This window comes from Ceratotherium simum, chromosome 25, assembly GCF_057802395.1.
Source record: "Ceratotherium simum simum isolate JZ-2026a chromosome 25, ASM5780239v1, whole genome shotgun sequence".
In the NCBI taxonomy this organism is placed as follows: domain Eukaryota; kingdom Metazoa; phylum Chordata; class Mammalia; order Perissodactyla; family Rhinocerotidae; genus Ceratotherium; species Ceratotherium simum.
This window is the reverse complement of record NC_141924.1, coordinates 20275602-20419780: the sequence shown is the minus strand read 5'-3', so window position 1 is coordinate 20419780 and position 144179 is coordinate 20275602. Positions and strand designations below refer to the sequence as shown.

Genomic DNA, 144179 nt, shown 5'->3' with positions numbered 1-144179 from the left:
GAGCCTCAGTTTGCTCATCTGTAAAATGGAAACAATAATGCCTATTTCACTGGATTTTTATGAGGAGAAAATAAGGCAGAGAAAGTAAAGCGCTGAGAACTGTGACTAGGGCTCAAAAAATGTTAAGAAAATGGAAGCTCTAGGAGGATGGCAGCGAGGCTGGATTGCTATGACCCTGATGAATAAGAGCAAGGACACAACCATTGGAGGATCAGTCATCCAGGGCCTGTCAATCCCCACTCAAATGCTGCAACTACCACATTTCCAGGATGCGTTTTAAATGGTCTGGTTTGTTTCCACGATGCTGATAACTTTTGATAATTATTTCAAAATAATCATTTCAAAAATAACCACAGCACTGAATATTGGCCACACTGCGCTATAACCAACAGCCACTCTAACTGCTGGAGGACACTTCCTAACAACGTAATTTTATCTCCATCACCAGCTCTGTAATGTTGGGCACGTCATTTAACTCTCCTGGTACATTTTCTCACCTATGAAATGAAAGGTGTGGACTCTTTAATTTCATGATTGTACATCTGTCAAGTTTATTAATATACAGAATGCACTGTCTAAAGATCTAAGAGGTGAGAATAAGGAGGTGGTATGGAAACAGGACGACTGAATTAAGCATGACTTTGACAGTGCCATGGAATAAACACGGGCAGGAAGAGAAACACAGTCTCTTCGGACAAACCGTTGACTGTGACTGTGTTATTTCCAGTTCTCTAGCATCATAACTGTGTTGACCTTAAAGGAGACACTTCAGCAATCTGCTCCATTGAACATATTTAGACTAAGTAAGGGAACAGGGACACTGAGTGCTTTCTATGTACCAGGCACTGGGGTAAACCATTTCTTCCCCACAACAGCCCCATTGAGAAAATTGAGGCCCACAAGTGATTTCACACCTTAATAAAGATCATGCAGCTCATCAGTGATGATCCTCTGAGGTCTGTGCACCCAACCATTAGGTTGAACTGCCCCTCATGAGAAACTGTTTTGAACACTTGATTTCCTTTAGTACATTTCCAATACAGAGCATCCTTATTTTCTAACTCACTACCTCTGACACCTGGTACAGAGACTGTAAATGGGGTTCTTTCTTCTACAGAAAATAGACTCATAAGAAATAGTGCAAGATGAAGACTAGACAGAATTGTAGACTTTGAATATTTGAAAGTCTCTTTCTCTAAAAAGAATGTAGAGACCAGTGAGTATGAATTCTTCCTTATGCACAGGAGAAAACTGAGAAAGGTAAGTAACTTAGGTCCATAGGACACCCAGCTAATTAGAGCCATGGAGAGAAGGAGGGCTCAGGCCTCCTGACAAGTGTGTGACCTGCCTTTCTCTGTCTCTTAACTGTCACCCAAGCATGCCTTCGTCTCAGTACTTTGCTAGGCTCTCTGCTTCCAGTAAATCACCAGTTCATTATATTCACACATAAAGTCTAGTTTGCTCATTTGTTCCAGTTTATTTTTGTGCTACCTTTGTGTTCCCTACAGAGACTGAGTAGGAGAGTATTTTTAACACAGGTTGTTTTTCTCCCCACATCTTCAACACCTGATGTCGTTTAGTTGCTAGGAGATTAGTCATTCTTTCTATGCTGGTGTGACTCAGTATCAGACCATCTGGGAGCTAGACTTCAACCAGCCTAGATCCACCAGTGACCCACTGGGAGACACTGGGAAGCCTTTGCCCAAGTTTCCTTTGATAAGGGAAAGAACATGGCCCTCTTTTTCACTTACAGTCATTAAGGTTCAAAAAAAAGGTAATGACAGAAGAATAAGAATACATTGTGTGTACATAATATACTATATAATTAAAACTATAAATAAAATTTTAATGGACATAATGATTGCTTTTAATAGTTATTTAAAAAACAAACACAGCATCAAACGTTGGCCATACTCTACTATAATGGAGAGCATGCCACTTGCTAGAGGACACGACCTAACATGTAATTGTGGCTCCATCACCAACTCTGAAATCTTCAGCACATCCTTCAACTCTCCTGGCATATGTTCTCATCTGTGGAATGAAAGGTCTGATTTTTTAATTCTTAATTTCATGACTGAAAATCTGTCAAGTTTATTAATATACAGGATGCTGTGTCTAAAGGTCTAAGAGGTAAGAATAAGGAGGTGGTATGAGAATAGGATAATTAAATTACTTTAAGAAACCAGAAACTGGGGAAAAGAAGAAGAAAGAGAAGAGGAGGAGAAAGTGGAGGAGACAAAGGTGGAAGGGAGGGGGGACAGGAAAGGGAAGAAGAGAACCCTTGTCTCTTACTTGACTATTTCATGGGTCTGAGGCAGCATTAATATATCTGCAGTTTCAGACGGACCCATTTGCGGAATGTCTCCGGATACTGGCTATTTGAACTAGAAAGTTCAAGTCCAAGAAGGGAAAGCAGAAAGAAATGATACTTTTTACATCCCCATGGTGAGTATTTAATGAGCTGTCTAGGGTCAAGAAAAATCCTCCCAGAGCATCCCAATGCCCTCCCCTACCTTCCCAGTTCATCTCTCCTTTCCAGACTCATGATAAGATATGACTGAGGGCTTACACAGGGCCAGAAACCATTCTAAGTGCTTTATTACCTTTTCATTCATTTAATCCTCACAAGAACCCCAGGAGGTAGGTACAGTAATCCTATTTACAGGTAAGGAATTTGAGACACAAAGAGGTTAAGTAATATATCCAAGGCCACACAGCTGTCAAATGGCAGAGCTGGATTCAAACTTAGAGAGTGTAGCTGCAATGTCTGTGCTCTGAAACATATTCTCGACTGTCTGGAATCAGATGTTCCTGTGTTCTTCACATGTGAGATGGTTAATCTTGGATTCATCTTTAGACTGAGGCTCATCTTTAAACTGAGAACAAAATACCTTCCTCCCTAAGTTGTAGTGAGTATTAAATATGTATAACAGCTGGTATATATGAAGGGTTTAATAATTTTTTTCTCTTTCCCTTAGCAGTCTCAAGTTAGGTCTCTGCATTTCTCAGCCTACAGAGCTATAACTCTTCCTGTAGGTCATTCCTTATTTCTACCCTTTCTCATCATGGCTGATTTGGAACCTGATTTATCGTACATTGGTTCATTCTGGCATAGAAAAAGATGTTTGTTTTTCTTGTATATCTGTGGGTATGTGCGTCTGTGTGTGTGTGTCTGTGTGTGTGTGTGCTTGTTTTAAACCATATTTTCATATGTACTGAATAAATGAATCCTTCTCAAGGGTTAACATTTGCTGCCAGAAAAAAACAGAACTACAGCTTGTTAAAATTTGAGAAACAGAAGTTTCCAGCTGCTATGCCTTCAATCTAGGCAAACACTTTATGCTCCATTTGAAATTGGTTTCCTTTAGCTTCCAAAGTCCTAGCTGATATGCCAGAATTGCACTCTCTCCCCTCCTGATATCGTAACTGCTTGGTTCTATCTTAACGGCTTCATTCCATTTAGCACTTGTTAGAGTTTTATTTTGTGAGAAAAGAGATGATCTTTGGAGAAAACAGATCACTCTTTTTTTCCCATCTATAGTTTATTTTAAAAATTTATAGTAAATGCTTTACCTAAGTTCAGTTGAATTTCAATCCTTAAATCCCATATCTATATTTTTACTGGCATCTCTTACATCTCCATTTTTTTTTAATTTTCTGGTGAGGAAGATCGGCCCTGAGCTAACATCTGTGCCAACCTTCCTCTAGTTTTTTTTTGTATGTGGGACACTGCCACAGTATGGCTTGATGAGCGGTGTGTAGGTCCACGTCTGGAATCCTAACCCATGAACCCCAGGCCACCAAAGTGGAATGCACGATCTTAACCACTACACCATCAGACCGGCCCCAACATCTCCATTTTCCTGTGGCTGATAATCCAAAAAGAAGAATCTTGTTTCTGTGGGTAATTCATCTAGAAGCTTCAGGGATAATTATTTTATTGAAAAATCTGACAAACAGGAAAAAAAACAAGTTGATTGAATTAGGAAAAAAGGATATAACAGATATCTTTTAAACTATAAAATAATATCATGAATATCATATGCAAATAATTTTGAAACCTATATTAAACACATTAATTTTTGGGAAAAAATTAAAAAGCCAATATTGACACAAGAAGTAATAGAAAACTTGAATGCATCAACCTATTAAGGATATTGAAATTGTATGCATAAGATCTTTTCCCTCTCCTCCAGAATAAAGTCCTGGTCTCAGATAGTTGTATGCCAAACTAAAGGACCCAATAAACCTGATATTAGATAAATTGTTCCAGAACTCAGAAAAACAAGGAAAGCAGCCCAATTTATTTTATGAGAGTATAAATTTATACCAAAAATTAGGTAAGGACAAGAAGAGTAAAATTATAGGCTAATTTCATTTAATAAAATAGATGCAAAAATCTGAAATAATATATTAGCTAAATCTAATAGAATTTTTTAAATGTATCATGATCAAGTAGGGTTTTTTTCCCAAAAATGCAAGATAGACAGACATTTTTAAAATCCATTTAATTCATGTTAATGGACTAATGAAGAAAAATTACATGTTAACCTCAGTAGATATTGGGAAAAAAAACTTTTAATGAATTTCAAGACCAAGCCAATATTTTTTAAAAAGTTAAAACTACAAATAGGAGGGAACTTCTGTAACATAATAAGAAGCTATTTACTAAAAAACCTATAGCAAGCGTTAGACTTAATGAAAAAACTTTTCACTCCCTTCTGTTAATGTTGGAAAAGACAAGCATGATTATTCTCATCATTCTTCTTCTTCTGAGTGTTTGTGGAAGATTACAATATAATATCCTTCCTAATTATTCCCTGTCCTCTCTACCAGGCCCATCTCTAGAGAGCTCTTCCCCGGGACCCTCCACTTAGCAGAGTGGACTTCCCACCCCATTGTTATCATATTTGGCCTTGCCACATCCAATAAGAAGTACTACATGGGTCTGCCACTGCTCTTTTCCCTCTGCCGTAGGAAGGCCATTTCTCAGATAGGAGCTTCTTCTTCTACCTGGATCCCAGAAGAGCTGGAGCCAACCTCAACCAACCTACTACTGACGGGTAAATATGATCAAGAAATAAGCCTTGGATTTTGTAAACCTCTGAGATTTGGGAATGTCTCTTATCATATCATAACCTAATGGAAGCTGACCAATACAGTCCTGAAGGTCCTTTCCAACACAAAAATTTTAAAAATTGGATATAAAGACTGAAAGAGAAAAGACAAAATTTTCATAATTAGATGATATAATGATTTACAGTAAAAACTCAAGGAAGGCAAAAAACTATTAGAACTAGTAAAGTTCAAGGAAGTTGCTGGATACAAAATCAACCAAAACATCAATAACTTATACCACCAAAAACATACAAGCAGTACTCATCCTTCAAAGAGGTGGGCATGATTCCCATCTCTTACGTGTGGGTGGCTTATGGTGACTTCCTTCCAAAGAACACAGTATGGAAAGAGGAATAAAAAGAATAACTTTACAGTGGAGAAACCTGACAAAACTACTCAGCCGAGTGAACAAGGTTAGCATCAACACGCATAAGTCATGTTGATAGAGTCTACTCTTGATATGATGCTATGAGAATGGGACTTGACGTCTGTTATCCAACACTGTCACAGAAAACCTAATACACATGGCTAAAGTGGGGTTTTAAAAAAATATATCTTAATATCTGGTAGGGATAGCCCCTTTTGTTCCTCCCAAAAACCTACAACTCCAGTCTAATCATGAGAAAAACATCACACAAACCCTAATTGAGGGACAGTTTACAAAATGCATGACCAATAGTCTTCAAAGTGGTCACAGTTATCAAAAACAAGGAGTCTGACAGGGCCAGCCCTGTGGCTTAGTGGTTAAGTTCAGTGCTCTCTGCTTAGGTAGCCCAGGTTTGGTTCTGGGGCATGGACCTACACCGCTCATCGGCAGCCATGCTGTGGCGGCCACGCACACACATAATAGAGGAAGACTGGCACAGATGTTAGCTCAGGGCTAATCTTCCTCAAGCAAAAAGAGGAAGATTGGCAACAGATGTTAGCTCAGGGTGACTCTTCCTCAGCCAAAAAAAAAAGGAGTCTGAGAAATTGTCACAGTCAAGAGGAGCCTAAGGAGGCATCATTGTTAAGTATTGTGGTGTCCTGGAAGGGATCCTGGAACAGAAAAGGGCATTGGGTAAAAACCAAGGAGATCTGAATAAAGTATGGACTTTAGTTAATAATATAGTCAGCTCTCCATATCCACAGATGTGAAACCCACAAATATGGAGAGCCGACTAAGAGACTAGAGCATCTGTGGATTTTGGTTTCTGCAGAGGGTCCTGAAACCAGTCCCCCCTCAGATACCAAGGGACAACAGTAATGTAGTAATATCAGTGTATTAGTTGTAAGAAATAAGTCATACTAATGTAAGATGCTAATGATAGGGGAAACTGGGTGTACTATGTCTGTACTATCTCAACTTTTCTGGAAATCTAAAACTATTCTAAAACAAAAAGTTTATTTGAAAAAATACCAACAGCACTAACTGACTAGCAAATGTAAAAGAAGATAAAATATTACTTACAGTAGCAGCAAAACTATAATCTAGGACAGAGATTTTCCAATTTTTTTATATTAGGACACCTTTACACACTTGACAATTATTGAGGACCCCAATATTAAGATTGATAAATTTAAATTATATTAATTTAAAAATCATCATAAATCCATTACATATAACATAAATAGCATTACTTAATGAAAAATAACTGTACTTTTCGAAAAAAATTAATGAAAAGAATGGCATTGTTTTGTTTTTGCAAATCTCTAATGTTTAGCTAATTGTCATATCTGCTTCTGCATTCAATCTATTATATCACATGTCATTTAACTTCTGGAAACTGAGGCTGAAAAAAATAAATAATTTCTTAACATAATTATGAAAATCATTTTGATCTTACACTTTCCCCAAAAGAGTATCAGGGTCCCGTAAGAGTTCTGGACCACACTTGAGAACCACTGATACAGAAATACATCTGACCTTGATCAGGGCAATTTTTAACTCTATTAAGGGATAAAAAGAACTTAATAAATTGGAGAATAAATCATTTTCATGTATAGAATGACTTCACACTTTTTAAAGTAAATTTCTCAAATTGTTCAATGCATACAAAAAATTTGCAATCAAAACTCCAGCAAGATTTTTTATGGATGAGTGGGGATGGGGGAACTTGACAAACTGATTCAAAAATGAGAATGTTAAAATAAAAGTACAAAAATAACAAATTTGGGGGGGAGCAAAGAAAAGGGGCTATCGCTACCAGATATTAAGATATACTTTTTTAAAACCCCACTTAAGCCAGGTGTATTAGTCAGATTTTCTACGGCAATGTTGAGTAACAAGCAACCCCCACTCACAGTGTTTTATGACAATAAACATTCTCTTTTTTACACTCTGGCTTGTAGATTGGGTTGTGAGTCTGCTGGGCTTAGCTGATATTAGTGGAACTTAACTCCAGTAGACATCCCGGAGACAACTTAGGTTTAAGTCTGCTCCTCAGGTCAAGAGAAAAGGGCATTGGGTAAAATGCTATCCTTAGCTAGATGATACATTTGTTTACAAAAGAACAAGTAAATTAAAGGGCTTTAAGTGCACTGTGCTCTTCCCATGAGAGCTACGATTTCTCTCATATAAGAAAATCATTTCAGGAAATTCACGGGTCACCTGATAGGTTGGAGCCAATGGAAAGTAAGATTGTACCTCAGAGGTAGACAACTTGCCCAAGAGGAGGAACTTGAATTCAGCGTTAGCTTTGACCAGGCATCTGAAAATGTTTTTCAACACTGTATCAACTAACATGTAACATACTTAAGGTGGTCTTTGTTGATTAAAAGACCAAATATGTTTCTATGTGAGATATCACTTTTCAAGAGCAAACCACTACTTTTAATTACACTAGTAAAGTTCATAACTATAATTGCTGTCTTTTGTATTTGCCAAAAAGGAAAAGAAAGTTAAGCCAAACAATTTTCATTTTACTTTTTCTTTCTACACAGATTTGACTTGATCATAGCTCTCCTTTAATGTGAAAGCCATCGGGTCAGATGTTCATTAGCCAAGGCATCCACAAGGGTCATCTGTCTTAATCCCATCCGTAGCAAAATGCAGAACTCAGCACTTCTTTATATGTCCCCAGTAGAATCCACTTCATCAAAAGTACAAGTGATTGATATAGATTTTACTCAAGATTATTATGGAAAACGGTATTTTACATCATATATTCCACAATAGAGCTTAACTTCATAAATACCTGACTTGTCTTTTCTCCTAGAATCTCTACCTGCTCTGTCAACTAGACATTCTGCATTCTCTTGCCTGACACCTTGCCCAATCTCCCTGCCTTGCTTCACTTCTTCTGCCTTCCTGGATTTTCCCCTCAGGATATCCCTGTCTTAAACTGGGCAAATGAACAGTGTCCTACATCTTCCAAACTTATATTCATGCCTGGGTCCTCAGCAAGCAAGAAGCTCTCCAATGATCAGAACCCACCTCCCAGGAAAGCAAAAAGGATTATAAATAACAGTTCAGTGCAATTATGACAGCAACACAACAATAATCTTACTCAGTAAAGACTCAGTAGGAAGTAAACAATGGCTGTCTCCAGGATTTTCACTGACTGACCCACACTGCAGTCAGTAGCTGCTCTGCCCATGATCTCACTGTACTGGGGGCAGTAACAAGATACTGAAGCTTGTAAAGCAGTTAGGGAAACACGAAAAGCATCTTAACTTGTTCAGTACTTTCTAGAAGCTGGTATTATTGATAAAAGTTTATACTCTTGGCAAATTGTACATGATGTTCATTCATTCAATAATTATTTATTGTGCAACTATTCTGAGCCAGAAATCTGGAGAATTTTGTTACACATCCGTTAACAAAAATCGTGCCTGCTATTCTTATTACCATCACCTAGAGCCCTCTGCCACCTTAGAAATAGCTGATTTATTAATTTACTACTTTCAAAGGATTAACCACTTCTGGATCATGATAGATTACAGAAAATCCCTTGAAGAATCAAAAGACTATCAACATAGCACCATTAATTGTCATTTGAGATGCTTGTTTTTACCTGTATAGTCAGAGTTCTCCAGAGAAACAGAACATTATTGGTAGGGGTGTGTGTATGTGTGTATGTGTGTGTGTGAGAGAGAGAGAGAGAGAGAACAAGAGAGAGAGATTTTTAGGAATTGGCTCATGCAATTACAAAGACTGCAAGTCCCAAATCTGCAGGATATGCCAGCAGGCTGGAGACCCAGGGAAGAGTCATGTTGTAGTTTGAGTCTGAAGGCAGTCTGCTATCCCGTCTTCCTCAGGGGTGATCAGCCTTTTTTTTTAAGGTCTTCAACTGATTGGGTGAAGCCCACCTGCGTTAGGGAGGGTGTTATGGTCTGAACTTTTGAGTCCTTCCAAAATTCATATGTTGAAATCCTGACCTCCAACGTGACAGTGTTAGGAGGTGGGGCCTTTGGGAGGTAATTAGGTCACGAAGGTGGAGCCCTCATGAATGAAATTAGTGCCCTTATAAAAAGGACCCCAGAGAGCTCTCTTGCCCTCTTTCTGCCATGTGAGGAGACAATGAGAAGAAGGCAGTCTGCAACTCAGAAAAGTGCCCTCCCTAGAATCTGACCATGCCAGCACCCTGATCTCTGACTTCCAGCCTCCAGAATTGGAAGAAACAATTTCCTGTTATTTATAAGCCACCCAGTGTGTGGTACTTTGTTATAGCAGCCCAAAGACAGGGTAATCTGCTTTGCTTAAAGTTTACTGATCTAAATGTTAATCTCATGTAAAAAATACCTTTATACCAACACCCAGAGCTGTTTGACCAAATATCTGGGTACCATGGCCTCACCAAGTTGATATATAAAATTAATCATCATATTACCAAATGCAAAAATGGGAAGTATTTTCTATGGGAAGCCTCAGAAGCATTTTTGGTTATTGATTGGGTCTTTTCCTATGGAAAAGGAAAATGAAGCTAGCTCATTTCCAAATATGCTTCTAGAAATTATTTTTTTCCTGCACTGGACAAAAATATGCTTTTTAAAAATCATCTCTTTTTTTCTCCACTAAGAAAAAAGAGAAACAAAAAAAGCCCGAGAACACATTACACACCAAGCATGATGTGACTTGCAAAGATAAGGTCTGTCCAGTCATATGGAAGGAAGGCTGAGGGAGCGTGGGAGGACGGTTCTGAGGAGTGATGCTGAGATAGGATTTGGATGGCTAATCTCTGCTCACACACTGGGCTCTGACTGGGCACATTGCATCTGTCAGTCAGAATACGGGTGAGCTGCCCCACCGCCTCTTAGTACATACGCTGACACAAAACAGCAAGCAAAGACAGATGAACAGGACATGCCCCTCTTTGGCTGCTCACTGTGGCAACATGGACATTTCACAGATGCTCTCTGTGGGGAAACCACCCTGGAGGGGAGGGTATAGTAACACCTCAAGACAATATCTTTCAAGTTATTTCATAGAAGCACCTCTATTCTGAGAGGCAAATGACACATGCACAGACACACACACACACACACACACACACACACACACACACACACAGGGAAACCAGGAGGTAGAGCCCAAAGGATCTTGGCCCAAGCAGAAAATGTCTTTGAAGTCTTCTGTTTGGGCTTTAAAATGTCATATCAACGTTTCATTTTATTTCATGTTCTCTTTTATTTATTATAAAATAATATTTTAAATTGCCATCTAGAATTGAAATTGTCCCCAAGCATTTTCTTCTGTGCCTTTGCATGCAATCAGCATACGACGTGGGCATGGAGTGAGGTGCTGACAGAGAACATGAGAGTCGGTGGCTGGTCCCAGCGGAATCTGTCCACGTGTCCATTCCCACAACTGCTATCTTAGTCCAAGTTACCACCATCGCTTCCCTGGACCGCAGTTGCATGGCCTCTAAGCTAACTGCCTGCTTCCACTCTGATCTACTCTCCACTCTGTATTTAGAGTGTATCCCACTTCTGAAAACCCTTCCATGGCTTTCCATCACTATCAGTAGAAAATCAAAATCCTTAGCAAGGCCTCTAGGTCCTCATGGTCTGGCCTCTACCAATTCATTCAACCTCATCTCTGACCACAGTCTCCTCACTCTCTGTGCTCCAGACACACCAGCCTCAAGCATGCTAGTTTGTTCCCTCTCCACAGTCTTTGAACAGCCAATGCTCCCCCCTGAAATACTCTTCCCCTTACCTATCTTTTGGTCTTGACCCTGGGATGAATCAATTTTCTCCTATTATGCATTCTGACATCATTGTGTATGTCCCATCCACTGGCACTAAGTTCTTTAAGGAGAAAGGTAATGTATTCTTTCTGCATCAGTCTCTTTCTGGTGCCTAACACATTCCTTGACATGTAGTTGCTGCTCAGTAAATGTTTTGTAAATAACAGAATGAATGAATGAGCTAGTGACTAATTCCTCTTCTTTGAGGTCTAGAAAACCGAGGCCGAGAGAGAATAAAGAACTTGAAAGAATTTTCAAAGCAAATGAAATACATATTTTGTTAAAAGGCCATTCTAATTATCAAGTGGGGGGGAAAAAAAGGGTTAACCTAAAAGCTTTACGCCAACTTCACCAAGACACCATTTAGGTAATTTTTGACATGAGAAAGAACTTTTGAGTGGTAGAATCTCGACAAAGGCTTGTGACAGTATTTATAAATCTCTCCTGAGTCTTGACACCTGAGTGCTCCTAATGAAAGCGGTCAGCGAAGAACTTTAAATGAAATGACAAGGGCTTCTTACATTTCTGAAATTTCCAAACTGCTATAGACGTAGACAACTATTTGGAGTTTTTTATTTCTTATTTCATTGTTCCTATTTGGAAACATGGGAAAACAGAATGTTTTGTTAACAAGTGTCATCCCTTGATAATCCTTGTGTTGGCTTGAGGCAAACTAATGAAAATGGGGTAGAATGAACTGGAAATGAAACCCAGAGCATTCATTCAATAATCATTCTACCAACTTTATGGAGATCCACCTGCTGCTTAGAGGTACGAGGTTAAGGAACTGACACTCCTTGCCCACAGCTAACTCAGGGCCTCATAAGGAAGGCAGGTCCTCATCAGAGAGTCACTAACAGTCTGTGATGTGGGTAGGGGACACAAGCTCTCTAAACCTGTTCACTCATCTGCAAAAATTAGAGAAATGACAGTCTCTACATCTTAGCATTGCTGTGAGATTAAATGAGATAATGACTGTAAAGGGTTTATAGCACAGTGCGGGGTATATAATCATTTGTATTAGTTGGAAGGCTTTTGTTTACAAGCAGCAAAAAACCTGACTACTAGTGGCTTAAATCATGCAAACATCTATTGTTCTGTTAACAAGAAGTCTGGAGGTGGGCTGTGCAATTAGCTGTTCAGCAATAACAGGGATTCAATCAGCATTCAATCAATAACACTGATCTGCCCACCACAGCGGAAAGATGGCTGCCACTGCTCTGATCAAGGACTTCTCAAGCAACTCTCTTTTGACAATGATGAGTATATCTTTCCTGAGAAGCACAATAGACTTTCTTGTATGCTCTATTGTCCAGACACAGGTCACAAAACCATCCTTAGCCCAATCAGTGGCCGAGAAGAATAGAATTATTGTGACCGGACCCATCACTTTGCATTCTCTAAGGCTGGACCTACCACCCTCTGTCAGCAGGGCTAAAGCAGGGCGAGTAGCGATTGGTCAGGTAACTAACAGTATCTCAGGATAGAGTTGGTTATTCCTGTGATTGTTAACAGTGGTAGTAAGACAATGTCCTAAGTTTTAAGAGTAATATTCAGGTTACAGTGGAAAAACAAAGGAGACAGAAATCAACTTCACAGTACCACTTCTTTTCGCAACTTGCCCATTTAAGCACAAACCGTAGGCAAAATAGTTGAAGTCTAATATCATTAGCCTGTCCATATCCAGGTCACACGATAATTATTCAAAGACCAGGAATTTGGGGTGTTGGGGACATCTATCTGAGGTTAATTAGCAAGACAAGTTCAGAGATACTGTTTATTACAGTATCCCCAACACCAAAAGCAACCGCTAGCACATAGCAGGTTCTCAGTACACATCTGTTGAATGAATGAATAAATGTAGATTCAGGATACACCTCAGAGACATCTAGGAGGCAACTCCATAAACACTCCTGGGTTTTCCTGCTGAGCCACAATGACTTTTGTGGGCCCTAGACGCTTTTGTTTTCATGGGCCCTTACTGCATTGTATAAAGACTACCAAAATCCAAGCTGGATTATATTCAATTTTTCTTCTGATTTTAAAAGAAATTAAAACATTGTCATGGGCCGCTAAAACATACAGTAGCTCCTAGGCTCTTTGCCTATGGGCCTAATGGATAAGTTGGTCATGGCTTTCCCACTGGACTCCAGGCAAATTATTTCCCTATCTAAGACTATTGACCAAATCGAGTGGCCCCCATAACAAAGCTGTGACTTCTGGGTGGGGCAGATTTACCAATCAGATGAACATCAGTCCCTGTGAAAGAGTCTCTTGGAGACTCCTGTTTACCCATTCATTGTCTAGTTTGGAAAACACCTAGTTGTATATAAGATTGCTGTCTATAGTCTAGGCAATTAGAGAAGGATTATAGCTCCTGAAAACCTGCATTATCAACAACAATAATCATTATAAATTACTTTCATGAGTCTCTACTCCGTGCTAGGCAGTGAACTAGATGCAACTCATACATCACCATTAACTTTCCCAAGGACCCAGCAAGGTAAGAGTTGCTACCTCCATTTTACAGATATGGAACTAGGGCTCAGAGAGGTAGACTCTGGCCCAAGGTCACACACACAGCAAAAGACACTGCTGGAAGTGGAATCCATCTCTTTCTAACTCCAAAGCTCATATTCTTTTCACTATGTCACTTTGCCATTCAAAGATAAATGTGTACAATGTATAACATAATACACTAACTGGACCAAGAAGGTTATCCCCTGTGTTTTCTTCTGGGAGTTTTACAGTATCAGGTCTTACATTTAATTCTTTAATCCACTGTGAGCTGAATTTTGTACATGGTGAAGGGGTCTAATTTCTTTGTTTTTTCTTTTTTTTTTTTTTTGCGTGTGGATATTCAGTTTTACCAACACCATTTGTTAAAGAGCTAACTCTTTCCCTACTGTTTGTTCTTGGAACAATTGGAAAAGACCAATTGACAGTATATGTGAGAGTTTATTTCTGGGCGCTCTATTTTGATCCATTGGTCTGTAGGTCTGTTTTTATGCCAATACCTTATTGTTTTAATTGCTGTAGCTTTGTAGTATAATTTGAAATCAGAAAGTGTATATCTCCAGCTTTGTTCTTCTTTCTCAAGATTGCTTTGGCTATTCTGGGTCTTTTGTGGTTCTATATGAATTTTAGTATTTTTTTTTCTATTTTTGTAGAAAATGCCATAGGGATTTTGATGGGGATTACATTGAATCTGTAGATCACTTTGGGTATTACATTTTCACAATATTAAGCCTTCCAACCCATGAACACAAGACGTCTTTCCATTTATTTATTTCTCCTTTAATTTCTCTCATCAGTGTTTTACAGTTTTTAGTGTACAAGTTTTTCACCTCATTGGTTAAGTTTATTCCAAAGTATTTTATTATTTTTGATGCCATTGTAAATGAGATTGTTTTCTTAATTTCCTTTTAGGATGGTTCACTGTTAGTTTGCAGAAATGCAACTGATTTGTGTACGTTGATTTTGTATCCTGCAACTATGATTTCTTGGATATGACACCAAAAACACAGATAACAAAAGCAAAAATATACAAGCGGGACTACATCAAACTAAAAAACTTCTGCACAGCAAAGGAAACAATCAACAGAATGAAAAGGCAACCTACAGAATAGGAGAAAATATTTTCAAACTATGTATCTGATAAGGGGTTAATTTCCAAAATATATAAGGAAATCATACAATTCAATAGCAAAAAGAAAACTTCCCAATTTAAAAATTGGCAAAGGACTTGAACAGACATTTCTCCAAAGAAGACACACAAATGGCCAAAAGAAATATGAAAAGTTGCTCAACATCATTAATTATCAGGGAAATGCAAATCAAAACTACAATATGATCTCATACCTGTTAGGATGGCTATTATTTTTTTAAAAAGAAAGATAAGTGTTGGCAAGGTTGTGGAGAAATTAGACTCCTTGTACACCATTGGTGGGAATGTAGAATGGTGCAGCAGCTATGGAAAATAGTATGGAGAGTCCCAAAAAAATTAAAAATAAAACTACCATATGATCTAGCAATCCCATTTCTGGATATACATCCACAGAATTGAAATCAGAATCTCAAAGAGATATCTGCACTCCCAAGTTCATTGCAGCACTATTCACAATAGCCAAGATGTGGAAACAACTCGAGTATCCATTGACAGATGAACGGATAAAGAAAATGTGATATACTTATATGCAATGAAATATTATTCAGCCTTAAAAAAAAAAAAGGAACCCTGCCATTTGTGACAATATGGATGAACCAGGAAGACGTTATGCTAAAGGAAATAAGCCAGTCACAGAAGGACAAATACTGCATGATTCCACTTATATGTGATATCTAAAATAGTCAAACTCATAGAAGCAGAGAATATAGTAGTGGTTGCCAGGGCCTGGGGGATAGAGGAAGCAGGGAGTTGATGTTCAACGGGTATAAAGTTTCAGTTATGCTAAATGAATAAGTTCTGGAGATCTGCTGTACAACATAGTGCCTGTGGCTAACAATACAGTATTGTGCACTTCAAATTTTGTTAAGAAGGTAAATCTCATGTTAAGTATTCTTACCATAAAAATACAAAAAGGAAGGGACACAAGTCAACTCTGGGAGGTGATGGATATGTAGTAATGCTATCACTGGTGTTTGCGTATGTCCAAACTCATCAAATTATACACATTAAATATGTGCAGTTCTTTATACATCGATTATGCCTTGTGATATTGTGATTTGTAATAAAAAACATATATTTGGTCTTCATCCTGGTTTCTGGCACAGAGCTCCTAAAACTCTTGGAATTTCCTAAGAGATGGGAGTCATAAAGGTGTCTTTCGTTATGTTAATGAGGTGATTTTGGACCCCACCTAAGGATGGGGGCTGGTTGCCAAGAGAGCCAATCATGTGATTAGAGGCTTGGAATGGAAGTGGAGAGGGGCTGGAGGTTGAATCAGTCACCAATGGTCAATGATTTAATCAATCATGCCTATGTAATGAAGCCTCCATAAAAACCCAAAAGGGTTCAGAGAGCCTCCGGGTTGGTGAACCCATGGAGGTGCTGGGAGAGTGATGCACCTGGAGAGGGCCTGGAAGCTCCAAACCCTTTCCCCATGCCTTGCCCTGTGCATTGCTTCCATCTGGCTGTTCCTGAGTTATATCCTTTTATAATAAACTGGGTAGTGTAGCAAGTAAAAACATTTCTCTGAGTTCTATGAGCCGTTCTAGCAAATTAATCAAAACCAAGGAGGGGATCTTGGGAACCTCTGATTTATAACCAGTTTGTTAAAAGTACAGGTAACAACATGGATTTGCCATTTTTGTCTTTAGTATTGGGGGTGGGATTAGTCTCATAGGACTGAACCCTTAACCTGTGGAATTTGATGCTACCTCCAGGTAGATAGTGTTGGAATTTAGCTAAACTGTAGTACACTCAGCTGGTGTCCCGAGAATTGCTAGTTGGTGTGAGGAATCCCCCCCCAACACACACTGAAATTGGTATCAGAACCTATTTATATCTCAATAAAGCAGCCTTAAATAAGAAAAACAATACAAGCAAATGCTTAATTAGAGTAAGCCTTTGATGGCATAGTTACAAAAATTAGGGTCATTTGAAAAGAAGAGTTATCAAAGATAATTTGCTCAGATTGGACTTCAAATCATTGGGAAATTTATATAATCAAATTAATTGAGTAAGAAAGAATGTGTAAAATCTGATGCCAAGATGACAGCAATTCCAAATAGTTGAACATTAGCATTGTTGTGTACAGTAGTTTTTTGATTGGAAAAAATTGTTTTAGTCCACAATATCATTGACACAAACAGAGAAGTAGAGATCAATTTATTCACATATGACTGAAAATGTAACTCTCTGAAAGTTGAGATTGTGCCTATTTTATTTAATCCTGATCCCCAGTGCCTAGAATAGTGCTAAACACATAGTAGGTACCCAATAAACATTTGTTGAATAAATAAACGAATGAATGACACAGTATTCTTAAGGGAAGAGGTAATATAGCATAGAGATATGAGCATTTCTTTTGGAGAAAGATGCTTGTGGAGTCAAGTCCCAAATTAGCTATTTTCTATTTGTAAGACATTTCATACATTATACTTAGGCCCTCTAAATCTTGGTTTCCTCATATATAAACTAGTGAGTATCATAGACTCTAACTCAGAGCCTTATTATGAGTTATATAGAGAGAGCTCAGCACTAATCAGCACACTTTAGCCATTGTCATTAGCAATTATTGTTATTAATATTACCTTGCAATAGAGAGGCAAAATTTATGTGGTTTCTCCTTATAATCAAGACATCTCCCAGCTTCTGGATCTGTTCATCTCTCTTTTCTAAAGTCTGACACAAAGATGAAAAAGAAATGGATCATAGAATACAGAAGTGAATCAGAATAAGTTGAGGTATGCTAAGGGATAGAAAAAAGGAAGGATGGTCGTGAATAAATGGAAGCAGATAAAATAGGCATGTGGTGGGAATAGCAGAGGGAGGTTGGTAAAGTTGAAGAGAGCATAGAGTCATAGAACATTAGCTCTGGAAGTCCTCCTCATTATCCAAACGAGGAAACCAGGGCCCAGAGAAGTGAAATAGCTTATTCACGGTAGTACAGAATTTAAATTAGAACGCAGGTCTCTTAAAGTCTATGCTTTTTAAAAAATTTTTGTTAGAAAAACACACTCTATGGATAACAGAGAAAGAAACACCTAAAATAGACTCCAGTTATTTGTGGAATCAATTGCTCTCCATCTGCCATGTTTTTACCCTTCTACCCTGGCATAAAAAGAGTTACTAAATAAAAGTTTTCTGGTCATTAACAACAGAGAATTCCAAAGTTTCCTTGGTTATGGCACAAAAGCCTGATGGACATGCCTTGCTTTCAAAAGACTTCATAACCTATAGCTTGTGCTCAGCCACAAGCTGAACTCCTTATTTCTTATCCCCCGTGAAAAAGAGGAATCTGTGATTCGGTACTCAGGTAGGTGATCTAGGTTCAAATCATGGCTTGTTTCTCCTTGAAAAGGTTCAGTTTCTTTGTCCCTCTGGAAATAGAAACAGCCACTCAGATCATAATGCAATGGTATTTAATAGTTTATATTTGACTTTGTTTCTTGATTTAGCAATTTGTCTGTGGACTGGGTACATATACAATAGAAAGGAAATAAGTGATGTGTCAAATGCTATCTCAACATAAATACATAAATATCTGATCACCTTTTGGATCCTAAAATGATGAAATTAACTTAAATATCAGAGAGAGATAAAACAGCGGCACATCAGAGGCAGTGGCAGCAAGAGCTAAATCCTTAATAATAATACCTAATATATCTCAACACGTCCACGTTTTAGATATTATGCTAAGACTTTGACGCTCATTGTTTATTGCATTTGATCCTCACAACAGCCCTCTGAGGTAGGGACAGCTATTATCAACTCCACTTGGTAGATGAGGAAACTGAGGTTCAGAGAGCATCACCCAAGTGGAAAATGATGGAGCTAGAATTTGAACAGTGTCGATCACGGCTGCATTCAACTGTGTGTAATAGAAACCAGACTTCAGTGGTTTAACCAAATAAGAGTTTAGTTTTTCTTACATAACAAGAAATCCAAGGGTAGAGAAATCAGCGCTCATACATCAGCTCAGGAAATCATCAAAAATTCAGTTTCCTTCTAGCTTCTAGCTGCACATCCTTAGCATGTGGCTGTTGTCCTCACAGTTAGGAGAGGGCTGTTCTACCTCCGGCCATTGCATCTGTCAGGAAGGAGGAGAAAAGCAAAGGACAAAGGACACGCCGGCTGAATCTGTTCCTTTTAATCAGGAAAATGGTAGCTTTTCCAGTAGAATTCTGTTTACAACTAGTTGACCAGAACTAGTGAACACAGCTACTCTGGATACAAGGATGGAGATGAGAATATTTTTAACCTAACATATTGTTGCCCTAAATAAAACTGGGGTTCTGTTACTAAGAAGCAGAGAATGGATAGTGGGTAGACAACCAACAGTGCCTGTCACAAATCCAGGCGGCTATTGGATGCTAAAGCTCAATAAATAAGTGTGTTTATAACCTCTATCGCAGCACAAAAATCAGAAATTCTACACCCACCTCCAAAAAAGTTTGAGGCCAACATGTCACTCAAGTGATAGTTTTTGTTACATTGCTTCTTCTGAAAACCCAGCCCTGGAGCAAAAAGGAAGGAAGCTTGAATGGTGTCAGGGCTCTCTAACAGCCACTTGCCTCTCATACTCTTTTTCAATGCAGTAAATGACCATCAAGCCTTCTGCTCCCCGATGACCAAACACCGAAAATAATTTTCTTTGAGAAGACTTTGTTCCACCTAATTTGTGAGTAAAATTTCCTAAGGGCAGCAGTGAAAGGCCTAAGATAATGAGGAAGTCTTCAAACTCAGGGGAACTGATGAGATCTGCTCTCAAAGTTACCATACACCATTAATCAATTGTTACTAGGCAGAGTCACGGAACCCAGATAGAGGTCAACAGATCACATGACCCACAGCATGCCAGACTGCCAGTGTCCTGCTGCTTAGACTAAAGCAGAAGTGACTTTGTAACTATTCCCGCTTAGCAGAATTCACAACCTAAGCTGAATTTTCAGATCGAGAGCTCGGTTTAGACTCTGGAGAGTCACTGAGTAAAACAAAGTAGAGAAGCTACAGGTAGGGGAGAGGGGTGTCACCAAGTAAACAGGATAAGTTGGCCATACACTTTACAAGAAAAACAAATTGAAAATAAAAAATTACATTTAGCACCTTACCTAGTTTAATCCAATGTGTCCTTATTTGAAAATTGCAAGTATTTTACTCGTTATTTTCAAAAAATATTTAAATTTAATCCTGTCCCTTTTTTCAATCCAATCCACAGATGCTATATTTCATCATTTTCCACAGAGCACAGTTTTTTGATTTTTCAGATGCTCTGTAAACCAGATGCCGGCATGTCAAACTTGTGACAGATCTTACTCTCCTTTGACTTCTGTTTGATATTGCTTGTATGGTAAGGCATTTTATTCGTAAGTAAGAGTGTCTTTAGGTGGTTCTGAAAAGTAGATACATAAGCATCTCAACATCTCCTTTAACTATTTCTTAGGTTAGCAAAACCCTGAATCCAAAACTCCCTCTCTGTTAGCTCATTCTTCCTCCGATTCTAGAATTTTCTTAGCACTAAGGAAAAATATAAATTAAAACAAAAAGGAAAATCACTTATTACAGAGAAGAGGGCAATTTTTATTTTATTTTATAAACAATTCCCTCCTATCTTGGTTGAGCCTGTTCTTTTTAGTCATACTTGGGACAAGGTGCTGGGCAACAATCATATTTAATAGAAATACATAAAAAGACGTCCAGAGAATAAAATTGGGCAATGTTAAGGTTCCGTTTCCACATCAGTTTAGATATGGAACAGTGCTGTTCCATTATACACTTAAAAGCCCCCAGTTTTAGTTCCTAAAGTAAGAGAAGCCCTCCATTTTGTCAAATAAAAACTTTCCCATGATTATATCAAAGCAGAAAAATCTATGTAGATCCAATTCACCATGACAAAAGGTGAAGAGGCAAAATGATTTAATTTAGGATCTCTGGTGCCTATTTTTGGTTTGGACTAAATCTTTTCTAACTAATATTATCATTTTTTTAAGTTCTGGAAGTCAGAGAGCATGTCAGATGAAATGCTTAGGAATCTTTCTGGACAGGAGCAAAAGACAATCAAAAGTCAAATATTGCATACATTTGGACCAGTGATTCCACTCTTGGGAATTTACATTATAAAAATAAACTGAAGAGTACATATAAGGATATGTAAAATATATTCATCATATTCATTACAAAAATATTTGCTATAGTGAAATTTGGAAGTCCTTAAAATGTCCCCAAATAATGAGTTGGTTAATTAAATTATGATGCTACAATGAAATTCTCTGTAAGTATTTAAAATGGTAAAGAGAGCACTATTTGTTGATATCACAAAAATATCCACAGTTCATTGTGATGGGGAAAAAATCAGCTTAGAGAACAATGTATGCAGTATGAGCTCATTCTTCCAAAAATAGTGAAAAAATGTAATACGCTAAGAAAAACGTATGAAAGGATATTCTCCAAAATGTAAACAATGGTTGTCATTGGGTTATTAGGCCAAAGATAATTGCGACTTTTTCCACAATAGACACTGCATGCCTAGGTCGTAGCAAAGTATCTGACACACGGAGGGTCTCAATATATATCAGGTATTATTATTATCAGGATTTTGGTGCTGTCAGCCATTGCCTCTGATGTGCCACTGTGTTTTGTTCCTCTCTAAGTAATTTCTTTTTCTTTTCTCTCTCTCTCTCTCTTTTTTTAAACAATAGTGAGAAAACTATGCAAGAAATGATTTCCATTTTGAGAAAGATAAGGGTGGGAGGAGGTTAGGGGAGAGGGTCTTGCACCAACGGCTGCCTTCCCATCTGGATTAGTGATATGCGTGCAAAGGGCCTGAAGAGAGAGGTGGGGGGATAGCTTCACCCTTGTGGAGAAGGAAGGCTTCACCACACTAAATGAAAAGCAAACAATATGCATATCAGCATCCTAAGATGTACCACTCTGCTGGGAAAACCCAAGACAAAAGAATTATTGGACACAACAGTTCAAAGCATATTGCACCTGTCAAAACGTCTGTCATCTTCTATAGAAATGCACCATTCTAAGAGAGAAAAGGGAAACTTTAGCAAAGTCACTCAGGAACAACAGCTTACTTTGTCTCCTTCCTCTGGCCAACTCCTCCATCTGAAAGCCATTTAGCTCCATGCTAAAGATTGCCTGGAAGGACCAGACAATAGGAAGGTCTCTTTCATTGTCAAGGACAGTTACACTTTGAAGATGACGCTCAAAAGAGGTTAAAATGGGTCAACAGGCAATTGTTGGGCTTATGCAAGGACATGTGAAGGGAACATTGTTAAAGTCACACAAAAACAATCTTGATCTCAAAGAATTCAACTTTAACCTAGAGGAGGTGTGGGAAGGAACGAACTAACATGCAATACTGATTTCATCCCAAAGAAGGATTAAGGGGGGAGGGGATCTACCCCAAGAGGATTAATTAATAGACAGTTTGGGGATGGTCTTTGCCATCCCAAACATCTATCCACACTGTGTATTAGAATGATAAGTGTTATTTAGGGCAAAGTGAGAAAAATGCAGGGTTTTTTTTAATGATGTAAAATATATAAGTGGCGTTAACTCCAAGTTGGCTATTACATTTGTAAGAATTATATTTTCTGGATGCACTTTAGGAAATACGTGTAGCGTTTAGTCAGATGATAGCTAGATGGCTGGGGGGATATATTTAAACAGTAGTTATTATTTTTGGCAATTTCTTACATATCCTTAAAGGAAAACCTAGAAACAGGTCCGAGAAAAGCTGATCTGGAGAAAGACAGCTTGCCAAATTCCAGCCAACCCATCTAGGTTTATGGCCTGGCTCTGCCTTGTACAGACCATGTGACTTTGAACAAGTAACTTAACCTCACTCTTCTCAGTTTCCACTTGTGTAAAAGGAAATAACAACAACAGGCCACAGGAGCATTGAGAGGATTAAAGGCAAGACCACATCCAGCAGAAACGAAAACATATGTTCACACAAAAACTTGTACACAAATGTTTATAGCAGCATTATTCATAATAGCCAAAAAGTGGAAACAATCCAGATGTCCATCAACTGAAGAATAGATAAACAAAATGTGGTACAGCCGCATGATGGAATATTATTTGGCCAGAAAGAGGCATAAAATACTGACACATGCTATGACATGGTTGAATCCTCAAAAATCACCTTAAGTGGAGGAAACCAGTCACAAAAGACCACGTATTATATCATTCCATTCATATAAAATTCCCAGAAAGGGAAATCTATAGAGAAAGAAAGTAAATTAGTGATTGCTCAGGGCTGGGGAGTAAGGGAAGAGGGGAGGATAGCAAGGTGATAGCTAAAGGGTATAGAGTTTCTATTTGAGCAGACGAAAATATAAAATTACTGTGATGATGGCTGCACATATCTGTGAATATACTAAAAAACAGTGACTTGTATGCTTTAATTGGATGACCTGTACAGTTTGTGAATTATATCTCAATAAAGCTGTTAAAAATAAACAAATAGAAGAAACTAAGCAAGAATGATGGTCAAATCTCTGTGGCAAAAACATAACAAAAGATAAAAGAAAGGGAAGGTGGAAAGATACTGTAATAAAGGAATCAGAACAGTGCTTGGCACATAGTAAGTCCTCAATAAACATTGACTATCAGTATTATTTGTTGGAGTAACATCAATCATCGTGAATAGCCTTGGCAAAGTTTGGAAAAGAGCATGGCTATGTAGTCCAACTAATAGTAAGACTGAAATTTCCATTTTAATCTTAAAGTATTCACCTTAAACATTTTTAAAAATTCAAGCTTTTCCCCCAAAATCTAAAGACAATCCATGCCTAAATAGTCTATTTAAAAGATAAATTTCAAAATGAAATGCAGCTTTTTCTCTTCTTTAAAGAGGTTTCCACTCAAGTATATTAAATTATTTATGATTGTCAAATCTTCTTTTAGCTTTAAAATTGACTAGCTACAGAGCCAAACACGAGAAAACTGAGAAAGGCCATTCATTCTGAAATACACTCACAATTGGATTCATTCTTAAAAAAATCTTTGGACTATTTTCCAAAGGCCATACATATTAACCCTAGATTAAAAAGACAGTTTTAGTTATCAATTTTCAAAATCTCAAACAATTCAAAAGGATAAAAATGAAAAGATTCACTCCCCTTCCCCACAAGAACCCAACTCTTCTCTTTCTCTCCCCCATGTATCAACATATGTATTTATTTATAGATCTATATGTATATTTCACTTTATAAAATAAATTATCTATGTCTTCGGCCTTGTTCAAAGATGGATTTACTGAAAAACTAATGATACTTAAGCTTCAGGGCCCTTCATTTGCTAAGATCTTTCCCAGGCCCTCTATCTAACTATATCCGCAACTTCATATTCTTTTCCTTAAAGAGGCCCCTTCAAAATGTATAAGCTTCATGCCCCACAGAAGTTGATCTGCCCCTAGTAGCTACTTCCCACTCTATCCACTACTTTATCCCTTCAAATCCTCCACTCTTCAAAGTCAAGTTCAAATCCTGCCACAGGAAGCCTTGCATGATTGCTCCAACTAAGACTGACCTTCCCTTCTCTAAGTTTCCACTGCATTTGTTCACTAGACAACTTCAAAATCCTTTTGCCAAAACCCTCCAGATTGGTTGAGTTTGGAATTTAAAATTTTTTGTATCTTATAGTGCATTATATACATTATGTAATATATATATATATAATATATATTATGTAATGGTGTGTAAATAGTGCATCATGTAACTCTATCCATCAGGGTCCAAGATAACACCTCATAATCAAATATATTAATACATCTTCATCAAAATACATGAATATTCACACCAAGTGAAACAAAGCTATAAGTTACCTCACTCCAGTGTGGGTCATAACTGGTACTAACTGAGTTATAATACAATTTTCAATTTTCAGAGATTTTGGATTTCTGAATTATGGCTAAAGGATTTGATACCTGAACATTATTGTGTCATTATTTCATATCTCACCACTTAAGTTTTAGTTGACAAAAATGGCTCTTCCCCACTATGTCCCCAGTGATGTGTCTAGTAGATAGTGGGTGTTCAAAAATTTGATAGAATGAATGAATGAAAGAACTAAGTCTTATATTAGGTTGAGCTTGTCAAGGAAAAGGATTGTGTCCTTTTTAGTCAACATCCCCAGCACCAAGGCCAGTGCCTGGCACATGGTGAACACTCAGGAAATGCTGGGTCAGTTGAATCACCTCAAATCTCTCACAAAGACTACCTAAAATATAAGTGCCCAATAAACACTTTACAACTGATCCCAATATCACTGACTTACAAAATGAGATTGATTGTCATAGGAGAAGGAAAAGACCAGGTGAGGAGTATAGAGGAAGCAGTAGGAGAAGGAGCCTAGGCCTGGCAACAAACTTGTAGAAAAGTATTGATGCAGGGATTCATATTTCACAAAGACCTTGGACCATGCAAGACGGATGCCATATACCTTAAGAATTCTGGAGCGTTTTTCTTAATGTCAAGTCTTCCCCTGACAACAACCTCTTTCCTGGGTCCCTACATGACTTAGAATCCTTGACATCATATTTACAGTTACAAAAACATTGCCTTATTCTGCCCCTTGTCTGGTAGTTTCAGACTTACATAGAGAGTTGGGCTAAAAGATCACATGTGACAGTAGATATTGCTAACTGACATTCTGTACTCTAAACTGAACTTTTCTAAATTGGAGGTTCTAAATGGAATGGTTTGTTAATTTATCAACACATACAGTTTTTGGGGGGTTTTTGCTGAGGAAGATTCACCCTGAGCTAACATCTGTTGCCAACATTCCTCTTGTTTTTTTTTTTGCTTCAGGAAGATTAGCCCTGAGCTAACATCTGTGCCAATCTTCCTCTGTTTTGTATGTGGGTCGCCAACACAGCATGGCTGATGGGTTTGTGTAGGTCTGCACCCAGGATCCAAACCCGTGATCCTGGGCTGCCAAAGCAGAGCATGCCAAACTTAACCACTATTCCACAGGGCCAGCCCCACATACATTATTTTTTAATACAGAACGTCTGCGAGCATGGATGTTCGGGCAAATTGCTTTGTCTCTCTGTGTTTCAGTTTTCTCATCAGTAAATGGAATACTACTACTTACCTCGTAGTGCTGTGATGAAGGTAAAGAATAAAGTATACAGGGCCAGCCCTGATGATCTAGTGGTTAAAGTTTGGTGCTCTCACCACTTCGGCAGCCTGGGCTCACTTCCCGGTCACAGAACCATACCACCTGTCTGTCAGTTGCGATGCTGTGGTGGTGGTTCAGATAGAAGAACTAGAAAGACTTACAACTTGGATATACAACCATGCACCAGGGCTTTAGGGAGGAAAAGAGAAAAAGAATATAGTATACAAAAGCTTCTCAGAGAGGAGCTCATTCCCCAAAATGAGGAAAAATAACCAGAGATATCTCAATACATTCTTCCAAGGAAGAATGGGTTCCCGGAGGTGTTTATTGAGGGCTACTTTCTTTATCTCTGATTCTTTCTTCCTTTGTTTGAAAAGGAATCCTTATTTTGAACCCTACAAGTTTACATGAATTCTGGTATATTTAGAATAGAGTTTTGAGCAATGGTTTCTCAAGTGTGTTCCACAGGACACTAGGGCTGCAAGATGTTGATAAGTGTTGCTTAAAAAAAATACATATATGTGTATACACACACATGTATCAGGGTTCCCTAGTTAAATAAAATTGGGAAACGCTAGGTTAAACAGAATTTATCAGGGTTTTTTATTGTGGAATTTCTCGGGATATTTCATATGTTGCTATGACTCTGTGAAAGGGAGCATGCTGGGCCACATGTCTCAGACATATTTATCTATAGACTCTCCACCTCACAAAGCATCTTTCTAATTCCAGTCTTCCATGGAATACAGGTCGGGAAACTGCTTTAGAATATGGTGTACCACATATTTTACATCTTTTGCTTGTGTCTCCTCTCTTAATTCTGAACATAATTGCTCCTTCTGTATTGCTTTTTTAGTGAATTCACTATTTTGCACTTCCACGGGTGAAAGAATCCATTTACTATATCAAAAATATTTCCTACTCCTGAAATTGACCATTACAAAATTTTGGTTAATTGTTTTAGAATCACTTAAAGCAATGATTTCTTGATCTGAAAAATAAAAAGAAATCAGTTGCACTAACTTATAATTAAATAGCACATTAAAATATCCCAGAATCAAAATTTTACATAAAACCCATGAGTTTGCCCACATACTCCTCTTCAACCAAATGGCATGAAGTTGAACTTATGGTTTTCATAGGAGCTCTGGTGAGCAGATGTCATTATACCCTCGGGAAACCATAGCAACCAGCATTGACAATCTGTACACTCTCTTATAATAAAGTTATGTTAATAAATAAATAATAAAAATAAAAGCATATTTATTATAAAATCATATTACCTGGAACAAGGAAAACTCTAAAGTTTGGGGATACCTTTTTTCTTTAAAGTGGGTTACTCCTAGGGAATGCTAATATTCAAAGAAATCAAATCATTCTCAAAGGACTAAACATGTTAAGTTTAACTACTAAGTTTATCTGCTCCTACATGTTAAGCAGTTACTGGTTATAATATTTCATTGTTATTGAAACTTTAAGATTCAAATTTGGACTTAAGACTTGATGATAAGTCTTAAATAGGCATACTATATATATATTAATTGAATTGAAGGGGAAAAAAATGCAGTAGGTTTTTACAAACTCCATGTATCAAACTCTGCATCCAAGCTTGTGGGAAAATTGCAAAGAACTTGAGGGTAAAACTGTATATGGATGTATAGCTCACATTGATTTGTGTTTCTCTCTCAATGTTGGAAAAAAATACTATATTAAGAAAAAATTAAACTCATAAAATCATTTGACAAAGTTAGTCTCTGCGATGCATCAGAGTGAAAAGCTGCTATACTTAAGTTAACAAAACTAAAAAATATTGCCCAAAATGGTCAGTTTGTTAAAATGTTCCCTAGGCTGCTCTACTGTTTTCTATTACAAACCAGAAAATTCAGTATCTCTTTTGCATTAAACTTAGTTCCACGTGTTTCAGGGCCTCAAAGGGAGACCCAGCTTCAGGTTTCTGACATAAAAACCTTAATATAACCTGAAGAATTCCCCTAGGCATATCGGGAGTAATCAAATTTCATGTTAACTATTAAATTACAGACATTCAATTATGTTTTCCAAACCTCTGTTTAGAAATTCAAAAGGTCCTTAGAAAACATCCTTAAACCAAAGCCCAAGTTGGCAAGTGAAACCGTTTACCTGCGACAGCAAAACAAAGAGGGGTCATCGCCATCCCTGCAGGCACATTGGGAAGTGGCACGCGATGTACCCCATCCCCATTGTGAGGCACAAATTCTTTGTGACACTGGGAGACACCGCAGAACAAAAATACTATTAGAAATGCTTCAAAAGGAACATTTTTGGCTGCGATAGAGACTTTTGACATTATTTATTAGGTTCAAAACTGCTTCACAAAAGCCTAACAATGGTTCTGTGGAAACCAGTACATCTGAGGCCCTTTCTGTTGTTCTGGGCAGGCATTGATTTGAAGATGGGCAGCGCTCGCCGAACAATTCCCTCGCAGCGGTCAACGTAAGTGAGCATTCACCCCCGGCCTAGGAGGGGCCTGTGAACAAACCGTATGGAAACGCCAGGGTGGGCGGGAGTGGGGAGAAGAGCAAACCTTGATTAACCTCTTCGAGGGGAGATGGGTGGGAGCACCGGCAAACTGAGGAAGGGGAGCTCCTGCCAGATTGCCGTGGAGGGAGGCGTCCGCCCTGGGCCCCCTTTTCCCCAGGGGATGAGGATGCTTGGGGAGCATCTCCGATGCCATGGCAACTGCGCTTCTTACGACTGGATTTCCGGGCGCGCCCTGGAGCTGGCTTTGGAAATCTGGGTTTGCCAGAGCGCCGGCTGTGGCTGCCGTCCTCTCCTCTAGCTTGGGCTCTGAGGAACTCCGGGACACCCTCGACGCCGCCGAAGGGGTCTGGCTTTTCCCGCAGAGGCCGGCGGCAGTGTAAGGTCTCGGAGCGGGACCTGGAAGGCAGAGAAGGGCAGAAGTGGCACTCAAGCATGCAGAATTTACCCGCCCCGCTGGGACTTTAAAAAAACCTCTCCTGATAGCTGGATGTTTGAGACATCAATGTTTGTAATGTGCTGAGAGAAAAAATTTAAAAATCCCCTGAAGTTATCCTCACGTGCTTCCCCACGTTTCTTTAAGAAAGTAAACTGCTATCTATTCCTTTCCTGTTGTATGCAAGCACCTTCCCAAAAAATAATTTTTACAGAATCCTCACAAAACTTTTAATTTCAAGGAAAACTGTTTAAAACTTCTAAAGAGAGGGAAACAGAAGAATTGGTGACTAAAATAGGGCCTCAAATTCTAAATTTGGGGAAAGTTTGTGAATGGAAAATTAAGTAGAGTTAGATATCAGGCAAAAAAAGAAAAAAAAGGATCCACAGTCCATTTGGATTTACGACTGATAATTTAAAAATCCAAGAGGCAATTATTACATGAGTTTTCTTAGAAATTTCAAACCAACTGAAAATTAAAAACAATCAGTGAATTAATCTGATCCTGGGTCTACACTATACATACATACATACTAATAACGGATTTGATTTTTTTCTATTTTTGCCCAACTAAATCATATTTTCATATAAAAGATGAGGTATTTTTTATAACAATGCAGCCAATACTATAAAAGAATATATATATATATTCCCCCTGCATTTCCAAATATATATATACATATATATAGTACATATATATATATATCATATATATACAATCTTGAAGTTTTTACCTGAGAAATTCTGCCCATTGACTATGCAAATAAAAGTTTAATTCTTCTGTAGTGAGTTAGGACAACTAACATGCTTTATATCACTTTCTACAAGTTCTGAAAGGGCTTTGAAGAGCATGTAAATGTCTGGAATATTTGGAACAACTTACAGGATAATTCGCAAATTCAAAAAATATGTAAAAGATTTACAATGCACATTACCTTCCTAACAATGGGCATGAAACAGCCACTCTATCACTAGGTAATTCAATTTAGCGCATCACATATTGTTCTACGTCCAGTAGGTATTGGGCATCTCCCACTACACACCAACACACCCAAGTCAAACAGTGAGAAACTTCTAGTGAATCTGACTTTGCAATGTGAGAATCATTTCCTGGAAATAAAGGTGGAATGGCATTTCTATATCTCCAGGTAAATAAAAGCTTTCAGAGAGCCGTGCGCATTGCTTTGTGAAAACTAGATGCTTAATAGCTGTTTGTTGATTTGGATTTCCAGCCTTGGCAGATGACCCATTCATTGTCAAGCAATAATCAGTGCAAGAAGATTCCACCAGTGAACGTGATGTGGCTCTGTAATTTGGAGCAACAGAATATGACCTAGACAGAATATGCTGTCTTCTATCTTGAGCCAAAGAATAGAAATTCCTTCCCTGAATGCAATTCAATATTGATGCATTTTGTAACACACTATCTTAGTGGGGCGTAATGGTGTAATGCAATAAATAAGGCTTTGGGTTCAGACCATCATAGATTTAAATCCTAGCCTAGGCCTCTTTGTCCTTACTTGAAACATGAGGATTGTATTACCTACTTCACAGGGTTGCTAGTGGGATTAAATCTGTTCATTCATTTATTCGTTCATTAATATTTGAATGTCTATTATGTGCCTGGCAGTGTTCTAGACATTGGAGATTTAGAAAGGAATAAAGCAAGCAGTAGCCCTGCCCATATAGAGCTTACGGTCTGGTTGTGGGGAGATGGAGGGGGGATGGGGAGCAGACTAATAGATAAGAAAATAAAGAAATGTATAAGTGTCAGCTGGTAATAAACCCTAAGGAGAAAAATAAAGCAGGAAGAAGCTTAGGAAAGACCCACTCATGTAGGCGACATTTCAGTAAAGACCTGAAGGAAATGAAAAAGCAAACTAGTTAAGCGTCTGTGGGCAGAGCGTGATAAAATGTAAAGCATCTAGTGCACAGTAAGTGCTCAATACCCAGGAGCTCTTATTGTCATATTTCGAATCTTAATATAGAAATGCTCTGACCTGGAGTCAGAATGGAGGCTGGAATCCTGGCTCCAGCCCTAAAGTTACAGAATCTCCATGGGCCTCCGATTCTGCATCTAAACCATGGGAGAATACCAGTTCCTATCTCAGAGGGTTGCCATATGGACCAAAAGTGAAGATGTGTGTTTAAATTTTAGCCCATTGCCATTTACATTAAGACTCAAAAAATGTTACCAACCAGGGTCCTCAGCATCCCATCATCAAGTCCTGCCTCCCAGAAATGAAGGCATCTCTGAATCAGCATCTTTGGCAGATGGTCTCACAGCCCCTGCTTAGGCACTTCTAGCCCAAGCAGTACATTCTCCTCTAGTCCAAAGAAAGTTCTCCTTTGTACTGAGTCAAAATCTGTCCCTTCTATTGGTCAATTCCAAGAACTGTGCAAACATTGAGAGTGAAATCTACCAAAAAAATTTCCTGGAAAAAGCCTACATAAAGTCAATCTAATCCTCTTCTACATGACAACTCCTGGAATATTTGGAATATACATTGTTTCCTTACGTTTTCTTGCCTCCACTCTAAACAACAGCACCATAAATACCACCACCATCATCACCACCGCCATTCAGTGCCCACTATTTTCGGGGAACTTTATTTATATCAATCCTCTAATTACAACGTCTCTTCAAGGTAGTAATTGTCATTAGTTTACAGATTAAAAACCTGGGCTCAAAGCACATTTACAGGACTCGATCATGGCTACAGAGCTGAAACAGAAGAAAGCGGAGATTTGAGCCCAGGTCTCCCTGATTTCAAAGCTCATTCCTTCTGGTCCATCTCCTTACTTTTAATCATTCCTCCTATTATGCAATTTTGAGACACTTTATTATCATATACATTATCCTGTGCTATGAATTCACAGCTTCCTTATCGTAAAATAGGGATAATAACGTTATCTGCCTAAGAGTGTTATATGAGTATTTCATAAAATAATGTAAATGCTCAGCACTGTATCTGGCACATAGTAAGAGCTTAATAAGTAGAGGCTGGAATGATAATAATAATTTTCATTATCATTATTATCTGGTGCAATACCTGAATCATCAAATTGCTTATCATCAACTCACACTTGTTCTCTTCTCCAATACGATACTTGGCCACAAGTAAACTTCCACTAAGGACTGACTGATACGGTTCTTATAGAACCTTCTAGAATAAGACATTGGAATCAATAACTTTGCTGTTTACGTTGAAGTTAAAAATAAAATGTGACCAACTGAAAAGAGAAAGAAAGAGTTAGGAACCACAAAAAGATACTTACCAGGTGAGACAGAATCTCCCTTGGAGATGCAAGAGGGCTTGTTCTGAAGTCTCACGTGTCTATTGATGTGTGTGCCTGTAGCCTCCAAGTACAGGGGATTTACTGAGTGGAGTTGAATAGACTTTTTTGTCATTTGCTGTTCCAAAAATAGACTGCTCCAGACTTGCTTAGGTGCTTCTCTGTCTCTCTTATTAATTTCTCGTCTGGCAGGGAAGATCAATGGGGTCTGGTCCCATTCACTCAATGGTGTTGGGGAGGGGCTGGCTTCTCTGTAGCTTTCTTCTTCGGAAGAAGCTGTACTTACAGCAGGAGATCTGGGGATAATGTACTGACGAGTACAAAGCTGTTTCTTACATGCCATTGGAGTGTGAATCTTTTCTGGAAATACTGTAAAAAGTAAACACATCAGTTTGAAAGAATGCACTTCAATATCACCTACTAAATTAATGGTGAAAAGGATGAAATCAGGCAATATATGAATTTTTTGTTTGTTTCATATTTCTATCCAGAGCACAGAGAAGTGACAAAAAGGCCAAGGACCTGGGTGCCTGAGTGGGAGATGTAGAGGAGGTACAAGATGTGGAAAAAGACATAAAAGGGTGAAAATGTTTTTGTTGAGTTCAAGCTGTGTTGCAGGCACTGTGTGAGGGCCTGGACGTGTTGATCATTTAATTCTCACAAGAACTGTATCTAACAGATACTATTATTATCTCCATTTTACAGGTCAGAAAGCTAATTTGAGGCTTATGGGTTGAATTGTGTCCCCCAAGAAGATATGTTGAAGTCTTAACCCTCTGCACCTATGAATGTGACCTTATTTGGAAATATGGTCTTTGCAGATGCAATCAAGTTAAGACGAGGTTGTCAGAGTGAGCCCTTAATCCAATATGGCTAGTGTCCTTATAAGAAGAAAAAAACAGACATAGATACACAGGAAGAATGCCATGTAATGATGAAGGCAGAGATTGGAGTGATGTATCTATAAGCCAAGGTATGCCAAGGATTACAGCAACCACTGGAAGCTAAGAGAAAGGCAAGGAATGGATTCTCCCTCAGAACCTCCAGAAGGGACTAGTCTTGCTGACATCTGAATTTCTGACTTCTGGCCTCCAGAACTGTGAAAAAATAATTTTATCTTAAGCCCTCCAGTTTGCGGTTCTTTGTTACAGCAGTCCTAGGAAACTAATATACCCACAATAGTTTCAACATACACATGTTGTTTTAGAATAATTATTAACAACAGCACGTTTCACCGCCCAAAAATTGTTCAGATTTGGGGCAGAGAAAGAAGAAAAACCAGGAGGTGGAAAAGTGTGGAATGAGAGGAGGAAGGGAGTGGATTTCCTGAGTTCTGTGTGGCAGAAACTGTGCCAGGATGAAACAACTCTTAACAAAACTCATATTCCCTGTTCTCAAGGTGCAGTCAAGTGGCAAAGAGGATGGTGATCATGTTAGGTACCAACTAAGCACAACCTCTTCCTACACCACAACTTTGTCTGCAGAAGAAAGAATCAAGGTAAATGTCTCCAGGGGCCCTACAGGTAATAGAAACGAGAAAAGGGGCAAAGTAGGGGTACCCTAGGAGTATATGTCCCATCAACAGGGTCCAGCCACTTCTCAGACCTTGTCTTTTATTGCCATGAGGGAATGTGGGCCCAATGAGGACAGATTTTACTGGATTTTCAGGAGAAGCAGAAATATATATTTTTATGTGTAAAGTCTCCTGATTTTTAAATGTTAGTAACTCACTCAATTTTTTTTAATACAGTGTGGGCTACACAAAACACATCTGCTCTCTGAATCACCATAGGCCACCAGTTTGCATCTTTGGGCTGTGGCCAGCCTTATGAAAGTCACACTGTCACTTACCTCCTTTTATACCATCCTCATCTTAGAACATGATTTTATAAATATTCATCCTGGAATAGTGGAAAGGCATTTGCAAGCTCTGTGTATAAGCAGATTTTAGAGTTCTTGAAGTCTCATCTACCTCCAACACTTTAGGAAGATTGAGCTTTTATTTTCATTTTAATTGACTGCCCCATTTCATCTTAAAGCCCAGAATTTAAAATGGCAGACCAATTTTTCAGGCTTTCCCAAATGCAGGGAGACATCTAAAATCTTTCAAAACAGGAGCTCTGGGACTCTTGATCCTAAAGGAAAATCTACAACAATAGAACCAATGGCATTTGATTGCCCTTATTCTGCTGGTCAAATTATCAATAACAGAATGGAAGGCACTTTACACACCTTCACATCCTAGCATTTATGAGTTGAAAGAGACCTTGCAGATTATCTGAAGCTCACCCCACCACCCTCATCATCCATTTCTGTTTAAATACCTCCAGGATCCTGAATATCACTACCTCTGAATCAGAGATTTCATTGCTTATCAGAAGAGCAAATAAGTAACATTGTATTTGCAATATAATGGGTATATTCTATATATGGATATAAATAATATTATATATGGGGGATAATTATCAAAGCTTGTCTAATTCACTCATCAGAGATTTCACATGCTGTTATAAATTTTATTTAGTCCCAGCAATCATGAACACGCTAGAGCCATGAAGTCAGGGTTGTCTTTCTCCTCAGAGTATTATCTCTCTGTAGACAGTCTTCATTTCAGAAACCAGCATTTTATTCCACTTTTCAATTTGTATATTCCTTTACAGTTTGTTTGTTTTCACCCTGGTAACCCCACTGAGCCTGGCAACAACTCTGTGGCTTCCTCATTTTATTGAAGAGGAAACTGAGGTCAGAGCATCTTGTCCATACCACTAGCCAAGAATCAGAGAAGCTGGGATTGGGGCTCAGGTCTTGGAATTTTGAGAGGGTTTTGTTTTTCTACTATACAATCAATGCCAATGGGGCCAGAGGAGACATGTGACTACTGTGAACTGAGCTTGATGAAGGGAGGCATGAAAATGTCCACAGTAGCAGCTAACAAATAGTGGGCACGGACCACCAGCCAGGCACTACCCTACTGTCCATGCCTTAGCCCACAGTAAATGCTACCACCATCACGTCTAATATCATCTTAGGGTGAGTACTCTGCCAATGGCCCAGTGACTGAAATTAGCTCCCACAAAAGCCCACACTCTAACTGTTCCCCAGGCTACCTCTTCACATGCTCACTCACTCATGTAAGGACCTTACTTTTCCCAACTACTGAGGCACCTGTTTTTGGTAATTTGTTTGTTAAAAAAATTCTCCCCAATATTCAGGTTTTGCTAATTCTTTTAATGTGTAGGCAGCTCTCTTATTTTGCAGCACAGGTCTTCCATCTGTTGCTAATTTCATTTGAGATTGAATTGAATTTCATTTGAAATAATATTGTGGCAGATGAGATTTGAAGGTACAATACACCTAAGGATGAGGGAAAAAGCTAAGAAACACTTGTAAAGGTCACAACCCAAGACATAGACCCACTAAAAAACCGAGATTTAATCATAAGATCGTAGAATGCTTCCCCTCGCCCACACTTGATCATCACACCAGGAGGTCTTCAGTATGGTAAGACTGGGTTATAGCTGAAAGAGCTGCAAAATGCAGACTCTCCCTCAGGAAGAGCAGTCAGGGAAGCCCAAAGCCCAGAGGGAGACAAATGCAAGAACACTGAAGAAATATGAAGCCTCTGGCAACTACAGCTACAACAAACATTGACATAGCCCAACTCTTAGCCATATTAACATAAAACTCTACACCAATGATCTGTTTTCTTCAGTTCCTATTACCTGATACATCATGCTTGGCTTTCAACAAAATTTATGAGGCATGCCAAAAAGCAAGAGAAAACACAGTCTGAAGAGACAAAGTAAGCATAGGAACCAGACTCAGATACAACACAGATGTTGGAATTACTGGAGAAGAAATTTACAATAACTATGATTAATATGTTAAGGGTTCTAATAGAGAAAGTAGACAACATGAAAGAGCACATAAGTAAGGTAAGCAGAGAGATGGAAACTCTAAGAAAGAATCAAAAAGAAATGCTACATGGGGCCGGCCCCCTGGCTTAGCAGTTAAGTGCGCGCGCTCCGCTACTGGTGGCCCGGGTTCAGATCCCGGGTACACACCGATGCACCGCTTCTCCAGCCATGCTGAGGCCACCTCCCACATACAGCAACTAGAAGGATGTGCAACTATGACATACAACTATCTACCGGGGTTTTGGGGGAAAAAAGAAGGAGGATTGGCAATAGATGTTAGCTCAGAGTTGGTCTTCCACAGCAAAAAGAGGAGGATTAGCATGGATGTTAGCTCAGGGCTGATCTTCCTCACAAAAAAAAAAAAAGAGAGAGAAATGCTACATGATCTCACTTATATGTGGAATCCAAAAAAGTCAAATGCATAGAAAGCAGAGAGTAGAAGAGTAGTTACCAGGGGCAGGGAGAAGGGGGAAATGGAGAGACGTTGGTCAAAGGGTGCACAGTTGCTCTTATGTAGGATGAATGTCTAGACATCAAATGTACAGCATGAGGACTATAGTTAATAATACTGTATTGAATACTGGAAATTTGCTAAAAGAGTAGATTTCAGGTGCTCTCATCACACACACGAAAAGTGGTAACTGTGAGGAGATGACATGTTAATTAGTTTGACTGCAGTAATAATTACACTATGTATGTGTGTATCATATCTTCATGTTGTAAACTTTAAATATATACAATTTTTATTAAAAAAATTAAATACAACTAAAAATGAAATACTACAAATACAAAATACCATAACAGAAATGAAGAATACCTTTGATGGGTTCATCAGTAGACTGAAAATGTTCAAGGAAGAATCAGTGAGCATGAAGATAGGTCAACAAGAACTCCTAAGTGAAAATGCAAAGAGAGAAAGAAATGGGAAAAAAAAAAAGAACAATACAAGAACTGTGGGACAATTTTATAAAATATAACATATTCATCTTAACTGGAGTATCAGAAAAAGAAAAAAGAGAGAATGAGGTAGAATATTTGAAGTAACAATGGCTGAGAACTTTCCAAGCTTAATGACAGACATTCAGGCCATAGATCCAGGCAGCTCAGAGAATGTTAAGCAAGATAAACGTCAAAAAGAAAAAAAAAAAAATGGCATCAAGGTGTATCATATTCAAATTACAGAAAACCAAGCACAAAGAGAAAATCTTGAAAGAAGCTGGCAGGGGCAGGGTGGTAAGGAACACCTTTTAAAAGAATAAGGATAAGAATTAAAGAAGATTATTCATCAGAAACCATGCAAACAAGAAGAGAGTGGAATGAAATATTCACAAAGTGCTGAAAGACAAAAACATCAACCTAGAATTCTATATCCAGCAAAATTACCCTTCAACACTGAAGGAGAAATAGACACTTTCTCAGATTAAAAAAAAAAAAAAAAAAAAACCTGAGAAAATTCATTACCCACAGACCTGCCCTGCAAGAAATGTTAAAAGAAATTCTTCAGGGAAAAGGAAAATAATATAGGTCATGAACTCAGATCTATGTAAAGAAAAGAAGAGCTCAGAGAAGGAATAAGTAAAATGAATTCTTTTATTTTTAATTGATCTAAAAGATAACTGCTTTTAAAAGAAGCTCTACCCTTCTCCATGTCCACATCATCACCCTCCATCCTCTCCTTCTGCAGACTTGTCTGAGCGTAACCACTTCACTTCTCTTTCCTCAGGGATTGGGCCACGTTGCTCAGTTCACCATAATCACCCATTCCAGCTCTAGTGCCTTGTTCCCTATCAAGGGTGGCACACAAGTTTCATCTCAAACACCAGTACCCCAAATTGGTTGTGGCATCAGTTAAGAGTTCCAGAGCTATGTCTTGGTTCATGGGGAAACGACTGATGTCTACCAGGATGTGGGAGAATGAAGTGGCCACCAGAGGGGCAGGCACGTGTCATTGCTCAGATACTTGCTGAGTACAAGGGTGCGTGTCCCTGCCTTCTGGGAGAGGGATGTTCCTTCTCCAAGTATCGCTCAACCTCCCTTCCTCTAGTTAAAGGACACATGGAGTCAGCCCCTCCCACCGTGCATCAGAGGGTAACTGAATAGTATTCAGATATACTTCACCCTCCTCCCATGATACCACCTCTTCCCCATGACACCATCAGCCTTACTCAGTTGCACTTGATTCAGAGAAAGTCTCCAGCCTGGGGACATAGATGTGTATTGGAATATTTTATTTTTAAACTTCTGGGCTAGGCTACAAATTGTTTCAAATGTGAGGTATAATTGGAGAGCCACTGCTTTGGTTTCTAGTGGATTCATTGAATGAATGTCTCCAAGCCTTAGTTTCCTTATCTATAGAACTAAAATGATCTCTCGAGGCCAGCCCAGTGGCATAGTGGTTAAATTTGCACGCTCCGCTTCTGCAGCCTGGGGTTTGCAGGTTTGGATCCCAGGAGCGGACCTACACACCACTTACCAAGCCATGCTGTGGCAGGTGTCCCACATATAAAGTAGAGGAAGATGGGCATGGATGTTAGCCCAGGGCCAATCTTCCTCAGCAAAAAGAGGAGGATTGGCAACAGATGTTAGCTCAGGGCTAATATTCGGCACAAAAAAAAAAAATCTCTAGATTATTTTCCAGCCCTAATAATCCTGTGAGCCTCTGAGGTTTTTTTAAACCACACTGAACATTTTTGTCTAAATTACTTTATTTTTTGAAATATGTTACCATATGAAATTGCCATTTTGGAGGACAAAAATGGTCAAATGTAGGCAATTTCATATATTACAACTTAATATCGTGCTTACAAGAGTATACGTGATATGATATTTACATGTAGTTTAAAGAAACCAATAGCCACAGATCAATTGAATTTCATTATATGAATATCCACAATTTATTCTTCCCTTCTCTTATTGATGGGCATTATGAGTGAAGTCCAGTATTTTTTGTCTTTTTGGGGTTTTTTTGTGAGGAAGATCAGCCCTGTGCTAACATCTGCCAGTCCTCCTCTTTTCTTGCTGAGGAAGACTGGCCCTGGGCTAACATCCGTGCCCATCTTCCTCCACTTTATATGGGACGCCGCCAAAGCATGGCTTGCCAAGCGGTGCTTCGGTGCACACCCGGGATCCGAACCAGCGCACTTAACTGCTTGTGCCACCGGGCTGACCCTGTTTTGTTTTTTAATATTACAAACCAGGCTGCTATAAACATTCTTGCACATGTCCTCTGCTGCACATACTCTAGTTTCTCTAGGAGTGGAATAGCCAGGTCCTTGGGTATGAATATCTTCAACCTTGTTAAATAATACCCTTTGTTTTCCAGAGTGTTTTTACTAATTTGCACTCCCACCAGCAGTGTATAAGCTGTTCTGTTGTTCCACATCCTTGCCAACACTTGCTGTTACTTGATCGTGGTTTTCAATTTTGCCATTCTGGTGGGTGTGAAACAGTACCGCATTGTGGTTTTAATTTGTATGTTTCTGATAAATAATGAGTTTGAGCATCTCTCCTCCCGCCAACTTTTTAATCTGAGTTGCTTACAAGCTATATAATTGTGGGTTGAGTTTCAGACCCTCTCCTTTCTCCTGCTCCGCGTATTCTAACCAGCTGGGGAATAGTGACATAGCCCTGGAGGACACAGTGGGGAGTGTGTGGATAATCCACAAAGTCGATAATCTGCCTCTAAATAAATAACCAGGAGTTGACCCTCGGAGATTGTCCTCGCACAATTCAACTGCCATGACCCAGTGTGATATTTCATGTCTTGCTAAAACTCTGGCCAAGCACTATTTTGCCTGCAACTAAGTACTTGGACAATTCTTTCATCTGAATGATTAGCTTATTTCAGTCACAGCTTGCTTGAGACACAAAAGGCTGGTGCTACCTGTCAGTGGTAACACTCCAGATGGCACCTTAGCCCTCTTGCATGAATGCACTTCACATTTCTCACCCTTTCCCTGGAGGATGCACAGTTTCTCAATGACCCTTCTCAAAACGTGATACTAAGATTGGAAAACATTTTAAATCACATCATTCAATAGGACATATTCAGGAAAGAAACTGTTCATTCTATTTCTTTTGTAAGAAAAAAGCAAAAGTATTTTCCCCTCAAGCTAGAGAATGCAACAGGAATGATGATCTTTCCTAAATGATTCTGTGATTAAATGATTCTAATGGATAAAATTAAGGGGAAAGATGGGGGAAAAAAGTCACACATAGAACCAGGAACAATTGAAAAAGAAATCCAGGCTGCCCCAACCTCGGCCTTTGTTGAAGGGATCACCAGAGACCTATGTAGATATTATTTTGAAATTTAGAGTGTCAACTTGTATGAACATGAATGCCCATGCTGAGTTTTTGCGTGCCTCTGTGAAACAGCAAAAAGAACCCGACAGATCCTATTCTTGCGTTAAAGCAACACACTATGGAAAGCCTGAAAATAAACCATCTATGCTTGATTAATTAGGTTTGTAAGTATTGTTTCAGAACCAAACAATATTTCTAAAGATTTCAATAGTTCAAAGATTGCCCTATGGCCGTCTGGCCAATACATCTTCCAGCACATGCAGTTTACAAGCATTTTTCTTCCCAATATGTTGTCTTTGGTTGGTGCGACATTGTTTGAGTGCAGGGCTATTTGGGTCATAGTGGTTTTCTCCCCTGCACAGCAGTGGTGCTGAGCACAGCACTCTGACCATACATCTTCCATGTCATTTCCATCAAAGGCACATGATACTTCCTGGTGACCAATCAGGAGTGGTCCAGCATCCTAACAGAGGGCATATTGGCAAACCAAGCTTTCTTAATGACAGCCATTGTTCAAAGCCAACAAAAGGAATGTCCTGAATATTAACATGTGGCCTTGTGTAAAGGTCACCGGTATGGCACATCCATCATATTTCACAACCGAGAAAGAGAACTTTATAAGTTCTGTCAGAACCTACTGTTGTCCAAATAAATGCATTAGGCTGACAGCTGACACCAACGAGGCAAATGATCTTGAGTGATGATCTCCTCTTTTAACAAATATCCTTTCTCTTCTTTGAAGCAGCAGCAGACATTATGGTGAGACACCATGTTTAAGGAATATACCTCGAGGCCACAGGGGGTTAGGATAACCAAGCAACCCAATTAAAATATTAATTTAATAACATGTAATCATTAGACCAAATGGCATCTCCTTCTAACAGGCGTAACTTTCCACACTGATAAGAGAAATCACATATTTTAACATCTCAGAGTCTTGAATGGTCTTAATGGTAAAGACCCACAAGTCCACGAAAATTCTATCAATAGAATTTAATACAACTGGTATAAAAGAACTCAAAGGCCTGGGTCTATGGACAACACTGCGTCTTGGTTAAAGACTATACAAAGTAAAGTATGATGGAAGAATTGAATGAAGCTAAATGGCATCGCATGCATTTAGCATTAAACCTAAGAGCAGATAGCAAGCTTTCTTACTTGACAATCTTGATCAGAACCAGTTCTATGTTCAGTATTAGAAATAAGGTGTTCTGGTTATTAAACACCATCTTAAAAGAAGTTGGAATTTATTTCTATTTAAGAGATCTAAAAAGAATACAATTAAGAGAAAGATTAGTGACTAAGCATGTATCTCAGCTCCCTCACTCTGACCTTCCTATCATAGCCATGGTAGGGGGGCAGGGGAGCCCATGGAGGGGAGGGAATGAGAGAGGGAAAGAGAAAGAAGAGAGGAGATCTTTTTAGTTCCTTGGATATATCATACTCTCATACTCTCTCCTACCATTCAGACATATTCTTTCTATCTGGCATATTTTCTACAGCCCCTGTCCCTCTGACCAATTTCTACTTCTCCTTCCATTCTTTTTTCTAACCCTTAAACCGCTTAGATCCTTCTGCTGTATATTCTCATAGTTCTTTGGTCTTTCTTTATCATGACACTCAACACTTGAAACTGCTTATTGAATTATCTTGTCTTCAAAATTATTCCAAACTCCATGAGGAGAGAGGCAGGATATGTCAATTTCATCATTGTAGATGCTCTATACACTTTTGTACATAAACAGTAACTTTCAATAGTAAAACAGGATCAAAGTCTGAATTCACCACCTCTTGACTTATAATGTTTCTGTTAAATAAAAGAAATTCTCATGCACATGAAGGAAGGATTCCGCATTGGAGCAATTTACCTTTATTGTACTAAAGAGAAGACATCAAGTAACTACAATATAGACTCACCAATTCATACTCTGTTATTTCAGAGTAAGGCATAACCAGATAAGGGAGAGGAAGAAGTCAACTTCTGAACTATCTTTGAAAGTGCATTTGCTAGGCAAAATAATTGTGTACATAATATATAGGGAAAACATTACCTGAAATAATGGTGTTTCAAAACACTCGGCCACTTGTCTTGGTACTGTGTGCTCCTTTCCACCTCTGTACATTGACTGTGCTTAGAATGTCCTCCACTTGGAATGTTGTCTACCTGTCTGCAGCCTATTAGCCTTCAAGGCCCAGGGTAAGTACCACTGCTTTTATGATACCCTCCCTTACTGCTCATGCTCACAACACTCTCCCTGACTTCTGAATGACTCTAGTTCTTTCTGTATTCTCACTGGACACTAACCACATTGTAATTGAAAGTCTTAGGTGGCTATGCCTTTTTTTTTTTTACAAAAAAAAAAAGAAGTTGTAAATTATTTGAGGGAAGAATCTGCATATTTATACTTTTCCGAAGCCAGCCCAGTGTCTAGCATGTTGCACTCTATGAGTGTTCAATAAATACTTTCTAAATAAATGCATGAACATATAAAAGTAATCATTCTAAGTACTTAAGCAAATTCTAAAAAAAATCTCTGTTGGCAATGCTTTATTAAACTTATATAGTAATCATGTTTTATTCCATCTGCTCAGACACACACATATATACTTTCTTCAGGCCAATGATCCCATGACTCTAGGTGGTTTAAACGAGAGCTTGCTTATTATTAGGTTCTTCCCTTCTTCAGCTACAATGGGAAAATCATCCAAGATGGCACCCTACTCCCTGTCCACAGTTGATGGGTTCAGGTTTGTGCAACTGACTCAAGCTTGGACAATCACTCTTTCAATGGATTTTTGTTCTTAGGACCTAAGAAACCACATCTCAATTCCTTTCTGGAGGGAGATACTGTGAAATATGAGCTTCAAGTTATTGAAGGACATGTTTCAGTCTTCACTGAAGAAGCTACTCTGAGGAAATAAAGATGACATTGCAGGAAGAATGAGAAGCACAAGATGGAGGGCCCTAGAGGTTCTCATATTCCCTGGTTCAGATCTTCTCTGAGGCCCAACTCACCTCAAATTCCATTTATTTTAGATATATAAGACATCTCTCTTTTTGACCAATGTAATTCAGATTGATCTCCATGATGCCTACTCAAAATAGCTTTAATAAAACTATTCACTATTATTGTATTACATTAACTGAAACTGCACTTTGTTACAAGTTTAAACTGGTCTCTCCATCACAAATGTCTAAATTCATAAGAATGCTATTAGGTTCATCTGCTATTTCTCTTAAATAAATGAAGTGCTTATAAAAAAGATGCTTAGATAAGTTATGAAGACTTTTCATTCTCATAAATATGGTAAATCTATTACCATCTCTTACTGAATTCAGAAAACAAGAGTGATAATGGCAAAGCCCCAGGTAACAATAATGCATAACTGCACATTTCCTACTGGAAATACTGCAGTTACACATTGTAAAAAAATAAAATATTGCTCAGTTCCCCTCTATCTGTTCCACTCTACAAATGATGGAGAAATAGGCTTAGAGAAGTTAAGAGATTTTTCCAAGGTTGCCCAACTCTTCATTGGTAGAAGCAATCTTCCAGGCTTGACTTAAAGTGCCTGGCACACTGTCTAGCACCCCATAGATGCACATATCCATTAGTTCTTCTCCATCTCTTTTTTTCCCCCAAATTCTGGCCTTTTTCCGTCACATAACTCCTGAATACTATAGGGACTCCTGAAGCTGAATTCTACAACCCCCCTTTCTGACTTAGGGCAGTCTCTAATCCTCTGTGCCTCTGTTTCCCATCAGAAAGACAGACAGAAATAGTTATTATGTTCATCCAAAAAAAGGAAATTAATGGTTGATTAGAAGCCTGTTCAACACACAGAGGATGAAAACCAGTCTTCGTGGTGAATTATTGAATTAGGGGGCCAACTTACAGTGAGGCTGTGTCTACACAAAGCCAAACATCCAGTCAATTCAGCCAAAAAAAAAAAAAAATACAGTTTAGCGACAGGAAAAATGAAATTAGTTGATCAGGACTGTGCAGACAAAATAAAATGAAGAAACGAACGTCAATACAATAGCACAGTAAAAGTCCCAGCAGAGTTTACAAACTTAAGGGAGAGAATAAGTAAGGGTGAGACTTTTGATGTTCACTGATCAGAAAAATAGAGGTCCTATTGAACACACAGAAATAGATTCATTAATTTTGTGTGGGGTTGTATGTTCCTCTCTTTCCTCTGTTATTTCTATTTCATTTTCAGAATTCAAATTTAAGACGGAAGTCGAGAAAAAGCAAAGATGGTATCCAAAGATCTGAGTTATGCCCCAGCCCAGGATATTAAAAAGAAGTGCTCTCCTTTGGTAAGTCTGGCATATGACAAATTATGATGTGATCATTCAACATGACTTAGTATCATATTCAGTGAATTAAATATTATCTTCATCTTCTACGGGGCAAAGGTATATTGAGATGCATATTATCTATGGATAATTCTAAATAGCAAAACTCATTTGATGTTCACGTTGATTTTCCCAAATCCTTTTTAATACTATAGCAAAAATCAGAAAATCTTCTGTAAATTGTGTAATTTTTTGGTTGACTCTTTAGACAGCAGTTGTTGACTAGCATTAACGGTGTCTGTCAACTGTGCTTTTAGGGGATGTCATTTTAACGTCCTGTATGATTTTTAGATTGTTATTTCCATTACGAGCACTGCAGTATTACTATGCTGTAATATTTAGGGCCCGCAAACTCAAAATAGGCTCTAAAACTGCGTTAAGTTTTCACACCGATTGACTCATAACTATTTCATAACTATTGATCATGAAGCAGTAGGAGGAGAGATGAGAACTTATGAGTAATTTATCACATCATTAAGAATAAAATACAATTAATTAAAATTGCAGATCTTAATTAATAACTTATTAATTCAACTCTCCCCTAACCCTAAAAGAATTAGTCCCAGGAGTCAGACAAAGGGAGCATTCTCCAAGACAAATTGGAAAGTACAGTTTCGTGAACTGAGTCCTGAACCCCAGGAATGAACACTTGCAGCTGCGACATGAACTGTTTTCTGTTACCTTAAATGCTGCTGGGCCATATGGAGCATTTCTGAGGACCTTCTATTTTAAAACGTTCCGTTCACATTTTATGCTTTTCCATATGTCTCATCCTTACTTCAGAGTTTCTATTCATTTCCATAAAAATAAGATCTTTGTTTTACGAGAGTTCATTTTTCTCTCTCCCCTCATCCTTATTATGGCCACAAACCTCTACTTGGGTTATTACAGCCACTCTAGGACCAGCTGATTGTGGGAAGATGAATAGAGAATTATTGGGAAGAAAAACAGCAGCAGCAGATGATCCGTGGGGCTGCAGGGCTCCTGTTTCCTTTGCTCGTTCCAACCGACGCAGGGTGGAGGGTAATAAACCTGACATTGGTGTTGAACTGCTTCAAAATGAATAAAATGTTTACAGAAATCATCGTTGAAACCCTGAAGGAAGACATAATTTGGTTAACCGAAAATTAACCAAAATGTGTTTTCTGAAAAAAGGAGCTCCCTGTAGTTTGGGGTTGACTTTGAGCAATTATCCAAACAAAACAGTTGGCGCCTGTGTTGGCGACAAAATAGTGTTTGCATAAAGTAGAGGAAGAAGACAAATATGCATGAAAATTAAATTTAGGCCTCTGGGACTCCCCTTTTGGGGCCATAGAAGAGCTGATTACATGTTCACAGCTGGAATTGGTGTTGGCAGGCAGGCCTTATTCATGGGCGGAGGGAGGGACTCCCTTTTTGAGCAACGCTCTTGTGACAAAGCAAGAATGGCAGCGTTAAAAGCATCTGATGCTTACAGACCTCAAGCCCTGTGGCCTCAAGCTGCTCAGATCTGGCAAGCAACTGGAGTTGTTGTCTCCACTGAGAAATCCGTATGTGTCTCAGAGCGTATGTGTCTGCTCAAACGTAGGCTCTCTCTCGCATCCCTCATCACATTCTCATCCACCCAGACTGATTTTTGCAACTTTTCCATTTAGAAGGTAATGAATACAGCCAAGAAAACAGTATTCTGGATGATAGGAAAGCTGGGTCTTGCAATGCCAAGGTTGAAGTTCACAACATGATGCTGAAGCTGTCTTGGAACAGGGTCCCTTGGGGACATTAATGACCAAAAGTGCATATTTTAGCAGCATTTGGTAATAGTTCTCTTGGCATGGTTCTCTTGGCCCCTATGGTGGTAGGTTGCAAAAACGGTTCTGATTCTCCACACTTCCTTTGCAATGTGACTTTGTGCCATCTCAAGATAGAGTGTGTTTCCCTACCCCTTAATCTGGACTGGCCTTGTGACTTGTTTTGCCCAATAGAATGTGGTGAAAATGATAAGGAGGGCTTCCTGTGACAACTTAAAGCATGAAGGATGAGTGGAAATTAGCCTGATGAATAGGGAAAAATGGACAATATTGTCCCAAGGTGAGAAAGAGCATGTTATGCTCAATAACAATAGTATCTAAGATTTATTGGACATTCATGATGTGCTAGGAACTGTTCAAAGAATTTTACTCGTATCAACTAATTTAATTCCCCACAACAACCTGATGAAATAGGTATAATTATTACCCTCACTTTTTTCAAATTAAGAAAAGAAAGTCCAGGGTAGTTAAGAATCCCGGCCAACGTCCCACAGATAGTAATCGGCAGAGTTGGGATTCAAAACCAAGGCCATTTGGCTTCAGAGCCCATATTCTTCCACCGTTGTGCTATGGTGTTCTTGAAAGAACGGGAAGAAGATCAGCAAGACAAGAATAGGCTGTCAAAGGCAGGAACCAGGACTTCTGCAGTAGCCTCACAACCAGGGTCCAATGTCCATTCTTTGCTCCTCAGTCTATTCTCAACAGAGCCACCAGAGGGATCCTTTTAAAAGTTAGAAGGATTTTAACTTCCCCACTCAAACCCTTCCAATGCCTTCCCATTGCACTTACAGAAAAATCAAAATGTCTTATCATGGTCACAAGGCCTTACATGTAGCCCCTGTCTACCTCTCTACCTACCTACCTTACCTCTCTTCATCTTTTTCACTCCACTCCAGATTCTTGACCACTCCAAGCTTGTTCTCATCCAGCTTCCATGCCTTTGCTGTTGCTTCTGCTTAGAATGTTATTTCCCTAGACATTGGCATTGGCTCAACCTCTTGCCTCCTTCAAAATCTGCACAAATCTGACTTCCTCAGAGACATCTTCCTTGATCGCTTTATCTAAAATGGCCGCTTTCAATCTCACTGCTCTCTCCTTACTCTGATTTGAAGAAATATGATATGAAGAAAACTTCATAGGATTTATCACTGCCTGAAATTATGTTATAGTGTTTTGTTTACTTGTTTACTGTCTGGCTGTCTCACTAGAGTGTATGTCCCATAAGGCAGGTGTTCTTGGTATTCTTCTTTATTGCCTAGACCAGTGGCTGGCATATAAAAAACATTCAATCCATTTTACAAAATATCCCAGAGCCTTCACATTGCTTAAGATTGCTTTATTTTAAAAAGTTTCACAAATTTGGAACATTAACCAACAAGAGCATGCCCGAAGTAGGACAAGCAGGAATGTAAAAATAGTTAAAGAAGTGGTCCTCAAACTTTGGTGAGCAAGTGCGCACGTTTTGTGTCAGGACCTCTGGGGTGGGGAGCTCCTAGGTGACTCTGATCTAGATGATCTGTGAATAGGCTTGTCAGATTTAGCAAATAAAACTATAGGATGCCTAGTTAAGCCTGAATTTCAGATAAACAGCAAATATTTTGCATGGGACACACGTATACTAAAAAGTGATCTGGGTGCTGGCCCAGTGGCATAGTGATTAAGTTCGCGGGGTCTGCTTCAGCGGCCGGGGGTTTTCAGGTTCCGATCCTAGGCTCAGACTTACACACCACCTATCAAGCCATGCTGTGGTAGGCGTCCCACATATAAAGTAGAGGAGGATGGGCATGGATGTTAGCCCAGGGCCAATCTTCCTCAGCAAAAAGACAAGGAATGGCAACAGATGTTAGCTCAGGGCTAATCTTCCTCACCAAAAAAAAAAAAAAAAAGATTTGAAGGACAAACTGAGTGCCCTATATTCTACCTGAAAACACTGTGGGCCACACTTAGAGAAAAACCCTGTATTAAAGGGAGAGACGATATTCAGTCTGGAAAAAGTAAGTTTGATTGAGAAAGGGACATGGTCTGTAGTGATGTTCAAATATCTGAAGAGAAAGGCCCTCCAGTCTCTGTTACTCCAGAGGACAAAACTAAGACCAGGTGTTAAAGTCACCTTTTCAATAAATACAGGTGGGCAATGGTGGGAAAGGTTACCTCTCAGAGCAGTGGTTTTCCATCTCCAGGAATATATAAGCCATATTATTGAAAGAATTAAATGAATATTGATGAAGGGAGTGTATTCTGCATGAGGGTAGATCAATTCCAAAGACTCTTCCAACACTAGGGATTCAGTATCACAAGAGAGAGAACAGACCTCCTCTGTATTAGATAGGACCCCATTCATTGCAAGTAACCAGAATCCAACTCAAATGGGCTTAAGCAAAAAACTGAGTTTATTGTTTTGCACTGAAAAAATCCCAGAGGATCTTGATTCAGGAATGACTGAATTCAGGTGTGTAGAAATGATGCCATCAGGATTCAGATCCATCTCTTGGCACTATTTTTTTTCTGCCTTGGCTTCATTCTCAGGCAGTCTCCTTTCTCATGGTGATAAAATGGTCACCTGTGTTCCAGGCTGACATCCTAATAGGTCAGCAATCTCATCAATGGAAAAGCATTCCTCTTTTGCAATAATTTCAGCGAAATCGCAAAGACAACATCTCATGGCCTACCTTGGGTCATATGCCAACCCCCAAACCAATATCACAGTGTTCAGGAGAATGAAATGCTCTGATGAGACTCATTTAGGTCATGTGCTCATTCCTGGAAATTGGGAGTATAGTCAGCACCACTCAAGCTATAGAAACTGAGAGTGGAAGAGGAAGCTGACGTTACCAAAAAAAAAAAAAGGGATATTGGATGCTGGGCAGATAAAAATACCAGATAGTCCTATATTCCAAATTCAGCTATATTAATAGTATCATACAAGCTAACACACTTTTATTAAAGTCATCCTCTTCCAACTATGCCTTCATTTCTTCAGCCAGTTTCTCCTTCACAATGGGAAGATGCATCTCTCTCCCTCCCCGAAGCCCAATCCTTTTCCCACTGTTCAGTTCCCTTGAGTGAAAACATTTCTTGAACAGAAAACATTTCAATTCTTTAGAAAGACAACCTGTCCAATAAATACAGATGAGTAATGGTGGGATGGGTTACCTCTCACAGTGGTGGTTTTCCATCTCCAGGGGGATGCAAGCCCCGTTGTTGAAAGAATGGAATGAATGTTAAGGAAGGGAGGCAGTTCTGGATGAGGGTGGATCGATTCCAAAGACTCTCCCAATACTAGGAATTCAGTACTTCGGAAAGAGACAGAGACGGATCTCCTCTGTACTTCTTGAACATTCCTGAGTTGAAAACAATGACTGGGCACCTAGTATTTCCAGGTACTTGACCAAAAACTAGGAATACGAAGAAAACTAAAGCACAGTTTGTGCCCTTTAGAATATTCTGACCTAGTAAGGGAGAAAGAAAATGCAGAGGAGATTATAAAATGAGATGATATGTGTAGTGAGGCAGACATGCATTCAGGGCTATGGCAGCACAAGAGGGGACGCTTAACCCAATCGGGACACGTGGAAGCCTCTTATGTCTGTAATTTGTGTAAGAATTTTTAACATCTTTTAGTTTGTCACCTTGCTGTTTCAGTGGTTACTAAGATAGTCCAAAAGAGATGAAACTAAATGATGCCTTTGCTCTTTACAAAACACAAAGGCTTTTTGTTTGCTAATAATAAAAGCATACATATTCATTGTACAAAATTTGGCTAATAAAGAAAAGGCATGGGTAAAGGAAAAAAATACATAACCACTTTTTCATGCTGTTTTTATTCCTTTCTCTTTCTTTCTCTACAAATAAACAAATAGAATTATAATATATATGCATTAATATAATACAGTCATGTGTCACATATTGATATTTCAGTCAACGACAGACCACATATATGACAGTGGTCCCTACCAACCACATATATGATGGTGGCCCCTAAGATGAGTACCACATAGCCTAGGTGTGTGGTAGGCTATACCATCTAGGATTGCATAAGTACACTCTATGATGTTCGCACAACAATGAAATACCCAATGATGCATTTCTCAGAACATATCCCTGTTGTTATGTGAAGCATAACTGTATACGTAATATGTACAATGTATATGTGTATCCATGGATATATATACATTACAGCTATGGTAACACAGATGATTTTATATTCTATTTTTAACTTAATTCTCCATTATTAAACATTTTCCATGCCAATAAATATTCTTTGAAGAATTTTTTATGACTCTACAAAATTGCTGTATGATAATATCACTGTTCCTTTTGGGCAATCTTTTTGAGAGAAACAATAAAAAGAAATTGTCAAGTGAAATGAATCATTTTGGCAGGCGAAGATGTCAGACGTCAACACAGACTGAGAGTTACAGCTCCAGAAATTTAAGAAAATTGAAGCGGCATAAACTTTAAGGGAGATAAACATGTTGTTGGACTTCCTTTGCTCATTTACCTTTCCAATTATAGAAACAGTTATAATTAACAAATAACTCTCATATGATTTTATAATATCTTCCTTCACATTCAGACCAACACCAAAGTATTCTTTATCATATTTATAGTGTCAGGTGGGGATGAATATCAGTTACTTCTAATACTCCATTTAAAAGAATTTAATGAGTCAATCCTATTCCAGATGGACCTATATACAGAAGATGTGGCTCTTGATTTTACAGACCTGCATTTATGTCAAATACCACTAATGATTTTCAGATTGTCTTGTCTTTTTTTAAATTCAAGAATGAGGAGGCAGTTGCATTGTAGGTGTAGGAATTGCTCCCAGGAGTGCACAGGGAGTTCTAATAGGATTAGACCCATTAGCCTCAATAAATCCCTTGGTATCAAAGTCTGGATAATCTGTAACCCTTAACTTTAAACTGAAGTGGTTGGCTGCTCAGACCCACAACATAGAACCACTATATGAGTCTGAATTTATTTCAATAGTTGGCCAAGACAAGCATGGCTCCATGGGGAAGGATGAAGGCCATTTGTCCACTCTCACTACTGTTCTTAAATCCTCATCTTTTGCTTTCCCATTGTATTATTTTTCATTATCTTTCTCTGTTCTGACTCCCGTAAGGCTTTATTTCTCACCACCTGTATCATCTTGAATAATAGTCATCTGTGTCTCTACCTGACTCCTTTGCAAGGATTTTCTGTGTCTTCCTTATCTATTTTGTTTCCATGTGTCTAAACTTAAGTGTAGGAAGAATTCAATGTCCAAGTCTCATTGGTCCTCTCACCTACCCACAAGCTTACTCCTCTCCCCAGGACAGGACCCGCCAGATTAGCAACTACAGGGGTCACTTTCCCCCAAAGCAGGAAAATAGGATTTATGCATTCTGTTGCACTCCTGCTTACTTATATGCCTGCTCTCGTGCACGGCAGGCTCACTTGGTGCTTCCAATGCCCATACAGTAAGCACGCCAGGCAAAACTGCCACATCCTCCCACCCAGCTTTACCGTTACTTGGTGAAACTGAGGCTTTGATCCTATTCAGACTCCCTGTGTCTGTTCTCAATTGGATGGGGAGGGATTAGTGACTGCCTCCCTCCAAACCTCCAGTGCTCCTATTCCTGTGGTGTGCACAAATGCACATGTAGCTGGGTGTGCTTCAAGGAGAGTGCAATCAGCTTCCTGTACCAGACATACCCACCACCTCCTGGAAAGGCCTTTGCTCCATGCATCATTCACTCTCAAAGAGGATTTAACTTACAAAATTCATCTAATAATTTATTTGTCACCATCAATGTGTGCAAGGCATTGTGTTAAACAATAATCTAAGAGTAATGAATAAATTAAGCCCAATCTCTATCTTCTAGAGGCTCCAGTCTACAAGAAGCAAGATAAGTAACAATCACCATGGAAGTCTGCACCAATGGGATGGGAGCATCTCATAGTAGTTCTGGGATGTAAAGTCAGTAGACATTAATATTTCCATTTTACAGATGAGATAACAGAGGCTCGGGAATAATAAGTTCCCTAAGGTTAAATGGTACAAGATAGTTAGAGCCAGAGAAGGCTCTGGTGGAGCAGGAGAAGGCTAGAGTCATCACATTTCCTGATTTCAAATTTTATTATAATGCTATAGTAATCAAAAAAGTATGGTATTGGCATAAAAACAGACACATAGACTAATGGAACAGAATAGAAAGACCAGAAATAAACTCATGCACATCCAGGCAATTGATCTTTGACAAAGGCGCCTAGAACACACAGTGGGGAAAAGAAAGTCTCTTCAATAAATAGCATTGGGAAAACTGGATTCCCACATGCAAAAGAATGAAATTAGTCTCATATTTTATACCATACACAAAAATCAACTCAAAGCAAATTAAAGATTTAAATGTTAAGACTTGAAGCAGTAAAACTCCTAGAAGGAAACAGGGGGAAAGCTTCTTCATGTTGGCCTTGGCAATTATTTTTTGGATATGACATCAAAAGCACAAAATAAACAAGTGGGCCTACATCAAACTTAAAAACTTTTGCATAGCAAAGGAAGCAATCAACAAAATGAAAAGTAACCTATGGAATAGCAGAAAATATTTGCAACGCATATCTCTGATAAAGGGTTAATATTTAAAATATATAAGGAATTCATACAACTCAATAGCAAAAAAACAACCTGATTAAAAACTGGGCACAGGACCTGAATAGACATTCTTCCAAAAGACATACACATGGCCAACAGGTATTTGAAAAGGTGCTCAACATCACTAATCATCAGGGAAATGCAAATCAAAACCACAATGAGATATCACCTCACACCTGTTAGGATGGTTATTATCAGAAAGCCAAAAGATAACAAGTGTTGGTGAGAATGTAGAGAAAAGGGCACCTTTATATACTGTTGGTAGGAATGTGAATTGGAACAGCCATCATGGAAAACAATATGGAGGTTCCTCAAAAAATTAAAAATAGAATGACCGTATGACCCCGCAATCCTGCTTCTGGCTATGTATCCAAAGAAGATGAAATCGCTATCTCAAAGAGGCATCTGCTCTCCCATGTTCATTGCAGCATTAATCACCATAGCCAAGATATGGAAACAACCTAAGTGTTCATCAATGGATGAATGGATAATCAAAATGTGGCATATATACAATGGAATATTATTCAGCCTTAAAAAAGAAGGAAATCTGCCATTTGCAACAACAGGGATGAACCTGCGGGCCTGAAGCACATTATGCTGAGTGAAATAAGACAGATACAGAAAGACAAATACTGCATTATCTCACTCATATGTGGAATATAAAAAGCTTAACTCATAGAAACAGAAAGTAGAAAAGTGGTTACCAGAGGCTAGGGGGTAGGAGAAATGGAGAGATGTTGGCCCAAGGGTATAAACTTTTAGATATAAGATAAGTTCTGGAGACCTAATGTACTGTATGGGGACTGTAGTTAATATTACTGCATTGTATACTTGAAATTTGCTATGAGAGTAGGTCTTAAGTGTCCTCACCACCAAAAAAAAACTATGTATATCTATAAATGGTAACTATGTGAAATGATGGATATGTTAATTAGCTTGATTTTGGTAATCATTTCACAATGTATACATATATCAAAACATCATCTCTTGAGCCAGCCCTGATGGCCTAGTGGTTCAAGTTTGGCACTCTCACCACTTTAGCAGCCCAGGTTTGTTTCCCAGTCATGGAACCACGTGACCCATCTAGCATTGCCATGCTGTGGCAATGACTCACATAAAAGAACTAGAAGGACTTACAACTAGGATATACAACCATGCACTAGCGCTTTGGGGAGGAAAAAAAGCGGGGGGGGGGGTGTGGAGATTGGGAACAGATGAATTCACAGGGTGACTCTTTCTCTGCAAATAAATAAATACATACATACATAAAATTAAGCTTCCTCTTAATTTCTTAATTTCTTCTAGAATAAAAAACATTTTTCCTTTTCCAGTTCTTGCAGGTAAACTGTGCTCTAGCTCTAAAAACTCAGAGCATCACATCCAAGATGAGTTGAAAAACTCCCAGGGTCCTCTTTCAATATTATCTTGTTGTACTAGGACCAAACGTTCAATGATAGAATTTCCAAAGGTAAAAAGAAAAAGAAAAAGGCCTATAATTCTTCAACTGCAAATCACCAAGTGATTTTCCTTTTAGAAGCTTGCAAAATATAAACCACTGTAGTGGACATTCAAGATGTCTCTCTCTGAGAGGAGTCAGCTCTGGAAGTCAATCTCCAGAATTAAGATCAAGAACGATGCCTCATACTTAGTACAAGTACCAGGGCTATAATCAACAAAGAAGAACGGCAGCGTAAATACCTTCCCAGGGCTGTAACTTTGCTGCTCTAACTGCAAGTGCTTCTTAATTAAAATTTAAGCTGCTGAGTGAACAACTTTAGCTTATTCTGTTTTTACGCAAATAAATGCCCAGTTAATCTCTAATTGGTAACTTTCTCCCCCTCCTTCTATTTTGTTTCTTTTGCACGACGTAAAATGCCTGTTCGATGTCCATATGACTCTCAGCTTTGCTGCCTCAGATCCTCTGGAGACGAAAAAAATAACCCACACTAACTCATTTCGGGAGGTCTGAGTATCCCAAATCCAAACCAGCTCTTATCTTAACTCGCCTATGTGAGATTTACAAACGGGAAGAGAACAAATAAGGAGTAATTTAAATTTTAATTTAAAAAACCCTCTATTTTCTTATCCCTTATCAAACTGCCAGCATTTTTCCAGCTGACAATGAGCAAGTGTCATTGGCATAGGCCAGACCCTACCCACAACCAAGGAATCTCTTTCATCTAAAACCCTGATCCCTTTAATAAACAAAATACGAAAAGGCAGTCAAAATTACGCTATGGCTTTATAAAAGAAGGCAGGGAAATCCTCCGAGTACAATCCCCTACTTGTTATTTTCACATGCCATGTGACTCCAAGTCATTCTGCAAGATAAAGAGACAGGGGCTGCCACCAGATCCCAGCCATGATTTTCCCTCCGTTCCCAGCCCTGGCCCATCTGTTCTCCAGAGGCCACATGAATGGCATATGTCAAGAGAGTCAGGGCTGTGCAAACTGCCCAAAGAAATCGCTGGGCCAACTTCCCTTTGCATCCACAGCTTCAGCAATTGTTGCTGAGCCAACCACCATATGGCGAATAATTAGTTTTTCGACCCCACTCAAGAAAAATGTCTGCTTCATTGCCAAGCGTTAGCAATATGTGTGTTAATGAACAGTGGGAGTTGAATGCCTATACATTAACAAAAGTTGGGTTTTTTTTTTTTCTTTTCCAGCTTCAAGCTCTGTCCCTTTTGCTTTGCCTTCTTTCAAGTAGGTGACAATCTGGAGTCCATAGCAATTAGGAGCAAACTGTAATTTTTTTATATATTTTTGTTTTAATGAGAGGCTGCAACTCAATGGGAGATGCCCAGTTTTCACAACGAAATGTCTTTCTTTTAATAAAATGACTCTAATCTTCTTTTTCTCAAAAGGATGAATTCAGTCCATATGAAGATTGGGACATCAAAGCCAAGTACCTGGACGCTGTCTGCCCTTGATGCATAAGAGGTGAGCATAAATTTATAGTGAATGCCATTAGTGCTGTCTCAAGCAGGATGCACTTTTTGGCCTCTTTAAATAAACACTTACCTCCTCACTCCAAAAGAAAATACACTTGATGCTCTTAGCATGAAAATTTAAGAACCCAGTTAAGATTTCAAGTTCACTCCCCCAAGAGTAGAAGCCTTGATAAGCAGATAATTTCTGCCAAGAGGGAAAGATCTTTGTGCAGTCAGAAAATAAATATTTATTTAACGTATACAGTGCAAGATAAAAATAACTAAGTTTGCATCCATTTCTGCATTTTCTAGGGTAAAGCAACACTGATTTTTTCCTGATAAGTTTTGAATCTAACTGCTTTCTCAACTTGGCCTTCACATTCTCTGTGTGCAAACATATGAACCCTGAGAAAAAGAGATGGGGAATTGAAATGTTCTCTAATGCAATTCTCAGAGTCTTTCTATAGGTAGGTCAGTGGTTCCCAAATATCTTTAGTTTGCAGACCATTGTACCATGTTAGAAGTCCCCAAAGATCCTCCCTCCTATTTGTGGCTGAAAAAGAAATGCCCCACCAGAATAAATTAGTAGAGGGGTGCTGATTTAATGAGACAGTCGAGAGGACTCTCACAAGCAAAATGTGAATTAGTGCCAGGCGCAATGACAATTGTCATTTTCTTTTTATATTTGTGATCAATTAGAATAATATCTGCGTCATTCTCTATACTATAAATGCATTGAGGACACGGATTGCTTCTGTTGGCTCACCGCTATATCCTCAGTACCTAGACCTCCGCACCAGCTAGATGGTTGGCACTACAAGCAATTGTTGAGTTCTTTAAATAGTCTTGAATATTACACAAGACCAGTCTAGGAACCATGAGCATTTTGTAAACCACAGTTTGAGGATTTCTGCCAACGGGCACTGTAAGTTGTTGTTGAACACAGCACCTACTGGCATCTTTAATTTCATCTAATTAGCATTGGCCTTCTGACTACCACTGGCCTATAATTATAGTCTGTATGTCTTTCTGCTCTAAAATTCTAACTGAAGGAAAAATACGTTCCATTTCTGGTCAAAGAGAGGCTGATATGGTGCTTGCCATACACTTTTGGCCTGAAAACTTAGGGGCATATTTCCAACAGCATAATCTGGAAGTCATACATCCCAGGCTTCACTCCACACGTCACGTTTGACAAGCTCCCTCTTAATTCCTCTAAGCCTCAGTTTCCTCATCTGTTTATAAAAGGTGAAGAGAAAAGGAGAAAATAATACCTGCTTTGTAGCATTTTGTGGATTAAAAAGTGGGTTATACAAACTGCCTAATATGGTGCTGAACACACAGTTTAGCATCTATAAAATATGGCTATTGTTGAGTCACAATCAATGAATATATATCCTCAAAGCATCGAATCTACTTAATCTTGGGGCTTCAGATTTGAAGGAACTATTAATAAAACACTAACTTGGAACACAAGAGGAGTTGATTTGGGGTCTACACTCTTATTTTGAGCAAAGCCTTTTTTTCCATATATGTCAACTCATAAAACACTAAAAATGCATCACTGGAAAAATCAACCACTTGAAGTGGCTCTCTTCACGGCTCAAACAATACATTAGAAACAAGTTTCCTTTCACTTCCCATTCTGAGGGGAATAACAATAACTGGGTCAAACAAAGGATTCTCGAGTCTCTGGCATCCTACTTTCGTCCTGCTGGTGGGCATCAAACCTGGTTCAAGGCACAGCCCTTGAGGGAAGGATGGGGATGCTTCACCAATGAAATTCTTCTTAAAGGAATTACTTCTGCTGCATAATCAAAAATGCTATCTTGCAAAGTTAGAGTTAAATGAGTTGGAAATTTACTAAAGCAGAGTTGCTGTTCTGATTGGTCTATAGTCAAGAAATGTATTTAAGGAGAAGACAAAGGAAAAAGTGCAAAGTCAACTGTAAATAAGGAAGTAACTGCCTACGGGAATAGTCTGTCCCAGGGCTGTCTCCCCCTGCGTGCAGCTAAAAAGTTTGCTCCTATCCAGCAGCTTATAAATCCCAGGTGTAGGGCTGGGGATGAGGGTCTGAGACTGTGAGGAGGAGACAGAAAACATGCAGGGGCAGGGAATTTTAATATAAGACATGGCTTATCACTTGACCATATCCTCTAACTGGATATCCCCTAATAAGCCACACACGCCCTGGCACCCTTGCATCAATCTAAGCTAATACTCCCCTCTTCTCTCTCCTTCTCACTGTGCCCCCAGCCTCCCTAATCAATGGTTAAATGGTTGCTTCGTTAAAATGATTCTCTGAATGTTCCCCTGCAAAAAGCTGCCTTGCTTCAAATGAGCTGGTTGGATCAACAGGATGTGACAATCAGGGTTAACTCTATAGAGGGTGAAGTGGGCCCCTACCCATTGAAGTGAGCTGAGGTGTGCTATGAAGTCTCCCTTCCTTTCCCAATCTATGTCTTTACTTGGGCTTACCCTGAAATTCTTATCTTCATGTGTAGTCATGATTTGGGGCTAAGCTATTGTCTCCAGAAGGTCTCCATTAAAAAGCCTACATTCTATTTGGAAGGGAATACTGCATTAACTCCTTAGCACTCATTTCTTCACCTCTGTGGACTTGCCATGGTAGCCATACAAATGTTCTCCAGTCTCCTTAAACCCAGAACCCCATTCCCAGCCTGACCCCTACACCACTGAGAAGACTAAGCCACCAGCATGAACCGCTTCACACCCTTCCTCTCTCTGTCCCCACCACCCAGTCTTTATCTGTCCTATTTTCTTTGCTGAGACTCAATCAAGCCTCTCCCTGTCCTCTTCATTGTACCCCCTGCCACTTCTCCCAGGACCACATGGTGTTGATTGTCTATGTTTCTACTGGAAATTTTGACCTCTTCTTCTATACCTATGAATGACTCAGGTCTTTTAGCTCTAATAGTACTGTCTTACCTTTTTCTTATCCTATCTTTTTCTTTCCCTTTACAACCAAACTTTTGGAAAAAGAGAGTCGCACCTATTCCGATTACCTCCATTTTCTCACCCCCAACTTATTCCTTAATCCTCCTATTTGAATTCTGCCTCCACTACTGAAATTGCTCTCCAGATGGTCATCACTGAACCTTCATCACCTAGTGCAGTGACCATTTCTATGTCCTATTCCTTCTTGTCCACTAGGCAGCATTTCCCTATTTTGTGTGCTCCTTACTTTCATAACTCTCCTGGTCTCCTTACACATTGCCCTCTCTGATTCACCACCCATATTTCTGATTTCCTCATTTTCTACCTACTAGTTCTAATGCTCAGAACAGCATCTGGCTTCTGTACAGCAAGTTCTTCTAAGGAGGCCTGAAGAAGCGTTCTCTGGTCACTTGCAATTGCTCTGCTGCATCTTTACAATTCTCTCCTCCCAGGTTGTATTTCTTTATAAAGCCCCTCCTGAAGGTAAGAACTTCCTAAGGTGTTTTTATTTTTCCCCAACACTTCCACCTCTTCGGTTTGCAGACCACAGCTTCATCCTGTTGACTACAGCTCCTGGGTCCCCAGCACTTGTCAAATAAGAGGGATGCTCTGTGGATTCTCTGGCTGATTCTCAAGTTCACAAAGGCTGATGATGCGTGCATTTGCTGAAAGGCATTGGAGTGGGAAGCAGTTCAGCAAGAGTGGGAGCAGGAGAGGAGGAGCAAGATGGGAACCATTTTGACTGATTTCAGTGCTTTATCAAATTGTTAGCTGAATCCAGTTTTTTTAAGACACAGTCACCCATCCTCAAGGCATGAGCTTTTCTCTCTCTTGTCACAAAGATACATAGAAAAGCACATTTTTATTAAAACAATCTGGAATATTCATTCACGTTAAACATAAATATTTGCCTGTTTCACCATTTTCTGATTTTTTTTTTTTTTGGTGAGGTAGATTGGCCCTAAGCTAACACCTGTTGCCAATCTTCCTCTTTTTGTTTGAGGAAGAGTGGCTCTGAGCTAACATCTGTGCCCATCTTCCTCTATTTTATATGTGAGTTACCACTACAGCATGGCTTGATGAGTGGTGTAGGTCCGTGCCTGGGATCCAAACCCACAAACCCCAGGCCACTGAAGCAGAGCATGCCAGACTTAACTACTACACCACTGGGCCAGCCCCATTTTCTGATTTTTAAACTCCAAATAGATTACATTTAGAAGACTTCTCTTTTATTAACCTTCACAATATAAACAACTCAAGATATAAATATTTGCATTTTGGGTCTCTAAGGCAGGATGACATACTAAGATACATATATTATTGGGTAAATTCAAATATGAATTTGAACTTATACTTTATTTTATGTGCTACTGGGACTCTAGCAAGGTCATGGTATTTCAGAACTTCAAGTGATATTCAGATTATCTGCACTCAAATAATTCACTCAGAATTTAAATAAAATAAACTATTGCCATACTATGATACACATTTAACAGTGTTCCTCGGAAAATGAGAAAGACTCCTTAAAAGCTCTTAGAAAAAAAATAACATTTAAATCAGAAAGGACTGTTAACCTAGAGAGATGGGAGAAAATGAGGTGATCCCTAAGATTGGTTAGCTTACCACCTTCAAAGAGCTTCCCGGCTGTGGCACGGGGAAGAGGAACCCTCGTGGAATCTCATGGACTCCCTGAGTTGAGGAGAAAGAGTGAGAATTTGAGGAGAAGAAAATAGTAAGAATTCCCAGGGCAGAGTAATGGAGAGGAGAGAGTTGAAGAAAGTGAGTTTTCTAAAGATCTACAAAGGATCCCCCTCGAATACCCAGCAGAGCGCTGAGCAGTGCATGTCAGTGAGGAAGCAACTCTAGATGGAGAAGGAACCATCCAAGACGATTAGCAGGAACAGAATCCAGCACACAGGGCCAGGAATACCAAGTGTTTTCACCAGCCAAACTGGAAAAACATCACAATCCATGGAACATTGGGTGGAGTGTTCAGAAGGGTCTTTTTCAGTAGTGGGGAATTAGCCCAAGACTAACTGCTGATCTTATTCTGCCTTAAAAAACTCTTAAAAGCAAGACTCAAAAGAATCATAATGTTACCAGGTAAATTAACTGTATCACAGAACAAAGGACAATATGTTTATAAGAAGACAAAAATATCCAGCACTCAAAAAGGTAAAATTTGCAATGTTTGGTATCCAATCAAATAGTATCAGGGCTGCAAAGAAGCAGAAAAATCCAACTCAGGCTAAAAAGAAAAATCAATTAAACAAAATCGATCTAGAAATGGAACAGATGTTAGAATTAGCACACAAGGGCATTAAAACAGTTATAACTCAGGGCCGGCCCAGTGGCATAGTGGTTAAGTTCGTGCGCTCCACTTCAGCGGTCTGGGGTTTGTGGGTTCGGATCCTGGGCACAGGCCTATGCACCACTTATCAAGCCATGCTGTGGCAGGTGTCCCACATATGAAGTGGAGGAAGATGGGCATGAATGTTAGCTCAGGGTGCCAATCTTCCTCAGCAAAAAAAAGAAGATTGGCAACAGATGTTAGCTCAGGGCTAATCTTCCTCACACGCACACACACACACAAAAACAGTGATAACTCTATTCCATAAGTTCAAAATGTTAAGCAGAGACAAGAAAATATCTAAAAAGACCCAAATTGGGGATCTAGAGGTGGACACTAGAATGTCTGATATTAAAAAATACACTGGAAGGGTTTGTGGCAGGTTACACATGGCAGAAAAAAGATTAGTTAATCTGAAGACATAGCAATCAAAACTATCCAAAATAAAACTCAGGAAGAAAAAAGAATTTAAAATAATTTTTAAATATTAGTAAGAATATCAAGAGGTCTAATACATGTGTAATTGGAGTACCCAAAGAAAAGAGTTAAATACATAGACGTAAACCCTAAAGCAACCACTAAAATAACAAAACAAAGAGTTACAGATAATGAGCCAAATCATAACAAATTATCAATTAATTGAACAGAAGGCAGAAAAAGATAGATAAAGGAATAAATAAGAGATGGGACAAATGGAAGCAAACAAGATAATACCCTTAAACTTAACCATAATGATAATCACATGAAAAAAAGAAAAGATCTCTTAGGCTAGAGGGAAAGTACTTGGTGTTATAGACCCATCATCTCTCAATTTCTTCCTGTCCTATAATATTCTCTACCTGCCATGCATCCATTGGGTATGTTGTATCATCAACGTTTCAAATAAGTAAGTAGATAAATGGATAGATAGATAGATAGATAGATAGATAGATAGATAGATAGATAGATATGGATGGATGGAGGGAGGGAGGGAGGGAGGGACGGACGGACGGACAGATAGATAGATAGATATGGATGGATGGATGGATGGATAGATATGGATGGATGAATGGATGGATGGATGGATAGACAGATATGGATGGATGGATAGTTGGATAAATGAGAGATAGATCATAGATAGATAGATAGATAGATAGATAGATAGATAGATAGATAGATAGATAGATATGGATGGATAGATAAAGATGGATGGATGGATAGATAGATAGATAGATAGATAGATAGATAGATAGATAGATAGGTAAAATATCTACACCATGATGACCTATTTGCAGGCACATCTGCATTTCTAAGGATCTTCCAGGTCGAGGGATGCTGGGTTGGATACCTCTGCACACAACAAACCTCAAAGACTCAGCAGATACTCAAAATACTTGATGGGCCTCCTTAATCTTTTACTTGTAACAAAAGAATCAACTTTCTAAGACCAAAAGGGTTGTAAAGATATCAAGTGACAGTATCAGACTTCATCTCTCATCCCATTTAGTCTGGGATATGTTATTCTACTCTTACAGAGATCCAGACAAGGAGTGATGCCTGATTGGATCCCACTACAAAAGGCTCTCAAGTAAAGAGGGGGACAGAGAAACATGAATATGCATTGAGTGCCTACCGAGTGCCAGGCACTGTGCTGGGGGTTCTGTATACACAATCTCTGGTACTCGAATCTGCCTGAGTGTACTCTTATTACCTCGTAATACAAGCTCCTTAAGATGTTTAAACAAAGTTAATCAGAAACTTTTTAAAAATTAGAATCCTAACTCTTTTAAGTTTTAAAAAAAATGGAAATCCAGATTTAAATATTACATGTGCATTTTTTATCGTATCTTTTTATAAAAACAAGCCTACTCTTAAACACAACTCCATGATAGAAGCTACAAAATGCAGAGCTGGCTGGACTGCATTAAATTAGGGAGATTACGTCAGTTTCTGAGGGTCAGCATTGATAGGAAAACCTCATTGTCCTGTCACCAGGTCTCTGCTGGCCTTTCAGATGTCAGGAAGAAAATAACCAGACAAGGGCGGGGGGGCCAATTCAAGGGGGCTGTCTGAGAACGCTTTGCCTCCTCACTCTGTTTACAGCTTACACTCTGCATCCAGGACACAGAGAGTTGTCAGGACCTGTCAGAGATAGTTTAACACTGAAAACAAAAATAAAATATGCAAGTATTAGAATTTTAGTACAAATCCAAATGGAATAATTCATTTTCAAAATATCAATGTTCACTGCCCATATGATTTAACAAAATAAAAAATTCTAATGTTCACGAATGAAAACAAAACTCTTCTACGCCCAAGCATATGCAAAATGATTCCCCCAAACATCTTCTCATAAAAAATGGAGATAATATAATATCTTCTTTTCATTTGTTTCTATATAGGCATTTGAATCACACAATCAATTAAGTTTGACTTCTCTTTACTCTGATAAAAAATAATTCAGTGCAGTGAAATTAAAACATTGCTTTAAAAATGGAAGTGTGCTGAAATCAAATTTTTTTAAAGTGAGACTGTGGATAAAGTTCTCCATTTCAAAAAGAATATTTATAAAAGTCATTATATAGTTGAACGATCTTAAAAGAAGCAATACCATCAGCAAAGGAATACTTCCTAACATGCATTTTAATGGCATTTCAGAAACCAGATTTTTTAGTAATGCTCGAATTGAAACTTGGGGAGAAAGTCCAGTGCTTTGCTCCAGGGCTGCTAGTCTTAATGGCACAAACTCATTGAATCAGTACCATAATAAGCACTACCAATTAGTGTATCCATGTGCCCTGAATGTACATATCCAGAAGGAAAGATTTTTATCTTTTTCATCTTTGAATCCAGCCAGGAAGCAGTAGCCACGCTCAGGCATGTTACCAGATGCCAGCTGATGTGACCAATAGAGGGAAAGGGGAAGGCCATTCCTCTGAAGGCCCTCCTATATTTGTATAAAATTAAGTCGTTTTCAGCCATTTTCATCTTCATTATACAAATAAAGAGGGAAGGCAAGGCAGCTGGATCTTGGGTCAAGATAAAGAAGACCTCCCGACCTCATCCACAAAGATGAAAATTAATCTAATTCAAACTTTCTGAAGCTGTGTTCTCAGGGCACAAAGGAGGCAGCTGCTGAAATGGCGATGATGACGCCAGAGGGTAGCCAACGGACACTGAACCCCTCCATGCAGCATCGTATGTGAGAACTCCGTGCATGCGCCCATCAGCGAAGGCAGCAGTAGGTGGCAAGGACCACACGCCCCTTTCCTCTCCTTGGAAGGCTCAGGGTTTTGCCTATCTGATTCCAATCAAAAATAAATATGTCAGTCTCTGCTTTGCTGCCCATATCTCCCTCTTAGAGAAACAGACCCATCCACAGCCTTGTACCGTATGACACGGGCACACCCAACACTGGTGATTGAATAAACCCTGAGCCAAATTGGACCAATAGGAGTCTCTATTTTCAGAAATCTGAAATCTAGACACAGGGGCTAAATCAAATGGAAAGTCTGGTGGACCTAGAGGATGAAGGCACATCTGGGGGCTGTCCATGATAGTCCAAGCGCGGGCGGAGCAGAGGAAGCTGGTCGACAGAAAGAGAAGCGTGAGGCAGATGTACACAGAGTAAGGAGACCAGGGACCCCAGAGGCAGAGAGAGAGGGAGAGCAGCCTTGGAAAAGGAGGGTGAAAAAAAGTAATCAAAGTCACAACAGTGTGTTGGAAAGGGGACTGGAGTAGGAGAAAGGAGATGGGTTCCAGTCCAGGATTTGCTAGTGCTCTTGAGGCAGCGCTGGGTAAATCATTTAACTTCACCCGATTTGGGTTCCATGACAGACTGGCTTATTGCTAAGACTTTAGCAACTCTGGGGTCCGGCTGACTTGGATTTGAGTCTGTGCCCTGATCTTTCTAAGCACTGTGACTTCGGTCACCGGACTTGTCCTCTTTAGCTTCAAATACTTCACATGTAAAATCGGAGTAATAATTTTACCCTTCACAAGGATTTTGGGAGAATGAAATAAAAGCAGTAAAGCAGTTAGTACAGTCATTGACATAAGGCATCTAAGAAACATTAGTTCAACAATAATAAGGATTAACCTCTCTATGTATGTTTCCTCTTCAATCAAATGGAGATAATAATAGCATCTTACTCATAGGGTTGTTGTGAGGATCAAATGTGTTAATACACACAAAGCATTTAGAAGAGCACCTGGCACATAGTAAGGACTCAATAAATTGTAGTTGTCATTATTACCACTATTATTATTGTTGATGATATTATTATTATGACTATTTTAGTGTCTTGCAGGACCAGACAGCACTTTTAACACCACCACTTTTGGAGATTAAGCTAGTTAACCAAAAAATTACAGACTATATTTGCCTCTGCACAGAACTTTGTAAATATTGGATGCTTCATTAGGGCTATTTTTGTTGACACTCCTATTAAATATATGGCAAGAACAATAGTTTGTTTTAATGTGGTTCTTGAATTCTATACAGGCAAGTATTTCAAAGTTATTCATGAAAGAAAAAAAAATAAGTAAAAGCCAAGCCACGTAAATGTCCCACAAAGGAGAAATGCTTAATTCAATGATAGCAAGTCAATTGGGTATAATACTGTTGAGTCCTTAAAAGAATATGTAAAAAGGTTTGTTGAACTATGAAGCAACATAGAAAAATGATGTTATAGTAAGTTAAAGCAGAATATAAAATTATACATACCCTATGATTGAAACTCTCTGATAATACCCATGCATGTGGGCAAAGTCTAGATAAGTCTTGGAAGCAATGTTAAGTTTTGTCAAGTTATGAGGATTTGAGGACTCTCACTCCATTGGCCACAGTCTGTAATGAATTTTTAATAGAAATTAGAAACAATTGCATAATGCCCTATTAATTAGATAGCTCCAATGTTAAGTGACAAGAAAAGTCATGGAAAACGGGTCCTGTTGTTTTCAAACATAGAGGAAGCAAAACTGTGGACAATCCTCCACAGTTTTGATCATGATCAGCTTCCTTAATTACATGCCATCAAATATTAAATTAGAATTGGTCAAAGGTTAAGTCCTTAAATAAATAATATGTTATTGCTGTTATAACTACGGGCTAACCTACCCTAATTCACTGCAGCATACAGCTGTGGTATATGAATGAATAAACACTGGCAATGCTAGCACGTAACCATATATAACAGACCATTCTTTTTCTAAATCATCTCTGTGCCATGCTAGAGAGTGTTGAAATAAAGTGAGCCTCCAGCAGACGTAGTGAGCAAAGAAGAGTTTTCTTCCTCTCTGTAAGCCCCGGTGTGACTTCAGGAGGCACTCCTACACAACTGCATCTATTTCCAGTGGTTTGGCCATCCTGGACAGAATCCCGTAGCCGTTGATTGACATAGTTTCATTACAGTAGACCTCCTATGTCCAGATCCTAGTGTGACAAAGGTCCTGTAAATTCTGTTATAAAATCAGAAACCATCTTGACAGAACTTCAGGTTTAAGCAAAGACTAGTTCATGAGGTATTTATAAGCAAAGACACATTTCAAACTACTTAACGTCAGAAATTCCTTCTTGCTGATCTATATAGTCTTATCCTAAGTATTAATGGTGAAGGAAAGGGGCAATCGGCTCATTGTTAAAAAAAATAAGTGATTTAGGGCCAGCCCGGTGGCATAGTGGTTGAGCTTGTGCACTCCACTTTGGCTGCCCAGGGTTCATGGGTTCCAATCCCAGGCGGGGACCTACACACCATTTATCAAGCTATGCTGTGGCGCTGTCCCACATACAAAATAGAGGAAGACTAGCACAGATGTTAGCCCAGTGACAATCTTCCTCAAGCAAAAAGAGGAAGATTGACAACAGATGTACACTCAGGGCCAATCTTCCTCACCAAAAAATAAATAAATAAACAAAAAAATAAAAACAGAAGTGATTTGATGAGAAATATGCAACAGCTTGTTGATCAGTTCCTCCCAGTGCTGATATCACAACATCACTGACAGTCTGCACCATCTTTTGTAATTACCACTTTTATGGATGCTGTGAAATGCAAATAAGGTTACACGGCAAAAATTCTATAACCTCAAAAACACCAAGTGAAAATCCATTATTAGAAGAACAGTGTGAACTTCTAGCCATCATTCCAAGGTGCAGCCTTTCCTCAATTTTTACTAAAATCTAAGCCTGAGAGACACCCTCTGCTGCATTCTAAGAGGCATTTATATGAAGAATGAGATGGAATGAGAACACCTGTCAAGGCCACATTCAAACTTTGGATGATTAACAAAGGTTTCCCATCTGATGGAGAAAAAGGAAGGAGACATTTTGCCCCACCCAGGTGTCCACCTCTACCCCAGCCCAAAGAGCAACGTCTGTAGCCAAAAGTAAAAATAAAAAAACATAACCATCTCTATGTATTCTGCATGCTGATTTTCAAGGCAGGCCATGTACTTCCCCACTCCCTGCCCTAGAACCCTGCCTGGATGTAAGGGAGAGAGGAGAGTGGCAGTTGTACAGAATATCTCAGAAGATATAGACCCTACATGTAAAGTGTTAGGTCAGAGAAAAGCTTCATGGTAACAATGCTTGCTGGAGTTGTAACTCCTCTTATAATCCATGAGTACCAGAGAATCAGGCAGTGGGAGGGAGGTGCCACCTTATCACGGGAGAGCAGCACCAGACAGAGGTAGAGTTAGGGTTAGGGTCAGGGTGTAGGCTAAACCCTGGGAACAGGCCTGGCCCTGTACTCATCAACCTACTTTCCAGCAGTAGGCCTGAAAAGGATTCTAATAACTTCCAAGTGGAAAATGAACAGATGCAAAATGATCCCTGCACATCATCTTCTAGAAAACACCAAGGACCAGAGAGACTGCTGCTCACTCAAAGATGAAAAAGTATAAATTTATATAATGCTATACATAAATGAATATGTTACATATAGCAAAATGAGGGAGGGAATCCATCATCCCGAAGGCTCACACAAACCTCCTGCAACCAATCATTTGGGGGATTTTTGAAAACAGAGCGTGACATCCTTAATGGGACACAAGACATAGCCTTACAGAACAAGGCTTGCCAGGAAGAGAAACCTGCAAAAGAACAGGATAAGATGAAAGGACAAGAGCATTAGATGATTAAAAAAACAACAGGATGAGGCCAGCCCGGTGGCATAGTGGTTAAGTTCGTGCACTTTGCTTCCACGGCCTGAGGTTTGCAGGTTTGGATCCCAGGCGCAGATCTACACACTGCTCATGAAGCCACGTTGTGGAGAGCTGTCCAGCATACAGAGTAAAGGAAAACTGGCACAGATGTTAGCTCAGGCACAATCTTCCTCAACCAAAAAAAAAAAGACAGAATGATCAGCAAAGACCAGTAAGCAGAGACAAAACAGAGTGGGGTAAGATAAGGAACAATTCCAAAGAAATTAAACGTCCAGTAGCAAAATCAAGATCTTTGTTGGATGAGTAAATGAAATAAGCAACACTACAAAAAAACCAAATCAATGGTAAGGAAGATGCAGCGGCCACTGTTGGTGCAAATAGAAACCATGTTCTCTGCAAACAGAAGCCACTTTTTGTTCAAGTACACACAGGGCAGACAAGTAGCCCTATTCCCAGGTCAGGGAAAAATCCCTGTGAATGGTAATCTCGTTCGTTCTACAGTGATTGGTTTAGGGGAGGGCACATGACTTAGTTAAAGTCAATGAGACCTGAGGGAAGTCTGCTGGGGCTTCTGAGAAGAGTTTGCTCATGAGGATGACAACACACAGGAAGACTGCTCTTCTTCTAGAATGTAAGGCTATTTTACTAACTTGAGAGAAACGAAACTGAGGGCCAGGCCTCCACACTGGGCGCGACAAGCTTCCGTTAGCTGTATTTGAAAGAATCCTGATATGCAGGACAAACGAGAAGCTCACTCTTTCTGAAGGAAAAAAGAACAAAGAAATGAAAACTGTGAGAGAATGGTAAATAGGGAGGATGAAGGCAAATAACAAAAATTAAACTTACGAAACATAGGAGTTCCCAGATAAAAATATAGAGAGAACAACTGAAAACTAAGCAATAAGCAAAGATATAATTTTAAGAAAAATGATCCAGGGATGAAAATATCCTGATAATTCAAACCAAAATGCTCACTGTGTTTTAAGTAAAATTAATTTAAAAGGGTCATATATAGGTTACAGCAGCAAATTCTAGTTTTCACTTCAAGGATAAAGAAAAACAGTGTAAGTATTTAGGTAGAAAAAGAAAAAACATCTACCTCTGTACAAAAATTAAGTTGGCATAATGCTTTTTGTATGCAATTTTAAGTGCCAAAGACAGTGAACTAACATCTACGAACACCATATAATTTCACTTCTAGTTAAGTTTTCATTCACGTGGGAAGACAATAAAAAAAATGTTTTCTTAAGATATGCAAGAGATCAGAAAATATACCAAGTAAATGTGCTTCTTTAAAATTTTACTTGAAAATGTTACTAATAAACTGAAATATTAATCAAGATTTAAAAATTAAGAATGAAAAAGCTATACAGAAAGCTGATGGGGAACACAGAAAAAAATTTAAACATAGATTTGTTTTAAATGATTGTTGTAAATAACATGATTCAATACATGAAAGAAGCTATATAGCAAATTAAACTAAAATCAATTTATGTATGATCAATTAAATTAATGATTTACTAAAAATAGTATTGCAAATTCTAAATTACATAAAGACTGGGAAGTTAAGGGGCATTGGGAGTAAGCATCGTTTGCTTAATTCCTTGTTTACAAAGGAAAGAGTCAAAATACATTTTTTTAATAAATTTTCCAATCATAGAAATATAGATTAAAGAATATTTTGGAAAATACTAAAGGTAGCCATTAAGACAATGACCCTATTATTATCCCCATGTACCAGTGGGAGGAAAAGTTACAGAGAGATTAGTATCTACCCTTAGAAGAAAGGATAGGTAAATATATCACTGATCTCAAAATGGAGGACTTGCCATGCATGAAAATAAAATCACTGTGGATTTTGGATAAAGTCTTCTTGGTCACATCTCTCTGAGAAGTGTCTCTGGGGGTTATACAGAGTGGTCTATCACATTATATGCCACATTTATTGAAGGTGGTAGTGTAATGGTTGGTTGAGAGGAGATTCTGAAGTCATACTCAAGGTTTGAAACATTAGTTCAGCAGTGGACCAAATATACGTTGATTAAATGAGATAACATGTGAAAGAATTGAGCAGAGTTAATGACACCATTAAATGTTCAATAAATGTTACCTACAGTTATTATTGCTTCTATCTAATCTTTCCAATATTGGAATAAACTGCAGCTCATCAGATATAGCTTAGAGCCACTGTTTTTGTGTGAACAATTTTCAAATATGTAGGTTGAACAAATAATGTAATAAGAGCATTCTGCTGTTAATACCTCATGGAATAACAAATTAATTTCTCCCTGAAAAGCACAATCTATAAAACAGATGAATCATGGTAAACATTTAAATATCACTCAATTTCTTCAAATACAGCCTGTTACAATGTGTGTTTCTGTAAAGCAAATTAGCTTATATGTCTTTGGAGAATAAGGGATGATGTCAATATAATGCAGTAGTTTGAAAATCACACTTTTTCGTATTTAATTTTTCCCAGTGTGTTAATGTGTGAACCACCAGTAAGAACAGCTGATTACAACTTGCCCTAATACAGCTGAACACAGCAAGCTGCAGAGGAATAAAACAGTACAACATGCCCATTCACCATCATATTCTCCTTGACTCAGTTTGACCAAGGGCCCCGTCCTGCAAAAAGCTAATGGTGCAAATCTCCCAAATCTTTATCCATTTGACCTTGCCTACAAAACTTAGCAGCCTCAACCTTCCTTATATTTCCTTGCATTAAACTACCCTAAGATTTAAAAAAAAAAAAAAGAAAAAAGAAAGCTATATTTACTATACTAGGTTTTTTATTAGGAATTCAACACTTCTTTTGAACAACGCCAGTATTTTGGTTAAGATTGTTATTATTTTTGTAACATTTCAAAATTGTATATGTTATGAGGGATCAGCCCCAACCTTATTTTTCCCATTTTTGTACATGGTTTTGTAGAACACAAGGTTTCTCAGAAAAGCATAAATAGTACAATAGCAGAAATTATTGTAATTTCTGAACTAGTCTCAGTCCTTCTCCTTCCTTCTCCTCTCCCTTCCAATTCCCCATCAAACCCAGCTTTACATCAACCTGTCTCAGGTTGTATACCATGGTAAAGAGACAGGTCTTAACTGTCTATTAACACCTATTAACTCCCAAGGGAGACAGCAGAGTATATTTGACAGAAGTGACAAATTGCATGACAAAGCGATGATATCTCTCCAAATGAGCAGCCAGATACCAAGCAAAAGACTTCAGTTCTCATACATGATGAAAAAAATTAAAGACTATTCTTCAAGACAAGTTTATTTTAAAAGCATATGTCGGGCCAGCCCTGTGGCTTAGCGGTTAAGTGCGCGCGCTCCGCTGCTGGCGGCCCGGGTTCGGATCCCGGGCGCACACCGACACACTGCTTCTCTGGCCATGCTGAGGCCACGTCCCACATACAGCAACTAGAAGGATGTGCAACTATGACATACAACTATCTACCAGGGCTTTGGGGGAAAAATAAATACATAAAATTATAAATAAATAAAAAAATAAAAGCATATGTCTGTAGAAGAAGCTGTGGAATTTCAACACTCGAGCGATAACAGCAAGTCACTCAACAGCAAATGTCATTCCTTTTTGTAGGTTTTTGAGTAATACGAAACTTGTAGCTGAAGGCCAGCCAGCATTTCTTGAGTAAGCAAGAGTCACAGTCTTAAGACATAATGCATCAGTGTCAAAGAAAATGGTTTAGGTTTAACGTAACGTACTGGCCCAGACTCAGAAGTAATAACTATTTAACATCCTATAGAGTCTTAATACATAAGATGTTGTTTTTAGTAGGTTATGAAGTAAGCTTAGCTCTGGTTAATTTTTGTAGAAGAAAAACATGCTAAAGATCAGGAATAGTATAAGCCTTCTTCTGCAAATTGATTATGTCCAATAAATGGTCAGTTAATCAAAAAATTAGTAAAGCAAGGAATCAAAATATTTTACATATATATCTTAAATATTTTATTTAATTTAGAACATTTGCATGCACATTTTTTACCAAACTTTCCCTTTTCTTTGAGCATGGCCTGCCGATGGTCTTCCTTTCTTGTATATATTGCATTCATAATACATATCTATAATTGCCCATCGACAATTTCTGATTTTCATTTCCTAAAGTAAAATAAGATGCTTCCAGAGAATGATTTAAATGCAAACTCTGTCTAGATGTTAGTAATTTACTTCTAAATACTTACAGCTATCTTAATAATTTTAAGCCTAATTAAAAAATGTTTCTGAAGTATTTGACTTAATTTTTAAAGAAACAATTCTCTTACAGTCATGTAATATTTAGCTTACATAATCATAATAATATACACAATTGGCATAAACAGGTTAGGGAATAGACAAGTGATTCTTGGCAAACATGCTCCTCAGTTAGTGGTAGAATTGGCTGGGAAAATAGAAAGCAGCTTACTAGCAATATGCTACGGGTGTCAGAATGTTGGTTATATATTTTAGTGGTTTATTTTCTGCTTCCTCCCCTAGAAAGTCGGCTCTAAATGGCAAAGACCAGGCCTTGTTCACTACTGGTTTGCACAGAGTAGGCACCCAGCAAATATTATTTTGAACAAAAAGTGAATAAATAGATCAGCTACTAATATATGTCCAAAGAGAAACAACTGGTACTTCCCACACATTTTAGTGATGGGGCTGATTTGGACCAAGGAAAAGGATAGCACATATGCATATAACCTGGGGATTTTTTTTTTAAAGCTTTTTGGGTTTTTTGTTTGCTGGGAAAGATTTGCCCTGAGCTAACATCTGTTGCCAATCTTCCTCTCTTTTTTTTTCTCCCTCCCCAAAGCCCCAGGACATAGTTGTATATCCTAGTTATGAGTCCTTCTAGTTCTTCCGTGTGAGCCGCCACCACAGCATAGCTACTGACAGACGCGTCGTGTGGTTCCACTCCCGGGAACTGAACCCAGGCCATTGAAGCAGAGGGCACCAAACTTTAATCATTAGACCATCAGGGCTGGCCCAACCGGGGGTATTTAAGACTTAATTTTAAGATTTAAGTAACCCCTCAGGAGGGGATCCTACTTGTGGCCCCTTCTTGCCTAGATGTGCATAGAGGTCTCAATAAAATAAAACTTAACTGGCGTCTAAAACTTATTGAAGATCAATTTAAATCTTAATTTCAGTCTAATGAGGAAATACTGAAGAACATTTAGATTCATAAGGCACAATAAATTCCTCAAAAGCCTTTTTCCCCAATTCTCTTCATTTCCTTCCTCTCTCTCTCTCCCTCTCCCCTTCTTCCTCTATCTCCCCCTCACTCTCTCTCCCATATAATAGCAGCTGTTCCCTCTCCTGCCTCATGCTCCCTCTCACCATGCCCCCCATAGCCCTCCTGCACCAGCCGGCACCACAGGCTCCCTCGCCCTTTCTACTTTGCCCCACTCAACACTGCGATGTTTCTGCTTCTCTTGCTCTTGGTCCTTTTCTGGTTCTTCAGTTTTTCTGGTTCTTTGCTCACCCATTCCCGTGATCTGATATTAAAGGCCAAGGAGCTAATTGGTGAGGGTAGAACTCTTTGCTGGTAAATTTCAAGAAGAGCCCAAGAGGGCTGAGGCAAAAGAAAGAATTCTCACTCTGGACGGAAGGGGAGCGGGGAAGGGGATGTGCAGGAGAGAGATTATGAAAAAAATAAAATAAAAATACGTCCCTTACCCCATCATAATGGCACTCAGACAAATGAGGACAAGACACCAGAGCGTCTGTACGTGTTGGTGTGTTTCAAGACTGCTTTGTCTCCCCCGTCCCTAGGTGCTCCCTTATTCTCTGTCCATTTCTCCCTCTAGGTCGTGTGTTACTATGAGGTTTCAATCAGGATTTTCCAGCTTATGAATGATAACAATTGTGAGCTGTGGGCCAAAATAGGACATTGTCTGTCATTCTACTTTATCGCCTTGAAGAAGGCACAATTCATTAAGAAACTTACAACATAGCTCGGAAGTATACGTATATCTAATTGTTGAAGGTGTGATTGGACAAGACTTAAAAGAGCCTGCTTTATGCAAGGAAGGACGGCAGCAAAGGTTAGGATCACAGACTTTGGAGAGTGCTGGATCTGAGTTGTCTCCACGCCACCACTTAGCAGTGGCATCAACTCCGGTCGGATACTGAATATCCCTGATTCCAGTTACTTTGTCAGAAAATGGAAATAATAATATGACTGCCCTATGGGTCTCTATGAGGATTAAACGGATTCTTCACGTCAAGTGTTAATCAACACCTGGCACGCAGTCAAGTTCAACAAATGTTAGCTGCTGCTGTTGTTTAATGAGACATAGGCCAATCAGTCTTATCCCAGAAAACAGGGAGGCATGGGTCTATGAAAGTTAAACAAGCTAAATAAAGTTAGGAGCAACAGACACGAATCTAACTAAGGCCCTTATTGAATATCCCTCACCGTGTACTAAATGCCTTTAATTTAGTCTTTGCTTTTGTTTACCTGTAAAGAACTGCAATGTGCTACTTTTCATGCCAGCTATGTGGAATGTGGGGTCCAAAAGACACCCCGAGTTTTCCCCAAGGCACAGAGGTTACCATACAGGCACAAACACGAGTGTTGCACACTGAGAAATTCAAGGAGCCTACCTTCCAGACGGGTTGGACCAATGGGCCAATGGCCGCAGTACTCATAGAAAATGCCACTCCTTTTGTTCCCTCCGAGTTCCATAGAATTTTTTAAAAAGCGAGGAGGGAGGAGGCAAGTACAAAGACTAGGAGGCACCAGCGAGTGAAGGCGACTGTGTTTTATTAATCCATGTGATTAATCCAGCATGCTAAGGAAGATTCTTTACAGAATTGAAACTTGCGTGGTTTTGATCCACACGGATTAGAAAACACTGCTGCATTCACTTGCCAGGGCCTCCTCTGCTTTGTGCTTGAGTTGTATTCTTCGGAGGCCAGTAGGAACAAAGGAGAAAGAGCGTTTATGTGAGGACTAGCAGCACAGGCGCTTTGACAAACGTCCTTCTCCCTCTCCCCTTCTGTGAGACGCTTCCTGAATTTCCGTAGAACTAAGCCCTGGGCTTGTATTTGCATTATTTCCCCCCAAAAGCCAAACAACCAAAAATTGCCCCCGCCAAGTACAGATTTCTGTCAACCCACAAAAAGTGGTTTTCACCAAGGGATGGGTGGATGGCAAATCCCACTCCAAGCTCTTTGTAAGAAAGTGATGACAATGGTAGAAAAGTATTCAAGGTTCCAGTGGGAACCACCATTTCTTCACGAGGGTAAATAACCTGAAATAGTCCTGTCAGAATCCAAGAGTTTTCTCACAAGTTTTAGTGTGAGAGGAACGAGAGCCTTTGGAGGTGGCAAAGAAAGAGCAAGAAAGCTACAGGGAAATGAAGAGGGAATTATCCAGGCAAGGCCTAATGGGCTTCATCTGCCTTCAGTAGGCTGTAATGTGATTCTTAAAACTGCCGTGGGGTATAGTCTGATGGAATTAAGATATTTTGAAGCCATTTCAACTCTTCTTATTCTACCTGGGAGGAGCAGAAAGGAGTCTTCTCCAGGAAGCCACTGTGGTCTATAATACAGGGGTCTCACACCTTGGTGACACTCTTCCAGACAATGGATTGTGCTGAGGCTGCTTTCAGGGCCAACATAATGGTTGGCAGAAACCTTCCCAAAGCACATTTAGGGACATGGGAAATGCTTGACTCTCAGTTCTGGAAAGAGAGAATTGTGGCTTCCAACTGAAAATGAGCTAGTGCAGGAGAACAAGATCCCAGCTCTCCCTCTCACCTTCTGCCCTCCATCTCTCTATAGTTCTCTAAGCCATGATCCCTCATCCTACTGCAAAGACTGAGGCCAGTAGTGGAAGACCTCCCAGGTGACATGCTGAGATCATCTGGTTGCTGTCAATCAATGTCATTCATAAAAAGCTGAAATTTTTTGAGGCTTCTCTGTTAAAAATAATTTTACACTCCTCTTTTCTTATGGCTGTCCTCAGTACTCAACACTTTGCTTGGTGCAGAGTCAGCATTTAATAAATATTTGTTGAACTGTATCGTACAAGTCATTACCAGCCAGCTACCTTGTCCTTTAGATAAATTCCAAATCTCCATATTAAATTATAAAATCTTGGGACCAGCCTGGTGGCATAGTGGTTAAGTTCACGTGCTCCGCTTCAGCGGCCCGGAGTTCACAGGTTCGGATCCTGGGCGCAGACCTACCTACCACTTATCAAGCCATGCTGTCACAGCGTCCCACATATAAAATGGAGGAAGATGGGCACGGATGTTAGCCCAGGGCCAATCTTCCTCAGCATAAAAGAAGAGGATTGGCAATAGATGTTAGCTCAAGGCTAATCTTCCTCACACATACACAAAAAAACAATCTTTAAGGACAATCACCTTGATGGATTTATCTTTGGGCTCCCCAGCACCTAGTAGAGCACCCAGAACATGACAGGGTATTAGTAAGCGGTGGTTGAATCTGTGGTCTATGGCACACTCTGCTTATGTGCAGTCTTGTCATACGGGTCTCTGGACAGCATGATTTGTGTTTGTGTGTGTATGTGTGTGTGTGCACGTGTACATGCACACACTCTTGTCTGCACCAATAATGAAGCAACATGGAGTCAACCTGGACCAAAAACTCCAACAAGTTTCTTTTGTGGATCGGTTTTAACACCTTTCATTGGCCAGTTTGACTAGGTGCTATATTTACTCTACAATTTGTTTGCAAATAAGATCAGGTGATAAAGTTATTCACGGACCAAACTTAGGCAAAAGTTAAGTCTGAGATTGATTACCACCACTGAAACTTTCGGTGGTTTATCAGTTAGCTTTTGCTGCATAAGAACAATTCCAAAACTTACTGGCTTACAAAAAAAAATTATTTCCCATGGTTCTGTGAGTCATCTGGGCACTTCCGGTCTGAGCCAGCTCAGCTTGAGCTGGATACTTGAGGATGACGCTTTAGGAGGCCTCACTCACAGGTCTGCTGTCAGCTGGAGTGGCAACCTCATGTTTCTCATCATCCGGTAGGATAGCCCGTACTCATTCACAGAATGATGGAAGAGTTTCCTATAGTGAGAGAGGGTAAACCCCAATGCACAAGCACTTTTCAATTTTCTATTTATGTCATATTTTCTAATGTCCCATTGGCCAAAACAAGTCATGTGGCCAAGAACAGATTCAACGAGGGGAGAAATAAACTACTTCTTCATGGGAGGACTGAAAAAACACATTACAGAGGGGATACATTTCAGGGTGCAATGAATCATTGTGGCCATTTTTACAATTTTGTGGTGTTTTTCTCAGTCAAGTCATAAGAATAAAAACTAGAAGGATCCCAGGGATGTGAGATTATTGTACTTATTTAAGAAACAGTGGTTCAAAAGGCAGAATCTGGGAGAAGCCATTTCAAGGGTGACGGTAATTGATCTAGACTGATCAAGATGGCAATCTCCAAAAGCTCCCAAACTTTGTCACTGAGTCTATGGGTGAAATAGGGCCTTATTCTACTCTTTACTTTCCTCTCTAAAACTGGTCCTCACTCAATAATTCTCCAACCCAGTAAATGGCAGTACCATTATCCAGTGGGTTCAACCCAAAAACCGAGAATCATTCTGGATTCTTCTCTTTCCCTTATCCCCACATCCTAACCATTAGCAAGGGTTGTTGGTTCTATCCATCTAAATCTTATTTCTAACTTCCATGCACTCATTTCCATTTTCACTGTCATTGCCATCACCTGGTTCCCCTTCAGCTTTCACTTGATCTTGTACTGTAGTCTCCTAATTGGTCTCCCTGCTTCCTCACGTGTTCCCTCTACAGTTAAGTGTCCAAACAATAACATTGTGATTCTTTAAAAAAGTAAATCAGAAGATGGTACAACTCTATCTAAAACTTTCAATGGCCTCCCATTGCATTTAGAATAAAATCCAAAACTCTTCATTGTGACCTAGAAGGCTCTTCATAATCTAGACCCTGCTTGCCTCAATTTCAATTGATACCACTCGTTTCTTTATTAAGTGTATTTTGGCCAAACTGGTCTCATTTTTCTTTTCTAAACACACGAAATACACGTCTCAGGCTGAATGTAAACACCTCAAAGACATCTTCCCTGACTTGCTTATCTTCAATAGCCCCCAACCCTCTGCCATCCCCTGGATTATTCTCATTCATTAATCCATTTTTTTTTCTTGTCTCTCGTTTTTCTTTTTTTTTTTTAATTTTGGTATGTAAGCTTTTTTTTTTTTTTTAGTGAGGAAGATTGGCCCTGAGCTAACATCTGTTGCCAATCTTCCTCTTTTTATTTTGCTGAGGAAGACTGTCCCCAAGCCAACATCTGTGCCCATCCTCCTCCACTCTGTATATGGGATGCCCCACAGCATGGCTTGATGAGCAGTGTATCCGTCCACGCCCAGGATCGGAACCCCCAAACCTGGGGCCACTAAGGTGGAGTGCGGGAACTTAACCACTACGCCACCGGGCCAGCCCTGGTATGTAACCTTTTTTAATGTCATAGTTATTGAAGTATAATTTATATAGAGTAAAATTCACTCTTTTTAGTGTCCAGTTATATGAGTTTCGTCAAACACATACAGATTTGTAAGCACTATTACAGTTAAGATTATGACATCCTAGAAAAGGCAAAATTATAGGGGCATACAACAAATCAGTGGTTTTCAGGCGCTGGAGTGGGGTAGGAGCCGACTATGAAGGGCCACAAGGCATCCTCCTCTTTTCTTCACAGCTTTTATTTATAATCTGTAATAATCTTATTCATTTACTTATTAATTATTGCCTTCCTCAGAAGGTACGTTCCAAGAGGGCAGGAACCTTGTACGTCTTGTTCACTTCCGTGTCTCCAGAAACTAGCATGGTGCCAGTCAGTAAATAGGTGCTCAATCATCCTTCGTTGAATGACTTAATAGACACATAAACTCTCCCCAACTCGGTCCTCTCCCTCAGTCCTCATCTTTAATCCATGACCACATCCTATGGATGCTACCTCTTAAATATCTCTAGTTATCCTCTTTCCTGTAACCTCACTCTCATGTTCCTGCTCATATTACTTTTCACTTAGATGATTTTTAATAACCTTACAAGTGGTTTTCCTGTCTGCAATCTTGCCCCCTCAATCACTGTCTCTAACTGCTGCTAGGTGCAATTGAATTACCTCACTCCCTTGCTTAAAAAAAAAAAAAAGGTAATTGTTGCCCATTGTCTGGCAACCAAACCAAACTAGCTTGGCTCTTCTCTGCTCCCAGGTGCCTAACGCTAACCACCATCCTTCTTGCCACTGACGGGGCTCTGCTCCTACCCAGATGTGACTCCCAGAAACCAAATGCTGCTGCTCATCTGGCCTACCACCATCTCTGAAGTGAGCCCCTCATCTCTGGAGAGTCCCTGCTGTTCTCACACCCCCACTCATCAGCGCCCCCTCAATCCCAGCATGTCTACAGGCTTCAGGTCCCCCAATTTAAGACTAACATCAGCATAGCAAGGAACTTAGAGCTATCGGAGAAATCCATGTAAATACAAACTATGACATTTCTCAAACTTACACCCATGCTTTCAACTCTCAAGATCCCGGTATACTGAATTTTAAAGCCACACATTTTTCAGATACTGATCTTGGCAATTATTTTCTGTGCTTCCATTGCATTTTGAAAAGAATCAAGAGGCTGGCCTTTACTTTTACTGAATTATATCAGTTGGCTGGAACTAAGCCTAAATGCCTCTTTCTATAAGCTAACAAAAGTAGACTTACTCAAAATTTTTAATAATAATTTTTAATCCATGCCATCAAAGCTCTACAATAGGAAATCCTAATTATTTCATTGGTTCTTCTTGGGAAATCACTAGTGTCGAACAAAGGAAATTGGCTAAATAAATTGAGGTATACCCATAAATTATATTACTCTGTAGTTGTAACAAAAATGAATGAGGAAGCTGTCAAGGTACTACTGTGGACAGAGCTCCAAGTTATAGTGTTAAGTGAAGACAGCAGTGCAGAAAGCTGCTGCTCACTTGCACACTTATATTTGCTCATGTACACACTTTTATTTGCTTAGAGAAAATGTGGGAGGATTCCCAAGAAACCGGAAAGAGTGGCTTCCTGTGGGGGAAAGCGAATGAGGCAGATTGACGCAGAAGTGGGAACAAGACCTTCCCATTGTATATCTCTTTATATTTTTGGTTTTTGAATCATGTGAAGTATTACCCCCTCTCAGTTGCCTAATTTTTGTAAAGAAAGAAGAGTGTGAGTGGGTACCACAATGTGATTCTCAAAAGACCCCTTCAAATTGCATTACTCCAGGACTTTGAAACTATCATAAAATCAGCAAGACCTTTCAATAGCCCTAATATCTACACATATGCAACAAACTTTATTAATATATAAGTACAAGTAAATAAATACATTCTAAAATAATACATCATCCGAACAGAAGTGTAGCAGTTATCTGCCTCATCAGTTGTCCTAAAAACTTATTTTCTCTTAGCTAGGAAATTGGACATGTAAATTCATTTACCCTTTGAGGTCAAGGAAATGGTCCAAGGTTGTCGTAATAGTCTGTGGTGCCAGCATTGCATAGAATATAACTAATGTGGGCAAGCCCCGTGGCTTAGCAGTTAAGTGTGCTTGCTCCGCTCCTGGCAGCCCGGGTTCGGATCCTGGGCATGCACCGATGCACCATTTCTCCAGTCATGCTGAGGCCACGTCCCACATACAGCAACTAGAAGGATGTGCAACTATGACATACAACTATCTACTGGGGCTTTGGGGAAAAAAAGGAGGAGGAGTGGCAATAGATATTAGCTCAGAGCTGGACTTCCTCAGCAAAAAGAGGAGGATTAGCGTGGATGTTAGCTCAGGGCTGATCTCCCTCACCAAAAACATAAATAAATAAATAAACAAATATAACTAACGCAATCATACATCATTTTGGCTTGACACAAAAGGATACCTTTTTCTTGTCTCATACCAATTTGTTTTGGAAAATGATCCCTTCCATTCTCCCTCTCCACCCGCCCCCCCCACTCCTCTCTCTCTCTCTCTCTCTCTCTCTCTCTCTCTCACACACACACACACACACACAAATATTTTGTGTAATTTAAATGCAGCTGTCAGGGTTAAATTCAGAGGCAGCAAAAGTTGACTGTGTGCTCTGTTCCCTCAGACACTCTGTTCCAGGAATGAACCTGAAACTCAAGTTTGGCCAATCAGAGTCATTGGACAGGAAGTGGGGACTGTTTTAGAGGCAGAGCAAAAGAGAGTTTCTTTACTTTTGAAATTACAAGCTTTAAGAATCATATAAGCCCATACCTGCCAGGACCCATTATTGCTACCCATTCTGAAAATAAACCCCAAAAGAAAATTAAGTCAACATGGAGATTTAAAAAAAGAAAGAAAATCATGATAATATCAGTGAACACTGGATCCAGCCATGCTTTGAGCCGGTCCTTCCTTGAAATTTACCAACTTCACAAGCCAATGAATTCTCTCTTTTGTTGCTATTTTGAAACACAATTCAAGCGTTCTTTAGAAACTCTGGTCTTAATTTACCTGGAAAATGCAAAAAATGTAGACGGCTAAGTTTAAGAGATTCAGAGAAATTCTTCATGTGAGCAGTGAATCTGGAGCAGGGCAAGGCGGTTCTTTCATGATGAGGGCTGGGCTATAAGATCGAGGAGAAAATACACAAAATAAAATTAGGTCTCTGGCTCCAAAAATAATCCATGCCACCTGCCATTCTTACTTCCCTAAGTGAGAATATTTTAAAAGTTTTTTTGCTTCCTTATTCTTTAAACAAAATAATCCTAAAAACAGCTACAATTGATTCCAATTACCTATACATGCACATCCTTCCCATATATTTCATTAAAGTGGCTAATTAACTTATTTGTCTGTTCATTCAACAAATTTTTATTGCGTTACACTACATGCCAGACATTGTTCTAGAAACTGGGGATATAATAGAAGGAGTCTCTGTCCTCATGGAATTGACGTTCTAGTGGAGGTGACATAAAAATAAATAAATACATCTATAATATATCAGATTGTGCTTTTTCTAATGCTAAGAAGAAAAACAAGACAAGGTAAGGGGAATGGAAAAATGTTGAGGCCAGTGTACTAATTTATATACAGAAATAAGAGGTGCCTTCTTGGACAGGGTGACATCAAAGCAAAGACTCAAAGCAAAGAGAGTGTAGCCATGTGATTTCTTGAGTCATTTCAAGCAAGGCCATTGGGTCAGAGGGTGGAGACATGGGGAATAGGGATGTGGGTCAGAACATTGGGGAGAAGGGGCTCTCAAGTAGGGCTTTGTCACCTTGAAATAACCAAACTCAAAAACAAAGAGGAGAAAGAGACTCAAAGATATTGGATTATTAATATGAATAAGGTCATAAATAAGGACAATCTGATTAGATTTTAATCCAAAACAATTCAGCAAACATGTGGTCAGTACTAACTGCCCATCAGTTGTTTGTGGGTAACTTTTATTGCTTGGACATGATTGGATATTATTGTTTAGATATTGGACATTATTGTATATATAGTGTTGTTTGGATATTATGTGTTTAGGGTGGTGTTAAGCTGCTGGGTCTATATGGGACCAAACCACTCCCGCACAAGGAATAGGATCTTCCCTGAAGGGTGAGGTTTTCATCTCCTCCTTCCCCATAGCCATGTCATTCACCCTGCCCCACCCATTCCTTGAGGAAAAGGCTTATATCTCCAGCCAGAACCTTTAAACTGAGTAGGAGGGTCTTAGGAGGGAACAGAGTAAGAACTCTCCCTTTGCCATGACTACAGACCAAGGAGGCAGGACAGACCTGCAGGGATGAGGCATAAGAGGACATATATCTGTTAAAAGGCAGGAAGAGATCTGGGAACTGAGTGACCCAGGCCAGCTGCACCAGTGACAGGGTATGGGAGATTAACTGAGGAAGGGTCAGAAACCTGTACTTTATGTCTTTTCTGCTGCCAGCATTTTCTTTATTTCTATATTTGCTTTGTCTTAAGCGAAGTCTTTTTGGAATCCATCATAGATGAGCTGAGAGAAATGAAATGAAATGGCTTTCTACAGTTTTAAGGGGAGAGGGGGACCTCGGAAACAGTAGTGACAGTAAGAGTGACAGGCCTTGAGAGAAAGTGAAATGAGTGGAAAACTATTTGTGTGGCTGGGTTAGTGCCACTGCCCCCCTGAAGAGGATCTGTCCATGGACAAACCTTGGGGGTAATGGTTCAGAGCAGGGGCTGTCAAATCATGAAAGCCCATGTCGAAATCTAATCTCCACTCCTCTATCTGTAGGAGCTGGAACAACTTACCCTCCCTATGCCTCAGTCTCCACCTCTGCAAAATGGGGCTAATGCTACCTCACAACAACCATTATCCACATTTTACTGATGAAAAATTAACTTACCAAGGCTGTATAAGCAGTCAGCATCGAAGGTAGGTCTCAAATCCACTCTTTCCTACTCTAAAGCCCATGTTCTTAACCCCACACCATATTGCTTTCCCATCTTAGTGTTGGTGCAACCAGCAATCCAGATATCCAAACCAGAACCTGGAAGGTCGCTCTGGCCTCCTCGTACCCCCTCCACCCCAGATCCACTCATAACCAAATCCTGTCAACCCCACCCTCTCAATGTCCTCCAGACCCATTCCCTCCTCTACAGTCCTTCTGCCTTAGCTTCTCCATCCATTTCCTGCTTGCAATTCACCTCAATGGAATTCTCTTTTCCCATTCTCTTTCTAAAATCCAATATAATAAATATAATAATAAATATGGCACTCGCCTTCTGAATAGTGTTCAATTGTTTCCCATCATTTAGTTGATAGTCCTCGAAATTTACTGTACATAAAAATCAGCTGGAGAACATGCTAAATGCAGATTTTGATTCAAAAAGTTGAGACGGGGCCCATGAATGTACATGGTTAACAAACAGTACAGGTGATTGATACAAGTAATATGTAGATTCTTGTTACTCAAAGTGTGTCCATGGACCAGCATCATTAACATCACCTGGGAGCTTGTTAGATACGGAGATTCTGTGGCCCAGCCCCAGACCTACTGAATCAGGACCTGAATTTTAGCAAAGTTCCCAGCTAATTTGTATGCACATTAAAGACATAGATCACACTTTGATCTAAAGAATAAAATATAAAATCTTTTCCATGGTATAGGAGGCTGGTCACGACACATCGTCTACTTATCTCTTCCCCCCTATCTCATAGGAATCTCTCTGTGATCTAAGTTTGACAAACTGGGGAAACTGAGGCACCAAAATGCTAAAGCAGTGACCCCCATCTTCTCCATCTTGGTCCCCTGAGTGCCTCCCACAGTCTCTACTACATAAAGCATTCTTGGTACATGTTGAGTCAAACCGAACGGAATTAATGTATGTTTTAAAACACATTTCAAAGCACAGTATTACTTTCATATTGCATCTTTCATCAAGGTATGATTTAACTGAAATGAAAAAGAATGAACAGAGAAAAGACTGTCAATGTCATGAGCTAGATGCATTTTACTCCTTAAAACACTGAACATGTCGTCATTGGGCAGGGGAAAGGGGTACTTAGTCCTGTCTGTGAAGTCCTTGCTGTTCTCAGTTGATTTACTGCCTGAAGTTAAACCCATGCTCTATATATTAAAGCACAACTCCACCTTTTTTTTTGTTTAAGAAGAGCAAACTTTCACCACAAAGATACAAGAACAGTAAATATTGATCTTCTTGACGGATGGTGCACCTCACGCCACAGGCCACTCAAGCATCTGCTCATTACCACCCAGTCCTCCCCTTTGTGGGGAAATAATGCCAAGTGGCCTCCTGTGCTATCGGCTGCAGATCGCAAATATTTAAAAGCAATAAATTTCTCTGAATGAAAAGCACCTTTCTTTGTTCTCCAACCCCCTCTCCTCCCAAGTCATGTTGATTTTGGGACTGTGCATACTGCCAGCACCTGTACTTTTCAATTGTTTGCTTGCCAAGATCGCTGTGGTTTTCTTGCTTGGTTTTAGGAACCATTATAAGTCCAGTAGCCAATGAAGGTGTATTTTCTTTCTCTCTTGGCAATCTGCAGGGGAAGTATCAGCTTCAGGACACCAGCAGCAACCGTAACCAGAGGACATAGGAAGAGAGGAACAGAAATTGGAGCTCCTCTATCTGGGGACTTGTCCCCATATGATAATGAAAAATGGACCACCGCTACAGACCAATAAGAAAGGTTTGGATTTCTTCAAGAGCCTTCTTATTTGGCAGTAAGTTTTTAAGCCTGGTTTTGCTGAAATCCAGAACCATTCTTTAACTGAACATGAAGACCTGCAATAAGAAATAAGAACTAGATTTCAGCAAGTGGAAATTTGAATTGTGATTGAGACTGGCCACTGAGAATGTTACCCCCAAGGGTCTAAATATAAATATTGAATAAAACTATTATCTCTTCTACATGAAGCCTTACCCACCATTTGATGGAGTAGGATTATGCCCTGTGTAACCTTGATCACTTCTCTTAATCTCTTCCCTCAGAGCTATGTGTCCATAGAGCATTGGAGTACAATAAACTGCAGCCAGTCATTGTGATCCGGTCAATGTAGATGACAAACTGGGTGTAGGGACAAATGGTCTATGTGTAAAGCTTTAGCCCTTTATTGTACCAAAGTTGACTTTTCATTCAAAAAGGGTGTTACAGCCTCTATTACCACCACTACTGAGGATGGTATTTGTTATTTTCATTTGCTACATTTATTCTACTTTCAGGAACAAGTATTTAAGGATCCAAATGACTCCAAATCTTGACCCATATGGTTTCAGTGAGCACCTCCCCCCAAACTTCAGGGATGAAGTAAATGTCCAGAACTGAGCACATCAACACATAGCATTCTGTTGGCTACAAAGACTGAAGTTCAGTATCAATGAGATATAATGAGATTTTGTTGAGACTTCTGGAATCAAGGTTTGACTATGAGAGACTGTAGACTCTGGGGCTGCTGCAGCTGTCTTACCAACATGAGGCAAGTGCCTGTTGGCTTTGAGTTACTTTTCTGGTAGGACAGCTTGAGTTTGGTGAGCTGTACTCTCATGCCTATTCTGCCTGTTGCCCAGAGACCTGCATTTGTGATATGAGGGCTCAAAATGCAGTGTATGGTCATGGAACGGTTTATGTCCCTCTGGGTAAAACTGATGAGTTCTGATAAGGATGACACTGATAAGGATGATGCTCATTTTGCCTTGGTTGGCATCATTCTCCAATCAGTTGAGCCAAAATGTCCTAAGTAATTTACTTATCCCAAAAATACAAGAGATGATACTTGCTACAAACACTTAAAGAGGCATTTTGGTTTTGTCAATGTATGTCATGAGCCATAGAGTAAGGAGCTAAAACCAGCCTCCCTATTTACACTGGATTAGAAAGATCTCCAGAGAATTGCATAACAAGTGTTTGGAATTATATGAAAATTATTGAGCCGCCTTCAGTTTCTTGTAAGATCTCCACAAATTACAGGAAATGTCAGAGGAAACATGAAAATACTGTTGTATAAATTTAAATTTAAAATTAAATTCAGATTTACACATAACACATTTGTATGAAGATTTAAATATTTATTTTCAGAAAAATTGTTCTGCAAGAATCATCAACTCTAGATGCACTAAAATTTATATTTCAAAATAATTTATCATAGGGCCTGCCCCGTGGCTTAGCAGTTAGGTGCGCGCGCTCCACTGCTGGCGGCCCAGGTTGGGATCCCGGGCGCGCACCGACGCACCGCTTCTCTGGCCATGCTGAGGCCGCGTCCCACATACAGCAACTAGAAGGATGTGCAGCTATTACATACAACTATCCACTGGGGCTTTGGGGGAAAAAAATAAATAAATAAATAAATAAACAAAATAATTTATCATAAATGTATCCCAATGTCACCATCGTCCAGAAAATACTCAACAACTTTAGTAACAGTTGCATCAGCAGAAAAGATTCTTCTGAAAATCAAAAATTATCAAAAATTATTGCAATCTTGGCTATCCATTCATATTTAATAGTAAGGCACTAAAAGGCTGACTGCAAACTCTGGGTTCCCTTGAGCAGGGCTTGCTGACTACTGGGCTTCACTGTAGCATGAGGCAGTGAGCCCGTCTTTCCCATGACAGATCCCTCAACGTCAGAATGTGAAGGGCTTTTCTCTGGTTTCTCCAGAGAAGAATCCTCCAAATACCAGCCGGAGAAATACTTGCCTGGCTGATTGCATTCTGGGAACAGAACAGGAGGAAGGACGTGAAGGTTCCACAGGCCACTATCTAAAACTTCAAGAAACTCCTGTTTGAAGATCCCACCTCATCTCTGAGCCCAGTGTTTCTGGGTTGGGAGCCTCTCTAACTCAGTTTTGCCAGAGAATAAACCCTTGTCCTGACTCTACAGAGTGAGCCAAGGAAAAATGGAGCTCTGTATCCAGACTGCCACCAGGCCCCTGTTTTAAGCCCTGTGCCTGTTCCCTGCTTTAGAAGATACGCGAAACCTTCAAGGTGCAGGTTTCTTGAGGGTAGAGCAAATTGACTCACTTCTGCTTCTAGGATTCCTGTGTAGACTTGCGTTGGGAGTCACTCCATTCTGTTAAGTCAATGACCACGTTTTAACCAACTTTATAGCTTTCAAAAAGTTTGTTGAAATTGCTCGCTTGATGTTGTCTCCTCTCTGTCTTTGTTTTTTATCCTTGCAGGTAAATGCATTTTGTTTCAAAGCAGTGCTTCCCAGTTGTTTTCAAAATCATGTGAGCAAAAAAATATATAGCATTTGTAGGGAACACTGAGATAAAGGGATGAGACCATTCAAGGCCCAGGGCGACTGGCCTGACCTTACCTACTATCCCAGCCCCTAAAAGGCCACCAAGAAGACTAAACAGATTAATATCTCCGCCTACTGCAACCCTTTTGCAGCATACCATTTGGAAGGCTCTGTTCTATTGTTGATTTTGAGGGGTTTGGGGAAAGGCAGAGGAGATAAATAGGAATCTCAGTCTCCACGTTTAATCAGCCACCCCTCACTGCTCACTCTTCCATATTGTCCAGGTTAGATGATTTTTTTTTTCCCTGTGGATATGCATCTCATGTTCCTGAAGTATCCATCCAACTGTTCCATCTTTCTGATACGTTTTATCCAGGAAACCTACAGTCACCAATTGCTTCTCTATAATTGCTCTCCCTTGGAAGTAGTAATGCTGCTTACCCTAATACCCTCACTAAAAGCAAATACCTGGCTCCATGATGAGTCACTTAAGTCACAGGAGCCTGAACCCCAGACACATCCAGCCTTGTCCCTGGTGAGTGGAAAAAGAGGAGCATCTACCTCAGTCAATGAAATAGAACTGTCATTAAGACAAAGGGGATAATCTAAAAGAAGCTAACACTTAGTCTGGCAAGACAGTGTAACATAGCACTCAAGACCGTGGGATTTGAAATTAATAATACCTGAGTTGGAGTCCTGTCTCCACCATTTACTGGATATGTGATCCTAGGAAAATTATTCTCTCTCTCTAAGTTTCAACATCCTCATCTGGAAAACAGGATTTAAGAGCAATTCCTGTTGCTATGAATATTTAAATGAGAAAGCAACTGCAAAGTGCCTAGTACAGAGGTGGTGGGGTAAGAAGTGGGAATAAAATACTGATGAAAGGTTGAAAGGAACAAGATAATATTCCCAAAGAAAAAGAGATAGAGTCTTAGAAAAAAGCATTAAATGGAGAATAAAAGGGATCAGGGCCACAGTTTACAAACACACAGACACTTAGGCCCCACCATCCACAGAGAAACAGAAGGTATAGATACAGATACAGAATACGTAAAATAGGATATATGTATTAATATATAAAATATATATAAAACAGGGTATGTGTGTATGCATATATACATATATATATATATATGGTCCTTATATGTGATAGTAGTTCTAGGAATTAGCTTCCTGATGTTGTTTTCCGGGAAAAGAACAAAGTTATTATCTCCATTTAGTTATTAATTAGCTCTTCAAATGGGGTCAGGCATCCTGGCCTATTTTTAGCCCTCTTTTTACAAGACCATAAATGAAAATACAACAACTGACCTCCCATCTTATCATCTGTCTCACTCAGATGCCAGCCCACACATTATTCTCTGTGGAAAAAGAGCCCAATATGACTATTTAAGACTAATACGTGGAGGGATGTCTATATGTGCAGGGCCAGACCATCACGCACTTAAAACTATGTGCCAAAGGAAAAGAAATTATTAAAGTGGGAGAAGATAAATAAAAGGTCAACACCTCCTTGACAGCTATGAGTATATATGTTATTGAACCTAAAGATGTTGTTTCTCAAGAAAACATAAACTTAAGTTCCTTCCAGGTTCTCCTTAGTGTTGGGGCTTAGATCGTACTTGGACAAAGGAATCATAATTCAATTAGCCAATGATTTATTACAAAACACTTTGCCCACACTGGATATTTTGATGTGTAAACATCAGAGTATTACACTCCTTCTATCCCAGGCTTCGCATTTCAGATTTCATTAGCCAATAAAGCCAGGTTTATTTATAATAAAGTTAAGCCCTTCAAACCACTGACCATGGAAACCAGATTTTGAAATAATTCAGATTTGTGTTTCTGTTCTTTCTAATTAAGGGTAATATCGGGAAGCACAGACAGTGGGTAGCATTGTTCGAGCACCATGGATTTAAGCAAGAAAATCTGATTATCAGCTCATGTCAGAAGCCAAGCGATAATGCAGCTTAGCATTCGTTGGGGCTTTTTCTTTAGCCAAAAGATAATTACCGTTCGTGAGGCCTTACGTAAGTGTATCTAATATCTAGGGCCCTAAAATTTATGAATAGCGAAGGCACATAATAGGCAAAGAAGAATTACTGTATTTATTATTTCTATGGCTTGTCCCACCATGATAATTTCATTATCTAGCAAAGTCAAACCTCTAAAATCAAAGTATAATTTCTTAAAGGACAAGAAGTTAAATATGCTGGCAAGGTTTTCTGCCCAATTTCCTCTGGTAAAAGTTATTTCTAACAAATAAGAAGTAGACTAGCCAGAATTTTAATAGGAAATTTACCAAAGGGGAGTCAGAATCACCTATTGAGCTCATTGTACAAATAGATGTTAAGCTTCTGCAGTGAGATATTTTTTCTTTCAGAAAGTGTTATTTCTTCATCCTGTGCTTTTGATAATAAATGCAGTGCTTCCTACCAAACAACACCAAAAATCTGAAAACTGAAAAGCACTTCTTGGCAAAGATGATGGTGTCAGAGGGAGCGTTGCTATAATATAGCGACTTGAGTATATATCACGAGTTATATCACAAGAATATATAAATTCTGGCAACCCACAGGGGAAAAGTATTTGAACTAGGGGTTAGAAGTTTGATATATAAAACCAGATCTAATAACAAGGATGAAAAAAAGTCTAGTTGTAAAATATGCAAAATAAGAATGCTGAGATCCTTGAAAACAAAAAGAAGCAACTACTTTTGGAAGAGAAAGAAGCATGATTGTCCTTAACTATAGACTCTTTTTTAGGAATAAATTTTGTTTATCTACTACTCATTGTGTACCAGCAGCAACTAACACTTCACTGGGGACGTACCACAGTCCAGGTATTGTGCTAAACAGGTTAGACATGTTAACTCATCAAATCCTCATAGTAACCCCATGAAATCATTACTTTATTCTCTCCTTTTTACAGAGGAGGAAAATGAGTCACAGAGAGGTTCAACAACTTGCCAAACTGGCTCCCACTACTCCGAACTTTATATAGAGAGTACTTAATTTTATTCATCCTTATAATTAGATTTGGTTTTATATATCAAATTTCTAACCTCTAGTTCAAATAATTTTTCCCCTCCGGGTTCCCAAAATTTGTTCTGTGTGATCTATACTCAGGCTGCTTGTATTACAGCAACGCTCACTCTGACACTTCCTGAAGCAAAAGGAAATGGCATTTTAGGACTGTTCCACTGCTGGCTCGGGCACTAACAATCAGCTCTCCAACTGTGGGCAAATCACCAAAGTCTCTGTTGGACAAAAGTCAAAAGGGAATGATGTTCCCTTCCCTGCCCATTTCACATGGTCCTTGAGACAGCATGGGGAGTCTGAAAGAATTATGAGAAGTGTGAAGTGCTGTATAGAGGTGAGCATATTGACAGGACAAAGCCATTGGCGAAGGTTGGAAGCAGAGAGTGAAAGGGTCAAAGGCAAAGCTCTCAGAGTCTGTATCCGGCACGCTCCCCTCATTCCCCCACTCTTCTCTTGAGCTCTCACTTACAACAGAGGTTTATTTGAGGGAGGCAGAAGAGTCAGGACAATAGCAATGATGACAATGACAACAAAAACAACAATAATAAATAGGTGTGCTCATCAGTACAGAGAAGCAATATGTGCAGTGAATCACAGCACAGACCCTGGAGCCAGGCTGCCCAAATTGGATCCTGCATCTACCACTTGGGCAAATTGCTCTACCTTTCTTTGCCTTGGTTTCCTCATCTGTAAAATGAGAATGATAATAGCTCCTATCTGATAAGATATTTATAACAATTCAGTGACGATATATATAGGGAATTTAGAACAGCCTGGTGGAGAGTCACCACTATATATATATATACATTTGAGAGTTGCAAGTAGTAATGTAACTAATTGTTCAGTGAAATGTGCCACTGACTCATTGGTTGTTATACTAGCAAGTTAAAAGCTGGAATCATGGCTTTTCTTTGTTTCTATTTTTTATCTTGATGAAAAATTAGTGACTTTTTTTCCACTTTGGCCAAACAACTAGAACAGGAACTTGTGTTTCACAATTTATGTGTCTGATTCTATCTACTTCTGACTGTTTTTATATTTTAGTAACAAAATGACCTCTTGAGCATTGTGGAACCATCTTAGACTATTGAGACTGCAGTTTCACGGGGACTATGTTTAGGGGGATCCTAAGGCAGAAATAACAGAAGACAAAATAGTCAAGTTAGCAGGAGGCACAAAACAGCAGGAAAAAGGGAGGAGACAATCAGTGGATCTCCTGCCCCAAAATCCCTGCCCATAGCCCCTCTGCTCTTGCTTTGACCCTAATGAGATATACTAAGAAGGAAGAACAAATATGCGCCCTACAATACTATGAAATAAAGTACATTGTGCCCATTTTACAGGTGCAGAAATCATGGCTGAGAGTTGTTGACTAAACTTGCCAAAGGTCAGACAACAATGAAGGAATGGGAACCACAGGGAGAAACCTCCTACATTTGAAGAAGGAGCCCAGAGTTCTATACCACTGGTGGTTCAGCCTTGCACATAATGATTGAGTAGCAAGTGGATCAGAAACCTTTAACACTTTTTGTAGGGTTCTCCTGTATTTTTAAGACAATATTGAGTGACTGAAGACTCAAACTAAATATTTTCTGCTAATAGAATGTCAATTTCAATTAAAACAAAATGAGCTATCAGCATTAGCCTAATACCAAAGCCAAGCACTATAAGAAACTACAGACCAATATCCCTGATGAATATTGATGCAAAAAAAACTCAAAAAATAACAGCTAACTAAATTCAACGGCACATTAAAAGCATTACACAACATAATCAAGTGGGATTTATTCCTTGAATACAAGGATGATTCAACATATGACAGTTAATAAGTGTAATACCACATTAACAGAATGAAAGACAAAATCCGCGTGACCATCTCAACTGATGCAGAGAAAGCATTTGACAAGATTCAAGAACTTTTCGTGATAAAAACACTCAACAAACTAGGAATAGAAAGAAACTACTTCAACATAGTAAAGGTCATATATGAAAAGCCCACAGCTAACATCATACTCAATGATGAAAGATTGAAAGCTTTTTCTCTAAGCTAAAGAACAAAAACAAGGATGTTTGTTTTCACCACAACCATTCAACACAGTATTGGAAGTCCTGGCCAGAGCAACTAGGCAAGAAAAAATAAATAAAAGTCATCTAAATTAGAAAGGAAGAACTAAAATTATCTCTGTTCATAGATGACATAGTCTTATGTGTAGAAAATCCTAAAGATTTCCACAAAAAAAACTGTTAGAACTACTAAATAAATTCACAAAAGTTGCAGAATACAAAATCAACAGACAAAAGTCAGTTGCATTTCTACACACTAACAATGAAAAATCTGAAAAAAGGATACTAAGAAAACAATTTCATTTAAAATAGCATCGAAAAGAATAAAATACTTAGGAATAAACCTAACCAAGGAGGTGAAAGACTTGTACACTGAAAACCACAAAACATTGCTAAAAGAAATTAAGACACAACTAAATGGATAGACATGTCATGTTCATGGATTGGAAGACTTAGCATAGCTAAGATGTCAATACCACCCAAAGCAATCCACAGATTTAACACAATCCCTATCAAAATCCCAATGGCATCTTTTTAAGCAATAGAAAAGTCCATCCTAAAATTCATTATGGATTCTCAAGGAAGCTCGAATAGTCAAAGCAATCTTGAAAAAGAACAAAGTTGCAAGTCTAACACTTCCCGATTTTAAAACATATTACAAAGCTGCAGTAATCAAAACAGTGTGGTACTGGTATAAAGACAGACAAGTAGGCCAATGGAATAAAATAGAGAGCCCAGAAATAAACGCTTACATATATGGTCAAATGAACTTTAACAAGGGTCCCAAGACCACTCAATGGGGAAAGGACAGTCTCATCAGTGAAGGGTATTGGGAAACTGGATATTCACATGCAAAAGAATGAAGTTGGATTCTTATCTTATACCATATACAAAAATTAACTCAAAATGGATTAAAAAACTAAATATAAGACCCAAAACTATAACACACCTAGAAGAAAACATAGGGGGAAAACTTCATGACATTGGATTTGAAAATGATTTCTTGGGTATGACACCAAAAGCACAGGCAACAAAAGCAAAAATAGACAAATGGGACTACATTAAACTTAAAAACTTCTGTGCATCGAAGGACATAATCAACAGAATGAAAAGGAACCCTACAAAATGGTAGAAAATATTTGCAAATCATATATCTGATAAGAGGTTAATATCCAGAATATATAAAGAACTCTTACAACTCAACAGTAAAACAAAAAAAACCCAATTTTAACAATGGGCAAAAAACTTGTATAGACATTTCTTTAAAGGGGATATGCAAATGGCCAACATGCATATTAGTAGATGCTCAACATCATTAATCATTAGAGAAATGTAAATCAAAACCACAAAAAAATATCACATCGCACCCATTAGGATGGCTACTAACTAAAAAAACAGAAAACAAGTGTTGGTGAGGATGTGGAGAGATTGGAACCCTGTGCACTGTTGGTGGGATTGTAAAATGGTGCAACTGCTATGGAAAACACTACAAAGTTCCTCAAAAAAAATAAAAATAGAACTACCCTATGATCCAGCAATCCCACTTCTGGATATATGTCCAAAAGAATTGAAAGCAAGGTCTTAAAGAGATATTTGCACACCCATGTTCATAGCAGCACTATTCATAGTAGCTAAGAGGTGGAAGCAACCCAAATGTCCATCAACAGGTGAATTGATAAACAAAATGCAGAATATATATACAATGGAATATTATTCAGCCTTTAAAAAGAAGGAAATCTTGTCACATGCTACAACATGGATGAATCTTGAAAATATTATGCTAAGTGAAATAAACCAGTCACAAAAAGACAAAATACTGTATGATTCCACTTACATGGGGTCTATAAAGTAGTCAAATTCATAGAAAGAGAAAATGGAATGGTGGTTACCAGGAGCTGGGGAGAAGGTGAAGTGGGGAGTTGTTGTTTAATGAATACAGAGTTTCACTTTTGCAAGATGAATAACTTCTCCAAATCTGGTACACAAGTACTCTCAAAAATGGTTAAGATGGTAAATTGCGTGTTATGTATGTTTTACCACAACTAACAATTTAAAAATGAATAAATAAAAGCTACTACAGGAGGGAAAAAGTGAACTGTCCAAAACGGATCCCATGGCTATGTGTGGGATAGATAAATAGAAGAGGGGATGACACAGAATTTGCTGATGGAAGAAGCAGAGGGCCATGATCTGTGCCTGGGCATGGCAGCCCTGACACACTCCTGCTTGAGGCTTCTCTCATGCACCCCCAGTAAGGAGGCATCAGGGCTCCGGACCAAATTCACCCTGTAGTTCTCTTCCTATCTTCTATGTTTGCCTTGATTACTTTTTGATTGATTCTCCATAACTTAACTTCCCTCTTGCATTTTTCTTATTTCTATCTTTTTGCTTTACGCTCTGGGAGATTTTCCACAACTTTTTTCTTGCAATCTTCTATTAAATTATCTACCTTTAGCAAGTATATATTTGATTCCATGATCTCTTTTTGTTTGCTGATTTTTCTTTTTCGAGGACACAGTGGTTCTTATTTTATGGATTTTCTCAGAATTCCCCAGAGGACACTAATTAGACATCTTTTTAGAGTAAATATTTTCTTCTGGTTTCAGAATTATGTCTGGTTCTTCTCATGCCAGTTTTTCTATTGGATCTTCTTGGTTCTTCTTTTTTGTGTAATCGGTTTTCCTTAAATTCTGCCAGTCCTTGGTATTATGAACAAAAGCCTAGTTGATGAGTTTCCTCTCTCTTTGTGCAGATGTGATTCTCTTTTTTTGTGTGTGAGGAAGACCGGCCCTGAGCTAACATCTGCCAATCCTCCTCTTTTTGCTGAGGAAGACTGGCCCTGGGCTAACATCCATGCCCATCTTCCTCCACTTTATATGGGACGCTGCCACAACATGGCTTGACAAGCGGTGCATCGGTGCGTGCCCGGGATCTGAACCGCCGAACCCCTGAACCCCAGGCCGCCACAGCGGAGCACGTGCACTTAACCGCTTGCACCATCGGGCTGGCCCCTAGATGTGATTCTCTTATTAGAGAATTCAGGGCTTCTCTTCATGACCACGAGCTTGGTAGAGGTGGTCAAGACATGTGAACTGTCTGGATTCGCTTCAGGTGTGAGTGGGCTGGCTGGGGCTCTTCCAAATGCCGGAATGAGAGGGCTTCATTATAAGGCACCAATTCCTATACTAAGAGTCCTGGTCCTCCTCCTAGAAACTCTCACTTTCTTTAGTAAAAATACTCTCTAGTTTTGTTCTGGAGACAAAACCTTGCCTGCAAATCACTCCTGCCTTCTCGTCAACATCTGGGTGTGGAGTGACTTACTTGATATGAACATTTGTCTGGGTTTTTTTGTCTGTTTTGATTTCTGGCCTATTCAACATCAAATCAATTCTTTTCTATGAGAGAAGGAAATTCTCCATTGGGAGGCAGCACCCAGTAGAAATTGAAGGGGCAGACCCTCCATCATCTTAACCCTTGTCATCAGGCAAATGTCTTTGTTTCTTAACCTATAGAGGTGCCTTAGATGCTGTTTTCCAAACTCAGCCCTCTTGACTCACACAGATGCTATGAAACCCTGGTATCCTTCCTGCAGTTCAAAAATGGAAATGTCCTCCCAAGTACACTCCCTAGAGCTATTGTGAGGAATTAACCACTCAGTGATCTAGCTGAATCTTCCCTTTCGTCTGTGCGCCATTCCCCTTCCAAGAGTCTTAGTGGGATTATTTAAACTTAAGTTAGGCATTAGAAGCAGTTTTCTCCACAATCTTACATTTTGAAAGCCTTTTGAGGCAAGAAACATAACTGCTGCCTGGAACAGCTCTTTCACTTAAGAGAAATATTGCCATTCCATTTATGAGAAATACAAACTATATCACTAAAATATATCTATTTTTTAAATTAGAAAAGTAATAAATGCTCACTCTAAAAATCTTAAACAGTATAGAAGAGTACGCTGATTTCACCGCTTTCAAGAGGTAATTAACGTTACAAAAATGTTCTTGGGTTGCTTTCAGAAAGTTTTGATGCATATATAGTGCCATTATACACATACACATTTTTTTGTCCAAACAAGTTCACAGGGTAACCCAGAGAGAGCTGTTTCCTCCTGGTCCACTTCAGTATGAGTGCCACATGCAAGAGAAAGCCAGCCCGAGCCCTACATCCAAAAGCTAGTTGGAAAGTAACCAAGATCTTTATGTCAGTCACTCAAAAAAAATAGATGAAGTATTGCCCTGCATTGCAAACACCAGTGTGTTCTGAAATTCCTTCTACCTCTTCGCCTTTCTCCTGAAAGTCCTGCTCTTCACGGCATGATAGCTTTCTCTTTCTCTCTCTCTCTCTTTCTCTCTCTCTCTCCCTCTCCCTCTCTCCGTTCCTGTCCTCTCACTCCCTTTCTCCTCCCTACCAAAGAAACATCTCAAAATTCAATCCATGCTAGCTCTAGTCTTCCCCCTTCCTCCTGACTCTCCTGTATAATCCTTTATCCCTTAGTAGCTTCTTTCCATTCCAAAATGATTAGTCTTCCTAGGAGTCTTTCAGTTCTCTGTACTCATCACTGCATTAACCCAACAAAAGGTCAGAAATGGCTGGCGGGCCGAAGAAACAAAGGCCTTTTCCTCTTCCAAGGCCAGTGGAGAGGTCAATTATGAAGACACACATGCATCTTGTCCTTGCCACAAGATGCTACTCGCTGTCTACGATTTGCTTCTTCTACTTGTAAATTCATCATGGGCATATTTGCTCATCAGCACATAGCATTCTGATTCATTCTTTTTAAACGGACATAGTATTCCATAATATTAAGAATGCATTTAACCAGTTTCTGCTGATAAATATATAGATTGTTTCCGGTTTTTTGCTCTCACAAGGAATGCTGCAATGAATAAACCTTGTATACGTATCTTATTATAAATGAGGAAGGATAGATGTGCTCTTGGCAACCATTGGTTTGTGTCTTTCTGGCTTAGCTTCATATAATATAATAACAACTAATTCTTTGTTGTTCTTTAAATCAGTGAATGAATGAATAAGTTAGCAAATAACTGAGAGTGTGATGATAAACCATAACCAAGGTAAACGATGTAACAGTTGGGCCTGTGTTACAGGATTTAACCTCTACTTAGCCACTGTTGAATTCAATTTTCCTCACCTGCAACCTGGGGAAATATTTCCAAAAACCATTGAAGGATTAGATGAGATAATATCAAAAATTGCCTGACCCAGGGCGATATAAGCTTTTATTGAACTAAAATCATGCATCCGTGTCAATCGTTTAAATAAGCAGAGTCTGGGTGCTGTGAATGTTTTGTGGACAAGGAAAATCCCCAGCAGTGTTTGAAAGCCACAACGCACAAAGAGCTATCTCAAACCCTGGAGGGCATCTTCATGCCTCCACTATTTTGGACAATATTCATAGCACGATTGTGGGCATTGTTATTTGCCTTGATCTTCCAATGACAACTTCAAAAATTAATTTTGCAGGTACATACTTTCTTGTTCTTAAGAAAATCTACCATGATAGCTACACAAGCATGCTAAGCCTTGGGGAATTTTTACACCATCATAAGCAAAAAGTATTTACTAAACAATCGTTTACATGCTAGGTAATATTCAAAGAAAGCCAGTGCGTTCCTGACCCTAGGAGATACAAAAAAAAGCAACTAAGTATAGTGGAAAGATCTTTGGAGCCACATAGACCTGAGTTTAAAGCCCAGCGTTCATTCATTCATTCATTTATTTATTCAGCACAACTTAGGTGGTCTGAATGCCAGGCACTACGTTAAGCTGTGGGTGCACCAATTGCCCGCATTGTCACTTAAAAGATACTTAAACCTTAGCAAATGGTTTAGCTTCTCTTTGTCTAGGGTACAATGCCAACTTCATAAACTTTTCATGAAGGTAACATGTAACGTGCACGGCAATATTCAGTAAACGGTGGTTTCCTCCCACTCCTTCTGACTAATGGATAAGATTTAAGACAAGCTAAAAACTTATTAACACACTCATAGAACTTAACGAAGAAAGCATTAACCCAGAGGAGAAGAAAGAGCAGAATAGTTACGTCAAAGTTAAGTCAGGGAATTTCAGAGACCTTGAGGCCTAGAACAGACACATAGTAGATACTCAAAAATGTCTATTGACTGAACATATTAATCAAGATTTTAAATAATTAGAGTCTCACATTTGATAGAAGGCAATATAGCACACTGGGAAGAGTTCAGTCACAAAAATTAGGCGACCCAGGCTCGAGTCTAGAAATTCTGGTCCACCAGCCATGTTGTCTTAGACAAATTATAATTTTATCCAGCCCCAGTCTCCTCATCTGGGAAGCTGGAAGGTTGAGCTTCCTAAGGTACCAATAATTCCAGGTAAAAAAACTTGTCAAAGCTCAGGCCACCACTTCATAGTTCATTTGCCCAGTCTGAAATCGACCTGCATAGAGTTTCCTTCAATCTTCCATCACCTTCCAGCGATGATTTAAAGACCCAGATGGGTGGACTTCATCAATATAGCGTCGTTTGATTTTTTGCTCTAAAGTATAATGTAGAGACTAGCTAGCTAAGAAACATATCAATGCAAAAAAAGTCCATTTTAAAATCTGAAGACTAAAAATTAACCAGTGACTTTATGTTTTTAGCAAACACACTTACCATTGTCTGGAGTTTTATTGTCCCCTCTAGTGAATAGAAGCCTTTAAAAATGCATACAACTAGAACTGAATACGGTGTCCAATCTATTGGCACTGCATGTTTAAACACCTGCATGTCATCATCAGCCCTTCATAATATTGTTAAACAATAATTACACTTCTGATGAGTAATGAATACAAATATATTCTTCCTTGAGATGTACTCATTCTTGTGTTATAAGTAACCCATTAATAGAATCTGAAAGCTACTCAGGTAAAACAGGACTCATAAATACATCCATATAATACTCAATAAAGTTTTTAAATGATCATAATAAACTGTAATGATGTCATCTTCTTTATTAGAGAATTCTCACCTTATTTTTCCAACGATGACTGATTTCATCGTTTTTGTTTACCGAGATCTAAATTTCACTTGCCTAATCAGATTTAAATCAAAAAGAAGTTTCACTTTGAAATTTGACCAAGTTTAGTTTGACTCATATTTGAAATGAAAATGAAGACTTGAGATAAATGCTAAGCTTGACTTTATTTAAAACCAACAACATTTGCTGATGGATTTAGAGAGATCCTCAGAGGAAATAATTCACCTACTTCCCTAAACACGAAGTCAACAGCATGTTAATCATTGTGACCAAAAAGGAACGGCCTCAAAAAAACAGCCTTCAATGTATTAGTCTATAAGATTCAGTATTAGTTCACGTATATGACTCAGATGGATGACAGTTTCATAAAAAAAAAAGGACGAGCCTCGTGAAAACAAGAGACACAAATATAATGTACTTGATATAAAGTGCATTATATTCGTGTCTCTTGGTCAGAAGAGATAGTAAAAGCTAACACACATGGCAGGTTTTCCTCGTGTGCCAGGCACAGTTCTAGCATTTTACGTTGAATTCACTTAATTCCCATAACAGCATTCTGAGATTGGTGCTATTATTATCCCATCTTGCAGATGGGGAACCTGAGGCATAGAAAGATGAGCCATATCTCCCAAAGTCACAGGGCAGAAAGCAGCAAAGCCAGGATTTGAACTCAATCCATCTGAGCCCAGGGTTTGGCTGTATAATCACTATCCTTAACCATTTATCCAGTTTGCCACCCACTCAAGCAATAGCCATCTGAAAGCAGGTACCAGCAACCTCAGCATCACATTTCTGAGTAAGCTGGAGTACAGTCAGGAGCTCGGTGGTAATTCCAAACTCTGCTCTTGAACTGGCCTTTTGGAAATCCATCTTATCCTGACCCCAGCTTATCTGTGGCTTATTGTGTGGACTTGTTCCTCCTTTTTCGACACTCTAAGCCCTAAAACTCATCTGATCAATGTCACATCCACCATGAGTAAAGCAGGCTACTGGAACCCTGGTTAAGTGCTCCAAGTCCTCTGCTGCTCACAGTCTTCCTGAACTCGTTGTTAATGTGAGCCTTTGGTCCACAGGCATAAAGTTAATTACAGAAGACAGTTAACATGATCCAAGATACAGCAATGCTCCTGCATCGTGGTGTTGTTTAAAAGACGCAGAGCAAGCCGAAGTCACACTCCCTCTCCCCAGCTGTTTTTGCTGCAAGGCATCATGAAGTGAAGCATCTTTGAAGCGGGCTGAACACCCACAGGCACGCTGGAGTGTTGACTGAGGTTCCAGGTGTTAGACCTGGGAGGGCATCTTGAGAATCAGGCCAGCTGCCCGGGCACCATTCCCGCAGAACTCCGATCTCCTGGGGGAATCCACACCTGCCAGCTCTTCTGCCACCTCCAGGGAGTCAGCCCAAACCTGTTAAACCTAAGCCACATCCTGCACTCACAGCCCTCCAGTGGCCCCTCATCTCACTCACAGAACAATCCCCAGTGGCTTCCTACTAGACTGAACAGGATCTGGAACCCCCACCACTACTTTGACCAATTCGGGATATTTTTAAGTGTGAAAAGGGAGCCTCTTAATTAAGTATTCTGAAACAACAAGTATAAACCTGGACTGTCTTAGGCAAATAGAGGTGTCCCTATTACCTCTCTTACTTCATTTACTGCTTTCCCCTTTGCTCACTCTACCACAGCCCCTTTGCTATTCCTTCAATATCTCAGCCTGTTATTGTCTCAGGACCTTTTCACTTGCTGTTCTCTCTGCCTGAAACACACTTCCTCTATATCTCATGACTTTCTTAACTTGACTGTCCAAGGACCTATTTACCAGTTCCATCCTTTCTCTTTCAATGAATGAGAAACATGGAACTTCCTTTGAGTGCCTTTCTTCTTTCTACCCAATGTTCGTGTCTTCATTCAATAAGCCATCCAATTAGTTTCTGACCTTGAGGCCATAGAAGAGGTTCTACTCAGGGTAAGAGGGCATAGAGGCAGGGAATTTGCCAAGGAATCCACTGTCAAGGAAGATATGGGGCCCAGAGACGTCATGAGGCTCAGTCTGAAGTTGGGCAGCATGTGTCGATCTCAGCTACACTCCCAGTTGCTCTATTTTCCTGTCTTCTCAGATCTCTCCAGGACCATAGTGCTCTTTCTTTCTTTTTTTTTTTTTTTGTGAGGAAGACTAGCTGTGAGCTAACATCCATTGCCAATCCTCCTCTTTTTGCTGAGGAAGATCAGCCCTGAGCTAACATCTGTGCCCATCTTCCTCTATTTTGTGTGCGGGACACCTGCCACAGCCTGGCTTGACGAGTGGTGAGTAAGTCTGCACCCGGGATCCAAACTCACGAACCCCGGGCTACTGAAGCAGAGTGTGCAAACTTAACCAGTGTGCCACGGGGCTTGCCCCTCCTTCTTTTTCTTTTTTCTTTTTTTTTTTTGTTGAGGAAGATTGGCCCTGAGCTAACATCTGTTACCAGTCTTCCTCTTTTTTTCTTTTTTCTCCCCAAAGCCCCTAGTACATAGTTGTATATCCTAGCTGTGGGTCCTTCTATTTCTTCTACATGGGATGCCACCTCACCATGGCTTGATGAGTGGTGCATAGGTCCACACCCAGGATCCGAAGTGGGGAACCCTGGGCCACTGAAGTGGAACACGCGAATTTAACTGTTATGCCACTGGGCTGGCCCCTAGTGCTCCTTCTTGAAACACAATCTTGAGAAATTCCTTTCATTATGGTCTATTGATGGTGAAATCTCTGTTTTTCCTTATCTTAAAATATCTTTATTTCATTCCCATCCTTGAAAGATCATTTTGCTAGATACACAACACTAGATTGTTGTTTACTCTCAACATATTAAAGATGTTATTCCACTGTCTTCCGGCCTCCGTCATTGCTCCTGAAAATTCCACTGTCGGTCTGATTTTCATTCCTCTGTACATAATACATGAGATCAGTCTTTTCTCTATGCTCTCTTAGTCACTATTGCATCCCCAGTATCCGGCATAAAACAATAGTAGCTACCACTTACAAAGCACTTACCATGTCCAGGCACTGTTCTAAGTGCTTTACATTATTTAATCTTTATTTCTTATTGTGGTAAAATATACAAAACACAAAATGTACTATTTTTGAATATATAATTCAGTGGCATTAAGTACATCCACCATATTGGGTAATTGTTACCTATTTCCAGAATTTTTTCATCATCCCAAATGGAAACTCTGTACCCATTACCCAATGACTCCCCATTACCCCCTTCCTCCAGCCCCTGCCAACTACTGTTCTACTTTCTGTCTCTATGAATTTGCCTATTCTAGATACTGCATATAAGTGTAATTATACAATTTTTTTCACTTAACGTTTTCAAAGTTCATCTATGTTGTAAGCATGTATCAAAACTTCATTCCTTTTTATGGCTGAATAACATTCCATTGTATGTATATATGTACCACATTACATTTATCCATTCATCTATTGATGACACTGGGTTGTTTCTACCTTTTGGCTATTGTGGATAGAGCTGCTATGAATGTTGGCATACTTGTATCTGTTTGAGTCTCTGTTTTCAATTCTTTTGAGAATATACCAAAGTGGTGGTTACATCATTTTACATTTCTACCAGTAATGCATAAGGGTTCCAATTTCTCCATACCCTTGCCAACACTTGTTATTTTCTGGTTTTTTAGTAATAGCAATTTTAATGGGTGTGAAGTAGTATCTTATTGTGGTTTTGATTTGCATTTCCCTAATGACTAAGGGTGTTGAGTATCTTTTCATATGCTATTGGCCATTTGTGTATGTTCTTCAGACAAATGTCTATTCAAGCCCTTTGCCTGTTTTTTAATCGGAGTATTTTTGTTGTTGTTGTTGAGTTGTAGGAGTTCTTTATATACTCTGGATATTAACCTCTTATGAGATATGATTTGCAAATATGTTCTCACATTCTGTTGGTTGCCTTTTCACTCTCCCGATAAAACTCTAAGAGTTTTATAGTTTTAGTTCTTACATTTAGGTCTTTGATCCACGCTGAGCTAATTTTTGTATATTGCGTAAGGTCCAATTTCCTTCTTTCACAAGTGAATATCCAGTTCTCCCAGCACAATTTACTGAAAAGACTGTTCTTTCCCCATTGAATGGTCTCAGCACCCTTGTCAAAAATCGATTGACCATATGTGTGAGGGTCTACCTCTGGGGTCTCAGCTCTATTCCATTGATCTATATGCCTATCCTTGTGACAGTACCACACTGTTTAGATTACTGTAGCTTTGCAGTAAGTTTTGAAACCAGGAAGTGTGAGCCCTCCAAACTTGTACTTCTTTTTCAAGATTGTTTGGGCTATTTGGGGTTCCTTGAGATTTCACATGAATTTAGGATGGATGTTTCTATTTCTTAAAAAAAAAAGTTGGGATTTTGATAGGGATTGCATTGAATTTGTAGATCACTTTTGGTAGTATTATCGTATTAATAATGCCAAGTCTTCCAATCTATGAACACAAAATGTCTTTCCATTTATTTAGGTCTTTAATTTGTTTCAGCATTGTTTTATAGTTTTCAGTGTACAAATCTTTTGCTTGCTTGGTTAAATTTATTCCTAAGTATTTTGTTCTTTTTTATGCTATTGTAAATAGAATTGTGTTCTTCATTTCCTTTTCAGATTATTCATTGCTAGTGTATAGAAATACAGCGGATTTTTGTGTGTTGATTTTGTATCCTACAACTTTGCTCAATTTGTTCATTAGCTCTAACTCATTTAATCTTGAAATAAATCCATGAAGTGGATGCTGTTAATGCCCAGACACTGGCATCAGCAGCCAGACTCGTGAACTAGTAACACGCGAGGGAAGAGCAGGAAGCTCTTGCTCTTTCTGCCAGTAGAAGAAGCTGCAAGTTCAAATCTCTGGCACAAAAGTGACAGCAGTGCAAGCTGTGGCATCTCACTCGCCGTGGTGGAGGTGGTGGCGGGTATCAGATCAGTTCTGTAGTGTCCTTTGAGTCACTGTTCCGGGAAGTCTACCCTTGGGTCTGGTCCCCTAGCCCTTCTGATGATCCTGTGAACCACCCAATTTTATTTTGTTCAGTCCCTTTCCTGACCAATCAATGGAGTCAGCTTCTGTTGTTTGCAGATAAGAACCCTATTTGATACACTATCAACAATGGCACATGCCCCTGTTCTCTTATCCTACTTTTTCTCTATAGGAATTTCCACTATCTGATCTATCTGCTTATTGTCTGGCTCTCACACTGGAATGGAGTCTCCCTGAGGTCAAGGTCTTTTATTTTGTTCACTGCTCTGTGCCTGAAACAATGCTTGGTATACATGTCTCTAAATACAATTTGTTGAATGAACGAAACATCTAACACTTGTTAATTCATTTAACCCTGATGACAACCGAGGTCTGTTAAAAAGCAAAACCTGTGATGTTTATTCACCGCTTTATGCCTATGATTCCACCTCTGAAATACAACCCTTTCCAGCTCTATGCTTTATGATGCTAGGCAGAGCAAGTTACCTGGAGATCAGCAGAGTCCCTAGTGGGACCTCCTCCACATATGCACATATGCCCCTTGTATCATTTCTGTAGGACACTGACCTGCCGGTTATCATCTGGGCCAATTATTATTAGCTTGAGGCCAAGGTGAATGGATATTCCCCTCTTTTTCTTTCAGACTTTCACAGTAGATATTAGAAAAGCCAAGCATTTCTAAAATCTTTCAGACGCCATACTTAAACGCCTGCAGAAGCACTTAGTTGAATATAAATGGTGTCCCCAGACCATCTCAGCAGGATTAATCCCCTGAGGATTCACATAGGAGATGGAGAATGATCTCGCTACCATGGCCTGCTGAGATGAACACACTCCACTTCTCAAATGGCTCACTCATAAGAGATCTGAAAATGCCTTCCTGCCCAAATCGAACTCACTTATACCTGCCAAGAAAACAATGTTCTTTTCCAGGCCACAAGTTTCACGACCTGCCCTACACTTACCTTACTTCTTACAGCCCACAGATCACCCACGGCACAGCTGCCTTCTGGGTCACTCTTTCAAATGCCCATCTTAACACATGCTGTGGAAAGGGTGCATTCCAAGGTTAACCACCTTGTATTTCCCCCATGTTAAATTACCACAGCTTGTATACAAGCCTTGAATGGTACATAACTTTAAAATACATGTTTAATGTACAATCACTGATTTGGCTATGTATTTGAAATGTGGAACCACTTGAAAGCATACTTTCCAGAAAGCAATGTATTTTTTTCCACAAATACTAACAATTGTTTCCCAACAATGCTATCAGGAAAGGCTCTAGCAGAGCAAAGGGAAAGCATGCACCGGAGGGATGGAGTTAGTGTGGAGCTCATTGCAAGGTAGAGATGGAATGCCCTTTCCATCCCCATGCCTCCAGGAGGGGCCCAACTACTGAGGCTGGCTCCTAATCATGGCCGAGCAAGTCCTATCCAGTGTGGGGCCACGTGCTGGGAAACAAGACCTGTGGGAGCAGTGGTACAGATGTGGGAGCCTCCGGAGCAGAACAAGGTCATTCTAGGAACAACAGCTAAACACAGCAATAGAAAAGCAGCCACAGAGGCTCACCAGGATACCTTCAGCACCGGCAGAGTGCCCAGCTCATGCATCCATTTATTCAACAAATACCAAGCGAGCATCTACCATGCATTGGGACATCCTGCGGGGAGCTGGGGATACAAACAAAAAGACAAGCAGCCTAGGCCCTGCCTTTATGGGCCCTACATTCTAGCACATAGCAGGCCCTGAATCAATATTTGTTCAATTGATCCATTGAAGCAAATGCTTGAGTTGGTTCTTCTCTTTTTTCTAGTATAATATCTTCACCTGCCACATTACAAGGTAAAAAAGAATGATCTCAAATGAGTTGTCAGGAAGTTGGCCAAGATTTTGAAATTTAGTAAAAAGACTTACTAATGATTTTATAAAGATTACATATATAAAGACTTTATATCCACTATTAATAACAATAACTCTTGCATATAATGTTTCTTGACATATTAATTAAAATAGTATGAAAACATCATGATTAAACACAAAAAAATATTCACTCCTACTTTGTCTCATTTATTTTTAAATTCGATGGGATATGTATCTCATAACATATTTATAATTTATGAATGCATTATAATATAGTTTATAGCATTCTAATGAATGGAGTAGTATCTATACATAAATAAATATAAGTATGATTGAAGATAGGCACTCATTTTTTTTTCATTGCCAGGAGTTTGCAATTAAAATTTGGGCACCATTGTTTTAGAGCCTTTGGCACAGACTAGCTGGTGATTAATTCCAAATCGATTTCCTTGGGAGAGCTCCAACCTTGGATGTCCCACAAGACCAGGTTCTACTAGGTCTGAGGCAAGTGAGGCTGAGACTTGAAAGAAAGGAGGGAGCACAGTGCATTCCAGGTAGACAGAACAGAAAGTGCAAAGGGCCTAGGAGGGAAGTGTGCTTGGAGGCTGGAGCAGGGAGAGGCTGGAGAGAAAGGGATGAATGATGAGACCAGGAAGGTGGTGGAGTCCAGATAGTATAGGATCTGGGAGCCATAATAAAGTCTTTGGATTTTATTGGGAGTGAAATCGAAGCCTATTGGAGGTTTGTAAGCAGAAGAATGACATGATCTGTTTATATTTTTGGAAACATTACTAAGCCCTTCAATCCAGCTCTGACCTGGAATGTATTTTTACCACCATCTGTCTGAGTTGTGTGCCTGATTCTCAAATGACTCTAAACTGAGAAGGGAGAGCAAAGGCATATCAATGTATCCCTAAATGACAATATCTATCACACTAAACACATAATTAATTCTGTAACTTTATTTTTCCACTCAGCATCAGATTATTGAGATTTATCCTTTATGGTATATGTAGCTTTAATTCATTCCATTAAACTACTTGCAATAGTCCACTGTATAAATATACCACAACGTATTTATCCATTCTCTCATTAATGGACATGTATGTCATTTGACTTTCCATTATCAAAAATCAATGCAACAGGGGGCTGGCCCCGTGGTGTAGTGGTTAATTTCAGCACGCTCCACTTCGATGGCCTGGATTCACGGGTTCAGATCCCAGGCATGGACATATACCACCCATCAGCCATGTTGTGGCAGCGACCCACATATAAAGCGGAGGAAGATTGGCACAGATGTTAGCTCAGGGCTAATCTTCCTCAGCAAAAAAAAAAAAAACAAGTTAAAGAAAAATCAATGCAACAGAAACATTCTTGTATGTGTCTCCTTGAGTACATATAGTCTCTAATTCATACTTGGGGGGAAATGGTTGAGTCAAAGGTGTTTGCATTCTATAACTAGGTTAGATTATGAAAACGCTCTCCAAAGTGATTCTGCAGTCGTGTATACAAGACTTCTCATTTCTCTACACCTCTGCCAACACCTATCATCAGACTATTTGATTTATGTCAACTGATGAATATGAAATGGTCCCTCATTGTGGTTTTTATCTGTACTTCCCTCAACACTAGTAAGCCTAAACATCTATCTACACATTTATTGGATATTCAGGTTTCCTCTTTGTGAATTGTCAATTCATTCCTTCGCTCATTTTTCTACCCAGTTACCTATCTGTCTCTTACCAACTGGTAGAAATTCTCTGTAAATTCCAGATACCACTCCCTTGTTGCTATTTGCTTTCCAAATATTTATTGTTAACTTGCAACTTGTCTTTTTGCTTTTGTTATAAATCTTGGTGAATACAACTTTTTAATTTTAATGTAGTAAAATTTATCAACATGCTTTTAAAGTTTGTGATTTATATGCCTTGTTTAAGAAATCCTTCCTAAGAGTTTGAGGTCATAAAAATATCTTTTATTTCCTTCTAAAAGTTATTCCTTTCACATTTAGGTCTTAAACTCACCCCAAATTGACTTTTCTATATGGCGTGAAGGAGGCATCTAATTTCACCTTTTCTCTGCAGGGATAGCCAGTTGTCCAAGCACTGTTTATTAGATAGTCCTTCCTCTCCCCGTCAGTAGCTAGCGTCCCTTCTTTCACATATCAGAATTATACATTCTATTCTGTTCCATTGGTCTATTCTTGAGCCAATGGCTCATTGTCTTATTACTATAGCTTTATTAGAAAGTTTTGATATCTGGTAGGACAAGTTCACACATTTTGCTCTTGGTAACTCTTCTATGTACTCATAGTCCTTTATCTTCCATATAACTTGTAGGATCAGCTCTTTAACTTCAAAATACGACAATTGTCTTCTCATTCATTAGCATAGTATCTTTTCCTTTAATCAGACCCTCCTCTATATCCTTAAGTAATATTCTCTACTTTTCTCCATATATGTGTCTGGCAAATATTTTGTTAGATTTATTCCAAACTAATTTATAGTTTTGGTTTTAATAATTGATAAGTTTTAATAACTTGGAGATAATTTTTAAGGTATATAATCAATATTGTGCTCCTTTCCCCAATTCTTTACCTCCTTTTTTTCTTATATTTCATTACTTTGGGCCTCCAGGACATTGCTGAGTAGAAGCATTTATAGTAAACATTCTTATTTTTCCTTATTTTAATGGAAATGCTTCCAAAGGCTCACTATTAAATCTAATTGCTTTTCTTGTAGACTTTTTATACATATTTTTCAGGTTAAGGAAGTTTCTTTCTATTCCCAGTTTTCTAAAACATTTTTTTCCTCCCATGAATTAATGTTGAGGTGTCCATTGGGATGATTATATGATTTTACTCCCTTAACCTACTAATGTATATTTCATGAATCGATTTTTTGATGTTAAATTATTCTTGCATCCCTAGAATAAATCCTACTTGGTTATGAGGCATTTATTGTATACATTGCTGAGTTTCATTTTGCTAGTACTTAATGTTTACATAAATGAGATTGAGCCATAGTTTATCCAATTTTATTTTCAATATTTTACTAACTATGAAAAATAACTAAGTGGCTTTTCCTCTTTATATAAGAATTATCTGACATTTGACATTTTGATAAAACTCAGCTACAAAACTCTCTTGGCATGCTATTTTTGAGGGAATGGAAATTTCTGAATATTGATTCAATAGTGTTTTTAATTTGTTGATGTAAGTTATTCATAGTATTGACTCTTGATCTTCTAAGTCTCCGTTGTATTTGTACTTACATTTCCCCTTTCATTCATAGTATTGATTGTTTCTCCTTTTTTTCTTTCTTGGTCAGTGTTGCTAAGCTTGTCTATTTTACTTACTTCCTCCAATAACAAATTTTTGGCTTTGTTGATTATCTCTAACTGCATTTTTGTTTCCTATTTTGGTGATTTCTTCTCTTACTTTGATTAGTTCTTTCTTTTTGCTTCCTTTGAATTTGTTATGTTGTTTGAATAACTCATCTGTAAGTTGAATGCTTTTAGTTCTTTAATTTTCAACCTTTGTTTTTCTCTAATATGAGATTTAAGGCATAACTCCACCTCTAAGAACCACTTTAGCAACATCCCACATTTTTTTTATTATTATGATCATTCAGTTCTGAGTATTTTTCTCCTTTTCATCATTATTTCTTCTTTGACACATGAGTCATTTTGAAGTAAGTTTTTTGGCAACTATATTTTGGGTAACGTTTTTATTATTGATTCTTGTGGCAGATACTGTTAGTCACTTACCCCAACATCCATTCTTTTCCCATCTTTTGTAATAGAACCCTAGTCTAAGGTCACAATGTGCCCAGTTAATGGACATTTTCCAGTCTCTCTTGCAGCTAGGTCTGACCATGAGACTAAGTTCTGACTAATGAGATATTAAGCACTAAGCATCTCAAACTTAACATTCTCCAAACACAGCTACTGATGATCTCCACCAAAAATCTATTCTCAAGATCCCCACACCTCCACCACCATCCACCCTGGTTTTTTGGGCCAAAAACCCAAAAGTCTTTCTCAATTACTCTTTTCTTCACACCCCCCATCCAATCCATTATGATGTCCTATCAGCTCTACCTCTAAAATTTATCTAAAATCTGACCACCTCCCACTCATTCAAGTGCTATGTACCTAGTCCTAGCCACCATCTCCCCTCAGCGGAATATTCTAATAACTTCCTAATGAAACACAAGGTCCCTTATTTCCCAAAAATTCATCCTGCATACAGCATCCAGTGAACCCCTTATAGAGTAAATCAGATCATTTCATCCCATGCTATAAAATAAACTCTCATTACGGCTTCTGGCTTGCGGTCCTTTCATTGGCCGCAAGGCCCTGTGTGATCTGGACTCTTCCCACTGCTCTATGCACTCCTTTGCTCTCCACTTCCAGCTGCATTGATGTTCTGTCCACTCTTAAATATGCTAAGCCTAGTCTGTCTCAGGTTGTTCTTTCTGCTTGGAACAGTCTGCCTTCAAGAACTTTCTGTCAACCAGAACTTTACCTGGTTGTCTCCTTCACATAGTTCTGGACTAGGCTCAAATATCACCACTTCAGAAAGGCCTTCCCAGACCACCCTAGTCTAGCTAAAGCAGCAAACTCCCTGCCACCTCACATCACTCTTGACCTCGTTACCCCAATTTACCTTTTTCATACACTGCAGTTTTCATTACTTGCAATTACCTTATTTATTTTTTTGCTTATTTTCCATTATTTATGTTCCTTACTATGTGATAGGCTTCTAGAAGGCAAATATTTTTTTCTTTACTATTGCTTTTAGAACAGCCCCGTGACCACCATAGGTGGCCAGTAAATACAATATATAATGTATAATATTGGAATACACACATACATGATATGGATCATTTGATATATAATACATGGTAATATATTATTTATGATGTCTAACATTATATGAAATATGTTCTATATAATATATGATGGACAAGACATAATATACAATATATAACATGTAATAAAGTATGTAATAGTCAATATACTATAAACAATGACAACATGAAAATCTCTTAAAAATATACATCTTAAAATTTTTAGTCGTAGTCTATAATTCCTCCAAAGTCACACAGACACAGAAAGAGAAAGAGAAGGAGAAGAAAGGGGAGACGAGAAAAAGGAGAGGATGAAACAGTTTGAAAGAGGACCCAGCTGATGCCAAGCCCCCGATCTCACATAGGACTGCACTTGCTTCCCAGTCCTCACTTCAGCTACCAGAGGAAAGGAGTGGCCGACACCCTGGTGGCCCTTGTCTGTAATCTTGAGAGGCATTATATCCCTGAAGTGTGAGCTAATTAGCAACATGCAGTTCTCACTGTCCCCTGTGTCACTCCTTGCCAAGTGAATGGGCCTGTGGTCCTCTATCACGAAGCTTTGCCTTCTCAGGCCCTTCATGTACTAATGGTGGAATGGCAGCGATAAGGGGACTCTGTTGGGTCTGTTTCCTCCTCAACACAGTCCCTGCTGGGAGTCATGGAGTCCTTTAGTTGGAAGGATTCTTAAGAGGTCAATTACTTGAAGTCCAAATGGAAAAATAACTAAAGAAGCAGCATATTGCAGATGCCTTATTTAGATATATTCCCGGGCTTTGGTGGTATGAGAACAGTTAGAAAATCAGGTCATGTTTTTCAACTAGGTCATGTTTTTCTTCCTCCCACGGTTGGCCTTTTTCTTTAATCTTAGGATGTGATTTTCCACATCTCTTGATTTCCACTCTTGAATTCTATTTCCAGTCACCATATGCTACTTTTCAGCAAGCAGTAATTTGGAGCAATCCTACTCACAAATTTTGGAAAGTAGAGACTATAGAAATCAAAACTAGAATCACCCCCCTCCCCATGTAATTGGGACTTTCTGATTTCGTCAGTGTCTCTGAGCTCTGTGGTCCTCTCTAAAGGACATTGCTGTTCCCTTCATGGTAAACAGGAAGGAAATGAAGGTAATTAGAGCCCTTAGGATGTAAATTTCAGTGTTGGCTGAAGGGCTTTTTTTCTCCCAATCCTGCTTTTGTAAACAAAGCTTTGCTGGGGCTAAACCTGGGAAGCTACCACAGCTCCATGACAACTGGACAAGCCAGCCATGGCGACCATCTCCATGCTCACATCCCAGTCGTTTATAAACATGCATATGTACATTGTAGCGACAAACATTCGCTTTGGCTGACATCATTAGCAAGGGGAGATCATTAGCAACCAGTGAGGAGAAGGTGGGATGTGGGGAGAACATTATTAACAAGTCAGCCTTTCACTGAGTGAACTCAGTTGTTTACTTTTATTGACTATACTGAGATGAAATTATTGTCCTACTTTCTATATGCTGTGCCACATACAAGCACTGCAAAGACACCTAATGTAATGTAATTTCCGTTGTTCTTCAAATGAATGATACATTTTTTTCTCGGTATACATATCTGTGTATAAGGGATAAAAGGGTAGTATGAATCTCAAGCAGAGATCCAAAGTTCTATGGGAAATGTCTTTCAACATTCTTCTAATTTTGAAATTTAAAAAATAAATCTGTCACCAGTTATAAAGTAAAAAAAATACAAAGGAACAAATCTTCTTATGTTTCAAGCAACTGAACCCAAAAAGATGACGCTATGGACACAGTCCTACACAATAACACTCCGCTTACTCACACTTGCATGAGATACGCTTCTCTCCCACAGGGTTGCACTTCTCACAATGGAAATATAGCAAGGGGATTTCTGAAAGATTTGAAACAAGGCATTTAGTATCCCATCTATAATTCTCACAAAGATATATTTCCATTCTTGGGATGATTTTTAGCCAGCTCAGAAGCTAATTCATTCAAACAATGTCTGTTAATTCACTGAGTACCTGATATTGTCCAGAACACTGTCTTAGGTGTTAGGGGAATAATGGTGAGACCAGACAGATACAATCCCTACCGTCAAGAGTCCAGAAGAAGACACAGGTAGTAACTAAGAAACCAAATGTAAAATTTCAACTTTGACAAACATTATGAATGAGAGAGACAAAGTATTTTTTAAAGATTGTGATATCTTAAGATGAAATAGAATTAAACATTTAAACCCTTTGCCATGTGGCTTTGAAGTACCTCCCAGTTGAGTAGATGGAGTATATTTCTTTGTCCCATTGATGCTGAGCTAGGCCCCATGACTTACTTCCATCAATAACATGTTCGCACACATGACATGAGCAGAGGCTTAAATGTACATGCAGGGTACGGCTTGGCCTCTTGTGTTTCTGTCTTAGCAAGGAAAAAAACATGCTCCAGAATGGTCCCAGACCAAGGAGACAAACGCAATAGACTTGAATCTAACCCACAGCCCAGCTGAGCCATAGCCAACGCACAGACCAGGGTACATGAATAAGAAACAAATGCTGTTTGTTGAAAGCCACTGATTTTGGAGTTGTTTGTTATGCAGAATTATCATAGCAGGAACCTGACTGATACAAATATACAATACATACAATAGGTCCATTCAGGGAGGTCAGAAAAGACACCCCTGAGATGTGACAATGGTAGGGAACCTTGTAATTTTACTTAAAATATCAAACCACAAAAAGATAATGTCAAGATTTATTTTCATACTTCTGCTTTTCAATTTGATGCTTTTTACTTTTTTGGTTAGTCACAATCCTCAGAGTCCTTGACTTTTTGTTGGTCAATATTTGCTAAATATTGCCTCAGCCTTTTATTGGCCTGGGAAGCCTGGTATCATGAAGGAGAGACCCCAATAGGCCTATGACCAGGATACAAGCATATGTCTAGATACCAGAAAAGCAATGACCAGTCTACCATTTCCTTTCCTCAAGGTGGTTAGAGTCTAAAGTAGGAGTAGTAACCAAAGAACCACACAAATAAAAGCAAAATTTCAATGATACTAAACGTAATGAAGGAGAGACACGTTGGGTATAGACATAGGTGGAACCAAGGAGAATAGATTGGCTGATGGATAGGAGAACCCCAAAAAGAGACAAAACTGGAAGAGACAATGATGCCTCTTGAGATCAAAGTATCAAGACTGAAGGAATATGACAAGAGAAGCAGAAGGAGATTCCAGATAGAAGAAGAAACGTAAAATTACTGGCATCTGGAGGAAACTATTGAGGAGCATAAAAAGATTTCAGAGCACTGAAACTGAGTGGTACTATAAATGTGCCTCGCTAGTGCTGCCTGGCAGGTACAGCTGGGGGCATGTGGGCCACACTTACGCGTCTTCCCATGAAGTCAGGAAATGTGTCTTTTACACAGTACCCCTGACATCAACTCTGTGCCGGGAACACGGTAAGCATCAAATCAATGGCTTTAAAGAATGCTGGCAGATTCTCCCATGATCCCAAAAGGACTCAAAGAGTACGAGAACAGGAAGGAATACTAAATCACCAACATCCTCATTTGATAGAGAAGGAAACTGCTCAAGACCACACAAGCATGTAGGGACAAGCCAGTGATCAAATTTTAGAGTCTGGACTCCGTGTTCCATCCTCTATACAGTCATCAGCACACACAATCTTCAACACCCAGCTGTCAGGTTTGATTGGGAAGGCAACCCCATGTCTGTGGGGAAGGGAAGGGACCTCATTTACAAGCAAGAATACCAAGTGGAGAGTCAGGTCCATCTCCATCACATGCATCCCAGTCCTCCTCCTCAGTGGACTTCCTGCCATCCCTCCAACCATGTACCCTCACACATTTGGATGTCTTCTAAGTAGAGAACCCTTGCCCAATGTGGTCAACACCAAGCACAGAATGCTGTCCCAAACCACACTGCTGCCCAAACTGCCCAAACATGTTTCTTATTTCGGTGGAGATATCTCAAAGCTACGCAGGTTGTGGATGGCACAACTGGATAGTGTGTTTCAGAGAGTAGTGCAAACAGTGGCTCCTAAGGTTGTTCAGTGCACCACTTGAACATCTGTACACAGCAGTCCTAATATTTCTGCTCTCCACACAATAAGGCTTCGTGGTAGCCAATAGTCCAAGGAAATCATTTGCATTCTGACTGTTTCATGTTCATAGGAGACTCTTTCTAAAGGGTAAATTCACCTGGAAGAGGAAAGAAGAATCAGGGATTGGAGTTATCTGATTCCTTAGAAAAGTTTTATCCTGAACTTTTAAGCAAGCCTAGAATGCAGGTAGGATTTCTTTGTAAACAAAAAAGCTATTGTAATCAACAAGCAAAAAAGAAAAAAAAAAAGGCTTGAAAGAATAAAGTAGCTGGGATATTCATTGCCAGTCATTAACCTGATTTTCTAATGAATATGGCATTAGGCATTCATTAACAATCATTTGTGTTTATGTTGAACAGTGGATGTATAATGAAGGTTGGTAAATGAAAGCAAAATTAAACCAGGGAATTTTGGACACTTATAAAGCAATTAACTTGTTTGGCAGTAATTACACATTGAAAGCTAAATCAAGTGCATTTAGAAAGCCACAAGAGTCGCCACATAAACCAGAGGTGCTTTGCTCTAAAATAATAGAGAAACGTCTCTTTCTTTCAAAATGAAAGAGAAAGGGAAAGTATGCTATAAATGACAATAAGGCCCAGGTCTAATGAAAAGAAATGCGGTTACAGCCCATATGTTAGAGAAGAGGCAAGTTACTGAAAAATAGGACAACTCAGCTAATTAAAAAGAAAGAAAGAAAAAAACCCTTTGTTAACAACAATGATGTGAAAACAGGTGGTATATGCTAGAGAGTTCAAGTTTTTGTTCTGTTTGCACACACACACGGGCATGCACATGTACACAGGCACACACGGAGTGTATACACTTGAACTACCTATTAGACGTGTGAAGAGTAAAAACTGGATCCACAATCAGGTCCTTGGACAGCCACTCCATCTCAGTAGTTACCAAATCTCCGTCGCTGACAATGTTGTGACTTGACTCTCCAAAGGAGTGCTTGACTATACAGCCTTTTATTCCATTTAGCCCATGGCATTAAAAGTCTGTCATTAAGCGCATTCAGGAAGTCCTTTTTTAAAAAGGAGGAAGAGTGTGGTGTGGTGGTAGATAAAAAGAGGGAGACCCCCAGGAAAAACTCGTTACTGAACTGGTGAAGGAGCAAACGAAGTAAACACAAAATTTCATGTGGCCACAACCTTCATAAACAGAAACTTTGCTCCAAAAATACGTTCAAAATCCAATGAAGCATTCAAGATGGCGGGTTTATTTTCTCAGAATTTTCAAGCCTACGATAGTTAGCCAATAAATACTACAGAGGGGCTGTTTGGCTTTTTTGCTTACTTTTTTCTTTCCTGGGGCAATAAGAGGATGGCTGCGTCAGAGGAGCCCATCTTCAGATGAGCCCAAAGGTCTGAGCCAAGGGACGAAGTTTTCAAAACTGGAGTCTTGAGCACCCTCCTCAAAAACATCTGAAGATTCACGAGCCCTTCCTATATGACAAATACCTTTGCAAATAGGGGTTGTAGGCACTCACGAGTTAGTTACCAAAAGAAAAGGTTCCCAGGGGGATCTATAAAGGGCAGCTGGCTCTGTGGAAACACTGGCAAAGTGCTTGGATATCAACTATGCTAAAAAGCAAATACTTGCTTTGCCTGAGAATTGCAATGGAAAACGGAAACCAGGAGCTAGCTTTTGAAATCCTCCCTTAGGTCATTTAACTGCTACCAGATAAAAAATGTGTTTACAGTGATAGGGTGTGTGCCTTTCTTCCGAGAGATGTAGTCTCCCTTTAAAAAGATAAACATTTTATTTCCAAGCAGAGGATCAAGACATTAAGCTGAAAAACTCATTTCTCACTTGTTTGAAACCATTTTAAAGATTTAGATCGTCTACCTCGTTCTAATTTAATACAGAGTGCTTCATCGGAGGTTTTCTTGGTCAGAATATTACTTCCTGATTTTGACCAAGACCTCATCAATATACCAGTGTACTACTTCATTCTCTTTGCAACAGTCTCAATACCTTTTCCTGTGTCTTCATAGACAAATACGTAAATAACAGGAAATTCAGGGAATACGCCATTCTTGAAGGCACCTGCTACTAATCCCTTGCTTCTTCCATTTTATAGTGCATTCGAATCACTTGGGAAACTAGTTAAAATGCAGATTCTGATTCAGGAGGTCTAGGGTGGGCCCTGAGATTCTGCTTTTATAACAAGCTCCCAGGCGAGTCGATTTCCATTCAGCGAGGTACTGATCTACGGATCCTTGTAGTAGGTAGTTGCTTTAGAAAGGTTGTAAGATCGGGACCAGAGGTTACTGAAGCCTCGGAAATAGATCAGTTCCTCCCCAAGAAGAAATTAATGGACCAGAAATTAAGCAACAGAGGAATGAATACCCATTAGAAATGAAATATACGAGGAAATGGTTTAGTCACCACTACCCCTTAATATGTGCTTCCCAGTTGCCATAGCTTTTTATTCACTTCCACAGTTGTTGAAATCCAGACAATTCAGTTTACCAAATAATTACTGATATGCCATGCGCTAGGTTCAGCACAGAGGATGTAAAAATAAATGAAGTGTAATCCCCCTAATGCTCCCCCAGTACAATGACAACACAGCAGGATAAAATCTGTGATGAAAGGAGGCAAAGGATACCAGGGGAGCTCCTAACCCAGAGCTAAGGAGAAGAATGTTTAGACAAGTTAGAAATATCAGGAAACACTTCTTGGAAGACATGTTGAATCTTGAAGCTTGAGCAAAAAAAATATCTAGTTGAAGAAAAGGAAATAAGAGTCATTAGCAGAGGATCAGCTTGGGAAGATGTCTAGACTGGGAGAACATTCTGACTCCAGGCAAAATAGTAGATGTGCCCCTGCAATCCTTAATTAATCCTCCACAAAATCCTCCACCAAAGGACTATTGAGAGGGGACTATTTTTATCATTCTTTTGTAGATGAGAAATCTGAAGCCCAGAGAATTTAATGACAGCCCAAAGCAATATCACTAAGTAAGTGGTGGTGTTGAGATTCCAACATGAATCTGCCTACTTGTAAAGCCTGTGTGCTTTCCCTGTGTTCTGGGGTCTCCCGTGAGTACTTCAGCATGACTGGGTTGTGGGATGTGAGGCAGTGAATGATCTGATAAGGGATTAACATTGCATTTCCCAGGAGGATTCCAGCCTTGATTTTTCCTTCCCTCAGCTGGTATTTTGCTAATTAAACAGAAAAAATAGTTCATCTCAATCTCATGGTGATTTAAGATTTTCACAACCTTGGGCAGACTCCGGTTTACAAAGAATTTTGGACTCTTAAAAAGCTAACAGTTTCACTCTTGATCACATGCTTATTTATAATCTTTTAAAAGATCTAGATTTTGAAGAATAAGATCAGACAGCAAAGGCTGAGATTGGAGATGGGACCAAGGGAATTGTTGACAAAGCCACAGCTAGCCCTAGGAAGACTTTGAGCAAAGTACAAAAAAAAAATAGAAAAAATAGCTGCCCCCTCTGGACAGATACAGCCCCAAGACAGGACTTGGTTTGGCCAACAAATACACGTAGATTTCTGCCTCCAGTTATCCCCTCGGCCTGGAGCCACTGTTGAACTCTCTTGAAGGTACACCCTTCCCACCTTACATGGTGGCCCTGATGTTGGTGAATTCAGCTGGGGTACATAGTACATGGCACAGGAGTGAACATAGAAACTAGATTCTGGAAAGACAGTGAAGGGAAATAAAAGCTGTGGGTATAGTACACACTATTTTTAGGAGTTTAACCACAAATAGAAAAGAGATGCGACAGAAGCTACATAGGGCAGCGGGGTCAAGTGTTGACTTTTTTCGCCTCCTGAATAATGAGAGAGACCTGGGAAAGTTTAGAAACAGAGGAAGGGGGTATGGAGGTGAGGAAGCAAGATTAACACACACAATAGACAACATCAAATTCAAAAGTATCAGTTCCTTAATTCTAATCCTGCTTTAAGGAAAACAAAATTGTCTAGGATTAAAAGATTCTTTGAATCTAAGAAGAGGTAAACCTAATTCCTCCTAAAATTAGCACAAAGACTCAAATTTGAAGAAAGTAATCTATTCTTTCTGTATGTCGTGATTATAAAACTGATTCCTCAATTTCTAATGGTCAGCCACTGATTTCAGAAGTCCGAGAATAACAATGGGAAAATGGATTTCTAACCCACATATTTATGTAATTATTGCTTTTTACTAAAGTGTAACTTATAGACAAGCTTCTTATTCAATAATTAATATGCATAATAAACTGTTTATAACCCAAACCTGTATATTCTTTGTCAACCCTTGTTGTAACAGTTTCCTAGCATATAGTACTGAAAATACATCTGCTGGTAGTTCTTCTCTTCCTCTGGTAACTGGAGAATCCAGAATATGGACAAGTTATATTTTGTGTGGCCAAAGATTAGCAACTTCGTTATAAAACTACGATCATAATTTTTATTTGAGTATAAATAAACATAGTAAACTCTTAAAAATATTAGCCTTAACAGTAATTGTCAGGAATAAGAAGAGTTAGGGTTTTAGTTAGACACAGGTTTCATCTTTTATTGTGGTTACTATTTCAGAAGACTCCTTGAATTTTTAGAAACCCGCCAGTCTTAGTCAAAAGAAATCACAAATCCTTAACTAACGTATGCTGTCTATTCTTTGAGGAACAAAAGAAGCATCTTTGTTTGTTCCTCACCAGCAAACACCAAGCCATCTAAAAGGAGTCTTTTCAGCTACAATGTTAGCAGGGAAATTCAATTGTATTTAATTAAGTTCTTCCCCAAAAAACTGCACACAGAAGCACCAAAGAGGTTATCAGAGGTCAGAAGCCTGTCCTGACTTTCTGACCCTCCCAAAATGCAAAATAAAAGATAGTGGTGTCCCTGCTGGTAAGACGGGCTTCCACATTTGTGTCTTTCCCTTTCTGCTTTAATTTAATAGCGATCAGCACAATATGGCTGCTTTTTTCTGCACAATAAGACAGGCAGAAGTTAGATTTACAACGCTGCAAGGGGAAAGTAGGAGACAAGAGAGGCTCACTATGGCTTTTAAGATTCAATAAGAACATCACTTTGATACCCATAAAAAAAAACTCAAAAATCTACTTAACGTTCATTGTTGTCAGAAATGGACAGATGTGCACTTCTGAAATTTTGTATTCTAGAATTATCTTAAAATGTCAACTTTCTTATAGATCCTTTTTAAAAAGGATATTTTGATGAATGAGATTTCTTCCCTACCGAAAAAAAAGATATATCTGGTCATGCATTTAGGAGCTCCTTGGCTTTAAAATATTAAGTATATATGTAGCAATCCTTATTTTCCAAATTTCATAATTTTCACAAAAAGTCTAATAACAATCTTATAATGAGCAAATGTATTGACGTGGTCAGAAGTACTAAATGTGTTTCATGAAGCCAGACAAAAGTTAATTAACCCAAATGTTATTTAGAGTCTTGAATGTCTAATTACAAATGAGCCCCAGACATGGAACTTACTTCCTGAGACATTTCATGTTTAGGAAATTGCATTCTTAAGTGACCTGTAAGGAGAATCTTAGAATCTGGGGCCCAAAAGACATTTTAAAGATTATTTAATCCAACATCCTAGCAGATGTTTGAATCCTAATCATAACACTCCCACCCCACTGTCATCCAGTCTGTAGTTGGATAAACCTACAAAGACCTCAAATTCACTGTTTCCTGCAGCCACTCATTTCCAGGAAGACAATCCTTTCATAAGCAAAAATTGAAAACTAGACTAGAAAGAGCCTTAATTTTGAGGTCAAGAGCCCCAAATTTTAGTCCTAGTTTTGCAACTAATTTAGGATCTCAAGTAACTCATTTAACCTCTCTTTGCTTATGTAAGACAGAAGGTAAAAATATTTGTGTGATCATCTCTGGGTCAAGATTCTTGTGTTCAAATTTGTGTGCTGTAAATTTTTCCTGTAGGGCTGTTAGGTCAGGACAGCCAATCGGCTTCAACTTGAACAACAACTCAGATCAATTGATAGTAGCTACCCGAAGAGCTACATTAAGAAGGACATTGAGACCTTCCAGGTTTCATGGGAAAGGGCACCATGACTGACTGACATGATTATCAGGGACACAAGCAAGTCCCAGGTGGATGGAAACATAAGCCCATACTTACCTCCTTTGCTCTTGGTAATGCATAGAAAAGAGCTATAAGAGGGACATTTGGGAATATAACTTTGTGCCAGCGAGGCTAGCTGGGAGATCAGGGCAGGTGAGAACATAGGGGTTATTTCCAGAGTTTCTAGTCTTGGGGATCAGAACAGCCTGACCCCTGTACTCTCAGATCCGCAAATTGGGTTAACAATAGAAGACCCTAAGTTCAGGTTTATTCACTCTCTTGAAAGTCAAGCACGAGGTAAAGGAGGAAGAGAGTTCAGTAGTTACTGAGCACATCTCAACCACCCTGTAGAGTAGGTCTTATCGTCTCTGTTCAGATGAGAACACTGATTGGATGACAGTCCCAAGAATACTCAATTACTAAACAAGGGGGATTTGAATTAAGACTGGTTCCCAAAATGCCTCCAAATATACTCCAATAACTTCCACTATTGTTTTAATTCTCTTCAAGACAGAAATACAGAAAAAGACTATGCTGCAATTGTTTCCATCCTCTGCTGTCCGTTACAGTGCATTGCACACCTGCAGACTCATTTGCCAGCTTTATCCACTATATGAAGCTACTGTACAACTAATTAATTTGCTACATATCTAAAAAACCATCAATCTTTTATAGTAATAGCGCTATTCTAATAGGGTTATATATTTAACCCTATTAATCTTTCTCAATATGCAAATGTTTTAAAAGAAGTAATGATCAAAGGAGGACTTAGTGCCAATTTTATTATGCAAAACTGTAGCAATATATTCTTTCCAGAATCCTTTATTTTTCTTCCATTTGATATAGTATCATCAGGTACCATAAAATACAGTTATTACCCAAAAGTAAAATCACAGAAAGTAAATTTGTGATATGGACAATTAGAGAGAGAGAGAGGCAGAGAAAGAGAGAGAGACATAAAACTATTTGAATTCCGTACCCACTCCCATTCTAAATATAAGTCATATAGGAACCCAATATTGTTTCCCCTGGTAACGGGCTGAGTGACCAATGCAATGAGCGCTTGCAACTAACTACAGTGCTCTGAGTTTGTGGAGCCTCATTAAGGAGACTACGCATAAACACAGGTGCCACATCTGGACCTGTTACCATGGCAGCAGAACACCATCTGATAACCCAGCACAAAGCACATGTTCTGGAACCCCTTCTGCTAACTGACATTTTAACTGGATCCAAGTGTTTAACCTTTGAATCGGCACAAGGGAAATGTCATATTTCAGAACCATGCATTGAACACCGAGCCCTTTTTATTGAACAGCCTTTCAACTAAACACTAAGAAGATTTTACCTCAACTAAACAGTAATAACCACATAAATAGTATGGTAATACAAACATATGCTATGGTGTTTATCAGATAAATTGGAATAAAATTTGAGAGAGACTCATCTCCCATATCCAAGAGAGAGCTTGGCTTTCCTTTTCACATGGGAGGATGTGCCGTGTGCGAGGAAGGAAAACATGGGCTCTGGAGTCTGACAGTCTGCACGTGTCTCTTCCTCCTTTTAGTTCTGTGACCTCCAGTAAATAATAACAAAAGCAACCGTCTTCAAACACCTACACTGTGCCAGGCATCTTACATAGGTTAGCTCTTTCAGTCACAGTCTGATGAAGTAGATATTAGAGAATTCAAGCGGTGAGTAAAACTTACGATATATACAAATATGATCAAGTTAAAGTTGTATTTTAGAAATAAACCTTTTTAACAATCTGAGGAAACGTCAGCCTTCACCAAGGATGAGAACCAAATATATGAGGACAGTGGAAACCTATGAATGTTAGTTTAACACCAAATGGGTCTATGAGATGTAATGGAATTAAGCGAATGATTGTGGCATGATTTCCACCACAGAAGCATAATAGAGTTGTATGTACTTGGTTACAGGCAAGACAGGACTGCATGGCCAGCATTGAAGACGGCCTAGGGCACCAGAATGACATGGTTATAAAGGTGGTGATGAATATACCTTTTTTGGTCAAAGAGGTAGGCAGACTCTGAGACCCCCCTGAGTGTGGTACAGGCCTCCTCAATGCAAAATCACCTTGTGGGAATCAAAAGCAGCAATAAAGAAAATAAACAGTTAGAGGAGAGTAATTTGTTTAAATTGTAAATTCAAGCATGCATGTCTGAAAATTCCTGGGTATCGGAGACCCCATTCTTTTCTTATGGATTCTGGTCAAGTCAATGAAATTAATATATTATATAACCAGACATTCACACGATCTCAGCTGTCCCCCAAACCACTCAACCCTGCTACTGGAAGAAAGCCATGGACTGAGACACCAGAGCCATTAGGCAGCCTGTTCTTGATGGCGACTCCTTCTCCCAGCAACACCCAGGAACGTGGGGCCCGCCCAGAGGAGGGGGAGAGCCACAGGGGCTATTGCCTGCATTTTCTAGACAATGAAGCAGGTCCTCCGTCCAGTCAACTCTCATATCTGGTAAGAGATGATGCCATGGATTCTAATCCCGGACCCTTGAATGCAAAGCTCATGCCTCTCCCACCTCACTCCCCCAATGCTGGCCCATAAATCAGTTAATATAGCCTCTGGCACACAATAAGCATTTAATAGATGTAGCTCTTTGCTTTTTTATTTTTAAGACAGCTGCTGAATAATCTTCTGCGAAATATCATGACAATCTGTGACTCATACTTTACAGTAACATATGCTTTCAGAGTTTAATTTGGTTTTGAACAGGATTAAATATGCTGAAAATCAGCCTGCAAGATAATCATCATGAAGGACAGAACACAATAGTCACCTTACGTGAAGAACAACTATTTAACATGAATTCACGAATTGCTTGATGGTGTTTTCTTGTGGAGACAGGCACAGCTGCTACACTGAGAAAGTGCCAAATTTTATTCATTTTTTCCCCCTGTTTCCAGGAAGAGAAAATACCCCTCTGCCTTCTTCTGTAGGTCTCCTCATTCTTCTCAGATGAGTCCACATGATTTAGCAGTGATGACTGAGGTAACTTTGTCTTCCTTTCAAAGTGTTTCTTATTGGTCTTTTTGCAACTGAGTGTGTGTGCCTGTGTGTGGTGGGGTGTCATTTTGGTTGCTGGTTTTTATTATAATCAAAATGTATGTTATTCAATAAGGGCGTACACATTTATATAAAATAATACTGGAAGTTGATATAAAAGCAATGTGGAAAAAAAGAGTTTTGACTCCCAGAGTTTTTCAGTTGATCTGAAGAGTTGGTGAAGCCCTCAAAATCTGAGAAAACATTCTATGAATCAAAAGGAGATGGAGAGGAGTGGGTGGCATGTAGTACTTGGCAGAGGTCAACATATGGGAAAAATGGGCACATTTTCTTGGGAGGTTGGAAATCCAGTGGTAGCCAGAGAACATTTCTGCAATTTGGTTTTAGGTTGGTTATTTTCAACTAGGATATGCAGGAATGATAAATTTGTGGGGACAAGACGTTCTCTTGAGACTGAAGACAGCATTAAGGCAGCCCACTCCCAGAAAAGGAGTGAGTTTATTCATGGATGTGCTATGTTTATGACTATATACAGACAGTTAAAACAGTTTGCTTCAGAGAGAGCAAAGATATTTTTGCCCTGAAGTAACAACTTTGCAAACACTTTATCTAGTGTAAAGAAAATCTAGTGTTGCATACTTTGCATGATTCTGATTTTGTTTTCTTTCAAATCGGTGACCTTGAGAATTGAATTAGAATTCTTCACTTCTGTTTTAGCCTTCCATACCCTGAGCCTTGTGTTTCAAAGCAACCTACATAACCAATGAGTCAAATATTTGTTTTCACGGTAGTTACACAAAAGATAACACAACTAGTATGTGCAAGGACAAAGGATTGGTTTCTAATGTTATTTTACTAAGAGAAAGGGCCTCTCCTTCCCCCACTCTCAAACTTGGACTTTGATAATTGTATCTTCTCCCTAAACCTTCATATGTCACTACAACAAAAGCTACCTGAATGTTCCAGTTCAAGAACAGTACCTTTGAATACACAAATCACCTTCTTCAATAATCAGGAAAAAGTCAACGTTGGATATAAACCAAAAAGAATGACATAAACATAACTTCTCTCTCTATCCCTGAAATATGACTAATACCTGAGTAGTTTTAATGGGAAATTCCCCTGACTTAACTGTGGCACAGTCCATGTGTTGTAGGTGACCCAAATCAGGGTAAACCTAATTATCTTGAAGCACTAACCAGTCTCTCTGCCTCTTATCTCTCTCTTATCCCTTTCCTCCAATCTATCTCCCAAATTGACCTGGATTGATCTTCCTGAAGAATAGTTAACCTTCATGTTATTTTCCCTGCTCAGAAATTACCAAAGGTTCTCCACACTCCTTTTTGGCATTTACGACCTTCTGCCCCTTTATCCAAACCATCTTTCCAGCAATGGCCACCCTTCTCCCCTGGACACACACTCAGCTCCTGCTTTCACACACCTCACTGTTCCCACCATGTTCACACTTCCCCAGCTGCACGGCAGCATTCATACCCTGTCTCTTCTGCCTTGACACTCTTCTCACCTTATCTGTATCCAGGTCCCAATCTTAATCTAAGAGACCGTTAGTAACCTTTAAGCACTTTGAGAATAGAGGCTGTCTTGCTTATTTTTGAATCCCCTCAGTAACTAAGAATGCCTTATACTGGATAGATGCTTCCACAAGATTTACTGGATAGCTAAATGGATGGATGCAGAGATGGATAGGAGAAGAAATGGTTGGATTGATGGGTGGGTGGAAGGATGATGAATGATAGATAAGTGGATGAATGGATGGATGGGTCAATGGTTGGAAAAATGAGCTAATGAAATATATCTTATCACATGAGATTCGAGTAAGAGAAATAACATCTAATAAAGTCAGTTGACACCAAAAAACTTCTGGTAAAGAACATCAATTGAACTCTGATTCTGGTCTAATCCAACTTTGTTCACAAAGACATTTTTAAAAGATAACTTTGCTACTCTATCCTGTGCTAGGCAGGAACTCTTTAGAATAGCTGTTTATTTCTATAGCTAGCATGCGAATGGGGTATTAAATGAATCTCAACCCAGATCTATTTCTAAAGTACTACCTAACCAAATCCTCCTTTCACAGATGGGGAAAATATTTTGTTTTCTCAATACAATAATCTTCACACCTGAAAAATTCAGGTTTCTGGAACCATCAACATCTAGGCATAGGTCTCTAAGATTCAAAAAAAAAAAATGGTAAAAACCTGATACCAGCAAACATGTGCCCTTCTTAGACAGGAGCATATAGCCTTCATTTAAAGCCTATAAACTCTGGGCCGGCCCCGTGGCTTAGCGGTTAAGTGCGCGCGCTCCGCTGCTGGCGGCCCGGGTTCGGATCCCGGGCGCGCACCGACGCACCGCTTGTCCGGCCATGCTGAGGCCGTGTCCCACATACAGCAACTAGAAGGACGTGCAACTATGACGTACAACTATCCACTGGGGCTTTGGGGAAAAAAATAAATAAATAAATAAAATTAAAAAAAAAAAATAATAAAGCCTATAAACTCTTATGTAACAAACAGTGCTACCAAGAGACTCTGATCAACAAGCAGCAGATTGCAAGTAGTGAGTCGGATACAGCAAAAGGGTCGGCACAGACCAGTACATTTATTGCAGTAAAAAACCAACAATTTATAGCCAACTGCTAAGCAGGGCACAGAAAAACTGTTTTAAAAGAAGTTCATTTCTGTATGCAATATTCATTAAGTTTTCGGGCTTTTTTTGGTAGCCATTTTACACAGCTTACTTATATTCTCTCTACTACTGACAAAAGTCTGGAGTTCTTTCCACATGCACTTCTGCTGCTCTGAGCCTACCAGTGAAACAGAGAATTCAACAGCTGAGTCCCAAACAGCTACACTGGAGGAGACCCACCTGACCCAGTCCTGGGATGTCATGGAAGGCTTCCTAAAGAAAGCGCCATCCAAACTTACCCCCCAGTGAAGGCTGAGCAGGAAGGCAACACATACAACAGACAGAAAGACGATGGCGCATTTGGAGAACCACGAGTAGTTCAGAGAGATGGCAGCAAAGAGAAGAAAGGGAGTTTAATGGCAGATAAAAGCTGGAGAGGAAGCAGGGTTGAGATAGCAAAGGACTTTATAAATTTCTAAAGGAGTTTGGAATTTATTCTGGAGGCAATGGGAAGGCATTAGAAGATTTTAAGCCAAGGTGTGACTTTTCAAGCAAAGATACATTTTAGAAAGGTCACCTTGGCCCCAGTGTGCGGTTGTATGGGATAAAATAGACTAGAGGCAGAGTGAGGACATACGGGACCATGCCACTGACGACTGTAAGGATCTCAGCGACCCCAACTCTCCGAATGGCCCCTGTCCAGAGTCCTCCAGGATGGACTCCCAAATTCTCCGTTCTGCTCGGTGCACATGCCAGTCCTTCAGACCAGTTTGTGTCTACTCCTTTAACCGAACTTGACTTCTCCAGCTTGACCTTTGCATTTTCAGAGAAACTTAGCCAAGAATCACCCTTTGGTTATATCCATTCCCGGCCCCCTCTGGGGATACATGGCCGTAGCTCTGCCTCCTAGATCCCAAATCTGATATCAATTCCCTCCAGTGTCCCCTGAGAAGGAGTGTTATTCAGAGTTTCCTGCCACAAAACTGAACTTGTCCAGAGAGTTTTCTGCAACAAAAATTTCCATCATTATTAGGAATTGTACAAAATTATATACATACATATTTCATATAAAATTGCATTTTTAAAAACCAAAGGAAACATTAGAAAGGGAAAAATTTACACTGTCCTTCATATGCACACATTTTACATGGTTTTTATCACCATAAATCTAGAGGCACAGGGGGAAAATTCCACAGGGACTAATGAGAAATGAGAAGAAGAGAGAAGGGAGGAGGGGGATGTAGAAGAGAAGTAAAGAGGCAACAAGAAGAGTAATACCAAATAAACGTAAACTTAAAAATACTTTAGCGGGGCCGGCCCCGTGGCTTAGCGGTTAAGTGCATGCGCTCCGCTATTGGCGGCCCGGGTTCGGATCCCAGGCACACACCGACGCACCACTTCTCCGGCCATGCTGAGGCCGCGTCCCACATACAGCAACTAGAAGGATGTGCAACTACGACATACAACTATCTGCTGGGGCTTTGGGGAGAAAAAGGAGGAGGATTGGCAATAGATGTTAGCTCAGAACCGGTCTTCCTCAGCAAAAAGAGGAGGATTGGCGTGGATGTTAGCTCAGGGCTGATCTTCCTCACAAAAAAAAAAAAAATGAATAAAAATTTAAAAAAAATTAAAAAAAATTACTTTAGAAAACAAAATGTGCTGATATCATCATGATATATCAACCAGAAGTAGAAAAAGAACTAAATAAATAAAACGATAAAATCAATATTCCAATATAGTAGCATTGTCTCAACACTGCTCCAAAAAACTGTCCCAGTACATACCATTGGGCTATAATTCCCTCTAATAACGGAAGGCTGCAGTACTCCCTGAAGTCTACACAAGCGTTTCTGGGAAAGGTACAAATGAATTGCCAAAATTGCCAAGTTAGGGTCAGCTCCGAGTGGTTAAGTTCAGCGTGCTCCGCTTCGGCAGCCCAGGTTCAGTTCCCAGGCGCGGACCTACAACACTGGTCTGTCAGCGGCCACGCTGTGGCAGCAACCCACATACAAAAAAGAGGGAGATTGGCAATAGATGTTAGCTCAAGGTGAATCTTCCTCAGTGAAAAAAAAAAAAGCCAGTTAACAGCTTTCCAGAAGGAATGACTAACCGCAAAATGCTTGAGTCCTGTTCTCCTACGTATCTGGTACATTCACCTTCCAAAAAAGAGAATAAGATGGTCAGAAATTATGCCATTTGTATCTGAAATATATTCATTAGAGCCAGAGGGATAAATTTACGTAGAATGAAGTGTTGAACTTGATTAGATTTGGTATTGAATTATTAAATCGTTTCTTAAATAAAGAAAAAAGCGATGTTCTGAAGGGTAAAAATGGAATAAATCTGAGTGAACGCTCTATTTTTTGAACAATCCCTTGTTCTTTTCAAATCTCTTTAAATTTACTGAAATGAATTTGAGTCCTGTAAAGGTCATGACTCAAAAGAGAAAAACCCAAAATTGATTTAAAGGGGCTAATCAAGGAGGAGATTTGCAGTACTTTCAAGAACAACCTTCTGAAATGGAAGAGAATTGGCCAACAATTCCATTTTACTGAGCCACATGTTAATATAACAGCCAATTATTGTTCAACAAAAGCAATATCCCAATTCATTCTTTTTCACTAGGTAACGACTGTGGTCTGTGAGTCGAGAAAATAAAATGATGGGCTAGACACACGCCACAGAGGGAAAGTGAGGGGTGGGATTTGGGGCTTTTTACTAGATGCAGTACATTTCATTAGACGTTCCGAGTCTCCTGCTGGGCTCTTATTTCTAAGCCTTTTGTCTGGGATTTTCCTTTTAAAATGATACCTCAATGCAAACGTCCACATTAGTGTAAGAAAACACTTAGCACACGCCTAAGAAACCTGTAGAATGGTCATGGAAAGCACAGAAATTTTTTAAAGCAAAAATAAAGGGAATAAAATGAATTATTTTAGGCTGCCCTAGCAGGTGGGTATTTGGTGGTTGAAAAACCTGCTCTAAAACAAGCAGAACTGTAACTGTAGCAAAAGAAAGACATTCATGTTCCGATAATCTCAACAAAACTAAATTGCAGACCTGGGAACATTAAAAAAAAAAACACAACACCCTTCAAAAGAAAAATAAAACAATGCTCCCAAAATAGGCCCGATTATGTGGGTCACTGCATACTGTGTATTTCCCCTGTAGCATTTTATCGTGGTTACTGTTGCCAGGGGACACTTGATGCTCTCATTATATATGTTTGTCTTTCACATCAGAGCCCGTCCTTTCCCTTGGATGCTCCCAGAACTGTAACAGAAATAAAAATCAGGAATGGACCCCATTATTACACAAATACCTACAAAGCAGAGGGAGTGACCCCCGGGGGTCACCGTGTTGTCCCTGGAAGCATTGATGCCCTTACCCCGGGGGCCCCCAGCCTTTTGTCACAGGGTCAAAGCCAGGACCTCGGCTGAGTATCCTCTGTGAAGAATTAACAAGTGTGACAATTTGCGGGCCCTCCCCCCTCAGCCCCTGGTCCGGCCTGCCTGAATGCTGTAAATAGAGACATCTGGATAGAGCTCTTTCACTGCAGTAATTGAAAATGAACACGGATCAAGTTCTGGCCTGTTGTATTCATAAATCTCGAGGCTTAATTACATTAAAGGGGAATCTAGGGCCCAGTGCTATGGAAACTGCAGATTCTATCAGGCGCCTGCATCATGAATCTTTAAGATAAGTGGGTTTTCTCTCCCTCCTCCACCCCAACTCTTTAGTAGGGTTGAATGTGAAATTTCCAAATCAAGCCTTCCAGTATTAATGCACCAGGAAACTTCTGGGAAGATTTTGTGCTCCACTATTTGCACATATGCTTCCACTGCGCGTTCGCAGGGTGACATTAGTGGCGTTCCTCCGAGCAGATCAACGTCTTGAGGCTTACAATTAGGCACCTTTCTAGGAGCCGTGACGACGGACTTGACAGATATTTAAAATATGTTTTTCCCCCAAGTTGAGCAGAGTGTGCATCTAGTTAAACTTTAATGAGTTTCAAAAAAAGAATTATGGCAAATGAACATTCCAAACAAAGTCAAAGCTCTCAGCATCCCCTTTAAAGATAACAAGTTGAAAATTACATTCCTGGATAATTCTACTGAAATATATATATATATATATATATATATATATATATATATATCCATCATGAAATTTCTTAATATAAAAATTCACTCAACTCTATTAACAGAAGATGGATTTAAAAGGAAGTGCATGACACTGGTGGTTTGTTTGGTGTGTTTTTGTGATAATTTCATGTATGGTATGACATTCGGGCCACTTTGGCAAATGGGTAGATGGAAAGCATTGCGACTTAACTTACTAGAACCACATCTACGCCAATCACCACACAGAAGGGAAGTCCTTTAAGGACGGGGCTCCACATGTGACCCCTGCTTGCCCTGCACACTCTTCCTCGCCCAGTTGTTCACACACTGTGGACACACAATAAATATTGTGTGGATGAGCTAATAAATGAGTCTACAAACTCAATCTGTGTCTCTGAGGTCAGCTGTAATAATGTAATCTGTTGCTACTGCCCCTTTGTCTTCATTCCTTTGTGGTAACTACGCAGCATTGAATGAGAAACATCATTTGGTATAAAAACATGTAAAGTAACTGCAAGGAGACTGAAATAGTAATCATTTATCTAGAATCTAATCCTTCAGACATTATGCCAGGGTCTCCATATTCAGTCTCTCAGATGCTCACAATAATCCATCAAGTCAGATATCATTATTTCCATTTTGTAGATTGAGAAACTGTGGCTCAGAGGAATGAGGAACCCAAGAGCACACAGCTAGGAGTGATGGAGTTGAAAATTAAATAAAAGCCATTTTGACTCCAAAGTCCATGCTATTTCCACCAAACCACATTAACATCTAACGTTTTATGGAGATCTACCATTTATTAAACACTTTCCTGAACATCATGGGCAGCATAATTAAGACCATGAGCTCTGGATTCAAACCCTGCATCCTGCACTTCCTTGTTATGGCAGACAAGTTAACCTCTATTACCCCTCAAGTTCCTCACCCTTAAAAGGGGATGTGGTAATGACAGTAATAACAGCCAAATTTAGGAGTCATTTTGAAGATGAAATAAGATAACATATATAAACTACTTAACCTGGTCCATAGTAAATGCCCAAGAAACAATAGCTGTATTATTCTCTCCTTCACACAAGCTTTCAAAGAATGTTTTCTATTATGATTTGACTTTTTAGAAACCTCTTACTAGATAGTTACTAGAACTGTGTTAGGAATTCATGATGTGTAATAAAAAGTTCCTGCTCCCTAAAGAGGCTTGCAGCTCATGAGGGAGAAAATACGTAAATACTTAGCCTTACTATATGTTATGGGCTTAACTGTGTCCCTCAAAATTCATGGTGAAGTTCTAACCCCCAGTACCTCAGAATATGACTGTATGTGGAGGGGAGCCTTTAAAGAGATAATTAAGGTTAACTGAGGTCATATGGGTGGGTCCTAATCCAATCTGATTGTTGTCCTTATAAGAAGAGGAGATGAGGACACCACACACACAAAGAGGGCAGACCAAGTGAGGACACAGCAACCAAGTGACCATCTGCAAGCCAAGGATAGAGGTCTCAGAAGAAACCAACCCTGCTGGCACCTTGATCTTGGACTTCTACCCTCCAGAACCATGAGAAAATAAATGTCTGCTGTTTAAGCCACCCAGTCTGTGGCATTTTCTTATGGCAGCCCTAGCAAATTAAAACACTATACAATAACAGACTAAAAACAATAATAAAGGAACAAATAACCCCAAGCCCAGAAGGACTCCAGTAGAACTATGTACTTTCTTTATAATATCTCACACGATATGGTAATTGTTCATTTACTCATGTGTATTACCTAGAGCATAAGCTTCCTAACAGTAGGGTGTAGATGTGATTGCTCTTCTGTCCCCAACACGTAGCACAGTTCCTGGCACACAATAGATATTCATTAAATAGATAAAACCATGAGAAATGCTTTATCCTTCCTTTCCTGTGTTTCAGGGTAACCAAATAGCTGAAGAAAGTTCTTCTTTATAGAAATATTATAGCTAATAAATGCAGTAGCAATGATAGAATTAGGCAATGGCCATCTTGTAACTCTTAATGCAAAAATGGATCTAGTCAATGATTAAAAATGGATGCTAAAATTATTAGTGAACGGTTGATGGGGAAATTACAATGAAAGGATCGTGTTGATACCACCTGTGTTCCTTGATGAATCTTAAGATATCTAGAGAGAGGATGACTAGATATTACGTGCCTCATGCTGTGATGCAACAAGAAGGACATAGCACCATCTCTGAAGTATCTTCCCTAAAAAAACTATAGCAATGGGGCCGGCCGGGTGGCGCAAGTGGTTAAGTGCACACGCTCCGCTGCGGCGGCCCGGGGTTCACCGGTTCGGATCCTGGGCACACACCGACACACCATTTGTCAGGCCATGCTGTGGCAGGCGTCCCATATAAAGTGGAGGAAGATGGGCATGGGTGTTAGCCCAGGGCCAGTCTTCCTCAACAAAAAAAAAAAGAGGATTGGCAGATGTTAGCTCAAGGCCGATCTTCCTCACAAAAACGAAAAAACTATAGCAATGTCTAATTGTACCTCTACATCTAACTACTTGTTTGCAAAAATATAGGGGATAGAAGAACAAGTTAAAAGGCACATCAGTGAAGCTACCAGCAAAATCTACAATGTGGAATATTTTACAAAGAAATGACCCATCATCTTCTCTAACAAAACAGTGGTACAGATTGGAGGGAAGAGGAAAGGGAGAGTGTCACAAATGAGGGTGAACTTAAGAGCTATAACAACATATGCAGAACATGCAATTTGTTTGAATCTTGATTCAATCCTACCAAATGTAAAAATGACATTTTTTGAGACAATCGGGGAAAAAGAAATGTGGACTAACATTAAATTGTGTTGATGAATTACTGTTAATCTTGCTAGGTAGAATAATTGCATCGTCAGTATGTAAGATTTTGAGAGATGTAAATTTAGGTATGGATATAGATAACCTTACCAATGAATGATGCATACTGAAGAACTTGTGGATAAAATGGCATGATGTTTGAGAATTTCCATAATAATTTTAAAATTAACTTGATTCTCATAAATGCTCTATAAAAGAGGGCAGATGTTGTTATTTTAAGGTGAGGACACTGGGAACCCAATTCTCTTGGTTAAGAGGTTTGCCAAGGTTGCTCAGGCAGAAAGAGGCAGGAGCTGCTTCTTAACTTCTAGTCTGGTGCACACGGGTGTTTCACTTTAGACCCCTAACTCCAAAATTAGAGATGAAGGCATAAATTTTAAATTATCGTTTATTCTTGTATAATCACCTTGCTTGTTTTATATGCATTATCTCATTTGATCCTCACCACACAACCATGAAGTCTGTGCTATTAGACCCATTTTGCAGATGAAATGGAGCTCAAAGAGGTTATGTGATTTGCCCAGAGTGCTACAGGATTCAAACTCAGATCTGTCTGACTCCACGTCAAATAAAGAGTGAGGTCCTCGGCCATGAGGCCAAATCAGTGTAGCACTCACCACACACTGCAGCTTCCTTCTTGGTGAGTTGCAAAGTACATTGACTTAGCCAAAGTTCCCAAACTTTGACCACAGAACCTTTTTCTACATTTAACATTGACATTTTTACATTTAACACTTTGCATTTTTACATTTAACATTTATTAACTCACATGTGCCCATGGAGCACACCTTGGGAATGTTCTATTACTCCATGCTAGCAATGGGTGAAATCTTACTATATTTCTACCATTTTTAAATTTGGGAATATTAATGTATACCAGCAAATGGGAAAGGAATAACTCCATTTATTTAACAAGCAAACAGTTGACTGTATGTGACCAGCATCATTTGTAATTGATAAGCAATTACCTTCACTCTGTCAAAAACAACATATTTTCCTTCCAAGCATTTAGACTCCTAAGTATTGTACTTTCCAATAAGCCCAGGGGGTTTTAGGCACCTCTTCCCCAACCTAGGCTCATCGAGAATTTATTTCCTTGAACAGCAAACAGAAAAAGGGGAGGAAATTTACATTTTGTAAGATGGTCTCACACTTTAGTGTCATTGTTAATACTAAGACAAGCCCAAGACTTTAGGCCAAATTTTACAGAAATGAGTAAAAATTTTTTCTCCAGATGTGAAGCCTTCAAACTGAAACTTGATCATCAAAAGAAAAAGGAAAAGTGGAGCAACAATTTCAAACTGGGCTATTGTAAGAAACGCTTTCCACACATAACCAACAACGTGTCACCTCTTCCTCCCCCACAATATGTCGCTATTTGTTATACATTTCTGACCTCAGACATCTGTGTGTGTCTGTCACGCAGGAGCAACGGCCTCTGAGACTGTGAGCAGCACCTGATGGAGCTTCAGTCAGGTATGAAGGGTTGAAGCTCATCACGGAAGAGCGTCCTCAGAAGCAGTAATCGTGGATGGAGGGCTGGGTTGCTACACAAAGCAAACCCCATCTTCAGGATGTGTAGGGCAGCATCCTTTATCTTTCAGGTCCAGTATTATTTTCAGATAGGCAATTGTGAAACCAAGAAATGTATTCTCCAATGACAAAAAGAAAAACAGAACCTTCTGTTGAGAAAGGGACAAATGTCATTCCACATGAAAGGAAACCCAATCATTAAAGACAAATTCTCGTCTCTTAAAAACCAAGAATCTGTATCATAACCTTTAAAACCTTCACTTAAATTTTCACAACATGCTCATTTTCTCCCACTTTTACAACTTTCCCCTAACCTCTGTTCCATGTTATAAAATCTGATGTACATACATTTCCCCAGATTTTTACAAGAAGATAACACCAGCCACTAACTGTAACAAATGTGCACACACTCTACCAGGAGAGAAGTGACTAATGATCTATATCTGCTTTTGGGGTCTCAGTCACACAAGGGGTGACAGCTCTGTGAGCAACGACATTTGCAAGCACTGGACAGCACAGACATGTTAGTAAACAGATTGCTGGTTTGAGCGCCCAAGACCTTCAGCAGACTGAAGACAAGGCAGTTTTCCCTGGAAAACCCTGTCATTGACGTTCCAACCTCACCAATGGAGCCCTAGACTGTTCCATCATGGCTCCTTCCCACTGAAATCTAAATCAACCCTCCATTCTGCCAGTTTCCTGTATTTCCAGGTGCAATCGTTTTTATTTCCATCCTGATATACTCTGAATTTTCTTTTTTTAACAATTCACCAAATCACAGTGCTTTGTGATTAGAACAATGTAGATAAATTTCTTGAATGAACAAATAAATTAAGCACCTTCTATGTGCCAGACAATGTACTATATTCTTTCCAAGTTACAAGTGATTGTTTTAAAGGAAATGAAAGACTAGATGAATTAAAGAATAATAGATATATTAAAGAGTAAAAAAAAAAAATTTCATATTATTTGAAAGGAAAATAAATTACCTTGGAAATTATACATATATACTGTTTCTCATCTGTATATATGTTTCCACATTCAATATCCATTAATCTTAACAATCACTTTATGAGCCTAATGTTTCCTCCACTCTGCAGATACGGAAAACGATGCACTCTGGAGGTTAGATAACTTTTCCAAAACAATCCCACAGGTGGGGTGGCAGAGTTGGGGTTAAAACTCAGGTCTCTCTCTCTTCACAGCCCCCAGTGGGGACTGCAGTATACGGAAGCGCACAGGCCCCATCTGACCCTCAGCAGCTCTAATTTTGCCAGGACAGAAATCTGGATTTATAAGTGAAATCCTTTGATGTCCTTTTTTTAATTGGCAATAATTCAAAAAATTTAAAAGCACTGTGCAGGCCAAAGAAAACACATCTGTAATCAAATGCTGGCGTTCCATTTGAAACCATCCATTTCAAACTTCTGCTTTCCAATGTTTTGCTCAGTTGAAATGACCCTACTGAACTGAGGTGACGTGTACCATAAAGACTACCCAAGGCAGCGTAAGTCGTGTTGAGTTGGCATCAGTCGTAAGCGTATTTTCTTGAGAGGTTAGAATACGAAAGATGGAGACTACTACACACTTCATAGACAATATCAAATTGAGTGGGTGTGGCCAAGGTCTTGATTTAATTACCTATTTCTAGATAATGTGGCACATTATCTTTTTAACATTTTAACGTTTCTAAAACCTGTGTGTATCTTATCATCAATGTCAAATAAAAATTCGTTACCTGTGCCATTTCTCTTTTTTCTTTAACATATATGCCAAAGGTTTATTTTACTGTTCTTCACAAAGATGCAACATTTCTTTTTATGGGTCAACTTCACTAGTTTTGTATCCCATTTCAATAATTTCTGCTTTTATCTTCACTAAAAATAATTATCAGGGTTGATGTTGTTATTCATTTTCTAGCTTTTTTTCAGATGAAAGCTAGATTCTTTTTTTCAGTGTTTGTTGTTTTTAATAAAATGCCATTTAAAGAATCACATCTTCCCCTAGCCACACAAGGGTCATCTCCAACAGGTTTTGATATGAAGCGCTGTCATTCATTATTCTTCAGTTCTTAGTTTATAACTTCCAAATTAAAATTTTAGAGTAAACTTAGAAGCATTTTCTAAGTTTTTATTACATATTTCTTTGTCATTAGTCAATGTGGCCTCTATGGCATAAAATTTTTGGAATTTGTTGAGTGTTCCTGCGTACTTAATACATAAGTACATGATTTATTTTTGCAAATTTTCCAAATGTATTTTTAATGATGTTTAATTTATATTCATATTTATATGTGCACACTAACACACATATGTATGTGTATACTTGTCATTGTGTTACTCATATCCTCCATGGCCATAGTCAGTTTTGTCTACTTGATTCATTTATTTCTGTCCCGAAGACTCATCCACATTCAGTTTCTCTTGATGGGTGCTTCAGCCACAAATAAGCAAGCTCTTTGCTCCTCTATCAATTTTTAATGTATACATACACACATATATGCTAAATTGACTATCATACCTTCTTAAGTGATTGATCCTTTTATAAATATCAGAATTCTCCTCTTTTTCCTTTTAAATGTCTTTTGCATTGAAATCTATTTTGCTTGAAATTAACCCTAGCACACATGCTTTCTTGTTATATTACCTGATAAAGTCTTTGCTGTTACTCAAGTATATTATTTTTGAAATTTTAAATGTATATTTGATATATATATAGAATATGTATAGGCATGCATAAATTAGTAGGTATAATAATAAACATATGTGAATCCATAATCCTGATTATAGAGAAGAATTTACCAATAATGTTGAAACTTCTTGTGTGCTCCTTGCCAATACCTACTCATCTCCTCTACCATCCACCGGGGGTAAACATTTTGTAAATTTGGTTTTTATCATCCTCTTGATTAAAAAAAATTTTTACCAAATATATCTGTATCTCTTACAATATATTGTTTGGTTCCACTTCTTTTTGTACTTTATATAAGTGGACTAACACTTTATGTACTTCCATGACTTGTTTTTTCTTAATCTCATGTAACATTACATTTTTAAGAATCATTCAATGTTATCACATGTTGCTGTAATTAATTCACTTTATTGTGATATCATATTCCATTGTGTTAATATTTTACAATTTGCTTATGTATTCTCTTGAGGACATACCTGGTCTCTTTCCAATTTTTGGTTATTTTGTTCATTTTTTCTACTATAACCATTCTTGAACATAAGCTCCTTGTGTGTATGTGCAAGAGTTTCTCATCTAGGTTATATATTGGGGAGTGGAATTGATGAGTCATAAAGTACGCATATATTCAAATATATCAGATAATAGAAAATTGTTTTTTTCTAACTAGTTGAATAAATTTGTACTGTTTATGGTTGCTCTATGTTCTCATCAACATTCTATTTAATCTTTCTTTTTTTTGGCAGGGGCAGGGGAGGAAAGTCCACGGTATCAGTTTGCTAGGGCTGCCATAAAGAATACCAGAGACTGAGCAGCTTAAACCAGAGAAATGTATTTTCTCACAGTTCTGGAGGCTGGAAGTCTAAAATCAGGGTGTCAGCAGGTTGATTTCTTCTGAGGCCTCTCTTGGCTTGCAGATGGCCGTTTTCTGTGTCCTTACGTGGTCTTTCCTCTGTGTTCACACATCCCTGGTGTCTCTCTGTGTGTCCAAATTTCTTCTTATAAACACACCGGTCAGATGGGATTAGGGCCCAACCATATGACCTCATTTAACCTTAATTACCTATTTGAAAGTCCTATCTCCAAACACAGTCACATTCTCAGTTTGTGAAGGTTAGGGCTTCAACATATGAATTTTGGGGAACACAGTTCAGTCCACAACATCCACCTACTGCTAGCTCGTTTTGAATTTAACTTGCATTTCCTTGATTTACTATTGAGAATGAGCATCTTCATATTCTTGGCCATTGGCCAAGAACATTGGCCATCAACATAGACTCATCTGTAAACTGCTTGTGCAAGTTTTTGCCCATTTTTCTATTGTGGTGTTTGCTTTTTAAAGTAAAATGGTTATAAAGAGTTATTTACATATCCTGGATATTAATACTTTCTGGATTATGTGTGTTGCAAATATCCTCTCCCATTTTGCAAGTTATCATTTTATTTTCTTTATCATGTCTAAACGATCAAAACTAATTTTTAATGTATTGTACTTACCAAGACTTTCTTTTTTTTTTTTTTTGTGAGGAAGATCAGCCTTGAGCTAACACCCATGCCAATCCTCCTCTTTTTGCTGAAGAAGCCTGGCCCTGAGCTAACATTCGCGCCGATCTTCCTCCACTTTATGTGGGACGCCACCACAGCATGGCCTGACAAGTGGTGCGTGGGTGCGTGCCCGGGATCCGCACTGGGCCACCAGCAGCAGAGCACGCGCACTTAACTGCTACACCATGGGGCCGGCCCCAAGACTTTCTTCTTGTGGTTAGTACTCTTTGTGTCTTGTTTATGAAAATTTTCCCTAGGTCTAGGTCATGAAGATGTTTTCTTTTAAAAGGTTTTTTAAAAGGTTTTTTAAAAACCTATATTGTATTTTAAAAGGTTTATAGATTTGTCTTTTATATTTGTCTTTAATTTATCTTGAGTTGATTTTTCTATATAGTATAAGAGTCAGTCTTCTTTTTTTTTCTTTTTTTCTACAAGGATGATCAATTACCCCAGCACCATTTGTGGAAAAGTCCACAGGTTCATCACCCATCTACAGCAAGAGTAACAGTAATAACAATCCTATGTGCTTTCCTTCTTTCTGGAATTCCTCCCTGCAGTTAGAATAGCACTTCAATATAACTGTTATTAATAGTAGGAGTATTATACCTGGTAACACGTAACTCTTTCTTCTACTGTATTATTAGCTCTCAGAGGGAAGGACTCTGTCTTTCTCATCTTTGTATCCTTCACACAACATAGCAAAGAAAAACAGTGTAAAAGGAAGCCATGGAGACTTCTATTTCAAGATGGTGAACTGAGTACACGTGGCAGTCTCCCACACCTACAAATGTTTCTTGAATGGGATTCATCTGAATTACTCATATAAAGCTTATAAACCAATGGCTCTTATATTCTAGTTCTGGAGTGACATAACTTTTTAATTGAGACATAATTGACATATAACTTTATATTACTCTCAGGTGTATAATGTAATGATTTGATATTTGTATATATTGCAAAATGACCACCACAAATAAGTCTAGTTAACATCTGTCACCATAGTTACAAAAATTTTTTTCTTGTGATGAGAACTAGAGTGTTGTTTTTTTTTTTTTTTTGGTCTATCTTGTCTGTCTTTTTAATATGGATTTTTAAAAATTATTTTATTGAGGTCATATTGGCTTATAACATTGTGTAAATTTGAAGTGTACATCATGATATTTCTTCTTCTGTATAGACTGAATTGTATTCACCACCAAAAGTCTAGTTTCCGTCAGTCACCGTACACATGTGCCCCTTTACCCATTTTGCCCTCCTCCCACCCTCTTCCCTTCTAGTAACCACAAATCTGTTCTCTATATCTATGTGTGTGTGTGTTTGTTTATCTTCCATGTCTGAGTGAAATCATATGATATTTGTCTTGCTGGGTCTGATTTATTTTTCTTAGCGTAATGCCCTCAAGGTCCATCCATGTTGTTGCAAATGGCATGATTTCATCTTTTTTATGACTGAGTAGTATTCACTGTGTAAATATACCACACCTTCTTTCTCCATTCATCCATTGATGGGCACTTGGGTTGCTTCCAAGACTCAGCTATTGTAAATAATGCTGCAGTGAACATAGGGGTGCATATATCTTTTTGAATTAGTGTTTTCATGTTCTTTGGATAAATACCCAACAGCTGAATAGCTGGATCATATGATATTTCTATTTTTAATTTTTTAAGAAATTTCCATACTGTTTTCCGTAGTGGCTGCACAAATTTGCATTCCTACCAGCAGTGTCTGAGAGTTTCCTTTTTGGAGTGATATAATTTTTTTTTTTTTTTTTTTTTTTGTGAGGAGATCAGCCCTGTGCTAACATCTGCCAATCTTCCTCTTTTTTTTTTTTTTTGCTGAGGAAGATTGGCCCTGGGCTAACATCCGTGCCCATCTTCCTCTACTTTATATGGGACACCGCCACAGGATGGCTTGCCAAGCGGTGCGTTGGGGGATCCGAGCCGGCGACCCCGGCCCCGCACCAGAGCGCACACTTAACCGCTTGCGCCACCAGGCCGCCCCTGGAGTGATATAATTTTTAAAGAAGGGTGGCATAGGCAGAAACGTCTATCTTTACACCTGTTTCCCAGTTGTAAGGGGGTTTAAAACCATGGTCGAAATCAATGTTGTTAAAATTTTCCTATCTTTTCTGATCTCTTACGAGTCTTTTGTTCTTCTGCCTCAAATAAACTCTCACCTGCACCATCCTGGTCTGCCATTTCCTCCCTGCTCGTCTTAACACTTTCTGAGGCGTCTTATCTCTCTACAACAAGTCCCCTTCAGGTGTGGGGTTTCTCTTCTGCTTCCATTGATTTTCTCTTAAGAATAAACCCGTGCATCTTTTTGTCTTTTTCCCTCCTTAGAAAGAAGGAGAAGAAAGATGTGAAAATGTGCCCCTTGGGAGTCAAGATGGCGGCGTAGGCAGACTCTGAACTCACCTCCTCCCGTGGACACAGCCAATTTACAACTACTCGTGGAAAAATTACCCCTGAGACAGAACTGAAAACTGGATAAGAGGAACTCCTGCAACAACGGACAATCCTAACTGGGGTAGAAGAGGCAGAGACTCCCTTCTGGAGAGGAAAAACGCCACCTTCACAAGCCGCCAGCTTCACGGCCGCCGGGAGCAGCTCACAGGTACGCAGCCTCCCTGGAGGCGCGGGGCCCTGAGCCGGGGAGCGCCCCTGCTGTGGGCATTTTGTGGACCCAGCACAATTGAGACCAGCAGCATAATATCTGACTTTGCCTGCTACTAAAGCATTGGGAGCACCCCAGAAAACCCGGTTCACAAAGAAACTAAAACTGGCTCTTAAAGGGCCGCGCACAAACTCACCCGTTCCAGAAAGCATCCTAAAATCACCAGAAAGAAAGGTGCACGGTGCTTCGGTGACAAGAGACTCACCTAATAGGCCCTGAGTGCATCTCGGTGAGGGTGAGACCTCTCCAGGGACTGGGACATTGGCGGCGGCCATTGTTGTGGCCTGGTGTGGCGTGCTGACACAGACGCCATTGGAGTTCTCCCTGAGACCTGCTAGCCCAGAGTCTGCCCCACCCGCTAGAGCACCGATTTAATCCCAGCTCAGCCAGGGCAGGCAGCCCACCCTAGAGACTAGCCCCACCCAACAACAAGCCCTCAGGCAACGTGTGGGCCTGCATAGATTGGTGACTGGATTCTCTGCAGCCTGGCAACT

The 144179-nt window shown here is 39.2% G+C and overlaps 1 protein-coding gene across 2 annotated transcripts; it reads right to left on the bottom strand.

The window, feature by feature from the left end:
- Positions 1-27858: 27858 nt before the first annotated feature.
- On the bottom strand, positions 27859-143957 carry C25H12orf42 (chromosome 25 C12orf42 homolog). 2 transcript variants are annotated; one of them, XM_087449026.1, is made up of 4 exons: positions 136640-137626; positions 82298-82409; positions 32326-32712; positions 27859-29010 (listed from the first exon to the last, which is right to left on the bottom strand). In XM_087449026.1, the coding sequence occupies exons 1-4, from the start codon at positions 136646-136648 to the stop codon at positions 28562-28564; spliced, it is 957 nt and encodes a 318-aa protein (XP_087305152.1). In that variant the 5' UTR covers positions 136649-137626; the 3' UTR covers positions 27859-28561. The 2 variants fall into 2 exon arrangements, with proteins under 2 accessions (XP_087305152.1, XP_087305153.1); XM_087449027.1 differs by lacking the exons at positions 82298-82409; positions 136640-137626 and adding an exon at positions 143891-143957.
- Positions 143958-144179: the final 222 nt, after the last annotated feature.

Excerpts from the sequence above, each read along its gene's own strand:
- C25H12orf42 (XM_087449026.1), bottom strand. Across the intron at positions 32,713-82,297 it reads ACATTTTTTGCATTTTCCAG|TATTTCCAGAAAAGATTCAC; the intron begins GTAAATTAAGAC and ends TACTTTTTACAG. Across the intron at positions 29,011-32,325 it reads GGGAGATTCTGTCTCACCTG|GTCCCGCTCCGAGACCTTAC; the intron begins GTAAGTATCTTT and ends TCTGCCTTCCAG.